General features: G+C 36.0%; 5 protein-coding genes and 1 pseudogene across 12 annotated transcripts in view; 4 read left to right on the top strand and 2 right to left on the bottom strand.

The window, feature by feature from the left end:
* The window catches only part of LOC125655756 (uncharacterized), a 17,763-nt gene extending 3,222 nt beyond the window's left edge, over positions 1-14,541 (top strand). Inside the window, exons 3-10 of the mRNA XM_056149384.1 lie at positions 1-1,341; positions 1,450-6,265; positions 6,498-7,951; positions 8,600-8,808; positions 8,888-9,049; positions 10,177-10,387; positions 10,859-11,054; positions 12,505-14,541. The exon at positions 1-1,341 is cut by the window's left edge and continues 2,009 nt beyond it. Of these exons, the coding sequence (XP_056005359.1) occupies positions 8,635-8,808; positions 8,888-9,049; positions 10,177-10,387; positions 10,859-11,054; positions 12,505-12,706 (945 nt within the window). The 5' untranslated portion in view covers positions 1-1,341; positions 1,450-6,265; positions 6,498-7,951; positions 8,600-8,634 and the 3' untranslated portion in view covers positions 12,707-14,541. The remainder of the gene's footprint in view (positions 1,342-1,449; positions 6,266-6,497; positions 7,952-8,599; positions 8,809-8,887; positions 9,050-10,176; positions 10,388-10,858; positions 11,055-12,504) is intronic.
* A 13,790-nt stretch (positions 14,542-28,331) lies between these two features.
* On the top strand, positions 28,332-38,828 carry LOC125655779 (uncharacterized; annotated as a pseudogene).
* Positions 38,829-42,260: 3,432 nt separating this feature from the next.
* On the top strand, positions 42,261-55,267 carry LOC125655757 (D-aspartate oxidase-like). 7 transcript variants are annotated; one of them, XM_056149321.1, is made up of 11 exons: positions 42,261-42,297; positions 47,123-47,155; positions 47,278-47,446; positions 47,785-47,899; positions 48,528-48,607; positions 51,523-51,588; positions 51,740-51,794; positions 52,102-52,203; positions 54,195-54,259; positions 54,666-54,882; positions 55,061-55,267. In XM_056149321.1, exons 1-11 carry the CDS (start codon positions 42,276-42,278, stop codon positions 55,187-55,189), a joined length of 1,053 nt encoding a protein of 350 aa, XP_056005296.1. In that variant the 5' UTR covers positions 42,261-42,275; the 3' UTR covers positions 55,190-55,267. The 7 variants fall into 7 exon arrangements, with proteins under 7 accessions (XP_056005296.1, XP_048742214.2, XP_048742248.2 ...); XM_048886257.2 differs by having other exon boundaries at positions 42,278-43,769; XM_048886265.2 differs by lacking the exon at positions 42,261-42,297 and adding an exon at positions 42,419-43,760.
* Positions 55,268-67,193: 11,926 nt separating this feature from the next.
* On the bottom strand, positions 67,194-95,808 carry LOC125655789 (poly [ADP-ribose] polymerase 2-like). The gene is made up of 18 exons (XM_048886308.2): positions 95,664-95,808; positions 88,904-89,088; positions 88,236-88,353; positions 85,610-85,813; positions 84,683-84,892; positions 82,840-82,955; positions 82,431-82,603; positions 81,208-81,304; positions 79,584-79,670; positions 78,507-78,591; positions 76,553-76,691; positions 75,653-75,716; positions 74,769-74,900; positions 74,049-74,173; positions 73,378-73,477; positions 70,587-70,685; positions 70,249-70,373; positions 67,194-67,594 (listed from the first exon to the last, which is right to left on the bottom strand). The coding sequence occupies exons 1-18, from the start codon at positions 95,674-95,676 to the stop codon at positions 67,441-67,443; spliced, it is 2,226 nt and encodes a 741-aa protein (XP_048742265.2). The 5' UTR covers positions 95,677-95,808; the 3' UTR covers positions 67,194-67,440.
* Positions 95,809-99,435: 3,627 nt separating this feature from the next.
* Positions 99,436-124,579, top strand: LOC125655817 (b(0,+)-type amino acid transporter 1-like). 2 transcript variants are annotated; one of them, XM_048886334.2, is made up of 13 exons: positions 99,436-99,673; positions 104,843-104,986; positions 105,260-105,361; positions 106,620-106,859; positions 110,688-110,813; positions 110,896-110,995; positions 112,262-112,306; positions 112,671-112,794; positions 114,391-114,497; positions 114,925-115,021; positions 118,416-118,565; positions 120,532-120,700; positions 122,167-124,579. In XM_048886334.2, exons 1-13 carry the CDS (start codon positions 99,646-99,648, stop codon positions 122,235-122,237), a joined length of 1,503 nt encoding a protein of 500 aa, XP_048742291.1. In that variant the 5' UTR covers positions 99,436-99,645; the 3' UTR covers positions 122,238-124,579. The 2 variants fall into 2 exon arrangements, with proteins under 2 accessions (XP_048742291.1, XP_048742300.2); XM_048886343.2 differs by having other exon boundaries at positions 99,666-99,781.
* A 2,144-nt stretch (positions 124,580-126,723) lies between these two features.
* On the bottom strand, positions 126,724-139,980 carry LOC125655827 (uncharacterized). The gene is made up of 4 exons (XM_048886354.2): positions 139,869-139,980; positions 139,701-139,786; positions 127,234-127,353; positions 126,724-126,902 (listed from the first exon to the last, which is right to left on the bottom strand). Exons 1-4 carry the CDS (start codon positions 139,918-139,920, stop codon positions 126,768-126,770), a joined length of 393 nt encoding a protein of 130 aa, XP_048742311.2. The 5' UTR covers positions 139,921-139,980; the 3' UTR covers positions 126,724-126,767.
* Positions 139,981-144,179: the final 4,199 nt, after the last annotated feature.

Here is a 144,179-nt window from a genome sequence, read left to right as displayed (position 1 = left end):
GGTGTTACTTTGACCTACCTTAACAGGGACATTAGTGTTTTAAGCCGTACAAAATTTTGCTATATGGCCCAATTTATGACAATTGTAACTTTCTACAACTTTTCCTAACTGACGTTTACCTTCCCGTTGCTTATTAGACAGTTTATTAATTCAATGCTAATTTCTAAAGACTTCAATGCACTTAACAATTCATCAGGGGATTTAACTTGACTAGACTGTACAGCAACAATTAGGCTTAGTGATAGAAATGTGTTGCCCCTTAACTGCTTTGAATTATGTGGCTGAAGAAATATCACTCTCTAATACCTTAGGATGGTGTAAAATGACACGAGACCAAATGTCAGTATTCCCAATGTTATTCATAAATTGCTCTACAATGACTATTTCCCTATCTGCATAAGACATGTCTGGGAAAGCTAGATTTCCTAATCTCCTAAGAGCATACCCCTGATCAGAGGGACTTTCCTCCACCTTGCGTAATTGAGGTCTACTATGAGCTCCTGGGGGCAAAATATATGTACTAAAATGGATTTAAGAGTACCATAATCTTTAAGTTGGCTTTGAGATATTTCACCTAATATGTTCTCACCTTAAAAGGACATAATACGCTGTTGGGACATATATGCATATGACCAACCATCAACGGCATACACTTGCTCAAAATGCACAAGATAATCTGGCCAAGCTCGACTTCTACCCCCACACTTGTCTGGTTCTTTATCTTTTCTTAACCTGTCTGTGGGGACTACTAGTATCTGCAGAGGCAGCAGACATAGTTGTCTGCAACCTATCATGACCTCTCGCATCTCTCTCATTCATTGCAAAATATATTGGTGCAGGTGCTCTACTTTCATGCATTTCTCTTATGCTTGCTAGAGAAGTTTCTGTTTTCTGTTTTTCTCTCATTCACACCCAAATGAAACATGGCGTCTACATCTCAATGTCTGCTCCAGCTCGTCTCTGCATCCCTGGTAGTCAGATATCAGCTCGTTTAGTGCTTTCCCCATATCTGAAATTTGATTATGAATACTCTGTCCTTCTACACTCTCGCATTCATCCACCACAGAGGGAAAAGGAGAATGACGACGGACAGACAAAAGCTTACTCCTTGCACCCTGGGTAGATTATAACTTTTCAACTCTAGGTGTCGATGTAACTCGCCCTACCATATCAAACTAGAAGGATGTGAAGCCGTGGTTTTTTATTCAGGAATCCTGGTCACGGCACCAAACTATGTAACCGATAATAAAGATTAAGGAGGCCCAGGTTCAAACTCCGATAGGGTCCGTTGACCATCCCTGGACTTGCAAGTGAAAGTCCTGTCATGGGCTACAGAATCTGGTGTTTCTTCGAGGGATAAAAAAATTGAAGGAGGGAGAAATACAGCGGTCAGACGGGTTTGATCGCCGGTGGCTAGTTAGCTCAGTTGGTAAAACACCAGAGATTCAGGGAGCCTGGGTTTAAATCCTGGTCTGATCTGTTGCATTTTCTCCCTTCCTATTACATTTGGTGCCGTGACCAGCCCCTTGAGCTGACATGTGAAAAGGCCTGCCTAGGGATTAAGGTTCTGGGTTGATGTCTTCAAGTGTGAAGACATTAAAGGATGGAGGAATGTAGCAGGCAGCCGAGTTCTATCGCCGGTGCCGGACAGCTCAGTTGGTAGAGCACCTGACAAGGGGGCCCGTGTTCGAGTCCCAGTCTGGTCCGTTGTATTTTCTCCCTTTCTGTTACATTTGGTGCCGTTGATCACTCCTGGACTTCAAGATGAAAGTCCTGCCAGGGGCAAAAGAATCTGGGTTGTGTCTTCGATGTCGGAGACAGTTTAAGGAGGGAGGAATGTGGAGGTCAGCCGGGTTCGATCGCCGGTAGTCGGATAGCTCAGTTGGTAGAGCACCTGTCTAGAAATGCAGGGGATCCGGGTTCGTATTCCAGTTTGGTCCGTTGCATTTTCTCCCTTCCTGTTACTTTTGGTACCGTGAACCAGCCCCTGGAACTGACAAGTGAAAATACCTACCAGGGGATTAACATCCTGCGTTGATGTCTTCCAGTGTGAATACATTTCAGGAGGGAAAAATGTAGCAGTCATAGGGGTTTTATCAGCGGTGGTCAGTTACCTCAGTTGGTAGAGCACTTGACTAGAGATTCAGGGGGCCTGGGTTCGAATCCCGATCTGGTCTATTGCATATTTTCCCCTCCTGTTACATTTTGGGCCATAGACCAGCCCTGGAACTGACAGGTGAAAATGTCTGCCAGGGGATTAAGAGCCTGGGTTGATGTATACAAGAGCAAAGACAATTTAAAGAGGGAGCAATGTAGCGGTCAGCCGGGTTCTATAAGCGGTGGCCACATAGCTCAGTTGGTAGAGCACTTGGCTAGAGATTCAGGGGGCCCGGGTTCAAATCCCGGTCTGGTCCGTTGCATTTTCTCCCTTCCTGTTATATTTACATCACAAAGACTTGTGAGTGATGTATTTCACTTGTAATTCAACAATTGCTTTCCTGACCATCAGAAATACCTTTGTTTACGCATTGTAAACATTGAAAATGGGGAAATAAAATTTGAAAAATTTCAGTTCAAATCGTTGCCACACACACACATACCCCCCCCCCCCTCCCCCCAAAAAAAAACAACCAAACACTATTCCTTTTTTTAATGGTGGTTCATGGTTTGGGGGAGAGCTAGATGATATGTTCTATGGGAAGGAGGTTATAAGGGGTGGGTGGGTGTCTTATTGAATGGGATTTTTAAACACTTTTACAATATCACTTGCAAATATGTTTTATGAGTTTTTAATGGGAAATAAATAAAACTATTCTCTAAGTCCAGTTGTTCTCCCCTTGACCACTTCCTGTTGTATACAGACGCTGGATTCTGTTAATTCATGTCTGTAAATTAGTCCTACATGTAACAAATTATGTAGGATTTAAAGAAGTTGCTTATTATTTGATGAGTGCTGCTAAGTAGTTGATGATAGAGTAAATTTCTAATTTACATTAAAGCATGTTAATATTGTTTGTGTTTGGAAATTTTGGCTAAGATAAATGATGTAAAAAAAATGTGCAAATGTTCAGATCGAAATACTTGTCACAGAATTTTGAATTCACAAGGAATATTTGAACCCAGCTTATATAGATGTTTGCAAATAAATATTCTGCATGTATGCACACGGAATCCCATTTTCTCTGATCGATGAGACATATTTATATGTTTATATGCACTTTAGACGTGTAGTTCTAGTTCTAGGATATTGACAACCTCTGGTGCATTCACATTGAACTTCTCAGTGAAAAAAGACCGATAGACTTGTAGCCAGGCATTGTATTTACATACTTATTGTGCTACTTTAGGCTACATTATTGTATTTTCATTGAACCGAAACAAAGCGACTGGTCGTTAAGTGGGCGGATCTAACTATATGACTATATTTGTCGGTGTTGGCTACTTACGTGCACAGCAACTGTGATCAGAGTGTTGTGGCTCCTTTGTCCACCGTTTCTTCTGAGTAGAAGAGATCTTAGAATATCTAGAAACATTTTTTGCAGACCTACATCCGTGTTTGCGATACCTCGCCATCTGTCAATTTCCGTCTGCTGACAACGTAAACATTGTGCCGAAAATCACGCGCATGTGTCGTTATACGTTACAATCGTTAAAAACATCAGCTCGGTACTGCCTTCAAATTATTTAATCAAGATTTGGTTTCTATTGTTAAATGCTATGTATCAATACTTTTAAAAAAAAAAACAACCCAATATCAACAAGAATCATATTCAATCAATGTTACGACATCCATGACCTACATACGTCAGTTTGAGTTGCACAATGACTTCAAAAACGTCACAATCATTTCCCCTTAATACGAGTATTGATGGTACTGCTGTTCCTAATGAGAAGATAGAGAGTTTCCCTATACATATATCCCAATCTAAACCTTTAATCCGTGTGACCACCTTACCGCGGGGGTCATGATTTGAACAACCTTGAATGTACACTGTACCAGGAAGCTTTCATGTAAAATTCAATTTTTCTGGCCCAGTGGTTCTTGAAAATAAGATTTTCGATTAAATGACCACATCCCACTTTTGCCATTTCTTGATACCCCCCTTCCCTTTAGGAAGGAACATGACCCTTTATTTGGAGAAATCCAAATCTTTTTACCAAGAGATGATTTGTGCCAAGTTTGATTAAAATTGGCCTATTGGTTCTTGATAAGATTTTTAAAGAGCTGTCTCAATTTATTTTTTTTATTAATTCCTATTGTACTGGCCAGAGATGAGACAATTTTCCTTGTGAGTGCGTTTAATTTTTATTCGTTATGATGATGTCGATGAATACGATGATTATGTTGAATATGACGATTACGTTGATATGATGATTACGTTGATATGATGATTACGTTGATATGATGATTACGTTGAATATGCTGATTACGTTGAATATGAGGATTGTGTTGATTACGATTTACTACAATAAATGTAAAAGAATAACATTGTAACTACAAGTTACTTCAGTCAAATATGATCATGCATCCTAGCAATGTTAATTATGATGTAGTACACATCTTAGCAATGTTAATTGTGACGTAGTACACATACTGAAAAAGGGTATATTATCAATAGAATTCACTTCATTATAACTATAATAGTTACTATCGACTATACTTACATAAATGTACGATACCTAAATACTGACACATGTGCAAAGAGCCATAGCTCTTTCAACCAGAGACAAAGAAAAAACACACATGGCGCAGATGGAGTTATCTTCCGTTTTTACATAATTATGAATCTTGCATACCGAGTTGCATACGTGACCTAACACCCAAACTTCATCAATAGCATTATATATAATGAGTGTAAATATGATTGCATGTACGTACTGTATACTTAAATGATAAATTTACACTGAAATCACTAAGTATGCATTCTATCAAATAAATAAATATCAACCTACTGCGCACTGTCCTGCATTGCTAAACATCACTTTCTGTATCTGTATCTGTATCATACTCAAAAAGATATGTTATTGAGGAACTTGGTGTGTGCGCATCGAGGTAGTAGTCGTGCTGGTAACTTTCCTGCAGTGCAATATAACATACAAATACAAACAGTCACAACATAACATACAAAGTTGACACTCACCAAGTATATGTTGGTAAACTTTTCTAGAGTACCAAGACATTTGGTGCTGAGCGAAGCGAGGGACCAAATCGAGGGGCGAGAGAAAAGTTTATCAACATACTTAGTACATTTTTCACACGAGAATGTTGTGATTGCATTGAAGAGGCAGATTCTGATATAGTTAGAGGACATTCTTTGTTCATGCATGCAATTGGATGACTACATCCATTTATATTTGTTTTTAAGAACTTAAGAATGTGACCAACACATTGAATAGTCGTTGTTTTTTCTATTCTTTGAAGCGGGTGCATGATTATTTATTTATATTTGAAATCCTAAGCTCAAAATTTTAACCCAATCTATGAATGAATGACTTAAATTGTTTCATGAGTGTTGCATTAGAAAACTGAATAAAAGTTTTCTTATAACAGTATAAGTTCCTTGGGACAGGATGTGAATAAATATATAAATCAAGACACTCCAACCAGTTTTATAATTAGATTGAAACAAAGCTCAGGCGAGTTGTTAAAACTGGGGAGTCGCAGCGATTAAAACACCAAACTGTGGAATGAGCCGTCAAATTCAATTACTCACAGATGGTTGATAAACTCAATATGCAGAGCAAGTGAGAAGTGGGAGTTTAAAATTTTGGATTATTCAACTGTTACATGCAGCTGCTTCTTAAAAAAGATGTAAGTATGAATATATTTATAATCATCTTTAATATATTTCAAATTTACTGTGTAAATTGTTCCCATTCTTATCATGTTTATGCTCAAAGGCACTTGAAGTTAATGTAGATATTCAGTAACTCGTGCTAGGTGCCTGTATTTGGTTGTTGCTCTGCTAAGTTCACTTCAATACTGTACATGTAAAATACATTGTTTTGTACATTTGTAATAAATACTACACTATACATTTATTATTTTGTACATGTATCTAAAGGTCGTTTCAGTTAACTAATATAAATATATGTTTGTGATTTAAAGCTTGGAAAACTTGTATGCATTGGAGGCGACAGTGTTCAAACATGTGTTCAGGGATACTGTCCTTTTTTATGGCGACAACCTTAGCATTGCAATTAAATTGGAGTGGGAAAGGAACAAAAAGACGGCTATCAAATCTAGAATTAAGAGACATAGTAAGTAAGTAGTAGAGCATTGAACATTTTTCTCTCAACTTGTCTCCATCTAATGTTTATTGTATACATGATCATGTTTTTTGATAGAGGTATACTCAGGTTTATAGACCAATATGCACCTGTAATATACATGTACGTTATTGTCTTTAAAAGACTTAATTATATGATCTATATGTTGGATTCTGTACCAGTACTTGATTTGTTTTCAATACCAAATTATTTGTATTTTCAATCAGAGGCTATCAGGATAAAAAAGAAAATCTGAAAGAGCGGCAAAGGCAACAAAAGGACAGCGAGGAAGTGAGCCAGGATTGAAAACTTTTAAATCATTATTTTCCAGAAATGTCTACCATCATCTATTTCAAACCTATTTTGTAACTTTTGACAATTTAATTCATATAAAAAATCATTTTACAGAGAATCATTTGTAATGTTTTCTTTCTAAATTTATGCATTATGAATGCAGGTCAAAATGTGTATTGTACTTTTTCAAACAATCATGGGAAAAGGTCAATATAAGTATAATTTACAAATGTATTTTCAACAGGTATTCATTCAATTTGTTTTCATAGATGTAAGTTACTAGTATAGCCAACAATTGACCAACAAAAAAGAAGCTTTAGATCAATAACCGTCAATATCCGACCTATCCTTTCAACCAATGAAGGGCCAACCTATAACCAACCAGTCTATTTGTCGGCTGTTAGTTGGCTTACAATATTATCTACGTTGGCCCAACAGTAATGTCATCATTTCAACAAAGGGCCAACCAAAACAACCAACTACCAATATTATATTGGCTGTAAGTTGGCTTACAATTATACCTACATTGGCCCACCAGTATGCCAACATGTTGGACCAACGTTGGGCCGATGAGCAAAATGACCGTGGGCCAACATAGGACTACCAACAGTGGCCCAACGTTGTAAAAATAAATTGGGCCAACATTGGCCCGACGTTGTCTTGCTATCTGGGGAGTATGTCAGAAAGCTTCCACATAAATTGAACTTTTCCGGCTCTGTGGCACAGACACTAGCTTGTTTCTGTAAATAACTTACGATCTCCGTATACTAATAATAACATGCGTTTATTATTAGTATACAGAGGTCGTAAGTTATTTACAGAAACAAGTGCAGGCTATGTCCTGTGGTTATTGAGAAGATTTTTAAATGCCCCATCCTGTTTTTACGATTATCTCCCCTTTGATGAGGACACAGAGGACATGACCCTTCACTTGAACAAACATGAATTCTCTTCACCCAAAGATGATTTGTGCTCGGTTTGGTTGAAGTTCTGGAGGAGAAGATGAAAATGTGAGAAGCTTACGACGCCGCCAATGACGGACAACGGAAAGTTTTGATTAGAAAAACCCACTTGGACCTTCGGCTCAAGTGAGCTAAAGAGTAATCAGAAAACGCGAGCCTTCAGCTTAGGTGAGCTACGCGTATTGACACATGTAACACACGTGTCCCACTAAAGCTGAAAAGTTTATTTCTAACAGGACCGAAACAGCTGAATGACGAAATACGAATTTAATTTAAACTGGTACTCGGAGGAACCAAACTCAAAACATCCGGTCACGTTTTGGTGTGTTTGTATAACTTTGTATACACGTGTGTTATATAATGCAGTTCATCTCCAAGTTTGTTTAAGTTACGCAAGCTTTTTAAGCACGGCTGGGTTTTAAAAGGTAAGAAAATATTATATATGTTAGATATGGATATGATATTATATAGGCCTAACTTAAAAAAAACTTTTGTGGGAGGGTAAGGAAAGATTACACACGTTTATTAATCTGTTAATAATTTAGCTCCTATAGGCTTAAACACTGTTAAAGAATATGACAAACATGTACCCCTAAAAATAGAATGTTAAAAAATATTACAGATGTTAAATAAAATATAACGGTTTAATCGTGGGCAGACCTGTTAGAAACCATTATACAAAATACTTGCATTGTACATCACATTTTCATACACCAGCTATACACATGTACTAGATTATAGATATAATCGTCCTACATTGTATGTTGTTCATAGGATAATTTATGAACATGTCCAACGCAATTCGCAAAAAAAATAACCAAAATTTTATTAAAATGTGTATAGGGGGGGGGGGGGGGGGTAGATTTATGCATAATCATGAAATTTAATTGTATTTTTGACTTTCATGTGTGAGAATGCCCCATGGCCCCATTTGAACCCTGGCACATTATTAGCAGAAATATTTTAAACTGATTGCATTATTTCCACCACTTTTTTTTTCTTTTACATTACTGTTGAATAAAAGCAAATATTAAGTATTCTATGTAGTGTAACACCACTCTTACATGTTTCAGGTTACAACTTGAATCTTTTGCACAAACTCGGTAAAATGCTCGTTTTTGAGACGGACACAAACAATTTGGCGATATGTGCCATTGTGACAGTTGCCATGCAGTTTTCCTTCTTCTTGTTGGCGTGCTCATGCAAGTTTGACAAAGTCACGGACTTTGCAGGGGGCACGAACTTTGTTATTTTGGGAGTACTAACATTTTTCCTTGCAGAAGTAAGTAGAATTATTTGCATTACATGGTTCTTTCATTATAATACATGTTTTATACCACGGTCCTGTTCTTCTTTTCCAGACATACCAATGGCGTCAGATTATGGTGACTGTTTTCATTGTTATATGGGGCCTTCGTCTTTCTGGTTATCTGCTCTACAGGATTATAAAGATTGGAGAAGACAAACGATTTGATGATAAGAGGGAAAACTGCCTGGCATTTGCAGGATTCTGGACCTTTCAGGTGTAGTAGTCAATAATATGTAGATTACGTACATGTACATCATTTGGACTTGTGAAAAAGCAGTGACAACATTTTACATGAAATCCCAATACATTTTGATATACTACATAGATACAGCATTTAGAATTGATATAGCTGCATTAAATTTATATCCTATAGACTCAATTGATCATTTTTCTTTTCTTTTTTAGCTCACCTGAGTCGAAGACTCAAGTGAGCTTTTCTGATCAAAAGTCCGTTGTCTGTCATCCTCGTTATTGTTGTAAACTTTTCACATTTTCATCTTCTTCTCCAGAACCACTTGGTCAATTTCAACTAAACTTGGCGCAAAGCATCCTTTATTCAAATAAAGGGCCATGCCCATTTCAAAGGGGAGATAATCACAAAAATGCAAAAATAGGGTGGGGTCATTTAAAAATCTTCTCAAGAACCACTGGGCCAGAAGAGCTGAGATTTACATGAAAGCTTCCTGATATAGTGCAGATTCAAGTTTGTTCAAATTATGGCCCCGGGGGTAAGATGGGGTCACAATGAGGGATAAAAAATTTACATACTAATATATGAAGAAAATCTTTAGATATGGGCCAAGGTGACTCAGGTGAGCGATGTGGCCCATGTGCCTCTTGTTTTTAAATGATGTTGAAAGTTGTAGTAGAGTTAAATGTCTTGACAATGACCCATCATTTCTTCTGTGTTATTAAAACTTTACAGACACAAACATGTACAAAGACCTCAATAAAATGTGTTGAGTACATAGTGTATCCGGTTCCTGATAGATAATGAAAAATGGTTTTGATATGTGATTTTTAGTTGGATCTACCTCCTTAATTGAGAAGTGAAAAAAATATGTTGGGATGCCTTTGTTGTTGATTGATGTGTACGGCTGATAATCTAATTGTCTGATGTCGTGTTGAAACATCTGTATCACAGACAAGCACATACAATGTATGATGCACACAAAAAATTGCAGCAATAATGAGTTATTGGTTACAACAGGTAATTTTTGGTCCTAATACATGTGATATAGATTATAGATTACCAAATGTAACATATGTGACCCCCTTTGGTTCACAGATTACTAAGCCATGTAACATACATGTGTATATTTATCCCCCTTCTATTTACAGGCATTTTGGGTGTTTACAGTTAGTCTTCCTGTAATATTTGTGAATGCCCCAGACAGTGCTGTTTATCTGACCCCTGACAATGACTGGACACCACAGGACATTATTGGTGCTGTACTGTTTGTTACAGGATTATTGATTGAAACCTTTGCAGACTTTCAGAAGTTTGGTTTCAGAAATAATCCTGCCAACAAAGGCAAATGGTGCGATAAAGGTGATGTTTAATATGATCAATATATGTACTTTACACATAGACCTGCATGACTTACTGAGATGTGATTTATAGAAAATACATGTATGTGTTGTTATACGTCCCATTTTTTGTCCCATTCATGTATTTTTTCAAACATATAAAGACATCACCAGCTTTAAGTGAAGTGCCTTCAAATATTTGACTTATGCATGGAACTATGACCTGTTGTGGTGAGGGTTCTTTATCCTGAGACACAGTTCATGTCTGAGAACACCTGTAATATTTACCTCTAATGCCAAGTTCTTGGAGTAGTAACAGTCACTAGCTATGTTTTGCTCTGGAATAGAGAATCAAACCCGGGCCTTGAATTGTGAAGCAAGTACTCTAACAACTAGACTACCAGGGCAATTCATTTCCTTACTATAGTAATGCTTAGAATTTGTATAGCTGAAAAATGGAAAGCAGTTTTGAAAATGTTGATACTTATTGTAGGTGTGTGGAAAGTCTCCCGCCACCCTAACTACTTTGGCGAAATCATCATTTGGATTGGGATGTTCATTATCAGCACGAGTATCTGTGTGGATGGGAAGTGGGCTGGAGTTCTCAGTCCACTGTTTACCATGGCTATTTTACTCTTCCTTAGTGGTATTCCGCTACTAGAGAAAAAATCAGATGAGAGATATCGAAAGTAAGTCAAAATGACCAATCACAGAAAGTCATACTTCTACCAGGGAAAAATCAGATGAGATGTATTTAAAGTTAAAATCACCAATCATAGAAAATGTTCCCTCTTCCTTATATAAAATCGGATGAGAGATACTGAAAATCACTAATCATAGAAAATCACCTCTTTACTATAGCAGATATTGAAAGGAAGATAAAATAAATTGTAGTACAGTCAAAACTGCCATAGCAACCCACTGTATTAACCGACTCACTGTCGTATGTGACCATAAAAAGTTCCCCCCAAGACGTTACTTTATATATTGTACCTGTATTAAACGACTACCTGTCTAACGCGACCAACGACCATGATTTCTACAACCTTTTCGTGTATTTTCACGAAAATTTACCTCTATTTAACGACTGTACATTTTTTGATTACACCGCGATTACTACTTTCGATTTTGGTTGAGCCGACTATTCTGGGAATTATCGCCCCTAACACTTTCGTTTTATAAATCAGGTAAATATTGTGCTTTAGGACTGAAATTTTTCCTGCATGAGATACTCGAGGTTTCTAGAATAATGACCGGAACTAGCGGCTCACTTTGACATGTCCCGAGTATTTGACACGTCCGAGTTCAAGAAAGTTGCCTGCATTAGTTCAAAGCTTAAAAGATTTGCTGTGCATGTACAATGAATCGATATTGTGATTTATTTAAATAATGTTTCTCAAATTGAATAACATATTTCCAGCATGTATTGTACAAAAGGAGACACAACACTTCATTTGCTTTTTTACCACAAGCATTGCATTTTTTAGTTAGTGTACAAGTAGGCTATACATAAATACTCTTTACAACAAAGTGTTTATAAGTTTTAGAAAATTTACATGCAGTTCATAAATGAGATATAAATCTCACGTAAATGTGTAATATGAAATGCATGTTTATCATTCTTAAACAGATAAAATGTAATGAATAATAAATTATGATACAACATTCTAGATTTTTAACTACAGTGTATTATTAATTTTATTTTACAACTATTTAAACCGTACTTGATATTCTTAATGATAAATTCCAAATACATGTAGTCATTTTCTCCATTGTACAAATTATTCGCAAAATTTTATCAATTAACTGTGGAAAATAGGCAACCTGTATTAAGAGACCACCTGTCATATGTGACCTTTTTTCCATTCTCCGTTGGACGGTCTCTTAATACAGGTTTGACTGTAAATTATCCCATTACTTGAGAAAATATGTGATGAGAGATATTGAAAGGAATTTAACATCACCAATCGTAGAAAAATTAAAAAACTATATAGTGTTCAATTGATATTCTGATATCCATTGCTCCATTCTCTAATAAACCTTAAAAGCTCAAAGTAGCTGGTTGATTTTCATTTTCTTCAGATGAAAAACACATTGAATTCAAAATTTTGTTATACATTGTTGTATCATTTATTGCAGAGATGAAGCTTACTTACAGTACAAGAAAAGGACCAGCCCTCTGATCCTCCTACCCCCTTCCTGCTATGGCTGCCTTCCAGGGTTTTTTAAATGTCTGTGCTGTTGCGAGTTCCCCCTGTATAATTATCTAGACCCAGAGGATGAGAAAGTCAGTATCAAGCCTGTTGGTAATGAATCTAATAGAGAACAGGACAAAGTGTAACCTCACCAGAGCTACAGGACCCACACCTTACAGGAGCCACGCACTACAGGACCCAAATGCTACAGAACCCAAACGCTACAGGACCAACATCTCACAGGACCCACACCTTACAGGACCCACACACTACAGGACCCAAATGCTACAGGACCCACACCTTACAGAACTCATACCTTACAGGAGCCATGCACTACAGGACCCAAATGCTACAGGACCAACATCTCACAGGACCCACACCTTACAGAACCCACACCTTACAGGACCCAAACGCTACAGAACCCAAATGCTACAGAACCCAAACGCTACAGGAACAACATCTCACAGGACCCACACCTTACAGGGCTCACACACTACAGGACCCACACCTTACAGGACCCACACCTTACAGGAGCCACGCACTATAGGACCCAAACGCTACAGGACCAACCTCTCAGGACCCACACACTACAGAACCATTTTGATACAGAACCCACACATCACAGGACTCACATCCTACAGGACTTGCATCATACAGGACCCACACACTACAGAACCCTTTTAATACAGGACCGGCAGGTCACAGGACTTGGAGCTACAGAACCCAGATGCTACAGGAACCACATGGATGAAGCCAAAAAAATAAATAAATGAAATAGGTGTGTTTCCTATTACATCTTGGGGAAAAAAATTAGGATTGTTGTAGGCAAATATTTTTTCTTTGGTTTTTTGTTTATTCAGTAAAAATTTGCCTGGTATCACTGGGGAAGAAACTTATACACGATACATACATTTGTGAGTACTGACATGTTGCATCAAGTGTTCAGTAATGGGTAAAATACTAGAATAAACCAAAAAATGACATTTTGACAACTGATTTTACTCTATTTCATACATGATTGCATGTGAATCTGTGTTGGTCTACTTGCAGAAAGCATACACGACACCATTTTGACAATTTCCGATTTTCCGATAATTTGAATATCGAGCCTGTACTTATTAAATTTATTTAATTTGAGAAATGAAGTGTACATAAATTAAGGACTGGAATTTATCTGAAAATTGGGTCAGGAAAAAAAAATTTAATTTAGGGTTGGTCGGGTAAACGAAAACACACCTTTTTTTTTCTTTTTTCTTTTGGCTTAATGGAAAAACAAAGAGTGAGTTTATGCCTGAACAAATAGTTTTATGCTGAAAAGAATGGTGGAATGAAACCTATCTCAGATACATTTCCTTTCAATGTGACAGACTGTTGTATCACAACGTAATTGTACTCGTGTGTCTCGCAATGTATCATGCTTTTCAATTATATTGTCATATTTTAGTGGTGCCATACTTTAGTGGTGCTTCAGATGAACAAATATTACTTTATTTTATTTGAGAGATTGTAGATTGAATGAGAAAGTAAAATTGTAACTCAAAGGGTCAGTGAGTAGATGTATGTGTTATTCAATCTGTGTACATTTATGTTGTAGTTCCTTCTGAATTTTTGTCTGACGGGTTTTTTTTTTGTTTTGTTTTTGGTTTTTTTATAGTTTTATGAATACTGAGTCATGCTAATTTGAAACATCGTTCCTGTAAAGGACAAATAAGTCTTTTACAAAGACTTAGCTACATGTTTCCAGTCACTTTTGCTTGACACATCACATCTTCAACATTTGTTTTCTTACAAGCTTTAATCTCGATTATTTTAAGTCGTTAAGAATATCAATTTATTCTACCAACATACTATTTTATGAACATGTGATATATAGTTCTTGCTTTTTATTTATTAAGTATTTTTTATATATCATAACATTATAATCACTGCCTTTTGTGATTTGTATCATTTTCATGATTAAAGTGGAATATATTTCACTATATTTACATTTCTAATGTTTTTATATCCCCCGCAACAAGTTGTGGGGGGGGGGGGGGGGGTTATACTGGAATCGGGTTGTCCGTCCATCCGTCCGTCTGTAGACGCAATGGTTTCCGGGCTCTAAAGCATTATCCTTTCCACCTACTGTTACCATATCATATATATGGACTACCCATGGGATGAAGATGTTCCCTATCGATTTTGGGGTCCAAAGGTCAAGCGCACTGGACATCGAAGTAGCAATATGGTTTCCGGGCTCTAAAGCGTTATCCTTTCCACCTACAGTCACCATATCATACATATGGACTACCCATGGGATGAAGATGTTCCCTATCGATTTTGGGGTCCAAAGGTCATGCGCACTGGACATCGAAGTAGCAATATGGTTTCCGGGCTCTAAAGCATTATCCTTTCCACCTACAGTCACCATATCATACATATGGACTACCCATGGGATGAAGATGTTCCCTATCGATTTTGGGGTCCAAAGGTCAAGCGCACTGGACATCGAAGTAGCAATATGGTTTCCGGGCTCTAAAGCGTTATCCTTTCCACCTACAGTCACCATATCATACATATGGACTACCCATGGGATGAAGATGTTCCCTATCGATTTTGGGGTCCAAAGGTCATGCGCACTGGACATCGAAGTAGCAATATGGTTTCCGGGCTCTAAAGCGTTATCCTTTCCACCTACAGTCACCATATCATACATATGGACTACCCATGGGATGAAGATGTTCCCTATCGATTTTGGGGTCCAAAGGTCAAGCACACTGGACATCGAAGTAGCAATATGGTTTCCGGGCTCTAAAGCGTTATTCTTTCCACCTACCATCACCATTTCATATATATGGACTACCCATGGGATGAAGATGTTCCCTATCGATTTTGGGGTCAAAAGGTCAAAGGTCAAGCGCACTGGACATTAAAGTAGCAATATGGTTCGGTTTGTCATGCCATTTGTTTTTTACACTCAGAAAAGAGGTAGTTTATACCTATTACCAACACCCTTTGGGAGATTGGGGTAAGCGGGGGGTATTCTTAGTGAGCATTGCTCACAGTACCTCTTGTTGCCTTTGATATCTATACAAATCTTAAAGATAGTAATTTTCTCATGAATGTGTTGCAGTTGTAAACAATGCACGTATGAATGCAGATGAATATAGTATGTCTATTTTAATAGCTGGAAATTCCAACAGAAATGAATTTCAAAATATAAGAAATAACTTCTTTGAAAGTACATGAGTGTATAAACTGCAATGCTTTATGCTGGCATACTTTTCATGAACTGCTAATGCGCTACAAGAGATGTGCTGACATGAAGTGTTATAGTTCATACTTGCATGCATTTTCAAAAATAAAATTTGTTGTTTTTTTTTAATTTTATCCAAATTATTTGTAAAATAATTGTTTTCTCACTAATAATGTATGGACCATTACTGTGAATGTGTTCTATTGGAGACAAGTAATATTATTTTCTATTATTTATGAAATGAACATCACTTTTGAGCTGTTCATGGTCAATTTGAACGGATCTGGATTTGAGGCAAATTCTGTGAATTGCGCTAGCGATTCACACAGAATTTGCCTCAAATCCAAATCCGTTCATATTGACCATGAACAGCTCAAAAGTGATGTTTATTTCTTGTATTTATATTCATTTACTAAATCACCGTTTGTTTACATTGCTTTCATATGTCGGGAAATATTCTGTTGCATATAACGAACTCCTAAGATCCACCTATGTCACAGTCATATTGTAATGTACGTCAAAACATAGACATGACGTTGCACTTCTTCTTACCCTGTCTTTTATCAACTTTGCACGATGCACTGTATTTTGGAGCCAGGAGACCACAAGATTGGGATGATAATCCATGTAAGTTCACAATCTTGATTTGAGATGTGACTTGGCGAGATCTTTGTAACACATCTGACATGTGGTTTTTTTCTCTCAAATCATTACGCTCTCTCAGACGTGTGCTTTAAACTAGTTCATAGTCAATATGAACGGATTGTGTTGCATGCTGAAATTGGTTGGTTCATAGAGGAGAATACGATTTATAATTCCGGTATAAATATTACTAGATGAAACCCTGCGCAAGCGTGGGAAATCATAAATAATATTGCATAGAGGAAGAACTTTTTGATGCATGCTCACATGTTAGATCCGCTCACATGTAAGCGAGTATGTTTTTGTCTATTCATCCGTCTGTCTGTAAACAGTCTTTTCCAGAACCACTTGGCCAGTGTGATCCGAACTTGGAACAAAGCATCCCAATCTAATTAGAATTGGACTTGTACACTCTGTTCCTCTACAATACAAATTGTATTGAGGTGTAGAGGAGCGTAATACAGAAATATTTTGATTATATTGAAACAGAAAGTATCTTTGGGTAAGGGGCTTAGAAGTTGGTTTATTTCAGGATCCATGTCCCATTGCAAGGGGAGATAATTAGTCATTTGTTAGATAGGATGAACTAATCCTAAAATCTTTTTTAAAAATACTGGCCCAGAAAAGACGAGGGCGATTCAATAACTAACCAGCCTATCCCATTGATTGACCGAGACGGTCACGATTTTTATGCCTTGTTTCAAATGCATGTTTTATACCTGGGTACAAAATTGCACGCGTATCGAGTCATTCTGTAATAAGATATTTAATGTCAAACATGGCTAGTGATGCAAAGGCATACTTTTCATCTAAAGTTGAGTACCGTGCTATAATTCGGTACTTGTATTTAAAAGGTAAAACCGGCAAGGAAATACATGTGAGTTGGCCGATGTTTTTGGGTCTTCTGCACCATCTTGTGCTCAGGTTGAATTCTGGGTAGGAGAATTCAAACGCGGTAGAACGTCTTTAGAAGATGAAGCCCACTGGATGCCACCGACGAAGAAATGTGCAAGTTCGGGATCTGGTATACTCCGATAGGCGAATTCAAGTGGAAGAAATAGCGCAGACATTAGGCATTTGACATGATAGTATTTCAACAATCTTACATGATCGTTTAGATATGTGCAAACCAACAGCCCATTGGGCCCTCAAATCCCTTAGCGATGAGCAAATGGCAACCAGAGCATCAGTATGCAGCGCCTTGTTGAAGCGTTTTAGGTCAAATGATGATTTTCTATTGTGTCTGGTGATTGTAGATGAGACTAGGGTTCATTATTATGAGCCAGAGAATAAAGCTCAAGAGTCGTCAGTGGGTCACCGAGGCCAAAGGAGTTCAAGACGCAACCATCGGCTGGCAAAGCGATGACCATGTGTGCAGTATTTTGGGTCGCAAAAGGCGTTATTAAGTTGGACTTTTTACCCAAGAGAAGTACAATAACGAGTGTACTATTCAAACTTGCTAGATCAGCTGAGAACCACCATCCGTGAAAAACGCTGAGGTAAACTCTAAAGGTATTTTGCAGTAACAGGACAACGCGAGAGTCCACACTTGCAAAGTTGTAATAGATGCTGTAGAGTAAAACGGGTATGAATTGATACCACATCCTGCCTTTTCGTCTGATCTAGCTTCTAGCGACTTCTTCCTATTCCAAAACTTGAAAATGGATGTCCGTGGATGTCCTTTCCGGTCCGATAAAGAAGTCGTGACGGCAGTTGAGGAGTTGGTCAATGGAAAGGAGCCTGACTTTTTTCAGTTCTGGGCTGATGGCACTTGAACACCGTTGGTCAAAGTACATCACACTAGAGGGCATTTATATAAAAAAGAAGAGGCGGCTCTCAACCGGAAATAAGTTAAGTCTGGTTAGTTATTGACTCGCCCTCGTCTTGTGTTGAAACTTAAAGGGTGCAGATTCAAACATTTTCAAATCATGGTCCCTGGGGGTAGGGTAGGTCCACAATATGGGACCAAAGTTTTAAAGTGGGGAAAATATGAGAATTCTTTTAAAATCTTCTCAAGAACAGTAGGGCCCTGATTAGTCATACCGGTATTACAATATGTAATAGACAAAACATCCTGAAGGAATGCAGATTCAAATTTGCTCAAATCATTGTCGCAGGACGAAGGGGGATTATATGTCAGGGCCATAATATTGGAACAAAACTTTATATCGGACTTTCATATATTTTACTTTCTCTATAGAATCAGTGGGCAATTTGCAACCAAACTTGCCTCAAAGCATCATTTGTTGAAGGGGATTCAAAATTGTTCAAATGAAGGATCACATTGATCCTCTTCAAAGTGGAGAGAATTAAGAAATAGTGAAAATATGGCGGCATCTTTCAAAATCTGTTGAAGAACCATTTCACCACAAAAGACAAACTTATGTGAATGCTACCTTACAGATTGTAGATTTAAATCATGACCCCCGGGGGTAGGGTGGTGCCACAATAGGGGAGATCAAATTGGGAATTCTTTAAGAATCTGATGATGATGATGAACAATTAAGCCATGATTTATCATGTTAATAGACAGGCAGTGCAGATTCATTTTTAAAAAAAACTATTGACCGAAAGGATTTAGTGGGGCCACATTAGGGTTGCAAGGGTTATAGAAAAAAACTTTTAAAATATTTGCATCAAGAGTAGCAGGGCCATGATTACCACTTGATATTTGTATGCATTAACATCTTCAGGTAGTCCAGATGCAAGGTTATTCAAGTCCTGGCTTCTGGGGTGGGGGCCTAAAGGGGAAAAAAGTTACATACATGTAAAAACATCTTTTAAAGTCTGAGAGCAGGCGGGCCAGGATTTATTGTAACAATATGTAAACATCCCCGAGCAGTGAAGATTTTGTTTTTAAAACACTGACCAGAGGGTACTTGAGGTATGTTTGGCCAAAGTCGGGGATAAATTTTTACATGAATATAGGGTATCCTTATGTTAAGTGGATACAAGTTAACTTTTAAAAATATTGCTCCATTTTTTCACCGTGAGTTCATAATGAAAAGTGAAGATAACGAACAGTGATCAATCTTATAAATCCTACAAAGAATACAAAATTAAGAGTCGGGCAAACACAGACCCCTGTACGCACCAGAGGTGGGGGTCGTGTTCCCAGGAGTAAGCATTCCCTGTTGACCGTTCACACACGCCAAGAACCTTATATCTTAATCAGGTAAACGAAATAATCCATAGTCAAAATATGTATGTAAAGAACGGCATATCTATCGGTATGAAACACGTCAGACAGCATTCGACCTGATGATAGACGGATTTTATTTGCAAAGAGGTAGGGGCTTTAAGGGCCAAAATCGGCCCTATCTCAGAAATGAACCATGTTTTTCTGAATACATGCTATGGATGTCTATATTTATTTTAAAAAATGAAACAAAATTGTCCAGGGAAGACGATTTTGAGAGAAAATCATACAAAGTGGATTCTCTTTCTCTGTTTGTAAATTAGATCGTTATAATAACCATAAAGTGTGCGAAATGCTGACTTTAAACGAGATATGAAAAACTTATTTGTCAGTAGCCTGTCTTGATTTGAAAAACTATCATATGCAGAACACGTTCTCGCAAATTCGAATCAGTTGAGAGACATAAACACCATATGCAGGTGATAATGCAGTATTCTACATAAATAGGGGAAGTTGACGATGAAGAAACTGAGCATCCAGTTTGGCCATAGAATTGAGTTGTTAATTTGCTGTTAACATTTTTGTTCAATACAATATTCAAATATAAAGCAGATATTGAAGACTGGTGTCTTTTATTTCGAGTTCACTGGGGTATATCGAATCGACATATAAATTAATATACATGTAAGTATTGTTAACATACATATATAAAACGTGGTCAATATAACACAAGCCCTTGGGATCAAGTGGAGTATTGAAGAAGACGCATTATGCTTCAAAATCACAGATCAGAACACATCTCCCACGAGGCGCAACATGCTATCATCGTAGCATCAATATTTGACCCATTAGGATTTCTTTCCCCCTTCACTCTCACAGGAAAACGAATACTACAGGAGATGTGTCAAGGTAGAATATGATGGAACGACCGTCTGCCTGCAGACAGACTGTCTGTATGGAAGGCATGGATCAATGATCAACACAACGTATATCTCATCAGTCTCAAGATGTATCATACCAGGTGATTTTAGTAGGCCTGTAAGCATTGAGATGCATAATTTTTCAGGTGCAAGCACAAGTGGCTATGGACAGTGTTCTTACTTCAGAGTTGTTAAAGGAGCAACAGTACATTGTACTTCAGCGATCGCAAAGGCAAGAGTAGCACCTCTGAAGGTTATCATGATACCTCGTTTGGAACTGACAGCAGCAGTATTATAAATGAAAGTCAGTTTATTCCAAAAGAAGAAGTTGAACTTACCCTCAGACAGTGAGTAATTCTGGACAAACTCGAGAGTAATGCTTGGCTATATCAACAACGAGGCTCGCAGATTCCATGTATTTGTGGCCAACCGCGTACAAATAATAAGAGATGCTACAGAATCTCATCAGCGGATCCGGGTTAGAATATAATTATATATCCTAAGTACCTCTTGCTTGTCGTAAGAGGCGACTAAATGGGGCGGTCCTTCGGATGAGACCGCAAAAACCTAGGTTCCGTGTTTCAGCAGGAGTGGCACGATAAAGATCCCTCCCTCCTCAAAGGCCGTAAGCGCCGAGCATAGGCCTTTTTTGCAGCCCTTCACCGGCAGTGGTGACGTCTCTATATGGGTTAAAGATTCTCGAGAGGAACGTTAAACAATCTTCCAGCAACCCAGCTAATCATGCTTCGGTGGATTTCGTGTAGCTGGTATTAGCGATTCATCGTGGCTGACAGGCCCTACGTTGATTTAGCAACTTCATATTGAAACTGAAAATGTTAAAGACAAAATTTTAAGTTAACACCCCCGTTTACATGTATCCTGATCAATTGTAGGCCGCCTGTCCATCAAACTTTTAAAATAGAAATAATGTATACTGTCAATTTATGATACCTCTATATTTATAAAAGAAATTATTCATTGAGTCAATGACTGAGAGTAAGAGAGAGAGAGAGAGGGGGGGGGGGTGAGTGTAGACTGTATATCAGCTACCATTAGGGATACAACCATTATAGAATCAATATGACCACAGAACCTCTGCAGACTGCCCCGAGACATGTCCTGTGTATATCAAAACTATACACAACACCCTGCACTTGATCTTGACCAGGTTAATTCCAGGTGAATAACAATGACCATAGATGAACTCCACCCACATCTAGTGATCCGTGAAGAAACCGTATGGTATTTTGGGGGGTCTTTAAAGCAGAATTGCAGCTTGGAGACCCCGAAGTAAAATCTGCAAGGTCACAATGCTGTAAAACAGAAATTCATTCAAGCATGCTTTACTTCCTCTTTAGATCCTCATTTTGGACCAAAACAATATCTGTCGTTGCCAGAATGCAGAGGCATGCAAACAACATCAAGGGTACGCCCCCACCGACCACAGATGAAAGACTTAAAGCAGAACATATTGTGGTATGGACTGTTTTGGCCCCTTCATGAGATTGATCACTGTTCGTTGTCTTCACCTTTCTTGGTAAAACAGGGACGGAAGGAGGTGAGATGATATGGATTGTTATTCATCTGTGTGTTATCGTGCAGTTCACATTGAGATGTTGGACGACTTGTCGACAGATACCTTCATCAATGATTTGTGCTGTTTTATTGCTATTAGAGGAGCTGTGAAACAAATACGCCCAGAACAGGGAACGAATTTTATCGGTGCCAAAACTGAGTTTGAGAGCGCACCTAACAGTGAGAAAATAAGTACATTCTTAGCAGAGAAACAGGGTGACTTTGTTCTGAATGCACCCAGTGCTAATCATTGAACAGGCGTATGGGAACGTCAGATAAGAACTCTACGCAACATTCTCAATTCTCTAGGTTATGTGAATTGTCGTCCACTTACAGTGAGCGAGGTCGATAACCCTGACTCAATGGAGCCTCTTACTCCAGACCACATTTTCACTGGGAAGACCACATCACCTCTTTCCCCTCCTGGAGAATTTGTAAGAGAAGACAAGTTGGCGACGTGTACAGTACCCAGCATCTTTGTACAACGATAAACGCATCATCAACAATAACGTAAATGTTAGCGATTTGGTCAATAGAGCAAGGTACATGTAGTTAATGATTATATATTTGTCATAAGCATTACCTATGGCAAGCCCTTTTTTACTATTTCTTCGTAAAATAGATACAATGTATCTCTTTAAATAAAATAGATATCTCTTTAACTAAATAAGATATCTCTTTAAACAAAAGAGATATCTCTTTACGTTTGGGAGATATCTCTTTTTCTTTGAGAGATATCTCTTAAAGCTAGAGAGATATTTCTCAAAGAGAAAGAGATATCTCGCTAGCGTAAAGAGATATCTCTCTATCAATGTAAAAAGAGATATCTCTTTAAGTTATAGAGATACATGCATTTTCAAAAAGAGGTATCTCTTTAACTTAAAGAGATAGTTCTTATGATTTTCCCCCCGATGATTATAATGACTTCTCGCTGTTGCATTGCCATTGATATGATGTAACTCTATTTCTTAACCAATCAAAATACTTCTAGTGTACAAATGGCGGGAAAGGTTGAGGAGGTAGTTGGGGTAACGTTATCAAGTTGCTGAGAGGCTAAATCCAGTTTAGCTAACATATTTATTGTCTTTGTTTTTTGTTACCTGTATACACTTCACATGATGTAAACGTGAAATCTTCACCTGGAATTGTAGCCATCATGGTAAGATTTGCTTTGGCGGACTTCCAGTTTAGGGAGAAGTAATCAAACTAATAAAAATATTGGAAAGAGATATATTTTTCTCTTTGAGAGATATATCTTTTTCAACGATTAAAGAGATATCTATTATACTTTGCGAAATATCTCTCTAGGAATTCTTAGAGAAATATCTCTTTAAGTGAAGGAGATATCTCTCAAAGTAAAAGAGATATCTCTCAGAGTAAAAGAGATATCTCTTTAAGTGAAAGAGATATCTCTCAAAGTGAAGAGATATCTCTCTGATTGAAAGAGATATCTCTCTAATTTAAAATGACATATATCAAAGTATAAAGTGAAAGAGATATCTCTCTAATTGAAATAGATATCTCTCAAAGTGAAAGAGATATCTCTCGAAGTGAAAGAGATATCTCTTTTTAGAGATATATCTCTTAGAATTAAGAAATATTTCTCATTTTCAAGAGATATTTCTTTAACGTACATGTAACTCCATACTCGCAGTTTTATCTGATACAGGTTTAAAAAGTGTATTTATTTCCATTTATTAGAGTTTAAACTAACAAATCATCAAATAAAATACATAGGTCATCACACTTTTTAAGATGTGAGATGTACATAAACAGAATCATATATTACCGTCAGAAAATTGCAATTCTCCTTAAATAACGTTATCAAAATTTAATAAAAACTGGTTATGACGATATAATAGCATTCATAACAATTTCATAAAACTGTTTCTTCACAAAAATATACAAAATGTCTGTAAAAAATAAAGAAAATCTATCGCATAGTAGACTTGATAGAGAAATCAATAAAAACAGAGTTATTGCCCTTGGATTCAATATTTTGAAACTTATCATTGGTTATTCATCTATAACTTAGACTTTCGAAATATTTTATTTTTAACAAGATTTTTTTACAATAACTATCGAAAAAGACTCCAACAGAAGATACGTTCCTATCATGCATAAATCTAAATAAATCATTGATTTTGCAAAATCTGATGACATCACAGGAGGGTGGAATTACTCCAAAATATGAGATATGTCTTTAATTTAAAGAAATATCTTGATATGTCGAATAATTAGTAAAAGGACTTACCATAATTGCCTATAGTAACGTTTATAATCCCTGATCTTGTTTTGTAGGTTTATAAATATAGCTGCAATATTTTGTAACCCACATTTTGGTATAGGCATTGCTAGTGCTAGTTTTCACATGGCGCCATTATCGACCCACGTGTAGTGAAATGTTGATATCATAGTATCTGTCCTGGTGTAAGTTGTGCTTGATATTTCATACTGTTTTGTTTTAAGTTAAATGTAAACTTGATTTAATATCTGAATTACCACTTGTGAAATATGTGTATTACAAAATTTTTGTGTTAAACGAGAACGGAAATTAGAATTATCCCTCTTTCTCCTTTAATGAAAGTCAAAGCGCATTGTTTACATTAATAGGTAATAGCAGTAATTGTATTTTCTGACTGTTAATGATTTAGCTTACATAAAGATGTGAATGTATTAAATATGGGATTATTATCCACATTCCATAATTCTAGTTAATGTGTATCCTACTCCGTGAACACATTTATGTTGAAATTATAGGTGCATGTGGGTGTAAGTGTTTTCCTTTTTTATTCTCTCATGTTTATTGCCATTTGTAATTACTGATGAATTTTGTATTTGCTTACAGTTCTTACTTTGATGAATAAACTACATCATCAGTATAATGGTTCTTTCGACTGACTAAGCCAGCTACATGTTCATTTATATCCATAAATTTTGCTAAGTGCAACTCATGTCAAAACTAGCAATTCGCAGCTAGTTTTTTGCTGGATCTCATATATATCATAAAATAAGAGGAACAACGTTATATGAGTGAAAATGTCATTTAATCAAATAAATGACGTCAAAAGACAACATATAAAACAAAATTTGAATAATAATAATGGCTGGGATATACAGGCAAGCAAACATGGTAAAATCTGACTAGATTCAATGAGAGACACAATGACTAGTCATACATAAGATATCCCAGCCAATACAAAGAAAACTTAACTACATTAACTAAAAATAAATCTTACCAATCATAATTACCGGTATAAATTTTTTTTTATTGATTTGAAAAGAGGTCTTAATTTGAAAGGAGAAATAGTTTGATAAAATTTCACAACTAATTCCACTTATGGTTGTGACATCATAGTTTTGCTTTTCAGTAGACAACTTCCACTTTTAAAAATTAAACCCCAGGTAATCAATAATGAAAGATGAAGATAACAAACAGTGATCAATCTCATAACTCCTATAAGCAATACAAAATACAGAGTTGGTCAAACACGGACCCTGGATATACTAAAGGTGGGATCAGTTGCCTAGGAGGAGTAACCATCCCCTGTCGACCGGTCACACCCGCCGTGATCCCGATATTTTGATCAGGTAAACGGAGTTTTCCGTAGTCAAAAATAGTGTGCCAAGAACGGTCTAACAATCGGCATGAAACACGTCAGACAGCATTCGATCCAATGATGGGTTGTATTGGCAAACTACACTGTAGATCGTTATAACGATCATAGAATTTGCGAAATGCTGACTTCAAACGAGACTGTTGGAACCCCTGCACCATCAACTTGATTGTCAGTAGCCTGGTTTCATTTAAAAACTGACCATACGTAGAACAAGCTCTTGCGTATCGAATCAGTTGAGAGATGCAAACACCATATGCAGGTGATAATGGAATATTTCTACCTAAATATGGAAAGTTGACGATGGGGAAGTTGAAATCATCCCGTTTGTCATAAAGTTGAGTTGGTAGTTTGCCATTAATATCTACTTTCAATGAAATATCTAAGTATGAAGCAGAAGGGGACGACGTTGTGGTGTCTTCAATTTCGAGCTTGCAGGGACATATCGAATCGACATATGAATGAAAGTTATTATTGTTAATAGATTAAACGATATATCTAAATGTCGAATTGAAGGTCACAGCAAGAGATTTTTTCTTCTCACGTAGGAGTTTCTGAATAAATTCTGCTTCATATGAATATAAAAACAGGTCAGCTAACAAAGGAGCACAATTCGTGCCCATGTGAATTCCGACAAAATGGAAGACATGATCACCAAGGATCACAAAGATATTGTCAATGAGGAAACTACGTCCAGTGAGATTACTATACTAAATGAATTTCTAGTGATCAGTATATCACAAGTTTTACAATTTTCTACGGAACATTTTGAGATCGAGCACATGAGATTTGAAAAGGAATCATCAAAAATATCTCTTGATTGATTGAATTTTGTTTTACGTCCCTCTCGAGAATCTTTCACTCATATGGAGACGTCACCACTGCCGGTGAAGGGCTGCAAAATGTAGGCCTATGCTCGGCGCTTATGGCCATTGAGCAGGGAGGGATCTTTATCGTGCCACACCTGCTACGACAAGGGACCTCGGTTTTTGCGGTCTCATCCGAAGGACCGCCCCATTTAGTCGCCTCTTACGACAAGCAAGGGGGTACTGAGGACCTATTCTAACCCTGATCCCCACGGGATAAAATATCTCTTGAAGGAACATGACAATCTTTGATTTGGGTGTATGAATTTTGATTTCTGTACCAAAGCTGATTATTATTTGACTGTACATACGACATCCCGAGGGATCAGCTGAGGTACACCAACCAGACTCTTGGAGCCTGTGCCCCCTTATAGACTCCACAGAATGACGCTTTTTTATACTGGGCGGCATGTTAGCCAGTATTGTATCGTTCTTGTGTATATTCATAATAATGATAAATATACTTTCTACTTTTTTTTTAAACTCGATCAAGTCTCCGAATTTTACTTCCAAATTCTCTCTAATTACCTTGTATCCACCCATGCATGCACGGGTCCATGTCTAGTATATATTTTTAAAAGATAAGCTAGCTTATTTATTCGGATGCGACGTCATAGCTAATTATCGTCCCTCCTGCAATTGGTATACGTTACATGTATATGTAGTTGAAGTATTTTACAGTCTTTGGACAATGCACTTCCTCTCCTTTGCGATTAGTAGAAAATGTATGATCATTATGAAAATTCTACTTTATTTCATTGGGTGAAATTCTTTTAAACGTAAGGTAGATAATTTGCTGGTGGTCTAATTTTACAATTTTTACAAAATTTTCAATCTTTAAAAAAGAAGAAAATTGCTACTTGCAGTTAGCAAATATTTTAAAAATTACGTTTCTATAATTGAATGAATAACAGAAATGGTCTTCTTTTTGCACACAAACCTTAAAATTCCTCTAGAAAAAGGACGATTCAAAACTATTTAGTATATTTTGTTTCTTGTTGTGTGAAAAATAAATATCATTTTATTAAACGCACTGAACATCTGCTGTTCACTGTTTTCTCGAGATTTTTTTTAAAAACTTTATCTTATGAGATTTACCATTTTAGAAAAGTTTGATCATGTGATCATTTGAAAGCAAGCTTTGTTAAAACACACTATATATTTGTGTTTTGTTTGGGCTGTGTCCAAAACCACTGCTGTCACATCGAGCCCGATCTAAATGGAATATATACCAATATACTAAATGGAAACCAGTGGCGGATTTAATCCCCCCCCCCTAAAATTTTCAAATTTAAGGTAAATCGTGGTATCTTGTTTAGAAAAATGTACCAATCGATAACAGAAGCAATAATTTCATCCACTCCCGGAGAAATAAATATCAAAATCTTTTGTTTTCTTGAAATACTGTATTGGGAGAACTTAATGTTTTCCAAAAACCCTTAAAATTTGCGTCATTTTTATTAATTTCACCTTATATAAAATGATAGAAAATAGTACAAATGACTAAATACGAAATATATTCCAAGCTCTATAAAACCTGTAAAATACAGGAGCTTCCGGGGGCTTCGCCCCCCTGGACCCCCACCAGGGCTTCGCCCTGGACCCACTGGGGGCATCAAGGCGGCCCCCAGACCCCCTGTCTCATAAAGTGGCGCCCCCCGTTACCACAATTCCTGGATCCGCCCCTGGAAACAGTTATATCGTAGAAGGGTTTAGATAAACCGATATTTACCAAAGCATTTTACCTAAGTGCTATAACCACAGTTTGAATTTCTGTTCCAAGTAGTCTTATTATTGAAAAGTAAACCGAAAGTACATGCCCTTGTATTTCATGGAATTCACCCTTGAGTATTTTGTCAAGTTAATGTCTCTGGTATAGAAGAGCAAATAATACATGTGAGAATTTTTTGACGGTAAGTAAGGATTTGATAACTTAATAGTTCTATTTAACTGTCTTCAATCGACTAGGTAGTCCCCCAATTAAGTTTTTTTCCCATTTGTAGCAATAGCATGTATGTGCATGCAGCATAATCATTTAGATATGTATTTAAAGACAGGAAAACAAAATTGTTACAATCAGTGAGAAAAAAGGAAAGCTATTGTACGTTTCTTTTATTTTTCTGTGAATTTTGTGGATGTTGTTTTACGCCCTATTTAGAGACGTCACCGGCTAATATTATCCTCTTAAAATATTATATTCGACATTGAGGTTTGGAAGCCAACTTGTATTCTTCACCATCAATATCTACAACGAGGTCACTTTCCCCCAGACTCTCGCTCTCGATACTTTGCAAAGTCTCGAGAGCTAGAGTCTGGGAAAAGCGAGACTATTTATGAGAATCATAAGGTCAGGTAATTCTCTACATTCAGCATAGACCATAATACCATAAATTTATAAGTCATATATTCTTTCCAATAAATCTTCGCTCAATAAAATCTATTTGTAAATATTTTGTTCTTGTAAGTTCTCTTATTCATACAAAGTGTCACATCTAAACTAAACAAACAAAATTTAAAAACTATCATAAAACCGTTTGTGGGAATTTATTTTCATTCCATTCTAAATGTACAAGGTGTTTGTGGAGTGAAATGGAAACAATACCCCGTGGTTTGCGACGATAATCCAAAAGGTGCATTGTTTATTGATTCTGCACGGGTTTTGATGTAGTTTAGATATTTATATATAGTTCATTGTGTGAAAGCATCCATCTAGTACTAAATTTAAATAGCGAACTATGACAATACATTAATTTTCAGTATAGATATATGAGCTATAAATCGGACCAGGGGCCCATCTATTCATATAGGTAGTACAGAGGTCTCGTTTTTGACGATGACTATGCTCACAGCTTGTCTTAATTACGACGGCGTATTCGTGCCAATTTACCTAGCAGAAAAAAAAAATCGTTTCTACGATTATTAAATCGTAGAAACGATTTAAATAGTCGTTTCTACGATTTAGAAAGTCGTTTCTACGATTTAAAAAGTCGTTTCTACGATTTAGAAAGTCGTTTCTACGATTTAAAAAGTCGTTTCTACGATTTAAAAAGTCGTTTCTACGATTTAGAAAATCGTTTCTACGATTTATTAAATCGTAGAAACGATTTAAAAAGTCGTTTCTACGATTTAAAAAGTCGTTTCTACGATTTAGAAAGTCGTTTCTACGATTTAGGAAATCGTTTTTACGATTTAAAAAGTCGTTTCTACGATTTTTAGGTCTCGGGTGACATTGCAATTGGTTGTCATCTGTCATCGTGCGTTAACAATTGAACATTTTTAACTTCTTGATAAGTATGATCATTCCAATTCCTTTCAAATTCGGTATGAAGCATCTTTGGGACAAAGGGGACATAAATGGTAAATTTCAGGACTCCTACACCCCTTGAGCCTGAAGGACAAAGCAAAAACTGCCACAAAATTGAATAATTTTCAACAATCTTCTTCTCTAACACCACATATATGTAAGAAAAACTAAATGAATAGTGATGTAGAGCAGGAAGGCCTACCAAAATTGCAATTTTCATGATCCCCTGGGTAGGACTTTTGACCCCAGGGTGAGGCCAAACTTGGTACATAGCGTTTATGTGTAAAACACTTATATAACATCTTCTTTAGTGCTGTTGATACTAAATTAAAACTAAATGGATATCTAAAACGAGTAGGTAGTCCTTTACAGAAATTGTAAATTTCATTATTCCAGGGGGTAAGGGTTTGGTTTCAGGGTGGTTACAAAATTATTATAATGATTATTGTCTTAAAGATTCGAAGGACTTCTTTAAGTTTGGTGATACAGTATAAAATCTAAATGCATGTTTAAGAATAGCAGAAAAGGATGTACAAAATAAGGTTAATTTTGCAACCCCAGGGTTTTGACTGTAGTTTGGGTCCAAATTAGTCATATCGTTTAATGTTGATATATATTACCGGTATATATTATGTAAAGCCTTTCATCTGTCTATGCACTTCTGAGGGCATTGAAGATTTTAAAAGAACACATGTTGTTTGATAATGTACTGTTGCTGAATATTAGAATTGAGCTTATAGATATTCAGAACAGGAAATCATTTCTAGATTTTATAGCCCTTGAGACTATAGTGATACTTTTAACTAGTACTCAGGTGACCGATAAGGTATGTGGGCCTCTTGTATTATCGTATAAACAATTTAAATCGATTTGACCTTGATGATAATGGAAAAGCGAGAGGAACTACATGTAGTTAAACGATATTTTGAGAAGAGACTGTGCTATTCCGAAATAGCTGTTGCTTTAACTCACAAGTACTGCAATATTATTAATGAAAAAACTATTTAAAGGATTTCTGCAACTTTGTGCCTTTTTCAACGGAAATACAAATCTAATTAATATTTTTGCGATGTTGCCCTTTTCATTGAGGAAACTTTAGAGTAGTGTGACCAACTTCATAGGTACAGATGGATTTACTGAAAAGTTGGTAACAGGGTTTCCCAAGAGGATATCAGACGGCTTTTTTCCATACACAGGGGCGGATCCAGGAATTGCGGTTAGGGGGCGCAACTTTATGAGGCTGGGGGCCCCCTTGAGGTCCCCAGTGGGTCCAGGGTGGGGGCCCAGGGACCCCCCCCCCCCAGAAGCTCATACATTTTATAGGGCTTGACATTATGTCTCCTGTGTAGTCATTTTTACTATTTTCTATCATTTTTAATAAAGTGAAATTAATAAAATGACGCAAATTTTAAGGGGTTTTGGAAAAAATGTAAGTTCTCCCAATAAAATTAATTCAATTAAAAAGATTTTGTCATTTATATTTTCGAGAGTGGATGAAATTAGTTCTTCTATCGTTTACATTTTTCTAAAGAGACCACGATTTACCTTAAATTTGAAAATTTTAGGGGGCGCCGGCTGCGCCCATCCCCTTAAATCTGCCACTGATACAAGACCCAGAAGGCGTCCATGCATATACGGAAAAGGGACAGATTAAAGTGAAGAGTGTACAGCAGCAAAGGTCCGAATTATATTTGGCATATTATGAAAATGACAAGTTGAAACCATTTGGTATAGCAATTCATGAGTGTATTGACGGTTTTTCGCGCCACGTCATATGGCTGGAAGTTGGAAAATCAAACAAGAGTCCGAGGGTAATTGTTAATTGCTTGCTAAGATACTATGAAGTTAATGAAAGTCTTTGAAACTGAACTGGGCTAAACACAGATGGAAGAGGATGGATGAGCTGGACGTGATATACAGTATTTCATTCTCCCTTACTTCGTTCGTCCGAATATGAATTAGTCAAATACTGATTACCAAAAAATAAAAAACTCATCTGGTATCAGTAGGATAGCGGCTCCCTAGAACTTCATTATTCTTTACAAACTTAAACATATCACATTTTTTCAACAAGAATGATGATTATCAATAATATTATATTCTTTATTGCTTAAGACATATGTCTTATCACATCAATTTCATAAATACATGTACATAAAAATGACATTGTATGGCAGTGTACTAATTCAAGCAAGCAACGGAGAATGACTTAAACAAGGTTTTCTCGCAACTTAAGTGCAAGACATAAATATTTCCCTAAATTACAAAGTTCGTGTACATTATGAACACTTAATAATTGTACAAATTTGAAAACAGATGGTTTTTGCCAATAATACTTTTTGATATATCTATGTCGAAATTCCTCGTAATGAGGACAAATTAATATAAAGTGGTGTTCGTCCTCTATGTCATTTTTACAAATAATAAAACAAAAGGTACATAAGTCTCATTAATTACTTAAGACAGATATTTTAATATATCATAACTCATATGTACATATTCACATATATAAACGAGTCTAAATCAACATCATGCCTCTTCTTTAATTCACACATTGTCCCAAAGAAGCTCAAGAAGAAGTTAAAAATGTTCAATTGTTAACGCACGATGACGGACGACGACCAATTGCAATATATCACCCGATACCTAAAAATCGTAAATCGTAGAAACGACTTTCTTAATCGTAGAAACGACTTTTTAAATCGTAGAAACGACTTTTTAAATCGTTTCTACGATTTTCTAAATCGTAGAAACGACTTTTTAAATCGTAGAAACGATTTTCTAAATCGTAGAAACGACTTTCTAAATCGTAGAAACGACTTTCCAAATCGTAGAAACGACTTTTTAAATCGAAGAAACGACTTTTAAAATCGTTTCTACGATTTTCTAAATCGTAGAAACGACTTTTTAAATCGTAGAAACGATTTTCTAAATCGTAGAAACGACTTTCTAAATCGTAGAAACGATTTTCTAAATCGTAGAAACGACTTTCTAAATCGTAGAAACGACTTTCCAAATCGTAGAAACGACTTTTTAAATCGAAGAAACGACTTTTAAAATCGTTTCTACGATTTTCTAAATCGTAGAAACGACTTTTTAAATCGTAGAAACGATTTTCTAAATCGTAGAAACGACTTTTTAAATCGTAGAAACGATTTTCTAAATCGTAGAAACGACTTTTTAAATCGTAGAAACGATTTTCTAAACCGTAGAAACGACATTTTAAATCGTAGAAACGATTTTCTAAATCGTAGAAACGACTTTTTAAATCGTTTCTACGATTTTCTAAATCGTAGAAACGACTTTCTAAATCGTAGAAACGACTTTTTAAATCGTAGAAACGATTTTCTAAATCGTAGAAACGACTTTCTAAATCGTAGAAACGACTTTTTAAATCGTTTCTACGATTTAATAAATCGTAGAAACGATTTATTTTTATTTTTTCTGCTAGGTAAATTGGCACGAATACGCCGTCGTACTTAATAGTTGTCCGAAATTAAAGAATTTAAAGATTGCATTATAGATATTCTTTCGCACCCTATGGTTCCGGAACCCAGTTTTTGTGTCTTTGCTCATGTATATATTACATGTATATGAACCAACTTTGGTATGAATTGGCCAAGTAGTATTTAAAGTAATTCAATCCAATGAAGAATTTACGGATTCCATGCAATTTGATGTTGATGATATTGTAGGGCTCACGGCGGGTGTGACCGGTCGATAGGGGATGCTTACTCCTCATAGGTACATGATCCCACCTCTGGTGTGTCCATGAGTCCGTGTTAGCCCAACTATCTATTTTGTATTGATTTGGGGAGTTATGAGATTGATCACTGTTCGTTATCTTCACCTTTCATTATCAAGGAAATTTGACTTTCATAAGAAGCAGATCAATATTGCCGTAGGAACAAAATGGAAGAAAGGAACCAAACATATTGTGACGTTTCTCATGATGTTTACATATGACCCGAATTAACGGCAACTTAGTTCATATGATACTATATAAAAACGTAGATGAAGTCAAATTAACTTATCTAATTAGGGAATACAATAAGTGAAATATCATCATTGATAAATAAGAATTATATTCTTGAAACTATATTCAAAAAGCAGGAATCATTTTCCCGTTTGCAAATCATCAGTTTCATATTTGTTCCCCTAAATAGTAGTGGTGGATCTTAGGGGAAATTCCGGGGATTGTATCCCCTCCCCTCCTTCCTCCCCGTTTTAATTGAATGTTTATTTTTAAAAGTCTGCCATTTTAGGGTTTTCAATCCCCCCATTTTTGGGGTGGACAAAGTACCCCCAGCAAATTTAATGTTCGAACTTATGGTCCACTGAAATGCTCAATCCAGCATTGAATTTCCAATGGACCGTTTGACATCATCGCATTAACATTCGATGCGACACAGGTTACTCGTAATTAATCGAGAACACTGTTCCCCAGAAACCCCAGTTAGTTAATTCCCGTGTTGTTCTGATACTTACTCCTCTAGGAACATTTGCAATGTTCAGTATCATTTACTTCTGCAACAAAAACGGTATCTAATACAAGTAGTGTCTCTGGTTATTCAGATGGACAATGAATGACAGAGAACGTAATAACACAGTAAGATGGCTGGGCGGATTTTGGAATGATGATTCAGAGAGAAAAAAATGGTTTCACCATTGAAATAATGCTTTTGAACAGTAAATCACATAGTTTGGGATATAAATATATCAGGATGTTAATTAAACACGTTTATTGAGTGGGTCTCGGACAGCCTGTAACCAAAATGTTGCCTACGGCATCGGGCAGCATTTTGGTCCTTATTTCCAACAAAAATATACCAAACTTCCCTCGACCTAAGTCTGTAACAGTTGGTGACGTATATGCATGAGTGAAAAATTCTAGAAGGGACATACAACAAACAATCTTTTTTCAGCGAAACATCTCATTAAATTTCAAAATTCATGAACCATCAAGCACATTTGTAATCAGATTTGCTATTAAAACAAAGTGATTGCGTTAACAAAGCTGCAAAACATTACAGTCATAAGAAAGGACTAGACGATTTTTTCTTCACATTTTAGCACAAGCATGGATGAAATAAGACAATACTCATCTTTCTGCATGGACACCGTCATCACAACGAAGGAAAAGCTTGAAATCGTATTGAAAAGGCTAGTGGATGATTTCGAGAGCAAATTGGATGGTGCAGAAGAAAATATACGGCTTCTGAATTTCATTTCTTACCTACAGTGGAGGAAAGGGGATCGAGAACGGGCTTTAGAATATGCTAGTAAAGTGGGAGAATATGGTGAAGAAAATCATAGCCTTATCTATCACAATAATGAAATAATTTTCCGAAAAGAAGAAGGCGAACTGTCCGAGTATGAATCTCTTTTAGAAAAAGCAAAGCAGATGCACTTAGACACCGAAGAATATGAGAAGCAGAAAACACATGCAATCGCTGAAATTGCATATTGTTACTCAAGACTTGGTCCTTATTTTCATGCAAAGGCCGTTGAGAAGTACCGTTATGCCATTGGCAGGAATGAAAATAAAAATCTTCAGTGGGAATTTGGTCTTGCATTGACATTGAGACGCCAGTCACACATTTATACAATGCGTGATCCAAATGCATTCAACCCAGAAAAAGACACCGATGAAGCAATTGGCATTCTAAAAAACATAACAAATTCCGAAGAAAATGAGCTGGCTGCAAGAGCATGGGTTGAACTGGGGGTCATATATTGGAACCAACATAAATCGTCAAATCGTGATGATGCTATAAAAACATTCTCAGCAATGCTTTGAAAAAGCGATGAAATTACGCCCTCAGGCTTATTTTGTGTTGCACCGATATGGACAGTATTTAAGGTATTTCGGGGAACTTGAATGTTCGAAAGCGATTTTACAAAAATCATTACAAAGAAATGATACAGTATTTGTTCGGCATCATCTTGCTTTAACTTTGCAGAAAATAGCTCTTAAAGGTCGCAAGACTGGCAATAAATCCTCTGTTTCTCTAACTACTTGGCCAGATTCTGAAACACGCCAGCCATCAAATGCATTCAGATCTGGAAATACATATCAACGTGGAAAGTTTACCCAATTACCAAGAGGACATTCGGTGTCAAGAATGACATGGAGAGGCCATGAAAATAAAATGTATATGAAGGAAGGTGAACACCTATATTTTCCAAATCCAACATCAAAGGATATAGACACCCAGGATCGGTTACCACCATATTCATCATATACACAAAATGTACCCCAGCAATCTGTCTTTAAAAGACCACCCAACCCCAACAGTAATCGAGGACGAAAACACGCTGCTGTTGAAAAAAATTCACACCAAAAAATTCAAATAATTGGGATGAAATCACCGAAAAAAAATTCCTTATTTACCTGGTAACGAGCTTCTTAAGGAAGCTGTTTCACATTTGCAAAAGGCCTTAAAGATGAATAATGAATTTGATACTGGACGCTACGAATTAGGGTTAATGTTTAGGTATTTAGAACTACAAAGAAAAGCCATCGACTGTTTTGCAATGATAACATGCAATAGAACAGGACAAACCTCCGAATATACGATACTGGTTATAAATGCATATGAACAACAAGCTATATGCAAGATGGAACTGGCTGATATGGAAACAGATGCAGATTTGAAAAGAAAACTAAAGAATGATGGCAAACAGCTGTTATGGAAGTCGCTTGAAGTAGCATCTTTAGTTATTAAATCTATCCCTAAAATAAAACAGGAATGCTTTTCATTCCCAACATTAAGAGGATTACTGCAGAACGAAAATTCACCACCGGAAGAATTTGCCAAGTTGCATGAATTAGTATATGAATACAAGGAATCCCTTGATTTCTATCAAAAACTAGTTGATCTCGATAGTTCTGACATTAATGCGATTATAAAAGTGGTGGAAAGCTACTTAAATCTAAACGAGATTGATAATGCTATAGGCACACTTTCGTTGCTACAATGCACAGAACAAACCGATGAAATCCAATGTGAACTTTACTTAAAGGTGTATCTGAAGGGAGCCGAGCATTCTTTGCTTAAACCTGATCCAGAGGAAGCAAGAGTGCGTTTTTCGCAGGCCTACTACGTGGTGACCCCAAAGAAAGAATGTGAATGTGCATCAGAGTGTGAATGCTGCGACATTCTTGTCCTGTGTTTAACGCATTCAAATCAAACAGAGGATTGCAAATTGTCAGAACATTTGTCACACACACTGGCATCTTGTCTTGATGTGAAAGTTTTAGTCAACGACAAAGATTGTCTTCCTGGTCGCAAAATACGCGAATATTTGGAAATTGCAATGCAAAAAGCGAATTCTATTATCATTATTTTCACTTCATCAGAAAAGTCAGATTTTGGAAGATATTTGATTGATATTATTAGTGGTTATCACTATAAGAAAAGTTTGGCTGTTTCTGTAGGAAACGTGGAATGCAATTTTGAACATTCTATAAAAATTACTGGAGAGAGCTGCAATGATTTCTCTCTTGATACATCAAAACCACTCGTTTCAGAAGTCATCAGAAAAATATCAGAACTTTCTCGTTAAAGCTATGGTGCAGTTGGCCTTCAATGTACAACTTCACCAGTTGTGCAGTCCGTTTGCTCTGCAAAGAAAACACGTTTTGAATTCAGTAACCTATTTCGAAGAACGGATAAAATGAACTCGTGGGCACATGTCGCCAACAAATAAGATATGCACGAATATCCGTACTGTTGTAGTAGTAGTGTTCTTAATGTGTTTCAAATCATTTAAATACTACACTCAGATACTGTATTGGTAATGTGTTATTATTTGAACAGTCTGATAGATACTTTACTGTAGACAGTACTATATCCATAAGTGATTTCAATATGGATGAAGTTTTATTTTTTATTTATTTTATTTTTTTAAGAGATTATAGCAGATCACTCGCTTTGGTGAAAAATTTATTTAACAAACCACATGGTATTGGGACTATCATTTTGCGCATCTAAACGCATTATGTCAAATCTAAAATTGGGAATTATGATTTACATTGTACATTTTGTAAATTGTGTGCATTCTTAATTTGTCATTCTGAACAACACATGGTCAGGTTTGGGAAGTCACCCTTAGCGATGTTTATACCTTCCAAATAGAGAGAGAGAGAGAGAGAGAGAGAGAGAGAGAGAGAGAGAGAGAAACGTACCCCCATGCCTACTGTATGTTGGCTGCCATGGAAACTAGAAAACTATATGTGTATACGCACATTTGTTGTATTCTAGCATACTAATGATTTATGTAATTGTGGCCATGCAGAAATTCCGTAAGTCGCTAAAAATCAACAACCATGACGAATTTGAAAATATAATGTCTGTATCAATATTGTTAATGTAAAAGAAGGCCGAGGTGCATACTATACAACATGGAACGTGTGTTTTGTACTTTTAAAAACAATTTGGATTGTTAAACAGTATCAGATAAAACTTATCTTTAGATCCGTTCATATAGGCTATTGCCCAAGGATAGGTGATCCTGCTGCCAAAGGTTAGGTGGCCCTGCTGCACGAGGCTGGGTGATCCTGCTGCACGAGGTTGGCTGCTGCACGAGGCTGGGTGATCCTGCTGCACGAGGTTGGCTGCTGCATGAGGCTGGGTGACCCTGCTGCACGAGGCTGGGTGATTCTGCTGCACGAGGCTGGGTGATTCTGCACGAGGCTGGATGATTCTGCTGCACGAGGCTGGGTGATTCTGCTGCATGAGGTTGGGTTAGCCTTCTGCACGACCTTGGGTGACCCTGCTACACGACCTTGGGTGACTCCGTTGCACGAGCTTGGGTGATCCTACTGCATAATGATGGGTGATCCTTGTCCAATCAAGTTCTGACAATTTTCTAGTTCCTGAAAATTGTTGTGTACTACATTGTCATAATGGCTGACTTCCTTTTGAACCATGAAATGAAAATATAAATATCAGCAATACTTGTATATTCATTTTAAATCCAATTGTCTAGCTGAGTAATTGCTGATCTGTAGATTATGGGATTCGAGTCTAGCAATGGTTTTAATTTTTTTCCCGATTACTTTCTACTAAAATTGTATTTTTAAAACTAGATAACGGCAATGTAAAAGTTTTCAATTTTAAGATATTGTATACATCCTCCATTCCCCATCCATATCAGATCATTGTTAACTACATGTTTAACTAGTCTTGCTGGGAACCGGTCGCAGTAGCTCTTTTATATACAATGTATTGTACATGTATCATTTGTTTCGGGACAAGAAGGCCGCGAGTTCGAGCCCCGCTCGTGGCATTGCCGTGTCAAACATAAGACGTAAATATGAATAGGGGTTGCTTCTTCGCGTAACGCTCAATATTTCAGGCGTTTTCATTGCAGAAATTAGGTTTCAACTCGATTTTTAAAACTTTCCATTTATTTTCAAAACCCGTTTTGAACCAGTGTCAAACCAAAATCAGTTGGTTTTTTTTCCATATATCGGTCTTAAACTAAAACTAGTTTCACGAAAACTTAAAACCACTTCTGGGTGCAGTTTCGACGGTTTTAACTCTGTTCAACATGGCGACTACAGAAGCTTTGATATCGGAGTGCGGCACTTGTCTACTATAGTTTGATTGTATATAGTCCTTGCTGTGAAAAAATTATTGTAATTAATTCAGAACATAGATTACAGACGAAATGCGTTTCACAAGATTGAAAATTGTCGCCTCACACACTCCCAAATCTGCAATTATTTGTAGCGTTAGATAGCCGTGTATACGTATTTGACATAATTTGATTGGTTTTCATACAACCATCTTGATCACCATACATGTAGATGCATATCAAATATGGAACTAACTTAGTAACTAGGGACTCAACGGTGTCTGTTCATTTTAAATGTATCACGGAAATAATCTATTCTATACAAAGGTAGTATTGCTTCAACATAATCTGTGACACGAGCCTTCTTTTGTCGCCTTTTTAATGAGTATTGGTAGAAATGATCATGGGCATATTTACACTCTAATGCAAATGAAGATAAGAAATATCTTCTTCTGAGTGATTGTAATAATAAATCAACTAGATATTGTTTTGTGAAAAACAAATGTTTTCCTAGTTCCCCAAATTGGAAGTGCTCCAAATGAAACCTCCTCTCCTTAATGCACTGCATGGTATGGAGGAGGAAGCACGAGCAGGAACATAGACATTATGAACTCCCATAAGCCACATAGGACTATTTTACACCCTACACTCCTCAGATCAAATATAACTTTAAGGAAAACTATTGGATCCTCCTGTCCCTACAATATGCACATTTGCATATGGCATTGAAGTAATGTACAAAATTTCAAGTCTATCGGATAATAGGAGAAGCGTTCACAAGCTATTTTAACATCCTCTACCCCTCTTAGATCCACTATAACTTTTCGTAAAATAATTGGATCATCCTGTCCTGACAATATGCATATCTATAGGAGAAGCGTTCACAAGATTTTGTGTCAGACAGACAGACGGACGGACGGAAGGAAAGTACAAAAACAATATGTCTCCCCCTGAAACAGGTACTCAAGTGCTTTTTACATGTATGTTACATGCTATCTTACCTGATCAAGATATAGGACTCACGACGGGTGTAACAGGTCGACAAATGATGCTTACTCCTCCTAGGCATCTTATCTCACCTCTGGTATATTCAGGGGTCCGTGTTTGGCCAACTCTTTATTTTGTATTGCTTATAGGAGTTATGAGATTGAACACTATTCGTTATCCTCACCTTTCATGTAGCTATTTTGATGGGGGGGGGGGGGGGGGGGGGGGGTTAAAACCGAAACTTTCCATTTAGTGCCAAACTATTAAACCGATTTCGAATTCAATGAAAAATATTTTCAAACCATGAACCTAAACTCAAACTACAAGTTTTTTAACAATAATTGAGAATTGCGGATCTTTCAGATATGAGAGATCCCTTGTCGAGGTAGGCGTTGGCACGTTCAAGAACCCTCACTGTTACGACCCTGAGTGCTAAACATAGATCTAATTTTGTGGTACTTCACCTACAGCTGGTCACGTCTCAATATGAGTGATGAATTTTCAAAGGGACGTAAACAAACAAAAAAGGTCCTGTGCGGAAAAAGGAGACAAGTTTATCTTGTGTTTGACCATCCGGAACACCTCGCTCACTCGTCGTAAGGGAGAGGGTTGAATTAAGCTGTGCCTTAACTGTCCAATCCCATTCACTTAAACCTCACTCATTTTCAACACGATCAAAATGAACTTCCCGTTGGATACAATACTAATGAAAAGATAAATAATATAGATAAAATATTCATAGAATTCAAATTTTAAAAAAATCATACAATACAAATGAAATTGTTTGCAATACAAATGGAATTATAACAATATGAATGAAAAGTTATTATGTCTGTATACAAAAGCAAAATATAAAATACAAATGGAAAAATATAATATACAAATGGAAAAATATAATATACAAATGGAACAATATAATATACAAATGGAAAATGTATAATACAAATGGAAAATTATATAATATAAATGGAAAATATTACAATACAAATGGAAAATTATATAATATAAATGGAAAATATTACAATACAAATGGAAAATTCTATAATATAAATGGAAAATATTACAATACAAATGGAAAATTATAGATCTACAATGCAAATGGATATAATCAATTATTGCAACGTATGACATGCCATAAACAATATCTGCAGGAGATGTGAAATAAAGGTATTAAAGTGCCTTTAGATTTTGATCTCAGTCGTAAGATTATTTGTGAAAACGTTTACTGATGTGCATGCATCGATGGTATTTAAGCCTAGTGTAAATTAAGATACGGTTGAATTTGTTTTCGATCAGTAGAATTATAATGTTATTCACAGACAACAAAGTAAAGGTATGTATCAAAGAACTGGGAGGTTTATCAATTCAACTGAAATTCTTTTATTGGCACGATTTAAAGCACATAGGTGTTGATATCCATGTAATAAAAAAACTCCATACTGTGTTACGTGATATTATGATCGTAACATTCCGTTGTTTCTAAGGTAAAGAGTCTCTGATATATAAACAAGCTTTTAAGGACACAAGATTGGGAGGATCCAGTAAACAAGATACAGGATTGTAATATGATATTTTGAATACATCTACTTGTATAAAGGACAAGTAAAAATGTTTATCATCTTCAATACTGGTCTTACAATGCTAGCAAAATCTGTTTTCTCTAGGCATGACAGGATTATACGTCTAACCATTACATCATCTTTCTACTAAAAATAACATGAAGTCTAGAACAATCTCGGTCACAGGTGTCGATGAAATAAACATCACTTCTCTAGAACTATCTAGGTCAATTTAGTGCAAGGAGTAACATATACAACATTTGTAAAGTCGCAATGAGCTTTTGGAATGAAAAACGACCATCAAGCTTGTGAGCATCAATTCTATATTGTTGGATTAAGGTATTTTGTTGTCAAGATTTACATGTATATCATTGAATTAAGGTATGAAACTCGAACATTATTATCTAGACAAGATTGTATCCCCTGTTGAATTTGAACTTACAGTCTAGTTTAAATACAAGAACGACTCTTATTTTGATGTCAAAGGTCAATGCTACAAAATATTTCATATCTACATGTATTACGCTTATTAATCGTTACATCTCTAGCGATAAAACTCTTAAAGAAATATTAGCATGTTTCAAGATCTAAAGAAAACAAACTTGTTTTAAAGCAGATCTTTATTTAAAACTAGAATACCAAGGTTCTCTTAGAAACACATGTCCAAGGACCACGTAATGCAGTTCTTTTTTCAAGGACAGCGATTTGTTTTGTAATAATGATTGATTTTATATTGTTTAACGTTCCTCTCGAGAATATTTCACTCATATGGAGACGTCACCATTACCAGTGAAGGGCTGCAAAATTTAGGCCTATTCTTGGCGCTTACGGCTTTTGAGCAGGGAGGGATCTTTATCATGCCATACCTGCTGTGACATGGGGCCTGAGTTCTTGCGGTCTCATCCGAGGGACCGCCCGGCGCCCCACTTAGTCGCCTCTTACGACAAACAAGCTATACTGAGGACCTATTCTAACCCGGATCCCCATGGGACGACAAGGGAAGTGCAATTTCAGGAGAAGAGGACCATAGAGCAAGATGAACTGAACACTTCAAAGAAATACTTAACAGACCTGCATCATCAGTCCCACCAGACATCCCACCACCAACCCAGCTCCTTGACATCAGCACCAAGGCAGAGATCACTAAAGTCATCAAGTCATGAAAGTCGGGTATGGCAGCAGGTCCCGATAGAATACCATCAGAAGCACTAAAGGCAGACATGCAGACTTCAACTGAGATGCTATACCCACCCCTACGGAAGATCTGGGAGCAGGAGAGATTACTGGAAGAAAGGGCAACTTGTGATGCTGCCTAAGAAAGTAGATCTGTCATTCTGCAACAAATGGAGGGGAATTATGATGTTATCTGTTCCAGGGAAAGGTTTGACAAGGATCATCTTCGAGAGACTGAATACCGCCCTTGACCAAACACGTCGGGATGAACAAGCAGGCTTCCGTCAAGACCGATCATGCACGGACCACATGGCGACACTGCAGATAATATCGAGCAGTCCCTAGAATGGCAAACCTCTCTCCACACGATCTTTGTCGACTTTCAAAAGGCCTTTGAGATTGATGTATTACTTAATTATACGTCTTTCCACCTAATGTCGTCACCATCATCCAACAACTGTACACATATGAAGATGTCACCTGCCACGTCATCCTGAGGGTAAGCTGACAGAACCTTTCACTGTACAGATTGGCGTTTTCCAGGGCTCTCTAGTCTTCCTCGTGGTGATTGACTTGGTCATGAGACAGGCTACAGAAGGCAGGGCAGGTATCAAGTCGACCTTCATGCATTTCAAAAATGTTTGTGTCTTATATTTACATTCTACTTTAATTTCAGTCTGAATTCCCAACCGTACTATATTGATTGATTGTATCTTGCTTAAAGTCTCGCTCGAGAATTGCTCGGCGCTTACGGCCATTGAGCAGTGACGGTTATTTAGCGTGCCACACCAACAGTGACACGGGACTTCAGGTTTTAAGGTCACCTGATGCCGAGCGTTTGGCGTTGAAACTGTCACTACCTGTTTTAAATAACGACTTAGGACTGTCCCGGGATTCGAATCCCGACCTTCTGCATGCGGGGCGAACGCTCGAACCTCTCGGCCACCGCCCGCATTGTTTACAACTGGCACAACGCATCTATGAATTAGGTAAAAGCAATCATTTTAATTTCGAAAGAATAACAATGCCAAATGTATTGATTTGACTCGTACTGCGAGCTCTAACGACTAAAGTTGGCAGAAAGACTGAGCTGGAGCTGCATACGTATTCGTTTAGTACCCGAGGCCTTCCGAGTGCAAGCGCGAATCTAACCTGGTTCCCGAGGCCTTCTGAGTGCAAGCGCGAATCTAACCTGGTCCCCGAGGCCTTCCAATTGTACAAGCACAGAAGACTTCTTCCGTGCTTGTTCGATCGGAAGGTCTCGGGAACCATGCTAGCATGAATCTTACACTTTGAAGACCTTGGGTACCGGGATAGTTCAGAGAATTTTTGTCACAATCCCAGAAGTCCATCATGAAAAATGACAGGTATCTCGCAAAGTCACCTCCCCTTGTCTTAAGTAGATTATGATCTCAATAAATTTCAATGCCCCGCATCATAGTGTACTGGTGCGGTATGGGAAGACGATATAATTGCGAGACGCCACTTTTTTGACGTCATAATACACACTGACGAGTTTAGCATACACGCATACACGCACTTGCAGAAGGAAATCAACCTTGTCACATATACATGTACTGTGACAGAGAAATCCATTAATGTACATAACAATGTCCTTGAATGCATTTGATATCAAGTGATCGTAATCAACTTAATTAATTCTAGGCTTGTGAATGGATTTCAATGTATCATATCAACGACGTAAACGCTGCAGCTCAGTGGTGTCTGAGTGTTCGCGTCGTAACCGGGAGGTCGCGAATTCGAGCCCAGCTTGTGCAAAGGCCGCGTCAAACTAAGACATAAAAATAGGTAGTGATTGGTCTTTCGCCAAACGCTCGGAATTTAAAAGTGGCGGGACTTTCGGATATGTCTTTAAAAACGGAGTTCACTCTTACTGTTTCTGCCCTTAGCATTAAGCATACATGTAGATATGGTACATCACCTATAGCTGGAGAAATCTCAATATGAGTGGGAAAAAAATCCAACGGAACGTAAAACAATCAACCAACCGACAACACCAAAGGGGGGGGGGGTCAAACATTTAGAATTTATTCATAATCATGCGAATGCTGATTACAGAAATATTTAATTCTTTGAGTGTTAAATGAAAATACGTCTTTGCTACATGAAGATTATCTGATTAATGTTCAGGATAATCATCGCCTTGCTATTGAATAAAGATTTTCTTCATGATTTTTATTATCCTATTATGAGATTTTCAGCACAATAAAAAAAATTCCCCATTTTCTTTTAAATGAAATATCTTAATGAATTCCTTTGGATGAGACTACGATTTGATTTGAAAATAGTTTATTGCCCGGGCATTGTAGCAAAAGTTCCTAAAACTTAAACTTCTAAAGGTAGAGGCTATGTCAAGCACGCATTTATTGGGAAGGGGGGGGGGTTAGAGGGTCTGAACCCAACATCCCTGGTCTAGGTAGAAAACAATATATATATTTGCCTATTTTTGTAAAATGCTAAAATGGTAGTCCATACTTTTAATTGATCCCCTAAAATATTTATGGAGTGAAACCAGTTCCTTGGGGAAATTTTTGGATCCGCTCATAGAATAGAGGTAATAGTAAATAATAAACCAAGTGTATTTTTGGATGTATAACTATCAACCCTCACTTTGTTAGCAGGGCGAGTTTATTGATTATATAACGGAGGTTAGGATTCAACATTAATATTGTTGTTTTCAAGGACATTATCAAAATTCGTGCAGAAAGATTATAACCTTCAGAAAATCAAATGGAAGCAGCGTGTAAAATAGGTCTGGTATTGGCGACGTCGATATTTTTGGGGTATTCCTAAGATTTATGATAAAATATTTCAATACAATACAATCTATTTGAATGAGAAAAAAATTATAAACACGTAAAGATGCTTTATAAAAAAGCTAAGGTACAGAGCGTTGTTGTCTTTTTTAAACCATTGGCCAAATACACCCGGGATTTTGGATTCTATCAAGTTAAATTCTAAAAATATAAGTCTGGTACCTGACAAACTACCAAAGTACATAATCAATATATTTACGATGATAGACCTGTAATTTACCGAATCAATATATGTACCATGACTGAATAAAGAAACAAGACAAATAATAGCAAATTTACAATTAAACCCCACAGTTCCTATCTCCCTATCCCCACTCTGTACATAATTCTCTCTTGAACAACTGGTGCCACTGTCCCTTGCCACTCGGTCCCCTAGACACTTGGCCCTACTGTTGGGTACCACAACTGGTTTGAGTTACTGGTTCCACCCAAGATCTCTAACCAGTTAGTTTACCAGCTCACTCTAAGTAATGGTGGACAGTTACGATGGTTAACCTACAGGCGCAACCTATACTTCAGGACTTATTATTATTTAGATTTGCTTTGTTGCTTTCTCTGCTGTCTGGAGTGTTGTTCAGCACTGCCTCGTTTGGCAGATTGCTGTTGTTTATATAGACTTGGAAGAGTCTATTTTATTGAAATAACTGGGTTAGAACATAGGTAGGTTTATTTCCAATCCCTAGGAATAACAGGATGAAATGAAATAAACTATTTGAATTGATCAGCAACCTGATTCATTACACTACCTACCCCTCCAAGTTTATACAGGACGAATGAAAGAAAACGAAGATTTTTTAAATCTTTAATATTATGTTTAAGATTTTCCATATTGAAAACCTTACAAATACGTTTTACGAAGAAAGAAAAACAACCCATACCCACTTTTCTATCTTGTTGCAAAACATCTTCTTTTTTTAAAAGTGCATTCTCATGTTCAGCACTAGACTCGCTTGCCAGACTGCTGCTGTTTATATAGACTTGGAAGAGTCTAATTCATAGGGAAAACAGAGTTAGAACATAGATTGGTTTATTTACAACTAGTGGTCAGAATGCAATTACATAATCAGAGACCTGATTCATTACACATACAATGTATATAATTGTAACCCCTTTGGTTTTCCAGTATATTTCCGGGATCAATTTGAGGGAACTTCCGGTATGTAAAAACTTACAAGATCCGTCCCTGATATAACCTTGGTAGTGCTGTTTATCCTATAAAATCGTTTAGTTATTTTTAGATTAATCGTTAAATGACTATGGCCCATGTATGTGTCTTAGGAGCTGGAGTGATCGGGTTGTCGTCTGCTGTGAACGTGCAGTTACTGATACCGGGTGTAGATATTACAATTATTGCTGATCAATTTGCTACGGAAACTACAAGTGATGGTGCCGCCGGTCACTTTGGAATTTTATCGGAGCGAACGAATGCTGATACAAAGAAATTAAGGTGAGAGAGAGAGAGAGAGAGAGAGAGAGAGAGAGAGAGAGAGAGAGAGAGAGAATTTGAACGGTATTTTTAAATACTGTATACTCTGTATTGTTTTAAGTCTCTAACGTTTTGTAAAAGATGTGTTTAACAATTTTTTTAACATTCCTCAAAACCCAATAACTGCCAATTATAAAATATCAAAGAAAGGGGAAAAATACAAATAGAATTACGTCATTCCAAGCTCTGGGATCATGTTGTTGTTGTTGTTTTTTTTAAATTTATTCGATAAACCTTGCGAAAGCTTCCATTGAATATGTGTATAAAGTTTGTAAAATCATGCTTATTTCTAATCACAGCCGTTGGACCCATGACTCTTTCGAGTGGTACCATCAACTATATATGTCTGAAGAGTCCAACAGTGCAGGAGTTCTGAGACTATTTGGTTACCAATTATGGAGTTCCAAGAGACCGGTAAAATTTCGGGTTACATATATCTATATAAAGGTGATTAGGCACATGCTCCGTACTGTTGGAGACATCTGCCTGCAGAAGGAATCAATGGTGCATGTTGATATGAATTGGGGGTGGGGCACGCCTAAGGCGATGACAGCATCAGATCTAGCCTTGGCGATTGGTCTCGATCGCTTTTATTAACTGTGTATCTAGCTATCGTCATACACTAATCATGACGAATCTTTGACACAGAGATTTCATAACCCCTACTATCGATGATATGGACATTCCACAATTTCAACCTAAGTCATAGTGGAACTATTCAAGATAAAGACTAAACTGATCATGAAATGCGAAGGCTATTCATCAAGTTCAAGGTAAAATTTGTCATGATTGAACTAGACAACGATCGATTTAGAATACCCCACAATCAACATTCCTGTTATGTGTAATCTCACAAGGGAGGAAATAAAGAATGAATGAACGAGTGTTCAGTAGTACTCGGAAAAACTGCTATACGATTAGAATCGGTGTACCCGCTGGTTTACCATTTATTACATTCAAATATCACCCAATGTGTACAAGCGATTACATGTAAATTTTCCTGGTCGGGGCATTTCTAATTATATTCATCACCACATTTCAGGCTCCATTTCACAGCAAGTTTGACTATACATTCCGTGAATTGTCTAAGAAGGAACTTCAAAGGTTACCCGGCAATCACACGTAAGACAATATCATATTTAAGATAATTATCTTTCTACATTATTAAGGATTCTGATACACTGCACACCCGGAAATATAAAAGGTACCTAGCAGTTTGAGTGACCCGTTCCTGGCATGTATTTACTGTTCCCACAAATGCCTAGTATGTAGTTAAGAGGTATTACCAAGCAAAGATTGGTAAGTGACAATCTTAGCTTATGGGTTCGAATCCTATTGAAAACTTTTTTTAATCTTCTACTTTTCAAAATCTTAATTTTCAAAGATTTGTTTCTTCAACATTAACCTGCACCCCCCCCCCCCCTCCCCACATTTTCGGTTAGTGTATCGGATATCTTAAAGAACTACACACTGCATTTCCTATACCAAGCTTACACAGTATACCTTAAAGTAGCTCCGCCTTCATGTGACGTCATGGGCTTTTGCAAAATCTTATTTAATTAAACTTTGTGCTTGTGCACGATAGAAATATATCTGTTGGAGGAATTTTATTCACATATATCATTTTTTTAAAACTGGTAAACTAGTTGATGCTGAAAATGTTTATATTCTATATAAATAAACAGTTATGTATATTTTATAGATGTTGTCAAGGACAATAACTCAGGACTATGCTGGCATGTCTATTATACCATGGTTTCCACGATAGCTTTATATCTATATCCATGTAGTATCAGTTTTTGGAAACTTTTGAAATTCAAATTCAAATGATTTTTTTGTCAATTTGAGCAGTTTAAGTGAGCTTTTCTGATCACTTGTTGTCCGTCATCCGTCCGTCCGTCTGTCTGTCTGTCCATCTCTCTGTAAACTTTTTACATTTTCTACTTCTTCTTCAGAACCACTGAGCCAATTTCAACAAACTTGGCAAACGCATCCTTGGGTGAAGGGCTTTCAAGCTTATTTTAATAAAGGACCATGCCCCTTTAAAGGGGAGATAATTACAAAAATGCAAAAAATAGGTGGGGTCATTTAAAAATATTTTCAAGAACCACAGGGCCAAAAGAGCTGATATTTAAATGAAAACTTCCTGACATAGTGCAGATTCAAGTTTGTTAAAATCATAATTCCCAAGGGTAAGATGGGACTACAATAGGGGATAAAAAAAATACTTAAAAATATATAGGGAAAATCGTTAAAAATCTTCTTCTCAAGAACCATTGGGCCAGGAAAGTACAAATTTACATGAAAGCTTCCTGACACAGTGCAAATTTACGTTTCTTAAAATCATGTAGCGTATAATTGATGTGAAATTTTAATTCACAGGTCCGAAATCTTCCACACTAGTCTGAATTTCGCTGCTGTCATATGCGAGAAACGACTCCGTGACCTGGACCGGTAAATGTCCTAGTAAAAATAAACTAGTGAAATCGAGAGTATCTTTGTTATTTGAAGAACCTGTGACTTGAAATTTGGCATGCAAGTAGTTAAAACATTAATCTATGCAAGGGAAACGACAAAATAAGAATAGCATACCTAGTTTAAGATTTTTTAGGCATTTGAAGCGAGTGGTCAGTTTTTTTTTATCTGGGTCAGAGTTAGACCCCTTTCTATATTTATGGTATCACCGAGTTCGGGCCCAAAACGGGCTTAGCTCCTGTGCTTTGAACTATTGATATCAAGCAGTCACACGAAGATAGGACTACCCAAAACTCATCCATCTTGCAACCCTTCGTTGTAATTTTGAATACATTTTCAACGTTTTTTCCTTTAGCATCGTTACCAAATGTAATGATAACCATTTTCTGATTACTAGTGCGCTGCTGTTGGGAACAATGCACGACGAATCTTGATGAATATAGAATGTTTGTTAACGGCTGGGAATTCCGACAAAAATGGAAGTAGAATGTAAATATAAGTATTTGAAAATATATAATGGTATGAACTGCAACACTTTACTTCGGCATACTTTTCATAAAGCGCTAACGCACTTCATGAAGTAGGCGTGAACCGTGTAGTTCATACCCTCAATTACTTAAAAAATATATTGATATTAAAATTTCTTTTGTTTATATAGAAACAACGACAGAACCGTCCATTATTGGGGGGGGGGGGGAGGGGAGGGGGTAAATAAGTTACTGTACAGGGATTTTATATAATTTCCATAAAATTCTTTTTTCTCAAAAAAAATTACACCTACAGTGTACAATCAGATTAGATGGCGTTGATGTAACAATAAAATGTGCACCGTTTGGCAATAGTACTTGTAGTCGTTTGTTGTCTTCTTGCCGCAAATCCACACGTGTGTGTTTTTGTTGTTATTTTTGGAGGAGATAACAATGGAAAATTTAATGACGCGCTGACTCCGACATTATACCCTTATGTTAACAACAAAAATACACTATTGTTTAAATAATGGGTTGTTTTTTAAATTTGACAATATTTCATCATCGCACAACAACATGAAAGCATATGTACATGTACATATAGCAATTGATTGTTCTGACATAATATACATGTACATACAATAATAGCAATTGATTGTTCTGACATAATATACATGTACATACAATAATAGCAATTGATTGTTCTGACATAATATACATGTACATACAGTAATAGCAATTGATTGTTCTGACATATCATTTGATATACATTATCTATCTCATAAAAAATCGAACTATCATGCATATAATAGATTACCAGTTTTCAAGTTTTTGTTGTGTTTTTTTTTTTCAAAGAAAAAGTCATATATTAATGGGCATATACATTACAATCAATAGGCAAAACATGTATAAAGAATAAAAAATAGATATACACGTATATTTCTGAATGCTGCCATTAGGGGGTAACGCCTCACGTAGAATACAGTCCATGATAATGTTTGATTGATACATGTACTAAGTACCAAACACTAATTATCAAAAGGAAATACTTAGGGCACAGACTACCAATGATATTAATTTTCTTGCTATCTATAGGTATGGCTGGGCCCAGGATTCATTGATGGTGGAATGCCGGCGTTACCTACCATGGCTTCTGAAAAAGTAACACGACTTCGAAATATCGCATGCACCATGCATAATTTTCAATCATTACATAAATAGAAGGCATCTATGAAAACGTGTTATGTCAGATTGTGAAAAGATGTATTCTTTTTATAACCTTAGAACAATTATGATGAGTCGAAATTTGCAGATTTAAAGACAAGGGCGGGAAAATAGTTCGTCGTAGACTGAACAATATTAATGAGGTTGGTAATTTCTTTTTTATCCGAATCACATCATAACTTTACCTCGATTCCATACACTTTGAGAGCTTAGTTTCTTCTTCCGAGCATCTATCATAACTTCATAATCTCCAATCTACACAGAGATCTGACCGTCTGCAAAATCCGAACATCTGCTAAACTTTAATACGAAAAGGGTAATGTTTCATGTTCTTTTTTCTTTCTTTTTCTTTTACAATGATAATATCGAGTAAGTGAGAGTCAGGAGTAAAAATAATTCGTTAATAGTTAATCATTCTTCCACTTTGTAATGAATGTATTACACCATTAGATTGGAGAATCGTATGACGTCATAGTGAACTGCACGGGATTGGGAAGCAGGACGCTATTTAACGACAAGATGATGGTTCCAATCAGAGGACATACCATTCGCGTGAGTTTTAGAACATTTCGAAAGGGTTTAAACTGGTATGAAATTTTCTAGATTCCCTTTTTAGCTCTTCTGAGCCAAAGGCTCAAAGAGCTAATGCTATGGCCATTTGTGCGGTGTGAGGTGTGCGGTGTGCGTAAACTTTCTAGAAAAAGGGCTATAACTCAAGAACCCCTTGGCCAATTTTTTTCAAATTTGTTACAGGGTATCATTGGCCCAAGGGCTTTCATACATACTAAATAGAGGGATGTGACCCTTTAACAAGGGGAGATAATCAGAAAAATACAAACAAAAGTAGTGGTTGCTAAAAAATCTTCTTCTCAAGAACCACAGGGCAGATTATCACCAAACTTACACATAAGGATGAGGATATGTTGTAGATTAAAAATGTTCAAGGCATTACCCTGGGGCAAAGGGCGTGGTCTCAAGGTCACTTCAAAGTTGACCTAAATTTAAAAAAAAAAATTTAATTCCTTAAATCTTAGATATTTTAGTCATTATAAGGACTAGGATCATCAAATTTTGACAGTTGATACATCTTAGGACCTTGTGTCAAGTTGTCTCAAAAGTAGGTCACGGTGACCTACTTTTTGAATTTTGCAGGTATTTATTTTAAAATTAATTTTGATGCATATCTTGGACACTTTGAAGCCTATGACCATCAAAACTTGTCAGTTGGTGGATCATGGGACCTTGAAATGCGTCAACTGAAAAATAGGTCACCGTGACCTACTTTCTGAATTTTATGGCTTATCATTTATAGATATATTTTAAGTTGTTATTTCAAATACTGAGAGGTTTAGAATCATCAAATCTTGTAAGTTGATGCATCTTGAGGCCTTGAAACATATTTATAAAAAAGTAGGTCACAGTGACCTACTTTTTGAATTTTGAAGATATTCAAATTTCACATTTTCAATTTTAGATGCATATTTTGGGCACTGTAAAACCTAGGATCATCAAACTTTGTCAGTTGATGCGTCTTCAGTCTTCGGTTTGTGTCGACCAAAAAGTAGGTCACCGTGACCTACTTTTGGTATTTGACAGCTAAATTACTATATTTCAGACACTATTTGACCTACAATCATCAAACTTTGTCAGTTGATGCATCTTGAGTCTTCGGAGTTTATCGACCAAAAAGTAGGTCACTGTGACCTACTTTTGGCATTTGACAGTTATATTTATATACTTCAGTCACTAATTGACCTACAATCATCAAACTCTGACAGTTGATGCATCTTGAGTCAATGGAGTGTGTCGACCAAAAAGTAGGTCACCTTGACCTACTTTTGGAATTTGACGGCTATATTTATATATTTCAAATACTATTTGACCTACAGTCATCAAACTTTGTCAGTTGATGGGTCTTGCATGTTCGAAGGGTTTCGACCAAAAAGTAAGTCAACTTGACCTACTTTTGGAATTGGACACCTATATTTATATATTTCAGATACTATTTGACCTACAGTCATCAAACTTTGTCAGTTGATGCGTCTTGCATGTTCAAAGGGTGTTGACCAAAAAGTAGGTCACCTTGACCTACTTTTGGAATTGGACGGCTATATTTATATATTTCAGATACTATTTGACCTACAGTCATCAAACTTTGTCAGTTGATGGGTCTTGCATGTTCGGAGTTCGCTGACCAAAAAGTAGGTCACCATGACCTACGATTGGAATTTGACAGCTATATTTCAATATTCAGATACTAATTGGCTTAAAATCATCAAACTTTGTCAGTTGATATTTCTTGGGTTCTCAAAATGTGTAAACCAAAAAGTAGGTCACATTGACCTACTTTTTTTGAATTCTTAGGATTTAACTAAAGATTTAGAATACTAAGAGGCTAAGAATAGAAATGGTGGGGTTGTACAATTTATCAGAAGAGCGATTCTAGGCCCTTGGGCCTCTTGTTATCTATTCTGTTACAATATAATTTACCTACTGTTTAAATATTCTATGATGACAAACTTACTGTAAAATAATTTTGTTAGGCTAAAGCACCATGGATTAAACACTTCTACATTGGCGGTAATGGCGATACCTATATCTACCCAGGGTAAGAGGAAGTGCATGTAACAAGCTTAACAATTTTTTTTTAAATTCCCAAAGCTTAGTTTTTATTATACCCACTCTTTCTATAGAAAGTCCGGGTATATTAATTGTTGTCACCCTGGTCCGTCTGTCACATTTCTTTCTTCCTCAAACTCCTCTTTTCTCATTGATCACCCAAATCTTGCAAGGATGTTTCTTCCGCATATAGCATGCTTATTGGTAATTGGAAGGTTTCTGATGGAACAAAGTCATACACCTAAAATATGTTAAAACTTAACAACGAACCAAACATACTCTGACAGACATTGAACAGTTTGGTCACAATCCATCTGCTTTGTGAGTAACACAAACATACTGCGCCCAAAAATGACGAATGAATAAAATCTACAAATCTTGCATTATATTTACAGTCAAGATAATGTCGTTCTTGGTGGAACTCGTCAACGAGGTGAGGAGTGTTTGAAGAAGGACCAGAAGTACTTTGATGATATCATTGATCGATGTTGTACTTTAGTCCCCTCCCTCAAACACGCGGATATCGAGAAATTGTGGGTAGGACTTCGGCCATGGAGGTCCACTGTTCGACTAGAAATGGAGGTTATTTCAATCAACGACAGACGTCTACCAGTAAGTTAAACATTTACCTCAAATTATATAGCGGTCACACCAATACAATTTTCCAAATCCAGAATATTGAATTTGTTAATGCGCACAAATATATGTCGTTCAACTTTTCATTTCTATATTACCAGTGGAGTTTACTTAACCAAGAATAACTCTCCATTTTTAAAACTCTCTCATTAAGGTGGTACATAACTACGGGCATGGATCAGACGGTGTGTGTCTAAGCTGGGGATGCGGAGTGGATGCAGCACATCTAGTAAAGGAGCAGCTCGGTCAAACTGGTGCTCAACAAACATTGTCCAAGTTATAGCATTAGAATCAGACTGTTATTTATACCAAATAATTTGTATAATGAAATTACAAAGATTAAAATAAGATGTATTGTGTCTCTAAGATTTATATATACATGTATACATTAGTCCAGGATCATTGATTTAAAATAAATGTTTATGTGCTTTGTACAATGGGGTCATAAGGACTATAGAGACGTTTAACTATGCAGACATTACCCCATGCTCCAATAATTTTCATATGCCCTATAAATCACACACACACACACACACACACACACACACACACACACTCTATCTTTCTATCTGATAGATCTATCTATATACATGTGTTTATACCTCAGATTTTTGACGCAACCCGCGTCTTTATCAAGAGACATAATTTACACACACAAATACCACATGCTGCACACTGCGAAAAAAAGGAAAAATATTAAATCAAATACTAGCTACGATTACAGCCATGTAGCATTCGCTTTTGAGTAACCCTGTACAGTTATAATTTCTCAATTTATTTTGTAAGTGTATCTTTTATATTAACGAATATTTGTCATTGTTTCGTAGTGTGTAGTACGTGATATATTTGTTAATGTAATTCATATCTCTTGATAGCTGCAGAACTGTAGCTCTCTGAAAAAATATTTTGACATAACAGTTATGTCAAAATATTTTTTCAGAGAGCTACAGTTCTGCAGCTAGGTTTTTTTGTGCTTGCAGTCATATAACTTCATCTAGCTTAAGATTTGAGTTAATTAGTGCAGTTCAGTCCTGACTGTCGTTCAGAACAGACTTCTTTTATTGCCCCATATTACACTCAATAATTTCAATATGTAGGTGTTCTGTTTGTACTTGGGGTTAAGAGCTAGTTTACATTTGTATTTTATTTACTTTTCTTTGTAAATATTCTGTCGTCCCGAAGAAGTCCCATGATATTGTTTGTGTTTTAGTGCTTTATTTGGCCTTGTATCTAAATTCAGATCAGACACTTTGGATATTGAGTGTTGTTGATTTTAGTTTCTCTCTCTCTCTCTCTCTCTCTCTCTGGATGGTGAAACCTGTTTAGTGAGGACATCCTCACAATGTTTAGAAGAGAACACACGAATATGTTACTGTAAAGGCAAAAATGTACTGTATTATCTAGTACTCTCTTTCGAATTGTGAAAAAAAAAGTTTTGAGAGTGAATATTAGCGAGAATATGTCCCCACACCACTTGTCCTCACTAATCTAATATTTTATATTACATCTTTCACATGCTGTGGATCACGTTTATGGGGACGTAATTGTAAGGACAGAATTTTGTCCTCAGTGTGTACTTTCTGTCCTCAACTTCTGTCGAATGGTTAAAAGTTGTCCTCACTATACACATTTCATCATCATCATCATCATCTCTCTCTCTCTCTCTACATGTATATACATGTATTATCTATATCTATCTATCTATACATACATACAAACAAAATAATTAAAGGATCAGCAAATACATAATGTAATTGAATATGGAGACATAAATTCTGACATTGATTTCAAAGTCAATAGACCGGTCTTCTCTTTCCAGGTGGTGCCTACTTCATAGCGCTTCTTCCAATACTGTCTCTATTCAAGTAGACATATCCCAGATATCTGACGTTTCAATATGAGTGACAGGACACTATATCAGTAACTTCTTAAAAACCATTTCAAGCTTGCCCATAGGGTCAGAAGTCTGGGAAAAAAAATTACCTTAACTCTAACAGCCTTATTTAAAGTACTCTTTTTCATAGATAACGGGGAGGTAAATGGATTAGAGCACTAAGCACTACTTTTCCAAATGGGTGCAATGGTAATGTAGAGATGTTGGAAATCTTAAAAGTTCACATGGGGGTCCTTGCAAAGTTTTTAGTTATCTAAAAAAAACCCACCAAAGCAGGTCCATAATCAGATTTTACAACGCTGCAATACAGACTGAATTATGTGATCATGAATGTTGTCCATCAACACTGCATGTCACGGATGAATATTCGTCCATCATACTGTTTGACTTTTATCTGAAATTTGCCAACAAAGAAATAGATGTCGATAACATAAGCAACCATTCCTGGTCCAACAAAGTCCAGTCTTTTATTCCATCACCTTTCAATGTCAATACTTCTACTTTGCATGCAAACATTTGAATGACCAAGAAGCTTAACAGTGCCTCCATAAAGACCATCTTAACAAAATCTTCCAAATGTAAATAAGAGTTGAAAACGACAACCTAAAATCATTCATTTTAAAAGGTCCGAAAGGGAGCTCCGGTCTTTCAACTGGCGACAAAACTTCTTTATTATGAATTCTGTCGACGATTATGCCAGATGATGGGCTAAATATGAAGAGTTAAACGCAGAAAGATAGATGGTAGGCTTTTTTGTTTTAATTTGTCCTATGCGAGATTAAAAGATCCCCCTTATACTCATTATCCATTTTGAGGAGGTATCGAGGCCTACATGTACAGGTTCCAACTGACAAAGATTGTAACACCATTGTCTTCGTTCGTAAGACTCATTATTATAACTGTGTTTAGGAAAAACTCGGCTTTAACATTTGGTTATCCATAAAGTACGAAATTCTTCGAAATAAAATTCCCCTTTCCCTTTTAACATTTTCGCCACATTCAACAATTTTTCAGTTATATGTGGCGCCCATTTTTTTTTTATTAGTGGAAGAGAGAACCCATATACAATGTACCTGGGAAGAGACCACCGACCTTCTGAAAGTAAACTGGGAAACTTTCGCACTTACCGGCGCGAGCGGGATTCAAACCCGCACCGACAGATGTGAGAGGGCCGTGTGATATTGATCACGATGTCCTAACCACTCGGCCACGGAGGCCCCTACAATACCTATGTAGTCTTTGTAAATTTAGTACGGTTACAATACACTGATAATATACTTCGTCAAAAAATCCATCGGCTTGTTAAAAATTCCTTCCTGACATTTTGAATCTGTAACACCCCAAATAGTCGCCCGTCCCAAATCGTCGCCGGTGACGATTTGGGCCTAACCCCACACCCCAAATTGTCGTCCCCTTTCTGCAACTATTTGGAAGCATCATTAAAATACAAACAGGCCCTGTTTGTTAACTCATTCTTTCTTCTTCTGTGGTCCATCTATAACCGCAAAAGGTTCTCTGGATCCTATAAGCAAGACATTTTAATCTTCTAATTCGTCTTCTACTTGTTCTGCTGTATAATTTTTTAAAAAGATTTATTATGATCACAGTATTTGTTATTGTTGTTTTGGTTGGTAGTGGTAGTTGGTAGTTGGTAGTGGTTTTGTTACTATTGAAAGAGTTGTATTTGTTATCGTTGGTGGTATCTTTGTTTTTTATGAGAGAGAGAGAGAGAGAGAGATCCGAAAATAAACCATTTAGCCTTTTTGGGGTAGGGTCATTCTGCTGATCATGGGGTTGTTAGGTCTTGTGCACCGCAGATTTGTTAGTGACTTCAGATGCGCATTTCGACAAATTATGTCACTGATGCTCATTCGAAATGTTTGAAATCCGAAATAACAATGAAGTTTTAGAGCTTTATATAGCCAAAAACAGCGTGCCAAAAAAAAAGTGGAGTCAAATTCGTGTAAGGGAGATAATCCTTAATTTTGAAATGAATATGTAACTCACATAATAACACCAGAGATATTGAAGAGTTACTGGAAATTGTGCACAACTCGTGGCGCTTTAAGCTCTCATTCCATAATTCTTATTTTTGGGGAGGCATGTCAAAGGGTCACTTGTAATCTACATACAAAATTTCAGTCCGGTCGACAAACACCAGAGATATTAGTGCGGACAAACAAACAGACCAAGTGAACCTATGTACCCTTCACATAAGAGAGCCGGGGGGGGGGGGGGCACAATAAAATAACGTCTGTGTAATCTATCCTAAAAACGTCAATAAAATATTGGCGGGCGACGATTTGGGACGGACGACGATAAGGGGTGTACTATAGCACATCCTAAATCGTCACCCCTAATGATAGTGCAATAGCAATATTGTCCCAAGTCGTCGCCGGGGTGACGATTTGGGATGCCGGGCGACGATGTGGGGTGTAACAGATTCATTTTCAAAATCATTTCAACGTGAATTTCATTGACCGTCTATATCAATACAACATTGATTAGATTTTGCTGTGGCCTTGAGGTCAACATTTAGACACATTGACGATGTTTTTGTTTACCAACAATAGTTTTTTCATCAATCCTATGTCGATTTGACGTATCCCTTTCAACTCGAAAGAAAAGACACCATATTCTTCCACATCTGTTTCATATTTAGATGATTTACTGAACAAAGATGTTCACGGCAAACTAACTTAACTTTATGACAAGCGGAATGACTTCTGGTTCTCCATCGTCAACTTCTCATCTTATATAGCAATATTCCATTACTTGCCTGTATATGTTGGTTTTCGTTTTGGTCTCACAACTGCCACAATTCACGAGAACGTTTTGTGTCATACTAATTTTTAATTTAGGATATTGACAAATAAGTTGATCTTCACAGAGTTTCAACAGTCTCGTTTAGAGTCATCTTTCTGCAAATTCTATTCATTATCATGCTCGGATTTGCAAATACCTTTTATTTAGGTAGACTGATTTTTGAATACAGATACTCCATTTACCTGATAAAGGATTCACAGCGGGTGTGACCTGTCAAAAGGGGATGCTTACTTCTCCCTGGCACCTGATTCCACAATTGGTGTTTCCAGGGGTCCGTGTTTACCCTATTCTCCAGGGCCGTAAATTACATGGAGGCGGAGGAGGCAGCTGCCTCCTCCAACTTTTGAGCCAAAAAAAATTAAAATTTAAAGTTCATTAGAATTTATGTTGTTTCCAATAACTAAGAACATGATACCTCCCTTAAAAAGCATTCCAAATCTTTCTTTTAGAATGAGTTAGTCAAGTAACATCTTAGAAGGCCCTAGAATCAAGGATTTTGCACGAAACGTGTTATGTGTGCACAAAATGTGCTCAGCGTCTGGGGGCCAGGCCCCCAGACCCCCGCCTAATTTCCTGCCTCCTCCAAATTGAAGGTTAATTTACGGCCCTATTCTCAATTTACATTTTTCATATAATTGTAAACCCTTTTATTTCCACTAATGAAACATATCTATATTCTTTCAGATATAAACTGCTACATAGATTAGTCTGTAATATTGCTATACAAAATGAATTTTAAAACACACCTTTATGCAGCACGTGTTAACTGTCAGAGATTGACACACTAAAGAATGGGTTCTTTTTCGCTATTGTGCAAGAAAATTCTGAAAAGATTTTTTAAGTGGTGGAACATTTTACACAAAGAGCAAAATCTCTAATTGTAATGCAAGGCAGTAATATTTCGATTTCTCGTGGAATAGGTTACTTTAAACCGTTACATTTTTGAAAAGAAGTTTGTAACTCTTACATGTATATCTACTCTCTGATGTATGTCCTTGAAACATATACTTGTGTAGCTCCATTTTGTGTTATAAACGATTGTCTTTTCACATAATATCTACATTGTAATATTAATAGCAAACACTTTATTGTGTCCAATACATTAAAAAAAACAGTTTAAGAGAGCCAAACCTACACTATATGAAAATGTTTGCATATTCATTATTAATTAAAAAGAATTAATATTCCTAGGTAAAATTATACATTCATAATACAGCTTAACCAAAAAATGCAGGGTTGCATCTACACTACATGAAGATGCTTGCATTTCATTTTCAAGAATTGTAGTGAGACTTTTTTAAAAAAAAAATTGGCAAAATAACCGGTAATCAGACCCTGATCTGAGAGAAATCGCTCTTTAATGCTCTGGCCTACCCTGGGAAATATTCCTTTAAAAAACTGAACCAATACTATGGACATACCCTAGGAGATATACTTCTGCAAAACTCAGACCCTGCCCTGGTAGATATCCCTCTGTAAAACTCAGACCCTGCCCCGAGGGATATCCCTCATCAAATCTTAGAACCAATACACAAAACCTACCCTTGTAGATATCCCTCTGTAAAACTCAGACCCTGCCCTGGGGGATATCCCTCATCAAATCTTAGAACTAATACACAAAACCTACCCTTGTAGATATCTCTCTGTAAAACTCATACCCTGCCCTGGTAGATATTCCTCTGTAAAACTCTGACTCTGCCCTGGTAGATATCCCTTTGTAAAACTCAGACCCTGCCCTGGTAGATATCCCTCTGTAAAACTCTGACCCTGCCCTGGTAGATATCCCTCTGTAAAACTCTGAACCTGCCCTGGTAGATATCCCTATGTAAAACTTAGACCCTGCCCTGGGAGTCGAAGCATGGAGAAACTTTAATCTATGTACATGAGGATGTTTCCATATAATCTGATAAACTGTACCTCGAGGTTCTTCAGAATGTACCCATATATTCCTACATACATGTACAACTTAACCACCCCCCCCCCCCCACACACACACACACATGGCTCATCCCGGCTCCATTGAGATAAATGTAACCTCCTCCATTACAGTGCTATGAAACAGATACCCACTAGGAGTAAGAGAAAAATGTCATGTACATCAGAATCTATTTTGCCATGTCAGAAACTTTGAGGAGCCTCTCACCTCTGTCGGCGCGGGTTCGAATCCCGCTCGCGCCGGTAAGTGAGAGTTTCCCAGTTTACTTTCGGAAGGTCGGTGGTCTCTTCCCGGGTACATTATATCTGGGTTCTCTCTTCCACCAATAAAAACTGGGCGCCACCATATAACTGAAAAATTGTTGAGTGTGGCGGAAAACATCAAAACAATCAATCAATCAATTGAGGTCTGATTAATTCATTGTGAAACAAAAGTCATTGACGTTAATCATTACAGGGACGTTGTTTTCTCTATAATTATACAACTTCTTTGTGTAACAAACAGAAATGTTCCACTCAGTATCCAAATTGTTTTCTACATACAATGTACATATGTAAGTATGAAATAATTCACAGTATGTAATCAATCATTTAATTACATGCAGATTTTGTAACCAACAGGAGTAAATTCAAAACTAAGCCTTCTCCTTTAAAGTCTCAACTAACTATAGCAATCTACCAGTTGCTGAAGTTTGGCATGTTGGGATATATGGAGCGCCAAATTAACATAAACTCAAATAATTGAAGATATCTTCCATTATTTGAAGATATCATCAATTCAATTATTGCTCTCTTTAATTGAATTAATGCGCGCATTAAATCAATTATTGCTCTCATCAAATGAATTAATGCGCGCTTCAATTCAATTATTGCTCTCATCAATTGAATTAATGCGAGCATCAATTGAATTAATGAGAGCAATAATTGATTTAATGCGCGCATTAATTCAATTATTGCTCTCTTCAATTCAATTGATGAGAGCATCAATTGAATTAATGAGAGCAATAATAGATTTGATGCGCGCATTAATTCAATTATTGCTTTCTTCAATTCAATTGATGAGAGCATTAATTTCGTAGAAATATTGCTCGCAATAATTGATTTAGAGCTCGGTATAAATAATTTGATGATCTCTTTAATTCAATTGAAGATATCTTTAATTATTTACAATGCTTTTGTATAAGGAATTAATGCGCGCATCAATTCTTTTAAAGAGAGCAACAATTCAATTAAAGAGATCATTAATTCAATTGTGGATATATTGAATTGAAGATATCTTTAATTATTTAGTTGCTCTCTCTAAAAGAATTATTGCTCTCTTCAAATGAATTAAAGATATTAATTCAATTGACGAGAGCAATAATTGAATTAATGTGCGCATTAAATCCATCATTGCTCTCATCAAATGAATTAATGCGCGCATCAATTCAATTATTGCTCTCATCAATTGATTTAATGCGCGCATTATATCAATTATTGCTCTCTTTAATTGAATTGTAGCGCGCATCAATTCAATTGTTGATATCATTAATTCATTTGAAGAGATCATTAATTCAATTAAAGCGCGCATCAATTCAGCAGAAGAATTAATGCTATCAATTCATTTAATGTGCGCAATAATTCAGAATTGAAGATATCATTAATTATTTGAAGAGATCTTTAATTCAATTGTTGCGCGCATCAAATGAATTAATGATATCTTCAAATAATTGAAGACATCTTCAATTATTTGAGTTTATGTTAATTTGGCGCTCCATAGGGATACCAGGGTCTAAGTGTATGTAACATTTGTACATATCAGTGATCCCCGATTACATATACCTTGTATATCACGTCATTTCTCGTCAGGGTAAAATAAACATACACAGATTTCTTGTACTTTTATTGATATCTAAATCATGTGTCTAAAAGCTCATTAAAGTAACTTTACAGAAAAAAAATCAATGTAATGTAACAAAGAAACACTCATAAAACTTTATTGTAAAGGGCCATATTGCTTTGCACCTGTTGGTTAGTCGGTAGACCACATGTTGCCCGCTCAATATCTTGAGAACCATTCACTTGATAGTAATATTTTGTGAGTTGGTTATAGGTAGGAGAGGACCCCTATTGATTTTGAAGTCACATGGTCAAAAGCCAATCCACTCTGGACATAGGAAGATGCTGTACACTCAACATTTCGATAGGTCTTCCTTAACGGACATCAAACTTGGTACACTGCAAGGAGTAGATGACTCCTATTGATTTTGAGGTCACATGGTCAAAGGTCAAACTGGACTCAGGAAGATACTGTCCTCACAATATCTTGAGAACCCTTTACTTAACAGACATCAAACTTGGTACACTGGTACATCCTAAAGAGTAAATGACCTCTATTGATTTTGAAGTCACGTGATAAAAGATCAATCCACTCTTGACATAAGAAGATATTGTCTGCTCAATATCTTGAGAATTCTTGCATGACGGACATCGAACTTGGTATACTTAAGTAGATGTCCCTTATTGATTTTGAGGTCACATGGTCAAAGATCAATCCCCTCTGGACATAGGAAGATATTTGTCTGCTCAATATCTTGAAAAACCTTTGTTTGACAGACAACGAATTTGCTGCACTGGTACATGTACACCAAAAGTAGACGACCACTGTTAACTTTAGGTTCATATGGTCAAACTGGATATAGTAATACATGAATATTGTCTCGTATATTATAGGAATCATTTGCTGGATCGACACCATACTTGGCACACTAGTAAATCCTACGGAATAAACCCCTATAGACTTTGAGGTTAAAAGGTCAATCCACTGTGGACATATAAAGATATTGTCCGCTCAGTTTGGCACTACTATCAATAAAATGGTACACATGATTCTGTATAACCCTTTTCTATTTTGCACCACAGGGGCGGGGCTCATACATCTTTTTGATACGTTTCTCTGCAAAAATCTGACCCCACCCTGGTAGATATCCCTCTATAAAACTCAGACCCCGCCCTGGTAGATATCCCTCTGTAAAACTCAGACCTTGCCCTGGTAGATATCCCTATGTAAAACTTACATATATGTAGATCCTGCCCTGGTAGATATCCCTATGTAAAACTCAGATCCTGCCCTGGTCTATATCACTCTATAAAACTCAGACCCCGCCCTGGTAGATATTCCTCTGTAAAACTAAGACCCCACCCTGGTAGATATCCCTCTGTAAAACTCAGACCTTGCCCTGGTAGACATCCCTATGTAAAACTCAGACCTTGCTATGGTAGACATCCCTCTGTAAAACTCAGATCCTGCCCTGGTAGATATCCCTCTGTAAAACTCAGACCCTGCCCTGGTAGATATCCCTCTGTAAAACTCAGATCCTGCCCTGGTAGATATCCCTCTGTAAAACTCAGACCCTGCCCTGGTAGATATCCCTATGTAAAACTCAGATCCTGCCCTGGTAGATATCCCTCTGTAAAACTCAGATCCTGCCCTGGCAAACATCCTTCTTTATAACCCAGACCCTGTCCTGGTAGATATCCCTCTGTATAAATCAGATCCTGTCCTGGCAGACATCTTTCTGTGTAACCCAGACCCTGCCCTGGGAATCGCAGCATGGAGAAACTTTAATCTACATACATGAGGATGTTTACATATAATCTGATTAACTCTTCATAATGTACCCATATACTCCTACATACATGTACAACTTAACCCCCCCCCCCCCCCCCCCCACACACACACACAACATGGCTCATCCCGGCTCCATGAGATAAATGTAACTTCCTCCATTGCAATGATATGAAACAGATACCCAATAGGAGTAGGAGAAAAATGTCATGTACATCAGAATCTATTTTGCCATGTCAGAAACTTTGAGGAGGTCTGATTAATTCATTGCGAAACAAAAGTCACTGACGTTAATTTGGACCCATATCCTAGTCAAAACCCTGGGTTTTAAAATTCACCATTTTTTGTACATCCTTTTCTGCTATTCCTAAGTATGCATTTAGATTTTATATGGTATCAGCAAACTTAAACATAAATACTATATACTAAGTTTGGCCCCACCCTGGTGTCAGAGCCCCTACCCCAGAGATCATCAAATCTACAATTTTCATAGAAGCTTCATTTCTCATCATTACTATATATAGAAGATTTTTAAAGAAACACATAAATTTTACACATTTTGCCCCAAAATTAAAGCCCCTTAGTGTGTGTGTCGGGGGTGGGGTCATGAAATTTACAAATTCCGGTCCCCTTCACCTACAGATGTTACACACCAAATTCAGTCAAGAATGTCCCAGTAGTTTCTGGGAAGAGGTTGTTAACAGATGATGGATGCAGACAAATAGTAGTAAATGTGACTCACACTCAGGTGACCTAAAAATGTCATATACATCAGAATCTATTTCTGCCATGTCAGTAACTTTGAGGAGGTCTGATTAATTCATTGTGAAACAAAAGTCATTACCATTAATCGTCTCCTATAATTATTACACGGACGTTGTTTTCTATATAATTATACAACTTCTAACTGTGTGTTGCTGCGGATTTTTTTCTTCTTACACAAATATGAAATAATTTACAATCTGTAATCAAATATCTAATCATATGCAGATTTTCCAACCAACAATTAAGCCTTCTCCTTTAAAGTCTTCAACAACTATAGAAATCTACCAGTCGGTACATGTATTGTCAAACAGTTGAAACTGGATCTAGTAACATTTATATGGTCTCCTATATTTTAAGAATCATTTGCTTATCGACACCATACTTGATACACTGATAAACCCTACAGACCCTATTAATTTTGAGGCCACAAAGTAAATTCACTCTGGACATAGGAAGACACTGTACATTAAATTTGGCACTACTATCAACAAATGATACACGTGTATAACTAAGATATCCCTCTGTAAAACTCTGACCCTGCCCTGGTAGATATCCCTCTGCAAAATTCTGACCCTGCCCTGAGAGTCGCAGCATGGAGAAACTTTAATCTACATACATGAGGATGTTTACATATAATCTGATTAACTCTTCATAATGTACCCATATATTCCTACATACATGTACAACTTAACCCCCCCCACCCACACACACAACATGGCTCATCCCGGCTCCATTGAGATAAATGCAACCTCCTCCATTACAATGTTATAAAACAGATACCCACTAGGAGTAGGAGAAAAATGTCATGTACATCAGAATCTATTTTGCCATGTCAGAAACTTTGAGGAGGTCTAATTAATTCATTGCAAAACAAAAGTCAATGACGTTAATCGTCTCCTGTGATTATTACAGAGACGTTGTTTTCTATATAATTATACAACTTCTATTTGTGTGTAACAAACTGAAATGTTCTACTCGGTATATATATCTTTTACATTGCTGCCGATTTTCCTTTTCTACACAAGAATAAAATAATTAACAATCTGTAATCAATTATATGCAGATTTTCCAGCTAAGAACTCAGCCCTCTCCTTTGAAGTCTTCAATAGAATTTCAATGTTAAGAAATCACTACATTTTCATTTCTCCACACGTACCATTTGGTGAAGTTTGGTAAGTGTATGTAACATTTGTACATAAAAGCATACATATGTACATCGTACATCAATGTCACCTCTCGTCAGGGTATAACAGACATACACAGATTTCTTATAGTTTTATTGATATCTAAATCATGTGTCTAAAAGCTAATTAAAATAACTTTAAAGAAAAAAAGTCAATATAACGTAACAATTAAACACTCATCAAACTTAGTTCTCATAAAAAAGGACAGCCCCCCCTTGCTCTAATGCCCCACCATCTAAGAAACAAGTAAGTAGAAAAATTAGTAGTTGATTGTGTTAAACTGCGAATCTCATCTGCATTGTGTAGAAAAAAATCAGAGTTTGTCATTTAAAGTTGAATTTTGTCTTCACTAAATACTTCATTTTGATCTGTTTTGTATCGTATACAATAAATTCATTGTAGTTTAGAGTATATCCACTAGGATTTTTCACAGTTGTGTTCTTGCTCTTTCCCACAGGAACTATTGTCCCGTTAGGTCTGAAAGAAAAATGAAAATAAGAGAGTTAAATCAACAGGTACTCTTTATTTTAAGAATTCAGACTAACTCCAATGGTATTATATTGAAAATAAGACTAAGAGCTACTCGTAAATTATCAGATAAAGTCCGAAGTAGGTCTTTTAAAAATAGGTGTTCACTGAAGGGTCCTTTTAACTGTCTCTATTCAATAAAGAAAACTCATATAAGGTATCGTAAACTGAATGGCTGCATTATAAATGAAAATTTACCAAGTACTGTGAACGAACAACTGTTGTTAACATAAGTGTACTTGACAAAGTACTATGAATTGAAAAGCTGGTTTATATCAGTACAAATTTACTGTCGCCCATTTCTTTTGTGTATACATTGATAAATTTTACAACTAATCATAAATTCACCACACAATTTGTGCACCTGGAAAAATGGAGATGCCCGCAAGTACAGTTGTAAACACAAACATACATGAGCACATGTAAATTGTACGGGAAATACCGATAGATGTAAATTGTACGGGAAATACCGGTAGATGTAAATTCTATGGTACATACCGATAGATGTAAACTGTATGGGAAATACTGGTAGATGTAAATTGTACAGTACATACCGATATAGATGTAAACTGTATGGGAAATACTGGTAGATGTAAACTGTATGGGAAATACTGGTAGATGTAAACTGTATGGGAAATACCGGTAGATGTAAATTGTATGGGAAATACTGGTAGATGTAAATTGCACGGGAAATACCGATAGATGTAAATTGTACGGGAAATACTGACAGATGTAAATTGTACAGTACACACCGATATATGTAAATTGTACAGGAAATACCGATAGATGTAAATTGTATAGTACATACCGATAGATGTAAATTGTACAGTACATACCGATATATGTAAATTGTACGGGAAATACCGGTAGATTTAAATTGTACGGGAAATACTGGTAGATGTAAATTGTACGGAAAATAACGGTAGATGTAAATTGTATGGGACATACCGATAGATATAAACTGTATGGGAAATACCGACAGATGTAAATTGTACAGTACATACCGATAGATGTAAATTGTACTGTACATAATTATCATGTAAATTATACTGTACATAATGATACCTGAAAATGTCATTTGTTTTTAATAATGCATTGTCTGTATCTGTTGCAAATACACATTTGTAAATATGCAAGTTTCAAGATGTGTCCAAGATAATTCCCTTTGGAGAACTCTTGCACAGAGTAAGGCGGAAAACAATTTGTTTACACAGCGTATATTAGAGTGGGTCAAATACCCATCCCTGCATAAGTGAATGTGCTCAGGAAGTTTTTCATACACAGTTTCATCGCCCAAATTCGATTCATGCACAGAATGAGTAAGTGATAAGTATTCAGAGAGTAATAAAATACATGGAATTCTTATCATATCACATTATTTTGTTGCTCGTATACACCATATCCAGGATATAACTTGCAAATGACATTGTTTTTATGTTTTCACTTTAGTAAAACATTTCTTTTGATTGTATTTTGTATTTCTTACAATTTCGTATTTAAACAGAAGCCGCTTTTAATACATTAATACATTTTGTTATCTTCCTTCCTTACTTCCTCTCTGTCCCACTTGGGCATTCCAAGTACCCATTAAATGCACCTCCTACACAGAAGAGCTATTATCTCAAAACTGGTGCATTGTACTGTTATGTACTTCGATCTTAAACACACTATTTGTTTTTGTTGTAAATATAGAGCCAAAAATTGAATTGTAATCTGATTTTAATGTATTAACTATACTTGTTAGAGATATTGAATTGTAATCTGATTTTAATGCATTAACTATACTTGTTAGAGATATGCAGTAGTGAATTGTACTGTATGTACAGGTAATTTGATTTTAACACATTCTCTGTATGTGCAGAGTATGAAATAACAGCACCTAACCGCCGGTGAAGCAGTGGTTATGTTACTGGCTTACTAATTCTCTAGTTCAGACACCCAGCCAGACATTCTGAAATATTCAACAAGCTGAATTTTAACCGGGATAAGAGTTACGCTAAATTTAAAAAAAAAATTGTGAACACTTTTTTTCCCGAAAACAAAGTGCAGCTTTGGACACACAGATTGGAGAAATCTAAGGCAGAAATACAAAGTATAGAAGTCTGTGCTTTATGTTTTCTAGAAAAACTGCATGAAAAAAAATGTTAAAGTACTGAAAATGACAGCAAAATGTCATGTTTATGATGTCATCATTCTGGTTTTACATGCACGTTATTTTTTTTTAAATATGAAATTGAAAATAACAAGAGAGTTGAATTGGATTTGTGTGCAAAATATATTTAAAATTTTGATTGAAACAATATCACAAATGGAAAGGGGGGGGGGGGGGGGATAGAGCTGATAACTGCACTTGAACTGTATGTATAGCTAATTTTATAGTGAGTTTCTTACACTGATTTTTGTTGTCGCGATCTGTTATTTTTGTCAATATTTGTATTTCTTGTCATGATTTGTATTTGTTGTAATTATTGAATTTGTATTTTTTTCATTGTTTGTATTTGCTGTAATTATTGAATTTGTATTTTTGTCATTATTTGTATTTTTGTCACTATTTGTAGTTTTGTCATTATTTGTATTTGCTGTCTGGTCATGACAATACTTACAATACTTTGTTTCGAGTTGGGTCAGGAGCCACTGCCCCCATTCCCCTAACGCTGTGTTTTCCTGCTGGAAGTTTATTTGCCTTATAGTCTGCTGCCAGTAAATCATTGGTGGTGCCGAGAGATACCTGGTCAATTTACAAATAGGTTCTGTCATAAAGGAACTACTGGCAAGTAATGACATGTGAAGATCTGTATATATACATGCATACATGATATTTTAGACCAAAATCTAATCACTGCAGTTGTTCAATATTTCAAAATAATTATGCTTGTCCTTGTTTAAAAAAATTAGGGAATCTAGAATATTGTAATGTGTAGTGAATAACATGTTGTCTTACCTCACAGAGCAGTAACAGTCCGACATTTTTTGATCGTGTAGCAAAGCAGTAATTAGCACTCTTACTGGACATGTCAGCAAAATACACACCTTTACCAAACTACAACAAATGTGTTCAGCTCATTAGTGGTCTGTAACAATACTGGTCAGTTCAACTACTAACTTTCCTGATAAGTTCCATTACGAACTTTCCTGGTCAGTTCCACTACTTTCTATATAGTGATCTGTTACTTGACTGGTCAGTTCTACAATTTTCTATTTAGTGGTCTGTAACTTTACCTCGTCAGTTCAACTAATAACTTTCTAAATGATATGCCACAATACATTGCAGTGATTCAGATTGGAATGTAATTTGATAGGACAGAGGGCCTAAATGATATAAAAATTATAGGCCATTTTGGCCTAACTCCATGAAAACTTTAGGCCCTAAATACATATGAAGCAATGCTGCAAAATAAACTCAAAACTTTAAAATTAAACTGACTTTTTATTTTTCAATTCTTCGGTTTAATTATCATGACTGCAGTTAACTGTTTCGGAATTCTTCTCGGTCGTTCCTGTGTTGCAGGGTGTTGTTTGCTGTTGTTATTGTTTGATTGTTTATCATTCCGTTGATAATTGAGACGTCACCAGTTGTAGGTGAAGTATCACAAATGTAGACCTATGCTGAGAGCTCAGGACCATAGCAGTGAGGGTTCTTTAACGTGCCAACGCCTGCTGCGACACAGTACCTCCGTTTTTAAGGTCGCATCTGAAAAACCCGTGATTCTCACTTCTAAATCTAGTAAATGACGAGCGTTTGTTTACTTCTTATGTTTGATGCGGCTACGTCACGAGCGGGACTCGAAGTCACGACCTTCTAGTTACGAAGCACTGAGCTACCGCAACCAGAAAATCTTATGTTTAATGGGGTTTGTTGCCAATCATGATCATCAAACCGGACTCTCTTCTTTGAAGCCATTTTTTTTTTCAAAACTGGTTCCCCAATGATTGTTGCAAACACAAGCGAGATCAACAGGGGCACCAATTTATTTTTTTCTCAAAGTAATTTTGATTTGACGGGAAGTTTTTCGAAAACCAATCAAAATTTTCTTTATAAACGATCGATTGAGTACTTGTATTATGACAAACCAAGACGGACAGTGGTTATTTTCTTCTGGCCGATAAACACTAAAAACCGATCGGCCATACTTACCGAAAAACGAAAATTTCATAGGCCATGTTGGCCTTTCTGGAGAATTTTAGTCCGCCATTTTCAATATTTATCGGCCATTTGCCGATGGACGACGTCAATCTGAATCACTGCATTGATTCTATGGTAAGGATAGTTGGATACATATTAAATCTTAATTTTACTGGAAGGGGTGTGAAAAAAATTGAATTGAATAATCCGGGATTTTTTTATCATGTAGGGAAGCCTTCATCAAGGGTTGTCTTTCCTGAGTAAAAGAATCTCTTATGGGTAGACATAAAATATAAGGTAATTCCACCTGAGGGTTGCAAAAAAGCAGTAAAACCCCTTAATATTTCATGGCTACACATAAGATAGTATTTTTCTCTCATATTTCTAATTATTTTTCGTTTTCCTTGTGCCCAGAGACACCATACTTATTTTTTTTTTTTGCAAAATTATAAAATCTTCACTATACATTAATAATGACACAAGAATTGGATTCTACGACCTTAATTTTGGCAACCACACTGTACGTTGTTGACAGAAAATCAACCGATTAATGATTACGTGAATAGTATTAGAGTTATTCCTCTTTGAATACACACCTAAAGATCATTTGTTAACATGCTTTCATACATGCACAGACACAAAATAGTACTTGTAATTGTACTGATTTTTTATCATATATTTTTAGAAAAACATTTAGTTATAAACCTTAACATCAACAACTTTAACTATAGTATATAGAAAACTGACACTTAATAAAAATGAGACTTTAATATTCAGGTCTGAAATTTAGGCTAAATCAATATCGGGATGACGCATGATGTCATTTGGCCTACATCTGGGAAAAGTCTTTCAGTGCAGCGCAAAGTCCAAGTCCCAGTTAGGCCTGATCAAATTTGTAGGGTTTTCTTTTTAAAGAAGCATTGATACTGATATTAAATGCACAATTACATGTATTTAACAACAAGTGTGTAAATAGATTCCAAGTGTTTTTCGTTAGTGGACACATGGGTTTTACTTTAGTTTCCAAACCTACACAGGCTAAAGTTTCATATAGGCCTACATTAGAGACATTTGTTACATCAGAGACACAAGTGGACATTGGGAGAGGGAGTGTGGAGCAAGTAGTAGAGCTTTCAAGATGCCATAAAACTAGACTAAATAGTATCAAGTTCAGGGGGGGGGGGGGGGGGGGAGGAGGAGGAGGAGGAGGAGGATTAAATGAATCACACAATTTTCTCACTTAGAAGAAATTCCATCAGTAATTTAAGGTGACTGGCATTTTTCATTATAGTGTTCTGATTTTCATTAGCCTCAATAAAGTCATCTACGTTTAATGGCCGAAATCTCACATGGTATGAAAGATAGAAATATCTTTCATAGGATACATGTATCTTACATGCGTAGATAAGAGATAAAAAGCCGTTCTTGGTATCAAAGGATGTTTTGTGACATTTTTGGTTGATAATGGCCATGTGGTTGAGAAATAAAAATGCAAGTTTATAAATGACGAGCTTAACAAAACTTTCATCAAAAGAACTCACCTTTCGTGAGCTAAAAATTAGTTCACTACTTACATTGTGATATAATGTGTTTGTAGTTAATTACCTACCATGTAACCTGTAACAGGGGCCTCAGGCGGAGCAATACGAAGTCCTTTTGACAGGATACCCACAAAATTGGTCAATCGAGAACCATGCCACAACAGCATTCTACAAATCATCAAGAGAAAATGAATAGTAAATTCAGTGCGGGTACCTGTTGCACATGTTTCAGGAAATGACATGTTTAAATCTCTTCTCAGTATAAATTGTTTTGTATCTGTTGTCAGTAACTGTTGTGTCTGTATCTGTTGTCAGTAACTGTAATGTCTGTATCTGTTGTCAGTAACTGTTGTGTGTATCTGTTGTCAGTAACTGTTGTCTGTATCTGTTGTCAGTAACTGTTGTGTCTGTATCTGTTGTCAGTAACTGTTGTGTGTATCTGTTGTCAGTAACTGTTGTGTGTATCTGTTGTCAGTAACTGTTGTGTCTGTATCTGTTGTCAGTAACTGTAATGTCTGTATCTGTTGTCAGTAACTGTTGTCTGTATCTGTTGTCAGTAACTGTAATGTCTGTATCTGTTGTCAGTAACTGTTGTGTGTATCTGTTGTCAGTAACTGTTGTGTCTGTATCTGTTGTCAGTAACTGTTGTGTGTATTTGTTGTCTGTTGTTAGTAACTCTTGTTTCTATCTGTTCTTTAGTAATTGTGATGTATCTATCTACATCTGTGACAATACTTACCTGTTGCTATGATCTACAAATTGTTCAGCTTCATTCTCTTTTTCAACTTGGAATACATCTTCAATTGCCATTTTGTATTGGTTGTGCGTAGTTGCATGAGTGTTTTGAAGATATTCATTTATCAACTGCAATAATAGATAAATATTTACAAGTCATATCACCGTAATTAACGCCCACCTTACAAATGTAGACAGTACCAATCCTGGTATCAACTTATCCGTCTTATGATGAGTTCACCGCTATCAAAATCAAATCTAACTGTTTGATGAGATAGAACGCTCAAATCAAAGAAGCAAATCTAGTTGATGAAATACAGCTTCTAAATTCAATAAACATATTAACTTGAGATACTGTAAGCCAACCTATATTTGCATGTAGGAAGTTTTCACGAGGTTCATGAGAACCACTTCATCATGAATATTTCTCGCCGCGAAACAGACCGTTACTGTTTCTTGTACATTTAAATTTACCCTAGTCGCGAAAATTAGTTACAGCAAACCAGTTCATCACAAGTAAATCACGAAATAAAGTTGTCGCGAATAAAAGTCGGTTTACAGTAGGCAGTTTTAAGTTAAATTTTGAAGTGATTTTAAATACTACAGCATGGATATCCTTAAAGCATCACATGTACGTTATCCATGTTCAACCTTGTTATAAAGGAATAGATATTAACACTGAATTATTATAAGCTATCTATGCATGCTGTTATGCGTTCCGTACCAGAAATTCCTCTGAGGATTTGTCTATGGGATTCAGTTCACACTTCAGCGAATGGTAATGTCTGTCTACAGGGTTTTCGGAATAATCCCCACTCTTCAGGGTCCTAATGGCAATCTCGATGTCTTCTAAGGACTTTTGGAAGAAAAGACAGTATCTTATTGAAGGAGTAATATAAAAACTTCAGGATTCCCCATATGCAGCATTCATAATCATGGACTAAAACCCATTTCAATGGAGAATTCTGGATCACTTTGTCACTCTGTATTTATGTACAGTGACTAAATCTTTGAATCCCTGCTGTAAAATATTCCCTTATAACAGTAGTTTCAGGACATAATGTACGTGTGCTCCTACTAACCATAACGTGTACCAGTGATTGGGAAGGCCAAAATGGCCAATGGGACTATGGCAGTCCCCACGGTTCAAGTTTTCAATGGGCCATTTTCAGGTTTAATGGGCCATCAACATATTTCAATAAATAGCAAATGTGCAGTGGAACATTATTGTTTGAATTGAAACTCTGAACCATGACCACCATCTTTTCCAACGCTCTTGAAAATGTTTCTACTTTGTTTCAATGTCCCCTTCTCAACGGTATCATTGCTTTTATCGGCATTGGTATTTGAAAACGGTCTCTCGTTATTGTTTTTTATTATTATTTGGTTTTTTTTCACTTTCTGTCGTTTCTTTATCTGTCCATGGACTTCCGAAACCCTACAGCGTACATTTACTTTAATTCTTTTTCCATAGTTGTCGGTGTACTAATTTATAATCAACAACTACTGTACATATCTAAGATGCTGAAACAAGTACTACACACAGAATATACAGAACGTTTACAATGAATATCCGACTCCGCCCACCCTGTGTCAGTTCCTCCTTACCTCTAAGAGTTGCATCTTTAACTTGACAGTCTCCTTGTCTCGAATCACTGGTGGAGTTTTAAATCTACAAAGTTCATACAGTAGAAATAGTTCTCGAGTCACTGAAACAAGTTGTAAAACAAAGAAAAATCACCTAATTGTGGATCACCTACATGTAAATAATGTAAAAAAAAAAAAAAAAAAAAAAAAAAAAGAAAGAAAGAAAAAAGAATAGCTCGCTAAAATACTGTAAAACAAGAAAAGGGTCACCTTTATACTGTAAAATGGGAAAAGTGCAAAATGAGAAAAGGGTCACTTTATTACAGTGAAACAAGAAAAGGATCTGTAAAACAATAAAATCTGCTTCACTATTATTTTTTGTGTCAATAACACAATAGGATTTGTGTGCTGAAATTAGTAGTATGATATCTTTTACTACACGTTCTGACAAGTTTCTGAGGGCACAGACTGTATACAAGCACCTGCATTAGCTTGTACATAATTCAAATTGCATTGCTTTGCATTCTTGCAGAAGTTATGGTAATTCTGATTTTGTTTAAACTACCACTACCATGTGTAGTGTTTTTTCCTTAACAATGCTAAATTTTGTTTAAACTTCCACTAATACATACATGTATACTGTACTTCATAGATCAGATGAATTAGCATTTTAATTTCACAATTCTTATCAACTCATACACTATTCTCTATTATATTTTCATAGAAAGCATTATCTATGTATATATGTATGTATCAAAAACGGGGAAAAAAACCCTTATTTTTTTTAGTCAAGATAACCTCTTAAATTTACACAAAAAACAAAATTCTCAAGAACAAATATTGATTTGCAGTATCAATTTCATTCTGAACTACATGCTAGCCAAGTTCTTGACAACTACATTTAGATAATTTAATTCTCACCCAAAATCATGAGGTATCCTTGTGTAGAAATCATTACAGGCATCTGTGAGTTTTCTCCCAAAGTCTCCCTTCTCTATACATGTATCAATAACCTTCAGAGCAGAATATCCCGCCTTTATCTGCTCATCTGTCAGCTTACCTATAATCAAAACAGTATCAACTATTTACAAGATCTTTAATTTAGAGATTCAAACTGCTGACACCATGTGAAAAAGTTCAAAAATTGCTGAAGTTAATAAGTGCATTATCATTGCTTTATTTTCTGTGTAATATTACCATAATTACAACTCTTTACAATACCATCATCATTAACCTCTAACCTCTATATAATATCATCATCATCTACCTCTAACCTCTATATAATATAATATCATCATCATCTACCTCTAACCTCTATATAATATCATCATCATCTACCTCTATATAATATCATCATCATCTACCTCTATATAATATCATCATCATCTACCTCTAAATAATATCACTATCATCTGACTCTAACCTCTATATAATATCATCATCATCTACCTCTAACCTCTATATAATATCATCATCATCTACCTCTAACCTCTATATAATATCATCATCATCTACCTCTAACCTCTATATAATATCATCATCATTTACCTCTAAATAATATCACTATCATCTAACTCTAACCTCTATATAATATCATCATCATCTACCTCTAACCTCTATATAATATCATCATCATCTACCTCTAACCTCTATATAATATCACTATCATCTAACTCTAACCTCTATATAATATCATCATCATCTAACTCTAACCTCTATATAATATCATCATCATCTACCTCTAACCTCTATATAATATCATCATCATCTATCTCTAACCTCTATATAATATCATCATCATCTGTCTCTAACCTCTATATAATATCATCATCATCTAACTTCTCTACACTATCATAATCACATTGTTAAATCTCTGACCTCTATACAATATGACTAACACTGTCTATGACCTCTATACAATATGACTAATACTGTCTCTGACCTCTATAAAATATGACTAATACCATCTCTGACCTCTATACAATATGACTAACACTGTCTCTGACCTCTATACAATACAACTAATACTGTCTCTGACCTCTATACAATATGACTAATACTGTCTTTGATCTCTATACAATATGACTAACACTGTCTCTCTGACCTCTATACAATATAACTAATACTATCTCTGACCTCTATACAATATGACTAATACTGTCTCTGATCTCTATACAATATGACTAATACTGTCTCTGATCTCTATACAATATGACTAACACTGTCTCTGATCTCTATACAATATGACTAACACTGTCTCTGATCTCTATACAATATGACTACCACTGTCTCTCTGACCTCTATACAATATGACTAATACTGTCTCTGATCTCTATACAATATGACTAACACTGTCTCTCTGACCTCTATACAATATGACTAACACTGTCTCTCTGACCTCTATACAATATGACTAATACTGTCTCTGATCTCTATACAATATGACTAATACTGTCTCTGACCTCTATACAATATGACTAACACTGTCTATGATCTCTATACAATATGACTAATACTGTCTCTGATCTATATAAAATATGACTAATACTGTCTTTGATCTCTATACAATATGACTAACACTGTCTCTCTGACCTCTATACAATATGACTAATACTGTCTCTGACCTCTATACAATATGATTAATACTGTCTCTGATCTCTATACAATATGACTAACACTGTCTCTGATCTCTATACAATATGACTAACACTGTCTCTGATCTCTATACAATATGACTAACACTGTCTCTGACCTCTATACAATATGACTAACACTGTCTCTGACCTCTATACAATACGACTAATACTCTCTCTGATCTCTTTACAATACGACTAACACTTGTTTCTGATCAACCTTTACACAAAATGACACCTACCTAAGGGTGCCTTATTACAATCATATTTCATTTCTCTCACTGCATCCTCCATAGTTTTAATATCACATATCATCTTCATCAGATTCTGAAATTAGAGGATTATAAAACTCTACATCCATCTATATATCTGACTGTTACACTTTAACATGATATTCTATTTTCCTCTGATAGAATACAACATAAAAACAATCATTAAATAACATGTAAACAATTCCTATGAGCATCTGAATTCAACAAGAGGTATTGTGAGAAATGCTCACTAAGAATACCCCCCCCCCCCCCCACCCCAATCTCCCAAAGGGTGTTGTTAATACATGTAGGTATAAATTACCTCTTTCATAAGTGTAAAAATATGGTATGCCTTTGTAGAAGAAAGTGGAATACATAGTCCGAACACAAATTCATGGCATAAACCTATAATTTTGACCTTGAGATCAAAAGTCAAAGTCATAAAGAGGTCATGAATGTACATGACATAGTCTCATGGTGATACACCCATGTCTTATGGTATGACTATGTCAAAACCCTATAATCAATTTTGACCTTGAGGTCAAAGTTCAAGGTCATATAGAGGTCATGAAGGTACCCGACACATCGTCTCATGGTGATACACTCATGTGTCAAATATGGTATGCCTATGTTAAAGAACAAAGAAGTCACGCCCTGACATGAATCCATTGTAAATACCTTTAATTTTGATCTTGAGGTCAAGGTAATATGAAGGTCATGAAGGTACATGACACATCGTCTCATGGTGATACACTCATGTGTCAAATATGGTATGTCCATGTCAAAGAACAAAGAAGTTATGGCCCGGACAGAAATCCATTGTAAAAAACCTTTAATTTTGACCTTGAGGTCAAGGTCATATAGAGGTCATGAAGGTACCCGACACATCGTCTCATGGTGATCCACCTGTGTGCCAAATATGGTATGCCTAAGTCAAAGAACAAAGAAGTTATGGCCCGGACACGAATCTGCACAGACAGACAGACGGACAGTGATTCCTATATACCCCCCTGAACTTCATTCGGGGGGTATAATAAATACTTCTCATTATTATAAGGACTTCCTAACCTGAATTTTCTGGTCTATCTTGGAGTCTGGCACTTTGACATCTGAATCCTCTTTTTTCAATTTCACAGCATCTGTCTCGTCCTCACCCTGATAAAATGATGATTCAATGTTACAATGCAATGAAGAATTATTTTCTAAGTGCTAAAACGAAAGAATAAATTACTGATACACCCTGACAATGAATTACTGATCTGTGATACACCCTAATGATGAATTACTGATCTGTGATACACCCTGATGATGAATTACTGATCTGTGATACACCCTGATAATGAAGTACAGATACACCCTAATAATGAATTATTGATCTGTGATACACCCTGTTGATGAATTACTGATCTGTGATACACCCTGATGATGAATTACTGATCTGTTATACACCCTGATGATAAATTACTGATCTGTGATACACCCTGATGATGAATTACTGATCTGTGATACATCCTGATAATGAATTACTGATCTGCGATACACCCTGATGATAAATTACTGATCTGTGATACACCCTGATAATGAATTACTGATCTGTGATACACCCTGATAATGAATTACTGATCTGTGATACACCCTGATGATGAATTACTGATCTGTGATACACCCTGATGATGAATTACTGATGTGTGATACACCCTGTTGATGAATAACTGACCTTTGATACACCCTGATGATGAATTATTGATCTGTGATACACCCTGATGATGAATTACTGATGTGTGATACACCCTGTTGATGAATTACTGATCTGTGATACACCCTGATGATGAATTACTGATCTGTGATGTACCCTGATGAATTACTGATTTAAGATACACCCTGATAATGAATTACTGATCTGTGATACACCCTAATGATGAATTACTGATCTGTGATACACCCTGATGATGAATTACTGATCTGTGATACACCCTGATGATGAATTACTGATCTGTGATACACCCTGATAATGAATTACTGATCTGCGATACACCCTGATGATGAATTGATGATACACCCTGATGATGAATTACTGATCTGTGATACACCCTGTTGATGAATTACTGATACACCCTGATGATGAATTACTGATCTGCGATATACTCTGATGATGAATTACTGATCTGTGATACACTGATAATGAATTACTGATATGTAAATTTAAAGCGGTTATTAATGCTGGGGGGTTAAGTACACATTTTTCCACATTCAACATTACCTGGGGGAAAATACGCGGTAACAATATATAATACATAGTATTTCAAATATCTACAACTATACGCTTGTGGAAATTTACAAGCTTATTACGTGACCGCATGATTAGTGTAATTTTCCCCCATGTGTAAATAGCCACATTTACAGTATTTTGTGATACATTCTGATGAATTACTGATCTGAGACTCACTATGGATACATCATGAAATGCTTAAAAATTCTAAACATACTGCTTTCTAAAATAATACAGATAAAAGAGAATCTATTGATCATACCAAAAACTATCAGCTACAGATTACACCTTCACTCCGTGATTGAAGTTTAAATCATCCAATACACATCATACCTTCACTACATGATTGAAGTTTAAGCAATCCATTATAAATAATACCTTCATGCCACAATCATTGTTTCAGCTAGCTAATGTATATCATACCTTTGCTCCATAATCAATGGCCAGCAGATCATATTTCCCAGGGACTTTCTCAAAAGTCTTCCTTTGATACCAGTCATTTTTGGTTTTGTCTTTAAATCTATGAGGGAATAAATTTACTGCATTATTTTCATATATTTCTAATTTGATTTCTGCAATGAACAAGTTGTACATATATAATTTTCATCCAAAAGGTTAGCCCTTACATTGGAGTGACTGTACTTGCTACATATATCAGCCTAGATGTCACAATATGTACATGTATATATTCTAATTTCAGGGATTCATTTTACCAAAGTGATTCAGACTTAAAACATCTTTCTGTGCAAGATATTTAAAAACAACAACATAAACTATACCCCCAACAGTTGCTAATCAAAATCTGATCTTTACCACAATGTACGACCTTGGCTTTTGTCAGTCACAGCTTTGACCTTGATTTTTCAGTTCACCATACACAAACATGTATGAATAGTACAAAAATTATAAACAAGTTTAAATATGTAGTCGTATAAGGAGACAGAGTAACCAAAAAACATGTTCCACAATTTTTCATCTCAGGGGCATTAAAATGATTATTTACAAATACTAAGTTTGATGTCTGTCAAGCAAAAGGGTTATCAAGATATTGAGTGGACAGTATATTACTATGTTCAGTTTGACCTTTGACCATGTGACCTCAAAATCAATAGGAGTCATCTCCTCCTGAATATACACCACTGTGCTAAGTTTGATGTCTGTCAAGAAAAGGGTTCTCAAGATATTGAGCGGACAGTATATTCTTATGTCCAGTTTGACCCTTGACCTTTGACCATGTGACCTCAAAATCAACAGGGGCCATCTACTCCTTAAAATGTACCAGTGTGCTAAGTTTGATGTTTTTCAAGCAAAGGGTTCTCAAGATATTGAGCGGACATTATATTCCTATGTCCAGAGTAGATTGACCCTTGACCTTTTGACCTGAAAAACAATGGGGTTCTCTTCTACTCATAACCAACCTACATATGAAATATCATTATCATCAAGTGAATGGTTCTCAAGATATTGAGCGGACAATATGTGGTCTACCGACCGACCGACAGGTGCAAACCAATATGCCCCTCTTCTTTGAAGGGGGGCATAAATAGTACAGTTTCTAAATTTGGTCAACAGATATTTTGCAAAACGGGAACCTCCACTGTATCAACTCATAATTACATTTTTTCAAAAACTGATTGATGACACACTTTTTAGTGAATATATCCTTAGCCTTCTCTACATCTCCTCCACAAGGAACCAAATTGTCCTGTCCACGATAGCCAACACGCCCCCATCTCTGCCACACATGGAAGGCATTCTTAGAGTTCTCTTTCAGCAGCTGTATCAGGTAAAACTTGTTGTTGTTATTGCCAACATTTGTCTGCAATGTAAAACATGTCAAATGTGTTACTGTTACATGTATTTCAAGTAATACCTGTGAATGTGCTAACCCCTACAATGTCCATTCATTTTATTACAGAATAAAAGATATTCAACAAAATACCTCAGAAAAATTAATTTTACAATTTTTCTTTTTATCACTGTAAAATACACATAAAATAAGAAGACAATCAATAAAACTTCTGTTTGTAAGAGAATGTGTTGATGAAAGCTGACCTGATTCAACATGCAATCCCATACATCACTTCCCTCACTGTAAACTTGAGCCTTCCCAACTAATGATGCACACTCATCATCAACCGGGGCCACCCCAGATATCACCACTGTACGGACTTCAAAAGAACAAAGGAAACATTGAAATTGTTATGAATTATTAAATCATTTAATGATGATACAGCAAATTTGATTGGTTGAATATAAGGTTGATTCATACATATATATATACACAACATGTAGTATACATGTACATCAACAAAAGAATTTATGAATAATAAATACATCGCTCACTTGAGCACCAAGATGTTTAGTGAAAACAAATGTCAGTCAGTGAGTGCTTCATGTGGTTCTTTGTGTATCAATTTAATAAATTTGTTAACTTGTCTCATATAATTGAAAAGATTTTTATCAAATATATATAACCATTAATGTCAACAGACTCCAATTCAGAAGTGTGCTACTACACCTCCAAGGCATTTCATTTAGTTCTGTTCAAACAGTTTATTGTTCCATGTAAACCATTTAGTGCTACATGCAAATTATTTCAGTGCAAACCATTCAGCATTCTATACAAACCAAATTTAATACCTTAATTAATTTCAATATTGTGGCCCCCTCCTACCACCTGCGCTAACTTGAATGTACACTATCTAAAGGGTGCAAACTTATCACTATAACGAATCATGGCATTGCCTAACTTGAATGTACACTATCTAAAGGGTGCAAACTTATCACTATAACGAATCATGGCATTGCTTAACTTGAATGTACACTATCTAAAGGGTGCAAACTTATCACTATAACGAATCATGGCATTGCTTAACTTGAATGTACACTATCTAAAGGGTGCAAACTTATCACTATAACGAATCATGGCATTGCTGTTCTCTAGAATAAGAGTTTTAGAATTACGACTTTAAGTTATATATTTTATGTAAAACTTTGATGCCCTACTGTGGCCCAATCTTACCCCCTGAGACTATGATTTAAAGAATTTAAAATCTACACAATGTCAAGAAGATTCCCCACGAGTTTCATCTTTTTTTAGCAAAGTGGTTCATGACCCCACCCTATTTTACTTTTTCTTGATTATCTCCCTTTTGATTGGGGCATGACCCGTCAATTGAATCCCCTTCACCTGAGGATGCTCTATACCAAGTTTGGTTGAAATTGGCCAAGTGGTTCTAAAGAGAAATCGAAAATGTGTAATGTTTACAAAGAGACAGACGGACTAGGGCAACGGGTAATCAGAAAAGCTCACTACAGCTTAGGTGAGCTAAACAATAAAGCAATCAGTCACCCATACTGAGATAATTATTTATTGTGACTACTTTTAAGAATGTTAATTTTCACTGAAGAGTCCTGCGTAGTGGTATCTGATTACATTTTTCACTGCCAGTGATAACTTTTGACGACCTTCAGGCACCATAGCAGTAAAAAAGGTCAAGTGATCAGACACTATATGCACAGTTCATTATTAGTAAGCATGACTGTTCAGTATCATTCAATCTGAGAGGCATGGCCTGTTTGGTTTGCTTTTCATGGTACGATTCATTTCAATTCTAGCACAGAACACAGGATGCTTTGTATGGAACACTTAACCTTATGGTTCAATTTATTTAAGAGGTGTAGTAGCATATTTCAGGGTCTGTACTAACATGCCCAAGTGACTTTCTTTAGTGCCTTTAAAACCCTATCGAAGACATAATCTCCGATAAATCTTAAAGACATTAAGTAAATATACAATATTAGGTCTATCTTGCTTCACAATAAGTACATTAGTGATGTATTGATCAATCTTGCTGACAATAAGTAGTTAGTGATATATATAGGTCAATTTTACTTTTTTCTTCCTCTGCATCATTCCCTCGCCCAGATTTCCCTCTCCTTCCCCCACTTTTTGCTGCAGCCTTCTTTCCTTTCGATGGCCCTGCATCTTCCTCAGATGGTTCTTGTTTAACTTTGGTTGCAGTTTTTTTCCCAGAAGCCTTTGCAGTTTCCGGTATCTCTGATTTTACTGTTCCTGTGGATGATGGGTCTGGCGCAATAGCATCTATAAAACATAATTAATGAGAATACACCTCACCGTTGTCAAGGAATCAATATTTACTCTGAAACCTATCACATACACCTCACCGTTGTCAAGGAATCAATATTTACTCTGAAACCTATCACATACACCTCAACGTTGTCAAGGAATCAATATTTACTCTGAAACCTATCACATACTTTCAGTGAGCAGTATTATTGTGAGTCGTTCGATTAAAATGTAAAAACCAAGCTTTTATAGAATATTTCAGATGAATGTATATCGACAGAATATATGATATGAAATGTGCAGCAGTATGATTATATATTCTTCTTGTTCCTAGTACTGTAACACACCTAGTCCATGAACTAATCTTACTTGTTCCACATTGTAACTCAGTTGTTCCACACATTGTAACTCACTTGTTCCACACATTGTAACTCACTTGTTCCACACATTGTAACTCACTTGTTCCACACATTGTAACTCATTTATTTCACATTGTAACTCACTTGTTCCACACATTGTAACTCATTTATTTCACATTGTAACTTACTTGTTCCACACATTGTAACTTACTTGTTCCACACATTTTGTAACTCACTTTTTCAACATAGTTTTGCTCATTCATTACACACAATTATACTCACTTTTTTCAGACACTTTACTTAATTTTTCCACATACCGTAACTCACTAGTTCCACATACCATAACTCACTAGTTCCACATACTGTAACTTACTTGATTTGACTCTTTCCACTTTCCTTCTAATGTCAGTTGTACAGTTAATTTGTTCCAGTTTGGCAACATCTATTGAATAAGACCTGTTGAACGCCTCAAAGTCTACATGACCCTTCCCATCAGCCCTCTCTAGATCTATACAGGTCACCACACTGTAAGGGTTCCATCCACCTTTCTCATCTTTCCACTGCCAGACGTAGAATTCTGGGAATACAGGTACGAGATATCTCTCATTACATATACAATTAATCTAATTTCTGTTCAATTTTCCTGAATGCTCTAAGACCTGAAACAAGAAGACATTTTAATACAGTAAATACTCAATCAAAAACATGTTTTTTGTTTGTGAAAAGTGTTCACAATCAGTGTGTGTACACTTCCAAATTTTCCTATCTAGACAACCATTCACACACATAATGTAGAATTTACTAAAATACACTAAGTTTAAAAGTTGGAAAGTAGCTGACAGGACAATTCTTAATCAGGGTGGATGGGAATTGTTAGAGGCAGCCAAACAGTATTTATCAAGCAAAAAAGAAACAGGTGAACTGCAACCCAGATAACAAGAGATGTTTGTAAAACACATATGCCCCCCATGGTGCAAAATTGAAAAGGGTTATACACACACATCATTTAGTTGATAGTAGTATCATCAATTCAAAATATTGAGCAGACAATATCTTCCCATGTCAAGAGTGAATTGACCATGTGACCTAAAAATCAATAGGGGCCATCTACTCCTTATGCTGTACCAGTGTACCAAGTTTGGTGTCAATCAAGCAAATAATTCTTAAAATATAGGCGACAATATATTACTATGTCCAGTTCAACAATTGACTTTTGACCTCAAAATCAATATGGGTCATCTTCTCCTGAAGATGTACCAGTGTACTAAGTTTGATGTCTGTCAAGCAAAAGGGTTATCAAGATATTGAGTGGACAGTATATTACTATGTCCAGGTTGACCCTTGACCTTTGACCAAGAGACCTCAAAATCAATAAGGATCATCTTCTCCTAAACCAGTGTACCAAGTTTGATGTCTGTCAAGAAAAGGGTTCTCAAGATATTGAACGGACAGTATATTCCAATGTCCAGTTTGACCCTTGACCTTTGACCATGTGACCTCAAAATCAATAGGGGTCATCTTCTCCTAAAGATGTACCAGTGTACCAAGTTTGATGTCTGTCAAGCAAAGGGTTCTCAAGATATTGAACGGACAGTATATTCCTATGTCCAGTTTGACCCTTGAACTTTGACCATGTGACCTCAAAATCAATAGGGGTCGTCTTCTTCTGAAGATGTACTGGTGTACCAAGTTTGATGTCTGTCAAGCAAAGGGTTCTCTAGATATTGAATGGTCAGTATATTCCTATGCCCAGTTTGACCCTTGACCATATGACCTCAAAATCAATAGGGGTCATCTACTCCTTAGGATGTACCAGTCATGAGTGTGCCAAGTTTGATCATAACCAACCCACATATGAAATATCATTATCATCAAGTGAATGGTTCTCAAGATATTAAACGGACAACATGTGGTCTACTGACCGACCGGTGCAAACCAGTATGCCCCTCTTCTTTGAAGGGGGGGGGGGGGGGGGGGGAGGCATAACAAAAGTGACTTTTATGGTAAAATTTCAAAACAAAGGGGGTGGGGGATGGGGAGGGGGTTGTACAGTAATATCAATAACACCCTTCTTGATCCACCAACATAAATACATTAAGAATTTTATTTTAAGAATATTGAAATTTCAAGAATTAAATGAAGATGAAAAAGACTGACTGGGTTTAGAAATGTTGAAAATATCAAAGTCTGGTTTTCCACGTAATCACTAAATCTATGACTGTTTATTTAGATCTCTATAACAGGATATTCTGAAGATTAACCTTGAAAACAGCCTTACAAATCAGACCAACTGACCATCGATTACACCAAATAAAAACAAGCTTCCAGAATCATGATTTACTGGTTAAGAACCATTTAATGTTACATATTTGCAAATTTAATGTTTGCTGTCTGCAACTACATATTCTGATATACTTGATGTGTATCTATGTTTGCATGTTTGCAGTCACAATCTGTGTTGCTGTCAATTGCAATTTCAAAATGAGGTCAGTGACCTACTTTTGAGTTGCACCCCCACCCCCAAGATGATTTGTATATATACATGTACATTTAAGTGTACAGCCAACATTTCAAATTGAGGGCAGTGACCTATTTTTGGTTCACATCCCCCCCAAGGTGCATAAACTGACCAATTTTTGATAGTTTTAGGCCTCATAGTGTGCAAGATAACATCTGGACACAAGTTGAGTATGTATAGCCATAAAATTCCAGTAGGAGTGAACTTTTTTTGGTTCTAATAAGATGCATCATCTGACAAAGTTTCATAGTTCTAGGTCTCACAGTGTGAAAGATTTGACCAAAAAAGCTAATAAGGACAAGCCTATATCATAATGAAGCCCATCAAAAGACGAGCGTATAATAAATCAGGTAATCTGAAATTCAAAAATGAAAAATAAATCAGAGAGTTTGAATTTCAAAAGTGAAAAAAAAGTGTACTGTTGAAATGTTTGATTATGACTGGAAATTGAAGGATTGAACATGTACAAGCTTCTACTGACCTTCGTCCTCTTTCAGACAACACCTAATTCTTCGCTCCCAGCCGCTCTTCTTATTTTTCTGGACCATATGATCCATCTTTACTTGAATTGTAAAATTTTTTCCAACATCAAACTCCACCTGAACAAAAAATCTTGAGACTGTTACTTGTATATATACATGTATCAAATTCTAAAACAAGCAGCTTGAATGTCTGATCATTTGTATCAAATTCTAAAACAAGCAGCTTGAATGTCTGATCATTTGTATCAAATTCTAAAACAAGCAGCTTGAATGTCTGATCATTTGTATCAAATTCTAAAACAAGCAGCTTGAATGTCTGATCATTTGTATCAAATTCTAAAACAAGCAGCTTGAATGTCTGATCATTTGTATCAAATTCTAAAACAAGCAGCTTGAATGTCTGATCATTTGTATCAAATTCTAAAACAAGCAGCTTGAATGTCTGATCATTTGTATCAAATTCTAAAACAAGCAGCTTGAATGTCTGATCATTTGGATAGTAGACAAGTAGACACTTATAACTATAATATAATCGTTTCTTTAGAAAAGAATGTAAGATGTCAAAGGTATTGTTTTACATTGAATCAACTATATTTCAGCTCCATTTAGGTGGCATAATTACACACATCAATGAGAAATATTTGAAAAATCCATGGTGATTTATTACCATTTTCTTCTTGCTGTTGAATGCATCAGTAATGTCTCCATTCATGCTCTCCGAGTATCTTGTCCACACTCCCTTATCTCCCTCCCATTCCCACTGAACCGCATACCCTGAAATTTCGGGTTCCTCCAAACGAGCCCGTTTTGTGAGGGGAGCATCCCCTTCCCCGGCGTCTGCTGTTTTCCTACCTATATAGTAAGTATTCTTTTTAAGCAATTCCTTGAACATGAAATAAGTACATACATTAAAGTACTACAGATCTGATCAAATTTTGTAATTCTATGTTACATATACATGATATATACAATGGCATATCACATCAATGGCATATCACATCAATGGCATATATCCATTATTTGTAATATGTCATAATAATGATAATCTTTATTCTAAAAGTTGGACATACATAATCAGCAATGAACATTAGCTATATACTAGCTATTTACCGACTTGCACAGATGTTGGTGCCAGGGGTTTTTTTTGTGGGAGGAAACAGGAGTACCCCAGAGGAAACCCACGTGGTCGAGTGGACAACCATATACAACCCACTGCTGATCAAGTGGATCGAACTCGGGTCGTAGTGCGTTAACCACTACGCTATCTGTACACCCATATTTAAAATTGAGAGTAAATTCTTCCATTTACCATTTAATGAATAATCAGACAACATAGGATCACAACCTCCTTGGCATGCAAAAGATCGTAACAGTTTTCATTTTGGGATTTTCCTACCTAGACGATAAGTAATTCAAAATTAATATTGATAGAGAGTTAATCTAACAGTCAAAAATCACTTATTTGAACTGCAGTGTCACCTAAGTGGCTTAGTGCACATCAATTGCTAGAACCGACGGAAATTGAGAGTAAACATGGTAAATTTCCAGACATGAATTATGAAGGACTGCTCCAAGATCTGGTGAAGACGTCAGTCCAAATATTTATCTGAGCTGATTCTTAGCAGAGATTAACCATGCACTAGTTTTTGCAGTAAAAGTAATACAAGCTGTAACTGACGGCTAGTGATGAAATGATTGTTGCCGATAATCGATTATCGGTCATTTAGAGTTCTATGATGCTACTAATCGATTACAAAATAAAAGATGTCAACATCGTTGACCAAAAAAAGCAATCCAGAAATCATTTTACTTTTGTTCAGATTTTCTTTTCTGTATGTCAAATCTGATCAAAAAACAATCAAACAAAATGACGGGAGAATTAACGGTAAAACAACGAATGCTGGACAACTCGCCCTCAAGACAACTCGCCCTCTCTTAGGACAACTCGCCCTCTCTCAGGACAAGTCGCCCCCTTCTCTTGAGACAACTCGCCCCCAATATTATATATACATATATTATCACATTTTATTTTTATTTTGTGTGTGTTATTTACACTTTTAACCCTATAAATTAAAGATACGTCTTTTTATTTCATACTTTAAAACGAATGGTAAATTCTATTAGAATTATACACAGATTTGATTATTGCATTTCAGAAAAAGTTATATTTTTCATAAATCAATTGGCAAGGAAAATTATATTTACTGATCTTCAGGTAATTGATTAAATGTCTCCAAATACTGAAATTTTTTGGGGGGGTTTGGGGGGGGGGGGGTGTGTGAGTGGGGTTTTTTTTTCCTGTTTTTTTTTTTTTTTATCGATGTAGTATACATAAGTGTAAAGGTGAAGCATGAATATTCTGATATATGTAATTATATTTTAATGCGTTTCTCACCTAATTCCCGTTGAAAAATAATAAAATTCCCATTTTAGAAATTTAATAACGGCTTTGCTTTACGGATTCTTTTTACCCAGGGTGATTCTTTTTACGCGGCGATTTCAAAGTGTAAAGAACTCTGATGATGAGTACCTCAAAACGTTTGAAGTAAATTTATAACAGCTTGGGTGAAATCAAACAATTAGATTTAACAACAGACGCAGATTATTGATAATTATACTACATCAGCTGTAGACCAAGCCAATACTCTCCCTATACCAAACGCTAACTTGTTTCCGCTGAAATTATATATTTTACATGTACATAAAAGTGATGAATTTACTGAACCCAAACACTGGATTTTCACTAAAATCTTTCGTCTTGCATAAAAAGACACGAAGTTCAGTGTTTATGTGAACACGTCTTATTGTCTGTGATGTATATACTATCTATAAGAAATTCATTAATTTTTGCTAAAACACTTCTTGGACTTAGACCAAAAATAATAATTGTAAACATGTATGATATGAAGGGGGCGAGTTGTCCCGAAGAGGGGGCGAGTTGTCTTGAGGGCGAGTTGTCTTAGGGGCGAGTTGTCCCGATGAGGGGGCAAGTTGTCCTGAGGGCGAGTTGTCTTGGGGGCGAGTTGTCCTGATACCAAAACAACAACATTCAGATAAAGGAGTCTGACTCTGACAACTTTCAGACATTGTGATTATACATGTAAATAAATTCCATTACTTGATATATTGAAATTCTGATTCCTGAACAAAATGAACAAAGAAGAATTCAAATGTTGTTTCCATATATGTGTAATGATTCTGTTATCTATTTTAGGGGGGAAAACCCACTTCAATGACAATTGCGATTATAATCGATTACATGTGTCTGATTATTACTGATAATCGATTATGGTTTTTGGTCCGATTGCCCATCACTACAGACAGCAAATAAATTATAAAATAAAAGAACAAATATCTAACATATTCATAAATGATAATTGAATAGAAATAACTTCATAGAATCAGAGTGAATCTGAAGCAATAAACCCATCAAATAAGCAAAAACTGTTGATTCATGAATCATTGTCATCCTGTCAGTAATTCTTGCTTGTAATCTCTGATGTGCATTGACCTCGGAGAACACCAGTTTGGAAAAAGAACAAAAGAGAGGCACTGAGCAGGTGTCAAATTTGTAAATAATTTAACATGCCAATTTTATAGAAAATTCACTACCAAAATTTCCTTTGAGTGGCACATTTGTGTAGTTATTACTTTCTTAAACTTATACAGTGCTTCTTGTCATTCATGAAACGATGTAATATTTTAGAACAAACGGCACATGTAGTTAGGGGCCCTTCTCAGATATCAGGAAATTTTCTTTGGAATTTTAAAATCTAAAGTCACGTAAGTGTCTGTCTTTGGGTATGACCTCGGTCTCAGCAACCTCATTATGTTCAGCAATCATCGTTCCCATGTCCGGCAATGGCGGTTTATACAAAACACTCATTGTAGGTATGCTCTCAAAGAATATTCCCTTGTTTATTTTGCTGAATTTTTCTTCAGACCTTGGGGATTATATTAGTTTTACCAATAGATGTTATTGGTTCATAATTGGATAGTTGAAAAAATACTGTCAGTTACAGCTTGTATTACTTTAAGAAACACTAGCTCAGCATTTAAAAATATAAGTAAAACAGTCAAATAAGCTTACTACCTCAGGCTTAGATATATTTCTCAAGGTTTCTTAACTTTCAATTTCTTATCTTCATACAAGTTCAATACGGTAATATTTCCCTATAGATGCAGGGTTTGACACTAAGGCACGTCCGACCGACTGAGTCTACTTAATGATAAATGGTCAGGTAAAATGTTGATTTACTAGTCCAAATGATCGTGTTGAAAAAATAAAAAAGAAACTTTACTTTAAATAAGATATTTTATTCTTAACTAAAAAAGAATAACTGTAGAGTTTCAGGGTTCAAAATAAACTTTTTCAAGCACTAGCCAGTACGGACTAGTCACTATTGATGTTTACTAGTCCGCAAACATTTCACTAGTCCATCCAGTATATCATATTAAATGATCTTCATTTTATTCAATTATTTAATGAAACCAAACACGATCACAGTTGCAAGCAATTCAGTTTCTGACACCTACAGAAAAAAGACCACCATATTTTATTTTGCATTCAAGATCTTCTGAAGCATACAGTAACCTCCGAGTTAATCCTTTAATAAACGCCCATAAGTGTGTTTGAAATCGACGTTCCCATTGTTTTCGTGCTCATGCAGTTCTTAAAGTCACAGGAGTTTGAAATTTTATCAATAAAGTCAATATGATTGACCAAGCCATAAGCTATAGTATTACGAACTCCTGTGTTAGAGTCGCGAATAACGAGAACATGACCACACTACTTGCACCTTGAACCCATTCTTGTGATTCGTACTCGGCGTTTGGAATCAGCAGGAATTTGTGCTCGTTCGAAGAACAGCGGTCTCGAACGCACTCCATGTGTTTGGAAGATTAGGATGTCATAGTCACGCAAACCCTTAACCATGCAGATAATCAACCATAAGTTCAAACACCTAAGAGACTCAGATAAATCTTGCTAAAATCTTAACCAATTCCAGATTTTCACTAGTCCGTACGGACTAGTGCTATAGAGAGTTTACTAGTCCGACATTTTTTCTTTCTAGTCTTGGACTTACGGACATGAGGTACTTTCGAACCCCGAGTTTACGAGCAATTTTGAACCGCGTGATGACACAATCTCTATTTTTAGTTCTAATAAATAAGTCGAGGTCGTAAGTGATGTTTTACGACATCTACTCGATGTTAATGTGTCTAAAGTTATGATTTAGATGAATTTATTTTCATTTTTGAAAAAATCCAGTTTATTAGAATCAAATAAGAAAGTGTTTATCAAATTAATAAATTACGTCGTAAACAGCCATTTATGTGCGGGAATGTCTCTATATTCAAATAGGACTTCTCGTCCTCAAGGAAAGATGTCCCAAGAGAAAAAAAAGTAGAAGGTTGGGAAGAAACAAAACAGGGCTTATGAAATAGAGATTTAAAATAAACCGTTGAGGTCATTTTATTCTAAATGGACTAGAGAATTTCCGTGCAAGGTAGAATTTAAAGAAACAGAAAATCTGTTTGAAAATGAAAGCATTAAATTGAATGACGAGACTAAAGCTCTTTTTTGAGACAATTAAATACGTTTTAGTTCATGCAAACTTAACGTTTGTCATTTAAGGAAAGTCAGTGCTTTTACGTATCCGGTTTTAAATTTTAAACACCGACTAGAAAGTTCCAGTTATAACTTCTTTGTCTGATGTTTGTAGTTTACGAGAACTGTACGAGTCAAATTTAGCATTCAAATGTGAATCTTCAGATATATTTACCATGAATTATCATAGTGTCAAGTCCTCACTAGCTCCAATGGTACAAAGCAATGTAATATCTACATTGATCTCTAAAAGGCTCATAGCTTGCAATCTAAGCCCGAACAAGTTAAAAATCATACATAGGCGTGACCCTCACAGTGGAATTCAAACTGTTTTGAGTGAGTTTGTGTTTGGTTCAAAGAAACCCAGAATTATAAATCCTCAGAAAATATCAGCAAAGTTGTTGAATATTTGAACTCTTCTTCACAAGTCCTTTCAATAAACAAAATTATTTGTACATGAGCTGTAGTTGCTAGAATATACATATATGTTACACTATATTTATTTTTTCTATAAGTATGAGATAGCATGTATGTATTTTTATGTATGATATGATTGATAGCCAAAAAAAGAATAACACACACACACCAAAAAAATTGTGAAAAAAAGGAAAGGGTGGGGGTGCCCCCCCCCCCCCCCCCCCTCTTCGTGTTCTAATTGTCAGGTAGGACAAAAATTTCAGTATGTTTTACACATATATATATTGTCATATTCTGTTAATCTTCATTTTAAGACTGTATTTGCTGTTACAATTTACTTTTTTCAAAGTGTGCAAAGAATAATTGTAAAACTTAAATTTAAAAATGGGGGTTTACGTATTCAAGAGACCATTTTGCAAAATATCTCTGGTCAACTATGGTAAAATATGTTTTTCTGTTAACCTTAGATATAATTCTAAATATTTTTAAAGAAAAACTGGCATGTAAACAATTTAGATTTTTGAGAATTGCGATATTCTGGGATTTTTTTCTGAAGGATGTGAGCAGATTAAACAGCAATTGTGTATGTTTTCAATTGAATATCTTTAAAAATTCTCTCAGTAAATGAATAGCTATTGGTTTTTATATATTATAGCTTAATATGATGTGCTTTGGTGCATATTTTAATATAACATGAGATCATGCATTATTGTGTTCAAATTTGGCTTTTGCATTTGGGGGTATATGTGCTCTGTAGCACATAGTATGAAAATAAACCCGCAAAGGTATGTCTAATATGAGTTTTTTAGTTAGTTTATGAGTTGTTAAAGTTATTTAAATGAAAAAAAAATTTTATTGACAGAAATTTCTAATAGTATTTACCTACCTTAAATTAAGTGCATTTAAATATGGAAAAACTATCAGTTTCTGGAAAGTTGTTCAGGGCTAGTGGATGTAAGGTCAGGTTTAGCAAAAATCATTTGAATTAGCCTGACTGGTCTAGTGCTCAAAAAAGTAAATGTCAAACCCTGAGATTGGCAAATCGAAATATGGTTAAAACCGATAAATCGCCAGTCTATTTTTCATTACAGACTGACGATCCCCAACGCTATCTTCCGAAGATCTAATAACATCGATATCTGTAGGCCTTATGACAATATATCATAGTACCCTATCTAAAATAAAACTTTTAAAGTACCCAGTTTGAAATTATAAATCAGTCCTTCGTAATATTTTGGCAGAAGTTGGAACTACAAAACGTTTGATTAGAGTCCATGGCATTCGGGAAAATGAAACTGAAAGTTACCGTATCTAGGCCTATGGCTATGGAATTCTACGGTATTCGATATTTATGCGTTTAGTAACACCGTTTTCTACGTCAATACATAGGAAAATTTACCTTTCCTGCCCATGTGGGTGTTGTCTCTATTCCACGGCCACACTTTGCTCTAGTTCACAACGCAACGAATGATCTATTTTTGCCGCTTTTGTATTTCCATTCGGCAACCCTCTCTCCTCGATAGGAAAATCCTTCGGCCAAATCCGTATTTACGGAAAAGGTCGAGCGATGTTCCGATTGCTGACTCGGTCCTTTCCGGAAAGTGAATCAGAACCAAAGGTCTTCAAGTTTGTTCAAATGAATTGCCACCCCCCTTTTCAAAAAGGAGATAATTAAGAATTAATAAATAAAAATTTGCCATCTTTTAAACAACTACAAGGTATTCAATATGCATAGATCATGTAACCCCCCCACCCCCCACCCCCCCACCCCAAGGATAGCGAACAATATTGAAGAATTGAAATTGATTTTTATGAATGAAAGTGAAGTAAATGAAATTCATATGACTGGTAAATGATTAGAGCCGATCATTTTGCGCTTAGACTTTTTTAAAGAGTTATCTAGTAAACCCTTTGTAAAAATAAAATATATCTAATTTTCTAAAAATGTGTGTGTGCATGGTAAATGATTAATTTTAATTCATTTCTTAAAGTGGCCAGTGTATGTAACTTTCTCCAAGACATTTGTATGAAAATGTAATTTCTTTAAACAATTCTTTTAATAAAACATGCTCTTCCCATAGACTTTGAACAATGTTAAATTTTAGGTGAAATAAATCAAGCAGTAAACAAAATTTTGAAAATTTTTATGGTAGATTATTTTCATTTGATGGACCCTTCAAAATGAGACCATGATTACAAAATCCCACCATCCATTTACTAAATGCTCTTTTGAAAGGGGAAATAATCAAAAAAAGGCAAAAATTGGGTAGGATATCATGTAAAAGAAAGAATTCTTCTAAAAGAACCTGATCGGGACAGAAAAGTTCAAATTTACATGAAAGCTTCCTGGCGAAATGCAGATTCAAGTTTGCTCAAAGCATGGCCCCAATCATCTTCACAAGTCAAGGTTTATTGATTCTTTACCTCAATAACCCTTGACTTGTGAACTGAGATGGGCCCCGATAGTAAGGTGGGGGCCACAATGGGGGATCAAGTTTTAAATGCGGACAAAATGATAGGCAGGGCTTGCACGCTTTGATTTTTCCGGCATTATTCGGTTCTTCCCACTTAAACACGAAATAATTTCAATATATAAATAGGCCTATTAGTAATAGTCTTTGTATCAAAAAAAGTTGAGAAAGAAATAATAGAGGTCCATTTTAAAATTTTAAAATTGCACCTTTTTAATCATCAATAAATGTACACACACAAAAAAAATTCCGTTGGGATAATACAAATGGATAATTTTAACTTCGAAAATAAAAGAAAAAGATGCAAAAATTGTATCGTCACGGACTGTCGATTATATTCAACTTACACGTACATGATTATTGATTCATTGTTCTGTTAAATTCATTCAGACTGAAAATGAAATGGTCGCGTCTGTTTCGTTATTTTTGCACATCCAATCTGAGTGTCGTTTAAAAAAAATACATGTACCATTTGTATATTCCGGGCCTCCTCTAAAGGACAGATATTAAATAAACAAATAAAATTTGTATACATGTATAACAATAAATAGAATAATTAAGAAAAACTTCTCGTTCGACTGAAACACACACATATGTATTCTCGAGCGGGAAGAGGGGTGCATCTAGACATCGTAGTAGCGCCGGGCGAGTAGTCAGTCGACAAGAACATGTCATTTGAAAAACAAGGAACAATAGAAAATAAACAATGGATTGAAAAATAAATTAAATATAAAAATGAATAAAGAAAACAAGTGACTAACTACAGTAGATATCAACAGATTCTTAGTGTTTCGATCCGATTTCACTCAAAAATCATAAAATTTTAATCAAATTTTATTTCTTGGAACAATATCAGTCAGATTGATTTATATATTGGTACCAATTATTTGATACAAATACGCTCGATACAAAACATTTGAATTGACATTTTGTTTTGTATTTACTTAGAAAAACCCTTACAAACAAAGATACATTGCTGAATGGATCCAGTAAGTGCTCTACCAAGCCATTATCTTTGCTCCTCACGAAAATATTAACAGCTGTGAAGGAGAAACTTCAAACTTGATGTGCTACTACATATGCCAGAAAAGGTGTTAATCAAATGTGGATTCTTAAAAATTCTAAAGAAGTTTTAGTAAACTTGAAATCGCAAAACTTTTCCCAAATCAATAACATCAAAACCTATGACTTTTCAACACTTTACACGACCATTCCTCACGATGAATTAAAGACTAGACTTTCTCACATCATAGACAGTTGCTTCTTCAACAAAAGTAGAAAACGGAAATATTCATATCTTGTGATCAGTCATCCAAAAATTACTTTGTTAAACACCACTCTGATTCCACGCACAAGTACTCTGAAGTTGAAATGAAAATATGCTAGAGTTTCTCATTGACAATATCTTCGTGGTCTTTGATGATCAGGTCTTCCAACAGTCTGTTGGAATTCCCATGGGCACGAGTTGACCTGTTACTATATTCATATGAAGCAGAATTTATTCAAAAACTTCTACGTGAGAAGAAAAAAATCTCTTGCTGTGACCTTCAATTCGATATTTAGATATATCGACGACGTTTTGTCTATTAACAATAATAACTTTCATTCATATGTCGATTCGATATATCCCTGTGAGCTCGAAATAAAAGACACCACAGAGTCGTCCACTTCTCCTTCATGCATACATATTTTATTGAAAGTAGACATTAACGGCAAACTGACAACTCAACTATATGACAAACGGGATGATTTCAGCTTCTCCATCGTCAACTTCCCATATTTATGTAGAAATATTCCATTATCACCTGCATATGGTGTTTATATCTCTCAACTGATTCGATACACTTTTTAACCTCAAAGCAGGCACATAAATGTTTAATTAATTATTGTCTTGCAAGACAATAATTCTTCCTTACATATTTCTTTACACTAAAAGCGGTTAGCTAACGTAGCTTTATTAGGTTTCTCTTGTTATTGTACAATATAAATGTTTTTATTAATATATATTCCAATGCCCAAGAGAGATTTTGAGCAAAAATGGTTGCCATCACTTTCACAGCTAATGTCCCTTTAAAACATTTTCTTAACAACTGTCCCAGGTGATGGTTATTTGATCTAAATTTGAATGTGGCAAGGAAGAAACGTTATGTATACTGTTATCAAGAAAACTTCTTGATGTGCATTTTGTGAAATTATCATGCATCAGGATATGCGTCATTTCGCATTGGATTTGTCATCCCTAAAGATGATAGATTGTTGAAAACGTTATATGCAAATGTTTGATATTTATGCATAAATATGAATGAAATTGATAATTTGTTGTATCATTACTATTTTGACTTCCAGAATAAAATTGAGTTTCATTTACATTTATTTTTCTTGCTTTCAACATTTACATATCATCCAAATCTATTATGCTATGTAGTGTACAAAAAAACAAAAAAAAAACAACCAACCCATACAACATAAAAACAACAACAACAACAACAACAACAACAACACACACACACACACACACACACACACACACACACACACACACACACACACACACACAAAAATGTGTTAAGGCTAAATAAAATCTAGAACCAACATATTATATAGCGTCAGTTATGCAATGGTCCCCTTAGGGATCACATTTCCACTTCTTTAATCTTTATTTACTTCGTGTAATCGAAATTCATCAAAGGTGAAGGTGCGTTGACTGTCTTCATTTACATGTGCTAGATTTAAAACCTGCATTCAAGCGAAACTTAGTGTTCGGTGTGTGTCTACAATGCACTGAATGTTGTCCCTCTGAAAGTTTTATGGGATCAAATTTATAGTTCTCCAAAACCTTTAAATAGCACTAACTTGTGCACGGATCTGGTAATCTATTGGCCGACCTGTGTTCAACTACCTGGGGAGTCGATGAACATGGAAAACCAGGCATATTCCCGTAAGTACTTTATATACATTGTGCGTAAGATGTGAACACTGTCACATAAGAATGTTTAAATTAATGTGCGACTTGGTTAAATGGAGGATGGGACGGCGAATGTTTATCGTAAGTTTGGTAAATGATGGAAATATATTCATTCTGATGATTTAAATAAGACAAAAAGATAAGTATGATATTCTTATATAGCGTCTTAAAAACTGAAAGAAAGGCCACGAGAGAATCCGAGGTGTTTAATCATGAATTTAACAAAAGAACCTGTCCATTTCAGCGAATAGAAAATTATTTATATATTGCGGAGTTTTACTTTCAATATTCTTTTAAGAACTTCGGAGAATTTGCCCACGTTTCCCGTAATATATGTACATGTACAATATCTAAATGTGTTTCAGTGTTTAAACTGCGAGTCGTATTCATGTTCATGCACGGTACCTAGTTGTTAATTTTGCTTCGAGTATGTTTGTGTATGATCAGAATTAAGGATGTATGATCAGAATTAAGGGAGTATGATACATGTACCTTATACACCGGAAGTACTAAAGAGCTTTTAGTAGTTTGAGTAATCGGCCCTGATTTTCGTCTTATGGTGTTTGTTTTTAAAACGAGTGGGTACGCTTTGATAGTTAAAGGGACTGGTTCACGATTTTTGGAAAATGATATTTTTTCATGTTAAACTTTAAAATTTTAAGTCATTTAATGTTGACAGCCAAAACTTTGACCTTCTGAACACAAGAATAAAACTTCGTAAACAATACCATTCCGCAATCTTTGTTTACAAAACAAATAATAAACTCTTTAAAATGAGCTTCTGTAATAATGTATAACCTTAATTTTTTGTGAAACCCTTTTAAACAGATTATACAGTTGATTTTGATCATTAAAAGTGAAACCAAAATTTGGGGGCAAATCGTGAATCAGTCCCTTTAAGTGGTATTTAAACCAACCGGAGTTGGATAACGACGGATTCTTAATTAGCTTGTTAGAGGCGGCACAAATTCAGTTAGATAGTTTTATCTTGTACATTACAAAATTTGAATTTTCAAAGATTTTTCTCTCTCGAAAACTAGCATGGATATCCTCTTTATTTTAGTCGTGCCATTTGATAAATACTTATGCGACGTGCCAGACATAAAATAATAGCTATAAATAAAATAAAACTAGATGCTATCATCAGACGGTAATATCCGCACGCAAGTGTTTGCGTTTTTAAAATATACTCTCCGTCGTACTTGTGTAACTAGCAAAGAAGCCACAATAGTTACCATATAACATACTCCGTGCCATATATATTGCTGCATATGTCAAGATGCATTGAATATTCTTATGGGCAAGTGCACCGGGGTCATCCCAACCCTCATAATTTTTTTTTAATGTTGATCAAATATCTTTAAAATGGGCGAGATTCCAATCTTTATAGAAAAAAAATATATATTCTTTTGGCACCTGACGTACTGAGCACCAGATTTTTGTTTGTCGTTTTCCCATCCCCTTTGTCCCTATTTGCCCCCCCCCCCCCCCCCCGGGTAAAAATGAAAATTCCGAAACTCCATTGCACATCTACAGGACAACACCAATAATCTTCTAAAAGATTATCTGGCTATTGCGTAAAATGTATGAATGAGGAGTTCTGTGAACCAATTGTGTGGGTTTTTTTTTAATTAAAAAAACTCATCTTTTTTTTTTTCTTTTTTTTTATACCTCTATTTGGCCTCCAGGGTAAAATTGAAAATTCCAAAAGCTTACAATGCACACCTACAGAACACCAATTTATTCTCTTTAGAGAAGTCGAGAGGCATATTCTACGTCGATGTCGGCTATGCCTCTCGACTTCTATAAAGAGAATAAATCAACCCCAACCCATTTTTGCTGATAGTACAGGATGTCGGTGACCTAACCACGTCTGCCACTCAATCCCCTTATGTAAGTTTGTTGTTAAACAGAATTGTGCAACTAGATCCCCGGGTGCTTAACGGGACTTCTGTATACGATTCCAAACAATTGCTTTTCTCCTTTTCAGAGACCAGGGACGTTGTGGAACAAGTCATCTTTTGTATTGTTCCAAAAAATGCATCGAATGTGACTTACGTGTGACATTCATCGTGTCTTAATATGCAAATATGACTACATTCAAATGTTAGTTTTCTGTGCTATTTTGCAAAGGTTATAGTTTTGTTGAGCTACTTTCGACTGATCAAGAAAAAAAACATGAACCTGATTTTAACACCTCCCGATATTTAATTGGGTTAATGTTTAAAGTAAGGTTAGGATGACCACCATAAATTCCAGAACCTACACTTTCTACAGGTAGACTGACAAAGGTGACATGGTCATGTATTAATTCTTTTAAGTGCCTGTCGATTTGATCACGCATTGGTTCGCCTGATTGTAAACCGGAATTTCAGTCCCCCAAAATATCTTTTGAGTGTTATCTCCATCCACCCTACCTCTTTAACGCCAACCGGTTTCGTGACCATGAACTGTGAACGTACTGTTAAAGTAGAATATATGTGGCTGTGGGATGTGGTTCTTAAGATGTTTGATGATACACTGTATATAAATTTCCTATTTCACAGATCAGCAAACATTCTGTCGATTTATAGTATTTCGTCATTCTTGTGTGCACATAACACAGTGGTCTGAACAGGGGACTCAGTATAAAAGTTGCCTTGAATTAATAAGCCCCCAGTGGGTCCACGACGAAGCCCAGATGTGGGACTGGGGTCAAAACCCCCAAAAGCTACTGAGTTATGACCTATATATATATATATATATATATATATATATATATATATATATAAACCATATTTGTGATAATATCTAATATCCATTACTACACATTGTTTTCTAAAATAAAAAAGGCGCTCCGGCGCCGGACCCTCCACTGCAAAAGTTCGATCCGTCGTAGATATATGATAGTAATTCTGATAATGAGATATTTTTCTATTTTCACTGACCACAGAGAAAAAGAACAATGTATGGTGATTATTATGAAATTATTGATTCAGAGTGTATAATGAAGAATAGAGAAGAACACATTGACGTTTTCAAAAAATTTACAAAATATATACATGTATATAAATTGTCCTCTATCAACATTTACATTGAATCAGCATACCACTACCTGCCAAACCATGAGAAAAAATCTCCCTCGCTGGCTTGCCCTGTCGACTTTGTTTTATAATCATACTCCACAATATATACCTTTAATAAACTTCGCTTTCATTCACTACAAAACTATCAGAAAAGCTTGGAATATGAACTAAATGTGATATAAGATTTAAACCTTTATTGTATCTTTGTATTTGGTACAGTCTACTCATATTGTACGACAATCTTACAATGCATATACTATTGTATTGTGAGAGGGCTATCTATGGTTTTGAAATTTTGATGTTTTGTCAATAAATATTGTCAATTCAATTACTCTGCATTCTTCAATAAAAACTTATCTTAAATTCTTTAGGCATCTCTCACAGGGATCTTAACCATTCATCAGATAACACCTTTGTACATGTACATACAACTGATGAACAAAATTCTATTGAAATCAATTTCTAAAGCAGTGTTTTGAATCAAGACATTTACGAAATACAATAATATCTGGAAAACTTTATCTTAAAAAATGTGAGAGATCTCAAAATCATGAAAATGATAGTAATCTTAATGATTGTACAATCTACAATTAGAAGGATCACGGTTAAAGTTCCTCTCTCTCTCTCTCTCTCTCTCTCTCTCTCTCTCTCTCTCTCTCTCGTTACTCTAGTTTTAAGATGTGCACATTCCTCCTCACTTTTGACAGTATATTCTTTATTTTTTACACGTGTCGTTATTTTTACATACACAATTCGATTTCAACATGCTTACCCCCATTTTTTTCAGAGAATAATTGTGTATGGTATACATATGTATGTAGTTGAAATATAAGACTTAGCTTGAACCTAAGAATTGAACTGAAGGATCAACACTCCCTCTACTCATAAATTAGGATTTCAATGTTTGGGGTAATCATTTAAGGGTCCAGAGCTCATTTCTAGCATCAGTATTACTTTCCATTCAATTTTCAAATGTTTAAAAATGGCTACCAAAAATCAAGTTTGTCGTATTTCAACCAAATTTTGTCTCTATGGTAACATGAGGGTCCTGAGTCCATATGTGACATCAATTTTTTCTCCTGTCACCATTTCGGAATTGGGGACTTGGGGGAGATGTTCGGGGACATTTGAGTTGGCATCCCAACACAGTTATAGTTCGTTTATTTTTGAAAAGTCAACTTTTCCGTCTGCGCCCTCCCACTTTGAAAAACGATGCTACGTGCCTTTCTTCAGAACCCCTCTCACATCGTCCTTTTGATTCTACGCTTTGACATCATGATCAAATGCCACTGAACTTTCATAATTCTATTGCTATTTCATAATTCTATTGCTATTGGAAAATCTTTAGACCACGAGGTGAATTATTCTTAAGTAACAAGAAATGACCACGAAGAACGAATTTGTTTGAAACTACCCCCTAACCCCCCCCCCCCCCACCCGATATACGATATTTGTTGGTAAAATCGAGCTTGAATCAATGGTATTTTGACGTCAAGGGATTTTCAAAATATACATTCATGTATATGACCAAAATCGTGGTAGAATGATATTTTGACGTTAAGTTAAAAAAAAAATCACAATCCTTTCGCATTACCCTCGAGTGATTTGATTTTAATTAGGTGAATAAAACTTAATATTTCTTCACTATTATAACTATGATATAATAGTAAATGTACATGTATGCCATATAAAAGATATTTTTAATTATTTGTTTTAGTTTTTAGTACGTATTCATACATGGACATGTACATGTACTACTGTACAAATGTATATGTTTGTACATATGTCTGTCTGTCTGTATTCTTTCTTTCTGTCTGTCTGTATGCATATATATCTGTCTTTCTTTCTGTCTGTCTGTATGCATATACGTCTGTCCGTCTGTCTGTCTGTATGTATACATGTATGAGTACATGTATGTCTGTATGCATGTTTGACCATGTCCAACAGAAGTTGTTTTCGTTGACCATGAACATGTTAGGCATCAAAATAGTATATCTTGTTATAATAGAATGCCCTTTGAATTGTATGTGGAAAAAATGAAACAATATGATGATACGTATGCACAACTGCTTTGCAGAGGGAGGCGAAATGGAGCTTAAACAAAGGCCTGTGAATAATGGGGTGGATTCTCCACACGTCGAGGTGGAAGTCAAAGGGATCAAACTCAAACGGGAGCTGGGCCTAATCAGTGGTACCTCCATCATAGTGGGAACTATCATAGGTAAGAGAGAGAGAGAGAGAGAGAGAGAGAGAGAGAGAGAGAGAGATTGCTTAGTTTTAAACATGGATTGATTTCTTCAGACATGCAGGTTTCCAGGGAATATAAGAATGAATACAAAAAAATTACATAACTATTTTTGTAACTGTCTTGAACAATTATGCTATTTTATATCAACCATATCTATTGATTCTGATTTTTACCAAATATTTCGTATCAAATGTTCTGCATAATAAGGATATGGACACGTGTTGAGTTTGTACACGTTTGTTGTAGGATCTGGTATTTTCATCTCTCCAAAGGGAGTACTCCAGGAAACGGGATCTGTTGGTCTGAGTCTAGTAGTATGGGGAGCAGGCGGTCTCCTGTCCCTTATGGGTACGCTGATTTGTATATTAATGTCATGTCGTGTTAATTAATTAGTAAGTGTCCAATACTTCAACTATGTACAGATAGTTTACATTCACCATACCCGCAAACATTCATAAAGAACATTTTCAGTACACATTGTATATGTATAAACATAATCGAAGTCAATATAAACAAAGCTACAGACCTGTAGCTCTCTGGTTGAAAATGCATGTTCCCCAAACTGTATTTTTGCAGCTTTGTAAACACGACTGTATAGTGCATTTGCACAATGTTGAAATGTGAACATGTGTTAATCATATTTCTTTGTTATTTTCAATTCTTTTTCATGCATATACTTAGAAAATATAAATTTTATTTTTGAAAATACACGAAGGCACGGGGTGTGACACTTTACGCCAACATACTTCGTGGAGCGCATTGGCGTTTCATGAAAAGCATACTGACGTGAAGCGTCGCTGTTCTTAGTGCATTTACAAAATGAAATTCTGCTTTCATATTTGTTGAAATATTTCCAGCTGATAAAATAATCGTACTATATTTATCAAGATTCATGGCACATTGTTAACATTCATGAGGAAATGGCTATCATTTCACTTGGTAAAGAGATCGAAGGTAAAAATATTGGAAATGTAATCGTAAATATATTTGTTACATGTATCACGACATACAAGCATGAAGCAGCTCTATATTTTGCCATAAGTGTATAATTGTATTGTTTTTCTTGTGACAAAAACTATTAGTAGAACAACAGAAAAAGCATAAGATTTGACATTATAAATACAAAATAAGTGCATATAGATAAACAAATCAATTACTGTATTTGTTGTTATTTATGGGTTTTATTTATAAAGTAACCCATTAAAGTTACCTAAAATGCTCCAAACCTCTGAAACCCACAGACCCCCTAGCTATTGCCTCCCTTTAACATATCTTGGATCCGCCACAGTGTAATATTGTTTGTTTTTTATTCAAATTCTTGCGTCATAAAATATTCTAATTAGAAATTGATCGATACCAGCCATATATCTGATGGTAAGTGGGCATGTTTACCACACTGTGTATGTATCGCAGACCAATATTCAAATCAATAAACCCGTAGCTGTTAATGTTATTGACATTTTAACGAAAACACGTACATAAAATACGAACAATGATTAGAAATATATAATGCCAAAGTATATGTCAGAAGCAGCCAGCACAACAAACATCCTCCTTTGTTTTCAAATTGTCACAGATAATAAACAATTTGGTGACGTTTTCGCAGGTGCTCTTTCCTACGCGGAGCTTGGGACCCTGATAACGAAATCTGGCGCAGAGTATCCCTACATGATGGAGGCAATGGGTAGAGTCGTGGCCTACCTGTTTGCCTGGACCAAAATCATCGTACTCACCCCGTCCTCCATGGCCATCATTTGCCTGACCTTTGCAGAATATTTTATGTCGTTGTTTGACTTTTGTGGAGAGCCTCAGATACCAAAGAAAATAGTTGCAGCCTTGGCTATGAGTAAGAAAACTAAAATTGATGTAATCAATGCCGCTTTAAATAGTTTTGGCTTCATTTTTAGGTCACCTGAGTAAACTCAGGTAACCTATTGCAATTGGTTGTCGTCTGTCGTGTCCCGTGGGGATCCGGGTTAGAATAGGTCCTCAATACTCCTTGCTTGTCGTAAGAGGCAACTAAATGGGGCGGTCCTTCGGATGAGACCGCTAAAAACCAAGGTCCCGTGCCACAGCAGGTGTGGCACGATAAAGACCCCTCCCTGCTTAAAGGCCATAGGCACCGAGCATAGGCCGAAATTTTACAGCCCTTCACCTGCAGTGGTGACATCTCCATATAAGTGAAATATTTTCGAGAGGGACGTTAAAGAATAATCAATCAATCAATCGTCCGTCGTCATGCGTTAACAATTGAACATTTTTAACTTCTTGGTAGCTACCTGTCCAATTCTTTTTAAATAGTATGAAGTATCTTTGGGACATTGGGGACATAAATTGTAAATTTCAGGACTCCTGCATCCCGTGGGCCCTAGTAGCAGGGAAAAAACTGCCGAAAATTGACCAATTTCTCAAACATCTTCTTCTCTAGAACTGCACATGTTTAAGAAGAACTAAATGCATAGTGATGTAGAGCGGGAAGGCATCAGTCTACCAAAATTGTAAATTTGATGATTCCCGGGATAGGGGTTCTGACCCCAGGGCGGGGCCAAATTTGGTATATGGTGTTTATGTGTAAAACACTTCAATAAAATCTTCTTTATTGTAAATTTGATGATCCCAGGGGTAATGGTTTTGGTATCAGAGTTGGGTCAAAATGGTCAGTTGTTAAATGTTTGAACAATAGAAATTTTTAACTTCTTCTTGATAGCTTTCATTCCAGTTCTTTTCAAATTTGGTATGAAGCATCATTTGAACAAGGGGGATAAAATTGTAAATATCAGGATTTCTGTACCCCTGAGGCCTTAGGGGGTGGAGCAAACACTGTCCAAAATTGACCAATTTTCACACATCTTCTTTTCTAGAACCGCACATATTTAAGAAGAACTAAATGAATAGTGAAGTAGAGCGGGAAGACATCTACCAAAATTGGAAATTTGATGATCCCCGGGGTAGAGGTTCGGACTCCAGGGCGTGTTACATCCCAAATCGTCGCCCGTCCCAAATTGTCGCCAGCCACGATTTGGGATGGGCGACGATTTGGGATTTCTTATATAACACCCCAAATAGTCGCCCGTCCCAAATCGTCGCCGGCGACGATTTGGGCTTAACATCACACCTCAAATTGTCGTCCCCCTTGCTGCAACTATTTGGAAACATCATTTACATACAAACTGGCCCTGTTTGTTAACTCCTTCTCCTCTCCTCCTCTTTCTTCTTCTTCATCTTCTTCTGTGGTCCATCTATGACCGCAAAAGGTTCTCTGGACCCTGTAAGCAAGATATTTTATTCTTCTACTTTGTCTTTAACTTGTTCTGTTGTATAATTTTTTAAAAAGATTTATTATGATCACAGTATTTGTTATTGTTGTTTTGGTTGGTAAATTTTGTTACTATTGAAAGAGTTGTATTTGTTGTCATTGGTGGTGGTGGTGTCATTGTTTATTATGTGATTTCAGTCCTCCAAAGAGAGAGAGAGAGAGAGAGAGAGAGAGAGAGTGAGAGAGCTGTATCCGACAATAAATCATTTAGCCTGTTTGGTGAAGGGTCATTCTGCTAATCATTGGGTTTTAGGCAGATTTGTTAGTGACCTCAGATTATATTAGATCATGCCTCACTGTAGAGGGTATTAAAGTTTTAAGAACACATCTTGTTTTATACTGCTTCTGAACATTAGAATTTAGCTTAGACACTCAGAGCAGAAAATGTTTTCTAGATTTCATATCCCTTAGGAGTTGTGATACTTTTTTCACTAGTACTCAGGTGACCGATACGGTATGTGGGCCTCTTGTTATAAAAGTCAAGCTTTATGCGAAACCAATTTGTAAAGAACGTTATAATAATAATTCAGTTACATACATGTACACGCACAAATGCAAATTGAATATAATAACACGTCTTTGAAGAATCCTCAGTCAGCATTGTTAACATGGGCTTCTAGACCAGTCCAATTCCTCATTGTATATTGTTAACATGGGCTTCCATACCAGTCAAAATCCTCATTGTACATTGTTAACATGGGCTTCCATACCAGTCAAAATACTCATTGTAATTTGTTAACATGGGCAGCTATACCAGTCAAAATCCTCATTGTAAATTGTTAACATGGTCTTCTAAACCAGTCAAAATCCTCATTGTACATTGTTAACATGGACTTCTATACCAGCCCAATTCCTCATTGCACATTGTTAACATGGGCTTCCATACCAGTCAAACTACTCATTGTAATTTGTTAACATGGGCAGCTATACCAGTCAAAATCCTCATTGTAAATTGTTAACATGGTCTTCTAAACCAGTCAAAATCCTCATTGTACATTGTTAACATGGACTTCTATACCAGCCCAATTCCTCATTGCACATTGTTAACATGGACTTCTATACCAGTCAAAATCCTCATTGTACATTGTTAACATGGGCTTCTATACCAGTCCAATTACTCATTGTACATTGTTAACATGGTCTTCTATACAGTCAAAATCCTCATGGTACATTGTTAACACGGTCTTCCATACCAGTCCAATTCGTCATTGTACATTGTTAACATGGGCTTCTATACCAGCCCAATTCCCCATTGTAATTTGTTAACATGGGCTTCTATACCAGCCCAATTCCTCATTGTAAATTGTTAACATGGACTTCAATATCAGTCAAAATCCTCATTGTACATTGTTAACATGGGCTTCTATACCAGCCCAATTCTTTATTGTAAATTGTTAACATGGACTTCTATACCAGTTCAATTCCTCATTGTACATTGTTAACATGGGCTTCTATACCAGCCCAATTCCTCATTGTAATTTGTTAACATGGGCTTCTATACCAGCCCAATTCCTCATTGTAAATTGTTAACATGGACTTCAATACCAGTCAAAATCCTCATTGTACATTGTTAACATGGGCTTCTATACCAGCCAAATTCCTTATTGTAAATTGTTAACATGGGCTTCTATACCAGCCCAATTCCTCATTGTACATTGTTAACATGGGCTTCTATACCAGTCAAAATCCTCATTGTAAATTGTTAACATGGGCTTCTAAACCAGTCAAAATCCTCATTGTACATTGTTAACACGGGCTTCTAAACCAGTCAAAATCCTCATTGTAAATTGTTAACATGGTCTTCTATACCAGCCCAATTCCTCATTGTAATTTGTTAACATGGGCTTCTATACCAGCCCAATTCCTCATTGCACATTGTTAACATGGGCTTCTATGCCAGTCAAAATCCTCATTGTACATTGTTAACACGGACTTCTAAACCAGTCCTAATTCCTCAATGTACATTGTATTCTTATATCGGTCCCCGTTACAATTTGAACTTGATATCAAATTGTTTAAACGATATGACTTAAAACGTTAATGTTTCCAGTTCAATCGTTCCATTTATTCTTATATACTACACCGTATCTATTGATACAATATAAAATATCAATTGTATTTGTGGATCCTTCCATAATATATAATACCTGTCTCTAAACGTCAGAATACATAATTTATAACTGAAACCGCAGCCACTTATATCGCTTGGGGCCTAATTACTATATATAAGCTTGGGGTCTAAATACTATATATAAGAGTACTCTTATATATAGTAATTAGGCCCCAAGCGATATAAGTGCCTGTGACTGAAACATATTTATAAGTATGATGAATTTCGTTTCTTTGTCATTTACACAGTTACCTTGGCAGTAGTAAATTCCTGGGACACTAAACTCGCAGCCAGTGTGCAGGTGTTTTTCACTGGAGCCAAGTTGATAGCTCTGGTCATCATCGTCATCGGAGGTCTGGTCTGGCTAGGAAAAGGTGACCCACTTGTAAACATCCTTACAGTCACCCGTTCATATTCATTTGAACTGATAATTAAATCTCAATTTATACATTATAGGAGAAGTGGAGACAATTCAGAAAGGATTTGAGGGCACCACCAATTCTCCGTCGTCTGTGGCTCTGGCCTTTTACGACGCGCTTTGGGCATATGACGGATGGTAACGTTATCATCTTCACTACAAACAATCCAACCCTTCGTGAACGTTTCTCTTTCTACAGAAATCAAGCACGGAATTAAGTCCATTTCATGTCAATAATTAAAAGAAAATTGAAATTTTGAATACCATTTGAACATCGAGAGTTTATAGAATGCAATATTCAAGAATTTGGCTTTTGCCTCAAAGTTTTGCAAATGAAAAACAAAAGTATGTAATGCTTTTAAAGTTCTTTATCAATAGTCAGTATCCCTGCATAAATAAGATATTGTCAGGGTGGTGTTAGAAGACTGCGGTGAATGTATTTCATAGATCTGTACAAGCATAAACAGGATGCTTTATAATGTATATTCCAGTTTGCAATGTTACCCATTTCTTTGCAGTATAAATAAGTAGAAGATGAATACATATGTTATGTGAAATTGTCTGTTCAAATTCTAATGAATATGCATTTATTAACAAGTATGGGAAAATCGCCAAGCTCATAACGAGGGCTTCATCATTTGCAAGCACTTTGGATCAAGTTTCATAGAGCAAATTACACATAAAAAGCCATTTCACTCCGGCCTCTTTTTCAAGTTTTCATGGTAATTTACATTATCATGATGGAAAACTTTTTGAAATATACTGAGCGAAAATTCTTAAATAGGACATCTTCCTTACATTTTTTTTCTGTTGTGCAAGTGAAAGAGTGTATTCTCTTAAAGTAGATATATTTCAACCAGAAAACTCACGAAATGTGACTCATTTTCTGGGAACTTGACGGAAAAGTTAACGTAAGCATTATGATGCGGCCATTCGAACGTGTAGGATGGAGTTACACACGTTCATCTGATAAGATTTACATTTCCAATGATTTTGCTTTTGATATCTTTACAAATTGTAATGATAGCCATTTCCTCATGAACGCGTTGTAAACAATGCACGTATGAATCTTGATAAATAAAGCACGTCTATTTTAACGACTGAGAATATCGACAGAAATGAAAGTATTGGTGTATGTATTTTCAAAAATGAAATTTATAAATGACTCCAAATGCCTAAGACATATAACTGAATTGTTCTACGAAATATGTCTTGAAAAGTTTTGTAATTGTTTCGATTTTTAATCATTCTATGCTGGATGAAATTTCATGACAGATTTTTTTGTATATACATGTATACTTGTTCTTGTGGTATAAATTATGTATAAATCTACATTTTGTTGTATATTCCTATTCGTCATGTAAAATACCTTTACCTTGCTTCAGAGAGTAATTATTTTTGTAGGAATAACTTGAACTACATTACAGAGGAACTGCAAAACCCATACGTGTAAGTGGGAAAGTTTTAAAGATAGTCATCTATGGATATTGAATGTTAACTTAATATTAATGATACATGAATATAAAATGGGGAAAAAAAAGAACTTGATGGTGGTGTACATACAAATGTTTATATACGTAAATAAAAGTATAGATGTTTTAAAGAACCAGTACATGTACATTTATGTGTAGAAACGCCCAGGATCTTCAAAACATCTTTAGTCTGATTTTTCAAAAGGTGTCGGTGACACATTTACTACAAAAGTAGTACTATACTACGATACTTTAAAGATGAGGAGTTTTTTGTCCGTCAGTACTAGAATCTTTAGTTATGTGTGATTGATATTTTCTACATTTCGGTTTATGACATACAGAAACTTACCACGTGCCAATACGGTAGGGGTACTGTTGGTAACAGTCATTTATATCTTGGCCAACATTTCCTACTTAGCAGTTCTAGGAACAGATCGCCTGCTCAACTCCAGTGCCGTGGCCCTGGTGAGTCAACCATTCATTTATTCATTCATTCATTCATCCATCTATGCATGTTTTAGTTCTTCTATGTTTGACATAGGACCATGATGCTTCCTGTATTTTCGATGAACAAGTGAAGATAACGAACAGTGATCAATCTCGTAAATCCTTCAAAGTATAGAAACTTGAGAGGGGAAAAATGACCCTTAGATATACATGTACTAGGAGTGGGATCAGGTGTCTAGGAGTAATCACCCCATGTTGATCGGTCACACCCGCCATGAGCCCTATATCTTAATCAGGTAAACGGAGTAATCCGTAGTCAAAATAAGTATATAAAGAAAGCCCTAACAATTGGTGTGAAACACGTCAGATAGCATTCGACCTAGTGATAACTTGTAATTGCAAAGTAGATCATTATAGCGATTATAGAATTTGTGAAACGCTGGCTTTAGACGAAACCATTGAAACCCCTGTAACACAGATTTTTATGTCAGTAGTCTGCCTCGATTTAAAAATTGATCACACGAAGAACATGCTATCGCGCAATTAAATCAGTTGAGAGACATAAACACCATATGCAGGTGATAATGGAATATTATTACACAAATATGGGAAGTTGACGACGGTGAAGCAGAAGTCTCTTTTGTCATAAACTTGTGTTGTTAGTTTGTCGTCGGCATCTATGTTAAATAAAACATTGTCGTTTTCCTCGCCTGTTCACCCATTTTCTTTTCTAAAAGTTTTTTGGAATTTTTGAGAATCCACATTTGATTTACACCACTTTTTGCAAATGTGGTGGCACAAGTTACCCTTGTATTTTTGCACGAATTTGTGTGTCTTTACTTGATTACCCTGTTCATATCTTTTAACTAGAGTAAACAACCCCGTTCATTCAGAAAAATAGTTGACAATCTGCGGCCTCTAGCCTGGAGCTCCTTGCTTGCCAAGCTAACCTTCTATACATTACGCCGTAGAGCCACTATCCTACCTACGAACTATGCCAAAATAGCAGTTACAACACTGCCTACTAGTTTGGCATACTACGTGCAAAATGTGACATTGTCATTATCGTATAATTAGCAGATTTAAGGAGCGGAATGTCATGCGCATTATACTTAACATTTTAAGCACTAAAAATGGAATTTGTGTAGTCACTGCGCTATACATATCTTCCTGCACACATGTGCACAGGCACGTAACATCTTTTATCAAAGGGCAGCCGGAGAAGAAGGTATCTTCACTATTGTCCAAATTCATCACTTCAAGCTTACATTCTTACAAACCCCCGGTTACACGTGCCAGCATGTGCATGTGATTGCACGTATGAGTTTTAAATGAGTAGGATGTTGTATGATTGATACAGAGAGAAATACATTAGAATATCAAAAGTTTATATTTCGCATTTTACTTCAATGGTGCATGAAAGACAATTGCACATAACTCTTTCTGTTCATCAGTCTTTTTAAAGTTTGATTTTAAAGTCAATTTATTAGACGGAACAAAGCTTATATTTTACAGAGGTTGCCTGATGAGATGACCATATATACATGTATGTATATAATGTTAACTTATTTTACGAACTGTTTTCAGACTTGGATTTCATTGTTTATTTAATAGGATTGGGGTGAAATCGTGCTGGGTAAGGATCTATCTGTGATAATGCCCATCTTTGTGATGTTCTCTACATTTGGAGCTGCAAACGGATCTCTTTTTGCAGGAGTTAGGTAAAAAATTGATAATGATTGTTGTAATATTTTCAATTGTTGTAATATTTTTCAAAAGTATATATATGTATATACAATATATGTTTACAAATACCATATATCTGACTATTTTGCTGTAAATAATTTTTGATAATTTTGTTGGTCAATTGGATATGCAAAAGTAGTTTTTATCAAAATAAAATCGCCTATGTTACCATTTAGTAATAATACTATTAGCAATTCGCAAAATAATTCAATATATAACAATTTGACCAAATTTTGCAAATATAAATCTATGCAATTTTTTCTTCTTCAGATTTAAGGTATTTTACATAGTAATCTTTTGATAATATTTAGCAATAAATTATGAATTCTATATTTCATTTCATAGAAACAAAATAATGCCCATTTCAAATGGGTGATAGAAATCAAACTCTATGTATTTCAGAACATTGTATGTCGCCGCGCGTGAAAATCAGTTCCCGGAAGTTTTATCATACGTCAACGCCCGACGACTAACTCCTACACCGTGCATTATATTTACGGTAAAAACTATATATACAGTTCCATTTATCAGGTTACCTACATTGTAAGCGTTTAACGACGTCTCTACCAAATTTGTAAAATCATAGACCCTGAATTATGAATTGTTTCTTTCAAAATCTTTAAAAATCGAACAGCCAAATTGAACACACACAAGGAAAGTGACTCGCATGAAAATCATGCAAAAATATCACGCATTAACCACAAGAAAAACCACACATGTAAATATTATGTAATTTTATTCGCATGATATTCTTGCGTAATCAAATCATACGATTTTAAGGCAAAAATATTTTGTATAACATCTTAATGTACATGTATATAATTATACAGCTTTTGACAGATTTCGAGTGATAATCGATCGTGTAGTATTCGCATGAAAATGTTGCATCAATGTGAAAACTGCCTCGCCCGAAACCTGTGCAATCTGTTTCACTGGGCATTTCGACCCTTAGTTTTTGCTCACCTGAGCCGAAGGCTCAAGTGAGCTTTCCTGTTTGAAATTTGTCCGTTGTCTGTCGGCGGCGTCAGTGTCGTCGTCGTAAACTTTTCACATTTTCTTCTTCTCCAGAACCACTGGGCAAATTTCAACCAAACTTGGCACAAAGCATCCTTGGATAAAGGGGATTTAAGTTTGTCCAAATGAAGGAGGGGATATAATCGCAAAAATAGGGTTGGGGTCATTTAAAAATCTTCTCAAAAACAACTGGGCCAGAAAAGCTGAAATTTGCATGAAAGCTTCCTGACATAGTTAAAATTTGAATTTGTTAAAAGCATGACCCCCGGGAGTATCTTGGGACCACAATAGGGGATCAAAGTTATACATGCGATTAGATAAAGAAAATCTTTAAAAATCTTCTCAAGAACCACTGGGCCGGAAGAATGGAGATTTACCTGAAAGGTTCCTGATATAGAGTGGATTCAAATTTGTTCTGATCATGACCCCCCCCTCCTGGGGTGTGTGTGTGTGTGATAGGGTGGGGCCACAATAGGGGATCAAAGTTTTACATGCAGATATATAGGAAAATCTTTTTCTATAGAACCACATGGCCAATTTCAATCAAACTTTTAACAAATCATTCTTGGGTGAAGGGAATTCAATTTTGTTGAAATGAAGTGCCATGCCTCCTCAAAGGGTAGATAATCACAAAATTGCAAAAATAGGGTGGTGTCATTTAAAAATCTACTTTTCAAAAACCACTGGACCAGAAAAACCGAAATTTACATAATGATTAATGATGATTGGTTTTTCCAGCGTATGCTGCCCAAAGCGCTTTACAATACATTATAACCCCGACAGACCTTATATCAATCTAGAACATCCTCAGCTTCCTGGGAAGCATACAGTGCAAGCAGCCGTTACAGGCGCTAGAGCACTAATCTAACAATATCTTTCACTGTCCATAGCCAGGTACCCCTTTTACACTTGGGTAGAGTGAGGAAATTTGTGTAAATTGCCTTTCCCAAGGACACAATGTCGGCCCTGCCGCGACCAGGACTCGAACCCACGACCTTTCGGACGAGAGTCTAACAGCCTAACCACTAGGCCACCGACGCCACATGACAGCTTCCCGACATAGTGGGAATTTACGTTTGTTAAAATAATGACCTCTGGGAGTAGGGTGGGGGCACAATAGGGGATCAAGGTTTTACATGTACATATATAGGGGAAATCTTTAAAAATCTTCTGAAGAACCACCAGGCCATAAGAGTACCCCTAGGGGTAGGATGGGGCTACAATAGGGGATCAAAGTTTTACATGCGAATGTATAGGGAACCAAACTTGGTACAAAGCATCCATAGATGAAATTTGTTAATATGGTAGGCAATACCCGTCTTCAAGGGCATATGATAATTAATGAATTTGTAGTCAAGTTTAATAATTCTTTTTCATAATTAATGAGTTTTTAGTCGTTAACTTTGAAAAGTTTTTTCTGAACCAAGCTACTTGTATAATGATAGTTTTGCTTGATCTTGTTTATTGCTAGGAACTGCTGCTCAGGTGTGCGTTGTGGCCCATGAGCCTTTTGTTCATTCTCAATTTCATATTTTTATTGTTTTCACACTGTTTATTACGACACACTGTGTAGTCCGTCAACAATTGTCTCCCAGTGCATGTCGGATAAGACCGGTTTCACTTTGTTTTAGCTACAATGAACTATGTAGAAATGAAGGAACAACAAGCTTATAAAACATTTTGTATATATTCAAAAACACATAAAACTGATAAATAACATTACTTATGATATAAATTTCTGTTAACTTCATTGATTTTCCTAATCCTGCTGAAAATCACATTTTGTATCTTGGATTATCATCTTCAGTCTTGAAATTGATTTTGCAAGACCGATCATGACCAGATGTTTCCCTACAAAATAGTTTGCATGAAAACCATATGAATATTTCATGTGAATATCATGCGTCTTACTTTCATATTCTCATGCGAAATATCCGCATGAAATTCATGCAAATTTTATATGAGAATCATGTGAGCAACTTTTCCCGGTGTATAGTAATGATCAGAAAAGAAATATGAATCCATGTTCATTGGGCTATGTCGGGGTTCATACAGAGACACTGCATCATTTATTCCATGTTCATTGAGCTATGTCGTGGTTCATACAGAGACACTGTACTCTTGAAAGTTGTAAATTTATATGAAATCTTGGAAATTTTAATTAATCATTTTCAAACCTTAATCATTGTGCGACAAAACCTTATTGTCCATTTACTTATTGAAAGTGAAGGTATTCCCCACAACCTTATTGATAGTGAAGGTATTTCCCACAACCTTATTGATAGTGAAGGTATTTTCTCCAGAAACTTATTGGTACTGAATGTATTTCCTCGCAGTCTTATTGATACTGGAGATATTTTCCCCGACCTTACTGTTACTGAACATATTATATTCTCACGACGTTATTGATACTGAAGGTATTTCCCACGACCTTATTGATACTGAAGGTATTTCCCACAACCTTATTGATACTGAAGGTATTTCCCACGACCTTATTGATACTGAAGGTATTTCCTACAGTCTTATTGATACTGAGGGGATTTCCCACGACCCTATTGTTACTAAACATATTTCTCACGACCTTATTGACACTGAAGGTATTTCCCACGACCTTATTGATACTAAAGGTATTTCTCCACGACCTTATTGGTATTAGCGTTATTATCCACTACTATTTTTACATTATTAACATTTCCTTCTAAACATCAATTCTATTGTCCATGACCTGATAGATATCCATTTCTGTACAATGATATTAACGTTATTGTCCACAGCCCTACTGATATCGGCGTTATTACTCATTTTCTTATTGATATTAACGTTGTTGCCCACAACATTATCAATAATAACTTTATTTTCCACGAATTTATGAATTTCAGACAGTGGTTGCCCTGCTGATGTTGATACCAGGTGATATTGGTAGTTTGATCGACTTCTTTAGCTTTGCCGCCTGGATGTTTTATGCGTTAGCTATAGTGTCACTTATGATACTGAGATTTACAAGGAAGGATGATTACAGACCAATCAAGGTACACTTAACTATTGCATTTTAGCTCACTTGATCAAGACTCAAGTGAACCCTTCTAATCAACATTTTGAATCTGTTCTTTTTGTCCTTATGTCCGTCGCTACATGTAGGTTTTTACAATTTTGATTTATTCCCTACAAGAAAGCAGCCAGATTGTAACAAACTTGCCACAAAGTATTTTTAGGTTAAGGTATTGGGTTTTCAAAATCGTATTTTCACGTAGAACTGTGGCAAACATTAAAGACATTCTATGATGCCTTCGTTATATACTGATCGACGGACTTTTAAATCGCTATACATCTTTTCTCCGAATATTTTTAGCAATGTTTTTAAAAATATTTATTACAAATTTCACTCGACATCATACATCGTGCTGGTTTTTAAAACCCATTACCTGTCGTACCCACACTCATTATTCACGTGATCTGAGTACCTTTGTATGCAATTTCCCGGTAAAAATGAATTTTGTCTTCTGATAATGACTGCAGGTGTAATATTAACAGTAGATGTAAAAAGGTGAATTAAATGAACAGTGATCAATATCACAACTCCTATAAGGAATACAAAATGACGAGTTGGGCAAACACAGACCCCTGGACTGGCGACATACCAGATGTGGGATCAGGTACCTAAGAGGATTAAGCATCCCTGACGACCGGTCATACCCGCCGTGAGCCCTATACCTTAATCAAGTAAACGGAGGAATCCGTAGTCAAAATCAGTATGTAAAGAACGGCCTAACAATTGGTATGAAAGATGCCAGACAGCATTTGACCCAATGACAGGTTGTATTGGTAAATTAGATCGTTATATCGACCATAGAATTTGCGAAATGGTGACTTTAAATGAGACTGTTGAAACCCCTGTAATACGACCATGCCGCGTTTAAACATCAAGCTGTCGATATGTTGTGTTAGTCAGCGGGAGGTAGCAAGGACGTTCAAATGTCCAGCCCTGTACAATAAGCCGGATATTGCGATAGTATCGTCAGATAGGATTAATAAATGATTGCTTACGACCTGGTCAACCGTGAAGGACAATACTCATGAACAAGCGTATATACGCCAACGTCACGTCTGTGACTCGATTGAACGTCATAGTAGGCCCCCTTCATCTTAGAACAATCAGAGTACTGAAACGCCATGGGATCCGCTGCAGAAGACTAAATACAAAGGGTTGAATCACACTACTTGATACATGTAATTTGAATTTCAAAACTTTTAATAATTATTTAGTCAAGATATGCTGTTTTAGAAAGTAATCTGACAAAGATTTAAAATCCTTGCTGGACTCGCACCTGCGATCTACTTATATATATATATCACAGAAGATTTCACTTTATTCAAATACCCATTTCCGCCCCCCTACCCGGAGTTGAACACACGACCCGCGGAACTAAATCTCCTAGTAGCATGTAACCAGTGCGCTAGACCGCTCGACCATCAATGCAAGTAAAAAAAACTTGCTTTCGATGAGGACGGAATTCTCGCCACGCCGTCACACGCTACACGGTCATTGAGAATGGAAATGGGATACAGTACATGATACACATTGCATTTGAAATATTTTGTATAAAGCACGGACATAACAATGAACTCTTAAATGAACATAACTCACTGAGCTAACCAGGTATTCAATCAAATAAAAGAAATGTACAAATATTGCTGATAGTTATATTTTCAGTAAAGTTTTAAAAGGAAGTCAGCCATTATCAAGACATATTATACCTCCTTAAATATATTTTACTATACTATTTGGAGTATTTTTACATTATTTTCACCCAGAAGTATACGTGTTTGCTAGAGTTGAATGGTAAATCTTACCGTCTGGGTTACCGTTGAACCACTTTTAGTATTCCACATCTGTGTATACAAGGCTCTGGTGAGCATAGTCACCAAGTCCCACCCATGTTTGTCTTGTTGTATTATTTTTAAATCTCTCTTTGCGATGACACTTTTACATTACAGATTTTTATCCTGTTCCCAATCATCTTCTTGCTGTGTTCCTTGTATCTTGTGGTGGCCCCGATCATACAGGACCCAAGAGTAGAGTTTCTGTACGCCTTTCTGTTTATCATAGGAGGTCTCCTCTTGTACATACCATTTGTTCACTTCAAGATTGACAGAGGCTGTTTTGGTAAGTGTGAAAAGAAATCCGATCGACACATCATAATTATGATTATTTATTATCAATACGTTTAATGTAAGCAAGAAACTCTAAAACTGGTTTCAATAAACTTCTGATTGGATCGTTTATTCTTATATGGTAAACAGAAAACAGGGTTTCAGATTGGCGTCGGCCATCAACCATTCATCAATAAAAAATCAAAATGGCCTAAACAGCCAAAATGGCGGACAAGTTAAATACTGAGCAGACAGAAGGGCCGATTAAATTTAGTAGGTAACGGCTGATCGTATTATATTTTATCTGTTTCATTGTTGTTACTTTTCGCACTTGTAGATTTCATCAGCCGATGCATTAAATCGTTTTATTTATTATCTTGTTGGGAATGAGCTGTATTTACCTTATTGACATTGAATAAAAGAGATTTTATCTACCACATCAAGCTTTTAGATTTAATAAACACATACAGTTGTATTTCATCTCCCATTTAATTGTCACCAAATTCAGTATATTTTAAAAACATGTCAATTGTTGACTGCTTAGAGGATTTTATTTTATTAGTCATTTGCAGTAAAAAGTCCATTCAGATTTATTGTTGATTCATTCGATTCTAAATACCAATAGCAAAGGGTTTAATGTTTTCACTACAGTCCGCGTTATACACAAGCGCTACAATTTATTCTCTCATTGGATTTTTAACACCGTTAGTAACATCAGCTGTTGTCAAAGACCTATCCTTCATAGTTCATACTCAGATTTCAATACCAAGACCACATATTGAATCTCAAATAATTATAATTTACGTAACTTATTATCTGCGCCAGACTTTGATATCTTGAGAACTAATGCCGGATAATTGTATAAATCATTTCCCACTGAAATTATCCCGCCGTTGATATACGTTAATTGGCGATAATTAGCGGGGATGATTAGATTGTATAATGTAAATTGACCAAATCGTCCCTGTAAGTATGTAGGCGGTTGGCGGTGTGTGGGGCATGACATTATATAACGGAGTTTTACATAGTAAGGAAAACGGGACTTTGAACTTGTTCGGGATATGCGAGGGTGGCATTATAACGGGGGGAGGGGGGGGGGGCAATATAACGGGGGATCACTGTAATTGTTTGATCTAGTTACATGTACATTAGTTTTCGTTTCCTTTTAGAGCCTATCACATTCGTTTTCTTTTCATTTTCAATCCCATAACATTGTTTTTCTTTTCGTTTCCAATCCAACGATATTCCATTTTCTTTTGTTTTTGGTACAATCACATTGTTTTCATTTGCACTCCTCTAACAATTACATTTCTTTACATTGTCAATCCAATAACATTTCTTTTACCTTCGTTTTCAATCCAATGATATTGCTTTTTCTTTTAGATTCAACCACATGTTTTTCTTTATGTTTTCAATCCTGTATTATTGCTTTTCATTTTGACTTTAGATCCAATAACAGGACTTTTCTTTTCCTTGTAGATCCAATCACAATGTTTTTTCAACTATTTCTGGAAGTTGGACCTAGTCCCTATGTTCCTGATTTTGACTAATCAAATGAAAACTATGTGTTGATCTGTCAGTATTCAAAAGAAATTGCAATGATATTGATTTACAAAAGACTTAAAATGGACTTGCAGCAATGTAGAAATCCAATGATAACAGCAAAGTATTATACATTTGTATATCACTGTCTCCAACTGTCAACACGGTATATGATATATTTTAATACTTACAAATTGTTCCCATTGTTCCCATCGACATGAAGGACATTTGTTGTATTATACAGTATGTTTATGGTGATGTGTTACATATTTGATATGTGAAAGTAATCTGATATCGATATGTTGGGATTTATGTATATAGATGTACACGATGTTCCTATCGATCGATGTGTTCGATATTAACGATGTGTATCATCCACTCGTTGTATATTAACGATGTGTATCTTCCACTCGTTGTATATTATCGATGTGTATCTTCCAGTCGTTGTATATGAACGATGTTTATCTTCCACTCGTTGTATATTAACGATGTGTATCATCCAGTCGTTGTATATTAACGATGTGTATCTTCCACTCGTTGTATATTATCGATGTGTATCTTCCAGTCGTTGTATATGAACGATGTTTATCTTCCACTCGTTGTATATTAACGATGTGTATCATCCAGTCGTTGTATATTAACGATGTGTATCTTCCACTCCTTGTATATTAACGATGTGTATCTTCCACTCGTTGTATATTATCGATGTGTATCTTCCAGTCGTTGTATATTAACGATGTGTATCTTCCAGTCGTTGTATATTTACGATGTGTATCTTCCAGTCGTTGTATATTAACGATGTGTATCTTCCACTCGTTGTATATTAACGATGTGTATCATCCAGTCGTTGTATATTAACGATGTGTATCTTCCACTCGTTGTATATTAATGATGTGTATCTTCCACTGTTGTATGATAACGATAAGTATCTTCCAGTCGTCTCTTCCAGTCGGTGGATTTTAATGTGTATGTTTCCTATCCCTATTCCAACTGTATTAATATATTTTTCTTTTGCATGTTAGTATTATATTCCCAATTTTTTTTTTATTTTCTCTCAACAACGTATACATGGTTTTGTAGTGCTTGTAGTGAGGAATATGTATTCAGTAAAGAAACAGGAAACAATGATGGTAGTTAAAGTAATTGTGTTACCGTCGGCATTCTATTCTTGTGAGCTATGGACAGCATTATCTAAAGAAGATCTGAACAAAATTGAATATATCCAAAGACATTTTTCTAGAATAATACAAGGTTTTTCAAAACATTTTCCATCTCTTTCGTGCATTGCAAATCTAGGTTTATGGACTATGGAAGGATATATTGATAAATGTCGTTTATTATTATTCGGTAGACTGCATAGAGCAGATCAAAACTCTACTCACAATAAAGTATATAGATTTATTTCCAATGTTTGTGTTGCTGAAAAGTTTCTCGTGACAAAAATTATTACTGATACTCTGACAAAATACGAAGTGTCTAATGTATTTTCTGACCATGCTGATATTGTTTTTGATAAACAATCATTTTCAAAATTAGTTTTTAAAAATGTATTTCTAGTAGAAGATAGAAAATGGCATAATGCAATATCACAATGTCAACATATGTCGTTGTTTATGAAAATTCATTGTAAATTAAGACCAAGTCATATTTGGTGTATCCTTAATGAAAATCCTGGTCAACGACGGTCTATTAATTGTCTCTTGCAACTTGCATCTATGAAAATAGTTTCAAAAGAATGTACTTTGTGTGGTAAAAATGTTTTAAATTATAACATGCATGTAATAATGTTCATTGCTTCAATGTTTTATCAGAAAGAGAACATTTACTAGAGAATGTATTGGATCTGTTAGACCTTGAAGAATATGTTAATTTTGAGAGCCAAAGTATTGAAACACAATATCTTTCTCTTCTGGGATGTATTAATGGTACTAGCTTTGGAAATTTGTCTCGTGATAAATGGAAAAAAGTAATTCAAATTGTTTCAAATTACGTTTTCAAATTGAAAAATCTCTTTATCTTTGATTGTCGTAAAATGTAACTTGGTACATATATAATTATGTTTGTTTGTTCCTGTTCATATCTAATTATATAATGTTCTAGTTGTCAATTACTTATAACTCTCCATTACCTTGGAGGAAATAAAGAATATTTTATCTTATCTTATCTTATCAATTAATTTACATATATTTATAAAACAGCAGATTTTTTTTAACTCGTCGAAATGAAAATTTTGTCATTTTAACCAGTTTATGTATTTTTGTCATGCTATTTAATGAAAATGTGCGATTTTCTGATGTTCATGTCATCGATGTTTTGTATGTCTGACCTCATTAAAAATCTGACACATGTATATTATATTCTCAGTCAAATTTACGAAATCCAAATTGATTGTATTACATCTGCTTGAAAATATGCATAAACACTATTAAATAACAGAGAAAAAACCCAACTTAATTCTATTTCATCTAAAAGTTAGAGAGAAAGAAAGAATTTTGGAGGAGGTGCACTGAATCCTATACTACAGGGTAATACACTAGTTATGACGGCGATAGCAAGTGTTAGTTTCCCACGACTTAAACTATGGTCCGACGCGAATCGCTCGAATTATCATTTGACAAGTGACAGGGGGCGTAAGAGAAGAGAAAACTCCGACGAGACCCCAGGAATGCATTTATTTTGTACTAGTTACCTATTTTGTCACACAGCATTAATTACCAATTTCTTCAAACAGTATTGGCTACCTATTTTGTTTAGAAGTCTCTTGCTACCTAATATGTTCCCAGAGTGTTACTTATTTTGGTCAGACAACTTGTTCACAGAGAGTTACCTATTTTGGTAAGACAATTCACATAGTAGTACATGTAACCTGTTTTGTTCACACAATATTAGTTTACCTATAATCTATAGAGTGTACTAGATACTATAAAGGTTTTGTTCAGACAGTACTAACTGCCTATTTTGTTCAGACAATTTGTTCATGATTATGGTACTTGTCACCCATGTGTTCACTTGGCGCGAATCACATATTTTCAATGCAATATCTATTCTATCATAACAAACAGATAAGCACGAAAACAGCAAAGATAAGGAAAAGCTACCAATCTCATAACTCCTATAAAGAGTATAGAATTAAGAGTAGGGCAAATACGGACCACTGTACACACCAGAGGTGGTACCAATGATCTAGGAGGAGTAAGCATTCCTTGTTATTTGGTCACATCCGCCATGAGTCCTATATTGCAATCAGGTAAACGGAGTATATGTAAGGCGCATAGATTAAAGATGTCGAGTAATACATGAAAAGTTGAAAACAACGAACAGCAATCAAACGAAACAAGACTGTTGAAATCCCTATAGAATCAACTTTAATATTTGTCAGTAAATTATTACACGCAGGACAAGGTCTTCCGTATCGAATCAGTTGAGAGACATTGAATACCACACGTAGGTGATAATGGAATATTGCTACATAAATTTATATGGAAAGATAACGATGGAGAAGCTGAAGTTATTCCGTTTGTCGTAAAACTGAGTTGTTAGTTCGCCATTGACATCTGTGTTTGATAAAATATCTAAGTATGAAGCCGATGTGGAAGATTATATGGTGTCTTATTTCAAAGCGATGCATTCACGTTTTGCAACTACATGGTATAAAAAGTGAAGATAACGAACAGTGATCAATCTCATAATTCCTATACGCAATAAAAAAAAAGTTGCGCAAATACGGATCCCTGGATATACCAGATGTGGGATCAGGTGCCTAGGAGGAGTAAGCATCCCCTGTCGACCGGTCACACCCGCCGTGAGTCCTATATGTTGATCAGGTATGTCCTATATGTTATTCGTAGTCAAAATCAAGGACGGCATAACAATCGGTATGAAAGATATGAAAGATGTCAGACAACATTTGAGCCAATGATAGATAGTATTGGCAAACTAGATCGTTATAACGACCATATGATTTTGCGAAATGCTGACTTTATTCAGTAGCCTGCCTCGATTTAAAAACTGATCATACGCAGAACAAGCTCTTGCGTATCGGATCAGTTGAGAGACATGAATACAATGTACCATATGGAGGTGATAATGGAATATCGCTACATAAATATGGGAAGCTGACGAAGGAGAAGCTGAAGTTGTTAGTTTGTCGTTAACATCTATGTTCGTAAATATTTCATATTTCAAAAGTCTTAAAGGAAAAGTTTGTGCCCGGAACCATAATTATGACCAGAACCATAGTTACGTAGGCTGAAACGTAAACTATAACCCGGAACGAAAAGTACAGGTATTTAGCTAAACTACCCGGAACGTAAATTGTGGAACACCGGGCTCTAGTCACTACCACTTCAATGTTTTAAACTTTGGAATATTGGGGTCTTGTTCACGTTTAGTTTTTCTTCCTCCGTGTTTTCGGATACCTTTCCAAGATGTTAATTGATTGTACGTATTTGACTGTACATAGTATATTATTGACTTTGAATCAACAACTTCATATCTAGTCATTATTGTTTTAATAACATGGTGTATCAAACATGCTTTCAATCATAGAAATTATATTTCATGAAGTGAAGTTGGTGTTGACAGAATTTCCAGACAGGATAACTGGTTCTGTTGAGTTCCGGAGCGGTCATCTTCTCTCCGTGCTGCGTGAGCACAGCTTCGTACATCATTATCTGAAGTCAGAAATATTCGCGACCTTGTGATTACCGGAAGAAATATGAATGAATAGATAAATAAATAAAAATGATAAAGATGATTTTACCCACACTCCAGCCCTACATAGTGTAGCGGTTTATTAGAATAACATCTACCGGAAGTTGTTTAGTTTGTATGAAAGGTGAAAATAACGATCATTGATCAATCTTATAACTCATATAAGCAATACAAAATATATTATAGTTGGGCAAACACGGACCCTTGGACACACCAGAGGTGGGATCAGGTGTCTAGGAGTAAACATCTCCTGTCGACCGGTCACACGCACTGGGTGCTTTTCAATGATACCTCTATTCTGAATTCCCCAGCTAATGTGTGGATATCATGTCTCTGCTGGGCTGTCAGTTTGTAGACATGACACGTGTCATTTGGAGTGAGTCTGTAGTTGCTCCTCATTGCTGCAATACCCTGAAAAGACACGTTTTAAAACATTAATGAATTATATATGTGTAAGAATTGAAGAAACAAGTCGAGTATACTCTATCAGCTTTAAATGATTTTATGTAGACTAATGAACTAAAGAAGGCCGGTAACACGGTTGAAATATATATACACACATATATGATGCTTACTCTTCCTAGGCACCTGATCCCACCTCTGGTGTGTCCAGGGGTCCGTGTTTGCCCAACTTTCTATTTTGTATTGCTTATAGGAGTTAAGAGATTGATCACTGTTCGTTATCTTCACCTTGCATATATATTATAGGAGTTATTAAAACATTTTTGTTACGCAATCCTTTGTCTTTTTAGGCTATTATATAGTAGAAAGTCCACTTGTAGCTAAAAGATTACCTGTAGGTGTCCAATGAGTTGACAATTGCTGTCCATTGTTTTAAATAAAAGACAGATAAGGTCCGTTCTTAAAAATAATTGACAGTAATTGTCAACTTATTAGACAGTGCCAGGTAAACCCAATAACGTATCAGACGTCTACAGGTAGGATGAAAATAAACGAAAAACCATACACAGAACAAGCTCTTATGTATCGAATCAATTGAGAGATATAAACCCCATATGCTGGTGATAATGGAATACTGCTACATAAATATGGGGAATTGACGACGGAGAAGCTAAAATCATCCCATTTGTTATAAAGGTGAGTTGTTAGTTTGCCATTAATATCTACTTTCAATAAAATATCTAAGTATGAAGCAAAAGTGGACAACTCCGTGGTATCTTTGATTACGAGCTCGTAGAGATAAATTGAATTGACATATGAATGAAAGTTATTATTGTTAATAGATAAAACGTCGTCGATATATCTTAATGTCGAATTAAAGACCATAGCAAGAGATTTCTTCTTCTCGAGTAGAAGTTTCTTAATAAATTCTGCTTCACATTAATACAAAAATAAGTCAGCTAACAAAGGATCACAATTTGTGCCCATGGGAATTCCGACAGACTGTTGGGAGACCTGATCACCAAAGACCACAAAGATATTGTCAATGAGGGACGCTATCATAATTCTTATTTCAACTTCAGAATACTGTGCGTGGAATCAGAGTGGTGTTTAACAAAGTAATTTTTAGGATGACTGATCACTAAATACGAATATTTCCGTTTTCCATTTTTGTTCAAGAAGCAACTGTCTATGATTTCAAAAAGTATACTCTTTAATTTATCGTGAGGAATGTTCGTGTAAAGTGTTGAAGAGTCATAGGTTTTGATGTTGTTGATCTGAGAAACATTTTGGGATTTCATGTTAGCTAAAAGCTCTTTAGAATTTTTTAGAATCCACATTTGATTTACACCACTTCTGGCATATATAGTCGCAGAGTAATTTTGAAGTTTCTCCTTCACACCTGTTAATATTTGTGAGGAGCAAAGAAAAGGACTTAGTAGAACACTTACTGGATCCAGCAATGTGTCTTTGTAAGAGTGTTTATATAGTTTAGGAATCGAGTATAGGTACGGTAACTCATATTCATTCGACCCACCGACTGGGATATCAAATGTGCCTAAAACTGAAGCATGGTTTTGAAGAATTTCATGTTTTGAAAGGGCACTTGGAGTATAAGCACGATTACCAAAAGTGGAGTTAATGCTAAGTTCGTTTAAAATACAGTTGTAATAATGAGCCTTACTGTATACTTCATCTAAAAAAAAAACAAAGATAGTCCACGTGTTGCTGTTTTATGTCCTATAATGCCGGCTAATGGGGGAAGAGCTGTATTTTGCTTTTAATGCTATAAACATGTTACCTTACTGTAGTTTTCATATTTGAATCTATTTTTGAAAATCTATTACGATTGATTAGTTAATTATTCTTCGAAAATGACAAACCAATTCAGGGTTTCAAATTGAGATAACTTGAATTTTATAATCAATGCGTTCACATTAGGACTAGAGAGGAACGGAAGAAATCATGCACACCAAAAGTGTGTTCAGAGTAAGTAATAGAAAATAATCTCATCTTATGAGGCGAACAATTGCATATCTTGCAAACTGTTATTGGTTATTTTATCAAAAGATATTGTCAGACATTTCTGAAGATTGAACGTGATCAACCTTTATCACATTTGGAGTAATGATCTTTACTGTAATTACAAGGTCTGATTGTATTTCACATGCATGGGGGTAGGTTTATTTTCAATTCATATGGGCGAAAGTAAGTCAATCTTATTCACAATGGGTTATGGGTGAGATGGAGGCATAAACACGATCTATCTTTACAGTAATTCTCATCTCATTTTAGTTCAACAGATTAATCAAACTGCACATCTTGCGAACTGATATGGTTTAACATGAAGATGGAGAAGAATATCTTGACATCGTCAATCTTGTTGGTGAATAACACGTCTCTCTCTCTCTCTCTCTCTCTCTCTCTCTCTCTCTCTATATATATATATATATATATATATATATATAAGTATGTATATATATGTGGGTGGGTTAGTACGTGTGTGTGTGTGTGTATGTCTTAATGCTAATGATTAGATGAATGTTCTATTTCTTTCATTAGTCAAAACTCCAACCAATCCATTTGTGTGTTTCCACACAGGATATTCTTCATACATTAGTGTGCCCCGGTTTTGTCTTTTCCTGTTATGAATCCCAAATCATTTGGTGAATGACTTTGTGATATTACAGTGCAGAAATCATCATAATTATCAGAGTACTTGTACATGTATATGCATTTTTCATACCATCCACATCAATATGATCAAGATATCAAGGATATTAATTACATAGAAAGTAAGGTTAGTAACTGCGAAGTGACTATGGGATGTTATGGGTCTCTAGAACAGATAGTGAGAGAACTAGACTGTTCAATGTCTGAGACAGTATATACCTGTAATATTAAAGGATCTACACATAAAAATCACACTTAAAGACATACTGTATGAATACTTCATCTTTAACAAACTCCAAAGATAGTCAGCTGAAGATGGAACGTGATCAACCTTTAACACATTTGAAGTAATGATCGTTACTGTAATTACAACGTCTAATTTTATTCCACATGCATGGAGATTTTATTTTCAATTCACATGGGCGAAAGTAAGTATATTTTATTCACACTGGGATAGGGGTGGGATATATATATATATATATATATATATATATATATATATATATCTGAAAATTCAGAATATTGTGACCGACTCTGATTTTTTTCAACAGTCTGTGTGTGTATGTCCGAAATCTTATTACCATAATTCATTAGAGCAACAGATGACTTACAGTGTGTCAAAAATGTATTATGCATCCTTTATTATGTACCGTACATATACAGAGAACCTGTGCAGATATACAAGATAATTACTAGCTCAAAAGCACCCTTAGGAGGAGAATGCTTTCACCAGTCATCTTCCCCACACAGCATAGTTAGTTATACCCATGTTAAACCAAAAGCAGTTATTGTACAAATGTATATGTACGGTGCATATTAAAAGATGCAGAAAAAGCTCTCTATTTTGCACTATTTATTCTAGCATATTATCTTCAATCTTTTCTCTTCATTTTCAAGGAATATAAACTTGATGGAACAGCTATTTTTACCCATATAGCAAGAAAATTTACCTAGGCTCATCGTTATATGTGTTCACAGATAGGGTACTCGCATATCTTTATTCAAGCATTCCTAAATAGTCCAGTTTGGTAAGTCTATTCTTATTTCACATGAGAATTTCTCATGGGTGAGAGTAGGTTTATTTCAAATTCGTATGGGATGGGGAATAAGATCTATAAATGCTATCTGCATTGTATCTTTACGGTGATTCTCATCTTATCACACTTCAACACAATAATCAAAACCTTGCGAACTGCCATGGTTTAATTTCGGAACATCTGATATGCTCGTTTAAAAGTATGTATCTCTTAAATATTTTGATAACCTGCTTACCAACACCATTTAATTTCCTTGGTAAATTGAATATGTACAATTATTATTTGCATCTCATTTCAATTTTCAACCACTGAAACATTCACAGTTTTTGTTATACTTTTGATTGCAAACATACATCTCATTTACACTGTAGGCATAATATACAATGAAGTATCAATACAAAATATGCTTTATTTCCTTTCTATCTCGGTCATATAGTAACTGCCAGTTGGGAGTCCTTTGCTACTCTCTTTCCTTTGAAAGATGAAGATAACGAACATTGATCAATGAAAGGTGAAGATAACGAACAGTGATCAATCTCATATAAGCAATATAAAATAGAGAGTGGGGCCAATACGAACCTCTTGATTTACCAGATGTGGGATCAGGTGTCTAGGAGGAATAAGTACCCCCTCTTGACCGGTCACACCTGCCTTGAATCCTATATTATGATCAGGTAAACGGAGTAAACCGCAGTCAAAACCAGTGTGCCAAGAATGGCCCAACAATTGGTATGAAACACGTCAGACAGTATTTGACCCAATGATAGGTTGTATTGGCAAACTAGATCACCATAATGACCATAAAGTTTGCGAAATGCTGACTTTAAACGAGAGTTTTTAAACCCTTGTAACACTAACTTGTTTGTCCGATCTAAGAACTGATCATACGCAGAATAAGCTCTTGCGTATCGAATCAGTTGAGAGATATTAACACCATATGCAGGTGATAATGGAATATTTCTACAAAAATATGGGAAGTTGACGACAGAGAAGAAGCAGATGTGGACTTTGTGGTGTCTCTTATCTCGAATTCACAGGGATATATCGAATGGACATATGAATGGAAATGATTATTGTTAAAAGATAAAACGTTGTGAATATATCTAACTGTCGACATATGAATAAAAACCATTACTGTTAATATATGTAAAACGTTTACTGTATCAATTTTGATGCACAAGATGCGCATTTTGACAAATAATATCGCATATCCACGCTTGTCTTGGATATGCGCATTTATCTCCGTAACTGTATCCTCGTCAGTTTTTACTAAAAGGGAAAGGGGGGGGGGGTTCTTATTTATTCCGGGAAATTTAATTCTGCAATAGTCTAATATATATTGACACGTACACGTCACGTCCTTTCTGGAACATTCTTCCAAACGGCGTGGTCATCAATTTGGTGCAGCATCAATTCTATCCATAACACTTTAAAATATGCCCAAGACCAAATCAAAAAGGGGGGCACCCAGATCCACGACGTCGGACCAGTCTCAGCATGCTCAGGCAGTACAGACAGGGCGTAATCGCAGGACACAGAGGAGCAATGCTGACTCCAGTGTAGCACATGGCGGAGTCCAGCCACAGATACCTGTCGTCCAGCCTCAGATACCTGTCGTCCAGCCCAAAGACCACTTTCAACCCCCACAGCGGGTGCAGCCTGGGGTAGAATTAACGCCGAGTACAGGTAATGATATTTTGCACAATGAATTTAATCAGGGCCCACAACCGTTACCTACAATGATCAATTCAAACCAGGCCCCATTGGCATATCATGTTGATAACCACACTAAACATAAAATAGTCAACGGTGAATTTGTTAATTTAGACACTTTGCTTGTACGTGACAGCAGTAATTCTCAGATAGCATCTATTCTCTCAGTCAACAAATTTGGCCAAATTATTGCACATCCTAAGCAATCAAACAAAATCACTACTATTGAACGCTGGACAGATGCGTTCCTCATATTTACTAGCATATATATTGCTGCTCATCCAGAAAAAACACAGCAATTATTAAAGTACGTCCACGACGTTAGACTGGGGGCAGAAAAGTCACAGGGTTGGCCTAATTATGACGAGCAATTTCGCTTGCGTATGGCAACTAATCCGTCTATGGACTGGGGCAGGGTTGATGCAGAACTTTAGCTCATTTACATGACCCCTTCAAACACCCCATCCCCTCAGCCATCATCAAATCAGTATCTCAAGTGCTTTGATTATAATTACAAGGGGTCGTGCCACAAGATTCAGTGTAGATATTTACACCGTTGCCTTAAGTGTGGCGACAACCATCCGTCAAGTGATTGTGCTAAAACCCAGGCTAAGGCGGGCAAACCAGGGGGACCAAGCAACAATCAGCCCTTTCGGGCCAATAGCAACCAGTCACAATCCTTTATCCCAAGTCAAACCAGACAGCAGTCTGGATATATGGGCCCTGGCAAATTCGCCAATAAATACTAGCATAGTTGTTAGTTATCTCCACACATACCCAAACACTACATCAGCTATTTCATTAAAAAATAGTCTAATTCGGGGGTTTAGATTGCAGTATTCGGGTCCTCGACTGCCAATGTTTTGTAGTAATCTGGTATCAGCCACTGAGCACACAGAGGTGTTGCAAGAAAAAATCCATAAAGAGGTGCTTGAAGGGCGAATGGCTGGTCCTTTTGACCACCCCCCATTGCATAATTTACACGTTTCCCCAATAGGTGTCGTTCCGAAAGCAGATGGCGGTTGGCGCATGATCACACATCTTTCTTACCCACCGTCAAATAGTATAAACCACCATATCGACCCGGTTCACACATCTGTTAAGTATACCTCATTCGATACTGTAGTCCAAACCATTAGTCTTCTGGGCAAGGGGACGTTCATTGCAAAAGTTGATATCAAAAGTGCGTTCAGGTTAATTCGGGTTCATCCAGCTGATTTCGAACTCTTGGGCTTGCATATGAATGGCAGTTTTTATATTGATAAGTGTTTACCTTTTGGTTGCGCTATTTCATGCAAAATTTTTGAAATGTTCTCATCATTTTTAGAGTGGTTGGTCATAGCTAAATCAGGGATTGAAACGGTTCACCATTACTTGGATGATTTTATTTTTGCAGGCAGTGCGCATACAAGCCATTGTCATGTCCTTATGCATACATTTCAGTCTATGTGTGTCGAGATGGGAATACCTTTGAACCAGGATAAATCTGTTCAACCCACTACCTGTTTAATATTTCTCGGTCTGGAGATTGATACTATCAAAATGCAAATTAAAATACCCCGAGAAAAGGTTGACGAACTCATGAATCTCCTACTCTTCTGGGTCTCGAAAAATAAAATTAAGTTATCTACCCTTCAGAGCCTGGTGGGAAAGTTAAATTTTTTTTGGCAAAGCAATACCCGGTAGCAGGGCATTCAACCGTAGATTTTACAACGCCACGATTGGTCCCACTAAGCCATCGCATCATATCAGAATCAATCACTCAATGCGTGAAGACATGAATACATGGATAAGTTTTTTGAGGGGATTCAATGGTGTAGTGTATTTCCCAGAGAGGGAGTGGGCCACCCAGAACACTTTACAACTGTTCACGGACAGTGCAGGTGGATCTAGTTTAGGTTGCGGGTGTTATTTTCAGGGTCAGTGGACCTACCTTCAATGGCCACATGATTGGGCCATTACTTCCATCTTGAAAGACATCACAGTTTTAGAACTTGTGCCCATTGTGCTAGCCATATCAGTATGGGACAGTAGGTTGCAAAACAAAAAGATACTATTTCATGTGGACAATATGGCCTTAGTACACATTCTTAACAAACAGTAATCTAAGTCACATCGGGTCATGTCGTTTGTTAGACCACTTATCCTTCAAACATTGCACTTCAATATTCAGTTCAAAGCCCAGCATATCCCTGGGAAAACAAATAAAATTGCTGATTCTATATCTCGCAAGCAGTGGAACTTGTTCAGGAACCTGGCACCTACAGCCGACCACAACCCTCAGCTAATCCCAGCTTCGCTCCAGAGGCTGCTTTGTCAAGTGAAATAAGCCGCCTTTTACACTCATCCTTGTCAGCAAACACCAACCAAGCATATATGGTGGGTATTCAGGCATTCAACCATTTCCGTAGCATTCAGGGACTACCTAACACATGGCCACCACCGGATGCTCACATCAATACATTTATTGCACATTTATCAATACATGGTTACAAGCAATCCACAGCTAAAGCATACATCTCTGCCATTAGTTTTTATTGCAAACTCCACTGGAATGCGGATCCCACTAAGCATTTTATAGTGCAGAAATTGTTGCAGGGTATGAAGCGCACAAATTCAATATCGAATGCCCGTTTACCTATCACATTGGGCATTTTGGAACTAATCATAAATAAACTACAGGTGGTATGCTCTAACACGTATGAGACCCTTCTTTTTAAAGCATCATTCTCACTAGCTTTTAATGCCTTGCTTAGGATAGGGGAATTTGCTTTGTCAAAGGGCAATTCTGTGGATCGGGTTTTACATACTGGGGACATTTCCCTGCACACTAACTATTTAACAATTCACATTAGATACTCGAAAACTGACCAATTAGGTAGGGGCATCACATTACAGTACATAAGATGACCGGAACTACTTGTCCAATACAGGCCATGCACGATTATATGGAGGTTAGGGCACCGAAAGCGGGGCCATTATTTTGTCATTACTCTGGTCAGCCTCTTACTCGTTACCAGTTTACCTCAGTTTTGTCACGCTCGCTTAATTTAGCGGGGATAGACAGTAGGCACTTCAAATCCCACTCGTTTCGCATTGGTGCAGCAACTACACTCGCACAACAAGGCATGTCAGCCGAAATTATTCAAGCGACAGGTCGATGGAGATCTGTTGCATATCAGTCATATATTCGCTAATCTCTTAACGTTCATATGCCTTGGGTATTTGCATGCCTAACATTCACCAAGTTTTTCATAGGTCCAATTAAAGTGTGGATTGTTGGATCCTCCATTATTAAGAGGGCAGCAGTGGCTGCCAGATCCAGGACAGGGGGACCAAACCTTAACGTTCCAAACACGACCATTTGGTGGCAAGGTTACGGGGGTATGAATTTATACGAGTTGGTGCCGAAACTTAAAATATTACAGCAGGTGCAAGATATTCCTGATCTTATCCTTGTTCATTGTGGGGCAAACAACCTAGGCCGTACCAACCTGTGGTCACTGGTCAGACTTCTTCAGTCTGCTGTACTAGAAATAACCAAACTTTTTCCTAGTGTGAAATTAGTGTGGTCCTCACTGCTACCTAGATTTAGTTGGCGTTATTCTACACAGATACAGGCAATGGAAAACGCCAGAGCAAGAATTAACAGGAAGGGTATTAGGCTAATAGCTTCAAAGGGTGGGGGCGTTCATCAAACACACACAATTTGAAGCTAAGCCCGTTCACCTGTATCATTCTGATGGTGTACATCTGTCACAGCTCGGGAATGACTTATTTCTCAATAATCTACAAGGTGCCCTTGAAACCTTCATTGGTGGCAGGGTTAATGCGTTTCCTTAGACCTGTTTCGATTTGCGGCAATCTGGTTAGCGGTGACCATTTGAGTTGGCGTACTGCCGCCGTCACCACGGTTCTGGGCACTCCCTTGGTGGCGGTTGCAGTCCCACAAACGCTCCTGTTTCACGGGCGTGTGTGGCACGTGCAAGTGGCGTTTCGGCGCACCCCAACTCAAATGGAGGAGTGCACCCAATATTCTGCAGCTTCATGACATGAACTTGAAAATTTGCAGTATTGATTGATGATTGAATTGCTGATTGAATGATTGAATTGTTGTTGACATTGAATTGTCGGACTATTGATTGATTGATTTAATATCTTAATTCTTGTATTATTGATTGATTTTTTGTATTTGCATTTGGTGACGTTGTGCACTTGCGTTTACCCAGTGCGCAATTCGCCCATCTGGGGCCGTCACATTTGATTGATTGATTGTTGAGGGGGCGGCTCTGTGGTAGCCCCCAACCATCACCGCGGCCAAGAGCGCCAAAACAAATAAATACCGTTCATTATTATAGTGGTTGTACAGTGTTATTTTTGGACAGGAATCGGTGATAATGTCTCTTTAGTGATACTGAAGCCAACATTTCGGAAATTCGAAATAACAATAAACTTATAAGAGCTAAAAGGAAAACCAAAGTGCCAAAAAAACTGGAGCCAAATTCGTCCAAGGATCAGAGCTATGCATGAGGCAGATAATCCTTACATTTGAAATGAATTTCTAAATCTTATCCCAGCGATAAAATATACATCCATATTTTCAAGCTAATAACGAAGTACTTAGCTACTGGGCTGTAGAGACCCTCGGGAACTAACAGTCCACCAGCAGAGGCCTCGACCCATGGGTCGTAATTAAAACTTATACGGTACCACTTTTGATGCACCAGATGCGCATTTCGACAAATAATGTCTCTTCAGTGATGCCCAAGCCGAAAATTTGGAAATCCGAAATAAAAATAAACTTGCAAGAGCTAAAAGGAAAACCAGAGTGTCAAAAACTGGAGCCAAATTCCTCCGAGGATCAGAGCTATGCATGAGGGAGATAATACTTCATTTCGAAGTGAATTTCTAAATTTTATCCCAGCAATTAAATATACATCCGTATTTTAAAGCTAGTACCGAAGTACTTAGCTAAACGATAAAACGTCGTCGACATATCTAAATGTCGAGTTCAAGGCCAAAACAACAAGATATTTTTTCTTATCATGTACGTAAATCTTTTAAATAAAATCTGGTTCATAAGAATATGAAAAACAAAGGAGGACAATTCGTACCGATGGAAATTCCAACAGAATGCTGGAAGACTTCATCACCAAAGACTACAAAGATATTGTCAATGAGGACCTTCAGCATATTTTCTATATCAACTTAAGAGTAATTGTGCGTGGAATCAGAGTGGTGTTTAACAAAATAATTTTTGGATGACTAATCACTAGATAGTAATATTTCTTTTTTTCATTTTTGATGAAGAAGAAACTGTCTGTGATGTAAAAAAAAGTTTAGCCTTTAATTTATCGTGATGAATGGTCGTGTAAAGTGTTAAAAATCATAGGTTTTGATGTTGTTGATTTGAGACAAGTTTTGGTATAGATACTATATATCGGGTGAGATTACTTGTAAATGAATTTCTAGTTATCAATATATCACAAGTTTTACAATTTTTTTACAAAACATTTTGAGATCGAGCACATGAGATCTGAAAAGGAATTTTCAAAAACATCTCTTAATGGAACATGGCAATCTTTAATTTGGGTATATGTTAAAATATTCAAAAATATTTAGAACAAGGGGAGCATAATCAGCCTTGTTAGTATGCAAGCATTGCCATGACCTAGATTCACGTTTGTTCAAATTGTGAACTCCGGAAGTAGGGTGGGGTTACAATAGGGGATTAAAGTTTTACATGCGGATATACAGGAAGAAGACTGTAAAAATCCTTTTCTCAAAAGCAACAGTCATGATTACTCATATTAGTATGCACACATCGTCAGGTAGTGCAGATTCCCGTTTATTCAAATTGTGGTTCCCTGAAGTAGGATGGGACCACAATACGGGATGGAAGTTTTTAATGGAGATATATAGGAAAAATCTTCCTCTCAAGAACAATAGAGCCACGATTAGTTATATTATTATGCAAGCAACTTCAGGTACTTCAGATTCAAGTTTCATCAAATTGTGGTTCCTCAAAGTAGGGTGGAACAATTATAGAGGCTCAAAGTTAAGCATGGGTATACATAGGGAAAACTTTACAAGAACAAAAGGGCCATGCTTAGTCATATTAATATGCAAACGTCCCAAAGTAGTGCAGATTATAGGGTGGATCAGTGTTAACAAAGTGCATATATACAGAAGAAAATCTTCTCCAGAACAACAAGGTCATATTAGTAGTATGGGTATTGAGGTATACCCATGTTGTGTGGAGTCAAGTTTGGTTATGTATACCCTTTGGGGCTAGGTTGGGGTCACAATATGGGATCAAATTTTTTCATAGGAGTAAATATTGAAGCAAATCTTTCAAGACTCGCAATAGTTGCGCCAAGGTGACTATTTAAGTGATGTAGCCCAGGGGCTTATTGATATATCAGTGAAATAAACAAAATCCCACACAGAAACCGTTTTTATGAATGTTACACCAGTGATCATAATTGATGAATCTTATGATAATGTATAGAAAATACAGGGTGGGGTGGGGGTGGAAGATCTCTCCTCAAGCACATGTGGTACAGAACAAAAGGAGAAATATGGATATGTTAAATGAAACAAAATACATAATGTATAAATCAATACCATGGTAACTGACAAGACCTTTGTAAAACACCCCGTGGTTTCTTACGCAACCTGACTTAGACTTTTGGGAAGTTTTTCTGATCAAAGCTTGTCTAACATTTGTGTGTTAGTGGCAAAATGTTGAATATATCTTCAAGTATATTCCAAACAAATTTCTACGGGCCGCAATTGATAGACACATGAATGTTTTCTTGTACATACATAATATAGATTTGACATACCGATCCTGTATTACATTTACTCATGTATAATGCAGATTTAGCATTTATTTGGCAGTTATGCATAGATAATGTGAATTTGACATACCGGCCCTGGATCATATTTATACGCCCACGATGAGGAAACATATGGTTCTCTTGTGACCGGAACAAACGTACAAGACACTATATAGACTGAAAACAGAAAATGGAATTTTGTTTTTCTCTCGAAATGATACGCTATAAGGTATTAAAAAGTTCTTGAAATTGACCTTACCGACCACTGACAGTACCAAGCCAAACAACGACATAGAATATAAAGTGTTCATGATTCCTTGTCGCCTTAGGAATGATAAGCTGTAGATAAACTCTAATAATTCGTCTCACTGCCATAACATTTTAACTAACTGTAGAACTTCGTCCAAACATTTTGTATGTGGTAATAGTTTGTTATGCATACTAATAAAAGTTCTTTAGAATGTTTTAGAATACAAATTTGATTTACACTACTTTCTTTGTAAGGGTTTTTGTGAAGTTTAGGAATCCGTTATAGGCACGGTAACTCATATTTATTTATCCCATTGACTAGGATATTAAATGTGTCTAAAATCTAGGCATGGATTTGAAGAATTTCATCTTTTGAAAGGGTAGTTGGAGTATAAGTACGATTACCAAATATGGAATTAATACCGATTTCGTTTAAAATACTGTTGTAATAATGAGCCTTACAAAACAAAGACAATGTTGTTGTAAGCTTTGTCAGCTGGAATCAAAACATATTCCTCTTGTAAACTGTCTAATTCTTTGCTCACTTTCGGTTTACTAAACACATATATGTATATGAATGTATTTGAATAATGTCTTTGATAAGTTGCCAAACTCTTGCTAAATTGGCGATATAATGAACATCAGTCTCTACTAAGCGAGTTCGAGTTGTTCTTGCAGTGAACGGATGCTTTGAAAAGTACTGAAATGTTGAGGTAAGTACATGGACCTTTATTGGATATAAATGTATATGGCCATGGATGATGCTCTTTATTTCAGCTCTACATATCACTTCAGCCATTTTGTGACTTGGTGTATACATGTGTGTGTTTCCGAACAGAATGTGAATGTACCACCTTTTCAAAGTTAGAGTTATTTGCCCTTCAATTTCAAATATTGAAAAACAATAAATCTCTTTATATTTGGTATATGCTGAAAATGGTATGATATATCCCTGTGAGCTCGAAATAAAGGACACCACAGAGTCGTCCACTTCTGCTTCATACTTAGATATTTTGTTGAAAGTAGACATTAACGGCAAACTAACAACTCAACTGTATGACAAACGGGATGATTTCAGCTTCTCCATCGTCAACTTCCCACATTTATGTAGCAATATTCCATTATCACCTGCATATGGTGTTTATATATCTCAACTGATTCGATATGCAAGAGCTTGTTCTGGGTATAGTAAGTTTTTAAATCGAGGTAAGCTACTGACAAACAAGTTGATGGTACAGGGATTTCAACAGTCTCGATTGAAGTCAGCATTTCGCAAATTCTATGGTCGTTATAACGATCTAGTTCGTCAATACAACCTCGCATTGGGTCAAATGCTGTCTGACGTGTTTCATACCGATTGTTAAGCCGTTCTTGGTACACTGATTTTGACTGCGGATAACTCCGTTTACCTGATCAGGATATGAGGCTCACGGCGGGTGTGACCCGTCAACAGGGGATGCTTACTCCTCCTAGGCACCTGATCCCACCTCTGGTGTGTCCAGGGGTCCGTGTTTGCCCAACTATCTATTTTGTATTGCTTGTAGGAGTTATGAGATTGATCACTGTTCGTTATCTTCACCTTGCATAAACAGATACGCAATGTATTTAAACATTTATTGATTTCCTACATTCTTTACCACAACCTGATCAAAGAAAGTCAATGTGCGGTAATATTGAAGATCTACCGACATTTAATATTGAAGCCAAATGTCACGTAAAAGGCTTAGAGTCTTTCTCGATAGTGTTTCTGTATTGATGAGTAGAAGGGAAGGGAAACAAATATTCAGTAGTGATGTAAAATAGGAATGCTGATATCTAGCATACGCGCCATGAATTACATTGGGAGTTTCCAGTTTTCTAGAATTTGTTTGCTACAGTCACGTGAAAATTTCTAGCAATTACATTAGATATAGACCATCTTATACATAATCCACCAACATGTTCTTGTTCTTCATCTTCTTTCAACTATAGTCCAGCTGGACATGTCATTACTGGTGATGTTGATATAGTTGAAAATGAGGACCTCAAATCACTTATTCTAAAATGTCCTAAATACAGTGAACCTCGGTCTTTTAATTGGCGACAAAACTTCATCTCTATTATGAATTCTGTCGAAGATTATGCCAGACGATGGGCTAAATATGAAAAAGAAGAACTTTTTTTTTTTTTTATTATTTATTATTTTTTTATTTCACAAACATTGACATAAGACAGAAGAACATTTGCCATTTTTTTCTAACCACTTTCACACACTTTCATACTCACACTCATACATTTGTTGGTAAGCGCTTGCATTTTTAATATAATTGTAAGAGAAAAATGATAACAATACAGAGCTTGAGTAAATAGATAAAAGTACATGTGGCTTCAAAAGTAGGGAAAAAAAATTGCTTGAAATAGCAGAATTATGATTTTTTTAAGTTGTCAAAAAGTGTTTTCCATACATGCCAGGTATTTTCAAATTTTTGTATTTCTAAATTCTGATACGCAATACATTTTTCAACCTTGTATTTGTTGTATAGATAGAACAATAGTTCCAAGAATCTTGGCAATTTGGTTTTTTTTTCAAACAAGAAAAAATATATTGTTTTGTATAAAGGATAAGGAAGTTTACAATTCTGTTGCCTTTCGACAATGGGAGTTCACCTAATAAAATATTAAGTACATTAAAACCTATTCTTTTGGAAGTTGTTTTATAAATGTGCATGCTCAGATTGCTCCATAATATAGATACTTTTTCACAGCCAATGAAAACGTGTTGAATTGTCTCAACTTCATCATTACAAAAGGTACAACAATCAAAAGACACAACATTGATTTTTTTAAGATAATAATTGACAGGCAGAATTCTATGAAGTAATCTATATTGTAACCATTGGATAGTAGAGTCCTTGGTAGTCTTAAAACATACAGTAAAAGCATCCTTAACACATATTTCTATTCCATAAGCTACCAGGTCTAAATTCCACTTTGAAACAGAAGTAGGTATATCATGGTTTACATTTAACTGTTTGTAAACAGATTTAGTACATTTAGTTTGCAGAATCAAAGGTTTATAATATATTGGAATATAAGGTGTAAAAGATCTATTGAATAAACCTTTATTTTCAAACAATTTCATATGAGTTGATATTGCACTCAATACACTGTTATATTGTAATATACAAACTTGGATATCAAATTTATGTTGAAAAAGGTTATGTGATAAAAGATTCCCTTTGTCATCTAGGAAATCGTCTATGAGTTTTACACCTTTTTTATACCAGCTTTTGATAAACAGTGTTTTCATACCCACTCTAATATTTGAATTATACCACACAGGAATGCTGGGATAGGATTCCTTGTAGAAATTTTTGTCAAAGGATTTTATTGCATGGAGCATAGAATTAAAAACATCTTGCCAAAAACATTATTTTCTGGAATAACACATTCAGAGATAAATGCATCTCCAAAATCAAGTAATTTGTGAACAAAATCATGACCATTAATTGCTTCAAAAATATCTACCCAGGATTTATTTCCCATCAATAACCTTTTCAACCATGAACATTTTAAAGACATGATAAAATTGTTGATGTCCACCATTTTTAGACCTCCATGATGGTGGTCTTGAGTTACAATAGAACGTTTTACTTTGTCACATTTTCCATTCCAAATAAATTCAAAAATATCTTTACTCAATGAATTAATTATCTCCTTTTTCGGTGTTGGTAGTGATAGAAATAAATGGTTTATTTTCGGAATAATTAATGTTTTAACCACTGTAACCCGACCAATTGGTGTTAGAACTCATTCTGACAATTATCAAGTTCTTCTTTTTCGCCTTGCATTAAGTAAAGAAAGATGAAGATAACGAACAGTGATCAATTTCATAAATCCTATAAGCAATACAAAATAGATAGTTAGGCAAACAAGGACCCCTGGACACACCAGATATGGGATCAGGTGCCTAGGAGGAGTAAGCATCCCCTGTCAACTGGTCACACCCGCCGTGAGCAATATGAAAATCTACCTTCATTTGTTCATTTTTGAGGGAAACCTCACCATATCTCCGAGTGACAAGCCAATGTTGTACAGTAAATCACAACAAATTATACGGTCGTTATAGCGATCTAGTTTGCCAATACAACCTATTATTGGGTCAAATGCTGTCTTATGTGTTTCATACCGATTGTTAGACCATTCTTGGCACACTGATTTTGACTACGGATAACTCCATTTACCGGATCAGGGTATAGGGCTCACGGCGGGTGTGACCGGTCGACAAGGGATGCTTACCCCTCCTAGACACCTGATCCCACCTCTGGTGTGTCCAGGGGTC

The sequence above is a fragment of the Ostrea edulis genome, chromosome 1 (genome assembly GCF_947568905.1).
Source record: "Ostrea edulis chromosome 1, xbOstEdul1.1, whole genome shotgun sequence".
Classification (NCBI taxonomy): Eukaryota; Metazoa; Mollusca; class Bivalvia; order Ostreida; family Ostreidae; genus Ostrea; species Ostrea edulis.
Note: the sequence above shows the minus strand (reverse complement) of the source record. Positions and strands in the feature narration are given on the sequence as shown.

Bases quoted from the DNA above. Each gene is read 5' to 3' on its own strand.
- LOC125655817 (XM_048886334.2), top strand. From the start codon at position 99,646: ATGAACATGGAAAACCAGGCATATTCCC. The intron at 112,795-114,390 runs GTGAGTCAACCA...TTTATTTAATAG, and splicing joins ACTCCAGTGCCGTGGCCCTG to GATTGGGGTGAAATCGTGCT. The intron at 114,498-114,924 runs GTAAAAAATTGA...TATGTATTTCAG, and splicing joins TCTCTTTTTGCAGGAGTTAG to AACATTGTATGTCGCCGCGC.
- LOC125655827 (XM_048886354.2), bottom strand. From the start codon at position 139,920: ATGAACACTTTATATTCTATGTCGTTGTTTGGCTTGGTACTGTCAGTG. The intron at 139,787-139,868 runs GTAAGGTCAATT...TTCTGTTTTCAG, and splicing joins CTTGGTACTGTCAGTGGTCG to TCTATATAGTGTCTTGTACG. The intron at 126,903-127,233 runs GTATCATTGAAA...TTCTGACTTCAG, and splicing joins CTGGGGAATTCAGAATAGAG to ATAATGATGTACGAAGCTGT.
- LOC125655789 (XM_048886308.2), bottom strand. The intron at 74,901-75,652 runs GTAAGGAGGAAC...TTCTTCCAAAAG, and splicing joins TAAAGATGCAACTCTTAGAG to TCCTTAGAAGACATCGAGAT. The intron at 70,686-73,377 runs GTAGGTAATTAA...CATTTGTTGTAG, and splicing joins CCCCTGTTACAGGTTACATG to TTTGGTAAAGGTGTGTATTT.
- LOC125655757 (XM_048886257.2), top strand. From the start codon at position 43,742: ATGAGACAGGCTACAGAAGGCAGGGCAG. The intron at 47,447-47,784 runs GTGAGAGAGAGA...TTCTAATCACAG, and splicing joins GCTGATACAAAGAAATTAAG to CCGTTGGACCCATGACTCTT. The intron at 48,608-51,522 runs GTAAGACAATAT...TGCTATCTATAG, and splicing joins AGGTTACCCGGCAATCACAC to GTATGGCTGGGCCCAGGATT.